Source organism: Rana temporaria, chromosome 3 (genome assembly GCF_905171775.1).
Source record: "Rana temporaria chromosome 3, aRanTem1.1, whole genome shotgun sequence".
Taxonomy (NCBI): Eukaryota; Metazoa; Chordata; class Amphibia; order Anura; family Ranidae; genus Rana; species Rana temporaria.
The window spans coordinates 95671292-95815470 of NC_053491.1; the positions used below are offsets into that span (position 1 = coordinate 95671292).

At 44.6% G+C, this 144179-nt stretch overlaps 1 protein-coding gene across 2 annotated transcripts; it reads left to right on the forward strand.

Annotated features, from left to right (window-relative positions):
- Nucleotides 1-9065: 9065 nt before the first annotated feature.
- On the forward strand, nucleotides 9066-117328 carry NPTN (neuroplastin). 2 transcript variants are annotated; one of them, XM_040343024.1, is made up of 9 exons: nucleotides 9066-9327; nucleotides 46001-46348; nucleotides 57857-58028; nucleotides 69042-69139; nucleotides 76409-76542; nucleotides 88721-88994; nucleotides 99614-99623; nucleotides 102879-102948; nucleotides 115997-117328. In XM_040343024.1, exons 1-8 carry the CDS (start codon nucleotides 9228-9230, stop codon nucleotides 102937-102939), a joined length of 1197 nt encoding a protein of 398 aa, XP_040198958.1. In that variant the 5' UTR covers nucleotides 9066-9227; the 3' UTR covers nucleotides 102940-102948; nucleotides 115997-117328. The 2 variants fall into 2 exon arrangements, with proteins under 2 accessions (XP_040198958.1, XP_040198957.1); XM_040343023.1 differs by having other exon boundaries at nucleotides 9068-9327; nucleotides 99602-99623.
- The last annotated feature ends 26851 nt before the right edge of the window (nucleotides 117329-144179 follow it).

The window sequence follows — 144179 nt, forward strand, 5'->3', positions numbered from 1 at the left end:
AAGGCTCATGAACTGAGTCTTTCCGAGGTCTGGTGAGGTCAGCCGAACTGTCCTTGGGCCTTTACGGACATTTCCGAGGCTCCCCAGCGCCCCCCGCTTCTGGCCGCATGCGGTATTGCATGCCATTGAAGTCAATGCGGAACGAATTATTTTAGTTTCCACTGACTTGAGTAATGGGTAAACTCGCTTTGCTATGCGAGTACTTTGGATTACGAGCATTCTCCTGGAATGGATTATGCTAGTAATCCAAGGTTCCACTATATATTGATTGGTTTGCAAGAAAGTTATAGCGTCTACAAACTATTGTATATATAGTTTTATTTTTATTTTTACTAATAATGGCAGAAAGCAGCGGCTTATAATGGGGCTGCTATAGTGCAATCTGACACTAATTGATGCTGGGGGGAACTGACTAATTGAAACTGATATCACCAGCGACACTAAAAAAGTGATTAGTGATAATACTATACTGTACTAATGACACTGGCTGGGAAGGGGTTAACATCTAGGACAATCAAGGGGTTAACTGTGTGCCCTACAATGTTTACTGTGTGTTATGTGCTGCTTTTACTATGATATATGGTTGATTTTTCTCCCTAAAAATCAGCCACATCCAGGGGCGTAGCTATAGGGGGTGCAAGCGTCACAATGTGACCCAGCCCCAGGCTGCAGGGGGCCTGTGCAGCTCCCCTGTCAGGTTTGAGCCAGAGCCGGAGTCGGGGGGCGGAGCTGGCAGTCCTAGGTACAGAAGACTGCTTGATTCTTGACTTTACACTCTGGAGGAAGCGAGCACCAGGCTGGATAGGAGAGCTGGCGGCATATAGGAGAACCAATCTCCTCTGTCTCCTGCGGATCTTTCATCGGCTGCTGAAGCAGGATTGGTTCTCCTATATGAACCCCCGCCCTCCTATCCAGCCAAGAGGGAAGCAGTCATCCGTACCTAAAACCGCCAGCTCCGCCTCCCAGCTCTACCCCCTGACCCTGGCTCCAGCTCCCTGCCTCAAGGCTGTTCCTGCTGATGGAATGGTAAGAGAAAAGCTCCCTACCTGAAGCCGCTTCTGGTAAGACACAAACACTCTGTCACAGCAGAGTGTAAAAAAATACACTGCCCAGCGAGTATAGTGTTCCAGGTGTGCTGCTGACTGTCACTCTGCTCCCTCCCATACTGTCCCTGTGACGGTATTACGATGATATCCCCGTCAACGTTCCCTTCTTCCCATAACGAAAATCACCCCAATATTCCACGAGGAGGGATATTCCTGGAGTCGCCCAAAAAGCCACACATGAGACAAGCTTACTGCTGGAACAACACAGACTTTAATGGTTTTCTTCTCAGCTTTTTATACAGTCCAAGACATTCAAGCAACAATGAAATCTCCACCCCCCCACTAATCACACACTAAGGCTAATTACTAAAACATTCTAGACAGGTCGGCACCGACCGACAATTATCATGTCTAATCACTGCACATTCCTTAAACAGCATAACAACAAACCACCTTCACACACTGAGTTTCCTAAGCAGACGTTTCGTCTGCATCCAGTTTGACACCTAGTAACACCTCTGAGAATCACTAGGTTGTAGACAGCGTTATCACACAATTAAAGGCCTTTCAAAAGCTAGCCTTATTTAACATATGAACAGTCTTTACAGAGAGAGATGAATCACACATGAACACCTGTTACCTCTAACCACAAGCATTATGTTAGCAGGGAGAGAATTAGACTGAAGCATATAGGCAATTGCATCACAATGGCCCCCCTTTTTCTCCCTGCTCCGGCAAACCCGGTTGGACCTTTCCTGGTCCAGTAGGGTTGACGGGTTCAGAGCTTTTAGTCCGACTCAGGTATGCCACCGGGTCGTCAGATCACACGCCGGTCAGTCCCCAAGTCTTTGTGCGATCTGCAGAGTCACCAGAAGTCAGTGTGAAGACGGCGAATGGGTCTGTGCGCCACCGTCTAGGTGTCCCGCTATGGGAGGGGGCAGGTTATGGCTCTGAAGTGACAATCACAGGAGATTCATAAAAAGAAAAAGTTATATTTGTTGAAATGCTGTAGCACTGGTGCTCAGAGTCCGGGGGGGGGGGATCAGTGCCCCATAGGGTCAGCCACCCTCTGCTCCCTCCGCAGCCGCCGGTTCTCCTCTTTGAGCTTCTCCAGCTCTATCTCCAGTTCATGGAGCCTGGGGGGGTCAGCCCGCTGTGACCTCAGGTGGTTGTTCTCCTCCTCCATGCGGCTTATGCACTCCTCCAGCTCTATGTACTCACGGATCAGCTCCTGCTTGCTCATGTCCTGCAGGCTCTCCACGTGGTCCTTCATCATCAGGAACTGGGTGGTGGTGTAAGGGGCCACCGGTGGGCCCTTGGCGAACATCTCGGCACGCATCTGGGACGCCCGCTGCGACTCCCTCTCCTCCAGTCGCTTCTTCTCCTCCCAGGTCAGCTTATTATACGGCTTCCAGGACCTCTTCTTCTTGAAGGGTGGCCGGTGGTGCCTCTTTCTGCCCAGCTCCCTCCAGGGCCCCTCCGGCTCAGGGCTGTCGCCCATGACCAGCTGACAATGGTGTTCCCTGTTGTCCGTAATAACAGATTGTACCATGAGGGCTTCGTAAGGGGTGCCCAATGGTTCTTCCTGACCCAGCTCCTTTGGATCCCAAGCCGAGTCTACACAATGGGCTGCTGCTGGTGGGCGGTACCCAGGTTGAGACCAATTTGACCTGGTGTTGTCATTCATGGGGCAATTCTGCTTGAAGTGACCCAGCTGTTTGCACCGGAAGCAGCGTTGTTCGTTGTCCTCCTGGCGTGGATAGCGAGGGCTAGATGTCACCGGTCTGTTAGGAGGTTGGTATCTAGCGCTTGGTGGGTGTGAGGGCACCGTTGGTCGTGGAGGTTGTTCCTGTGGTGTGACCTGGTTCGTCTTGCGAGTATCCGCATATTCATCCGCCAACTTAGCGGCCTCGGGTAGAGTCATGGGCCTGCGATCTCTCACCCAATCTTTGACATCCGTCTGGATGTGATTGTAAAATTGCTCCAGGAGCATTAGTTGCAAAATGTCCTCTGCGGTGGTGGCCTGGCTGCTGTTAACCCAGTTAGAGGCCGACAGGGATAACTGGCATGCCCATTCCGCGTAAGAGTCTTCCGTGGTTTTGCGTGAGTCCCTGAACTTCTGTCGGTGGGACTCTGGGGTTACTGCATAACGAGCCAGGAGCGCTTCTTTAACCTGGGCGTAGCTATGGATATCCTGATCTGGCACGGTCCGGAAAGCATCAGAAGCTTTGGCTGACAGTTTGCCTGACAATATTGAAACCCACTCTCCTCTAGCTATTCGGTGCAGGTTACATTGTCGCTCAAAATCTGCCAGGTAGTTATCAATTTCACAGTCCTTTTCATCAAAAGCTTTAAAAGCGCTAAACGGAATCTTCCTTGTGTCTGCTGTGCTGTACTCACTGTTCGGAGAATGTGCAGCTGCTTGTTGGACTGCTGCCAGTTTTAACTGTAGCTCTGCGTCTCTTATTTGTTTAGCCTTCTGTAGTTCTGCGTCTCTTATTTGTTTATCCTTCTGTAGCTCTGCGTCTCTTATTTGTTTAGCCTCCTGTAGTTCTGCGTCTCTTATTTGTTTATCCTTCTGTAGTTCTGCGTCTCTTATTTGTTTAGCCTCCTGTAGTTTTGCGTCTCTTATTTCTTTAGCCTCCTCCACTAACAGGTCCATCACTTTCAGCACCACATCCGTCGTTGGGTTGGGGCCGAACCATGCTAGCTTCTCTCTCATTAGCTTGTTGGCTGGCGATTCCTCTTCCTGAATCACTGGTGTCTCCATCTCTTGTACTGCTGACGTTGCTGCAACCAAGTTCTCCTGGTCTCGCTCCATTAATTCCGCTATGATGACCAGCTTGGTTTTGTTGCTAGCAATCCTTCCACGAGCTTCCAGTAGTTCTTCCAGTGTCTGCTTGGAATCTGGGTGTAAAGGAGAGTAGAAGGGAAAATCCCGCTGCTGCCAACCAATTGTGACGGTATTACGATGATATCCCCGTCAACGTTCCCTTCTTCCCATAACGAAAATCACCCCAATATTCCACGAGGAGGGATATTCCTGGAGTCGCCCAGAAAGCCACACATGAGACAAGCTTACTGCTGGAACAACACAGACTTTAATGGTTTTCTTCTCAGCTTTTTATACAGTCCAAGACATTCAAGCAACAATGAAATCTCCACCCCCCCCCCTAATCACACACTAAGGCTAATTACTAAAACATTCTAAACAGGTCGGCACCGACCGACAATTATCATGTCTAATCACTGCACATTCCTTAAACAGCATAACAACAAACCACCTTCACACACTGAGTTTCCTAAGCAGACGTTTCGTCTGCATCCAGTTTGACACCTAGTAACACCTCTGAGAATCACTAGGTTGTAGACAGCGTTATCACACAATTAAAGGCCTTTCAAAAGCTAGCCTTATTTAACATATGATCAGTCTTTACAGAGAGAGATGAATCACACATGAACACCTGTTACCTCTAACCCACAGCATTAAGTTAGCAGGGAGAGAATTAGACTGAAGCATATAGGCAATTGCATCACAGTCCCCCTCCGGTCATGCTGTCTCCCCCCATAGTGCCCTCCACTACCCCCCTTCCCATCATGCTGTCCCCCCATACTGCCCTCCACTACCGCCCCTCCCATCATGCTGTCCCCCCATAACCCCCCCACTACCACCCCCTCCCATCATGCTGTTCCCCCATACTGCCCTCCACTGCCTCCCTCCCATCAAATATTGTAAACTAAACTATAAAAAAAAATTAAAACTACTGACCCCATCCACTGCCCTACTGACCACGTCCACCGACCTACTAACCCTGTCCACCGACCTACTAACCCCGTCCACCGACCTACTAACCCCGTCCACTGGCCTACTGACCACGTCCACTGCTCTACTGACCACGTCCACTGCCCTACTGACCCCGTCCACTGCCCTACCGACCATATTCACTGCCCTACTGACCACATCTACAGCCCTACTGACCACGTCCACTTACCTACTGACCAAGAGGAGAGATTGTTGTCAGAAGAGCAGACATTGGTGTAATTTTTTATTATTTTTTATAATTCTATTTTTTAACTATTCTTTACAATTTTTTTTTTTTAGGAGCCCTGTTGGGTTTTTTGGTGAAGTATCGGGGGTCTAAACAGACCTCTGATGTCTCACTTTTGAGACAGAGCTTCCCCAGTCCCTTTCTCTGCAGCCTCAGCTACACTGGACAATGAACTAATCGGAAGTGCTCTGTGCTGAGCGGCTTTCTGTTCGTTCACAGATTAAAGCATAGTAAACACAGTTTACTGTCCTTCAGTTAAAGAGGAAGTAAACTCTGGGTTTACCCCTTTATTTTTCTTCCCTGCAAAGTAAAGGCATAATGTGCTAGTATGCATCGCAAAGCCTGCGTCGTCCCCACTGCAGGCTGCATCCATCTTCTCCAGTCTCTGGAAATGTGTGACGGGAGGCCATTCCTTCAGAGCGCATGTGCTGATGACATCATCAGCGTAGTATACAGTAAATATCTCCTGTAACGGTCACCACCGTTTACGACCTTCCATCCACCCACGACAAGCTTATCCGACACACTCCGACAATCCTGCATACACGATCCATATCAATTCCCCAGAAAATTAGACTGACAGCTCTATCTTCTGGTTTCAAAATGAATGAATGCTTTAATGGTTTATTCTCAGCTTTTTATGCAGTACAAGCATGTGACAGTAATCAAAGGGAAAATGAAATCTCCACCCCCCTTCACACCATGGGGGGCTCCAATCACATACTTTTATCAATAGAATTCAAACAAAATACCATCACACAATGAGTTCCCTTCAATCCACATCTTTAGACAGACGGGCTGTCTCCGACAGAAAGGTAGTCACACCTGGGCATCAATAGGCTTTAAACCATGTTATCACACAATAGAAAGGTCTAGGAGCAGACCTGAATTAACACCTTTACACAATGGACAATGAAATGCCTAGGAGTAGATGCAATTAACACCTTTCAAAAGCATGTGTCCCCACATTGAATAGCCAACAACTTGTGATATCTCAAGACATCCTGCAAACATGAATTATTATTAATGTCCCATCTCATGTAATAAATGAATTATGATTCACTAGCCACCCCACGCCCAAAGGGGCACAGGGTGGACTCAGACCCAAGAGTTATCAGTGACGCTGACACAGGAGTATCCCCCATCCTTCCAAAGTCTCTGGTTGTCACGGGTCATTCCGTTACATCTCCTAACTTTGGAAGATATTTACAGAACCTATAGGTAAGCCTTATTCTTTAACCCTAGGTTCACACTAGTGCAATGCGGGAACCGGCGCTGGAATTGCATTGCTCCTCTCCCGTAGGCATTTCACACTGCCTTGTGCAAACCGCTATGAGTGTCATTAACCACTTCCTGCCCAACCTATAGCAGAATAATGGCCGGGCAGTGGTTGGGTTATCCTGACTGGACGTCATATGACGTCCAGCAGGATAACAGCCGCCGCGTGGCCGTGGGGGCACACATCGCGGCGATCGGTGGTGCAGTGTGTCCAATCACGGCTGATCACGATGTAAACAGGAAGAGCTGGCTTTTGATCGGCTTTTCCTCACAGCGCAGCCCCCCCTCGGATGCCCGCCCAGGACCACCAGGGATGGCCACCCCACTGGACAACCAGGTATGTCACTTAGACCACCAAGGAAATGTCTGCCCAGGCAGCTGACAATCAATGCCCAGGCAGCTGACAATCAGTGTCCACCCACAATGCCTGCCAGTGCATATCAGTGCCACGTATCAGTGCCCAGCAGTGCAGCCTATCAGTGCCACGCATAAGTACTCATCAGTGCAGCCTATCAGTGCCACTCATAAGTACCCATCAGTGCAGCCTTTTAGTGCCCATCAGTGTCGCCTATCAGTGCCCACCAGTGCCACCCATGGGTACCCATCAGTGCCGCCTATCAATGCCCATCAGTGCTGCATATCAGTGCCACCCATCAGTGCCGCCTACAAGTGCTCATCAGTGCCACCTCATTGGTGCCACCTTATCAGTGCCCATTAGTGAAGGAGAAAACGTACTTATTTACACAATGTTATAACGGAAACAAAAGAAATTTTTTTTATTTGTTTAGCAGAGGTGATCAAATACCACCAAAATAAAGCTCTATTTGTGGGAACAAAATTATAAAAATTCTGTTTGGGTACAGTGTAGCATGACCGTTAGGGTGACCACATTTCCAATCTACCATTCAGGGACACCCACCCTTCCCAAAAATCAGCTTGTGGTGTAACGAATCACAGCACAGTGATTGGACACTAGAGGCGGGATTTAAGATTTCTCCAATCACAAGCAGGGGGCGGGGATTGTGCTCCTCCAGGCATTCCCGGCCAGGACAAGTACTGTCAGTGAGTAAAGCAGTGATGTGGAGGTCTTTTTTGGGGGCATCAGATTGGCCTGGGGAGTTGGCTGTGTCAGTTTCATTCCGGGACACTGTATTTTCCTGGAACGAATGTGCCCGGGACAGACCTGCAAAATGCGGGACTGTCCCGGGCAATCTGGGACACGTGGTCACCCTAAATTGACCGTGCAATTGTCATTTAAACAGCGACAGCGCTGAAAGCTGAAAATTGGCTTGGGCAGGAAGGAGGGTAAGTGCCCAGTATTGAGGTGGTTCACAAAGTTATTGACACCCCCAGTTTAGTTCACAGATTTCAGTCCGAATTGTGAACTCGCACATGAATCGGATTGCATAGGTGAGAGCACACATCGATCCGATTCTAGCGTGGGAAAAACAAGTCCCTGCACTATTTTGGGTGCGAATCCAATGCGAGTTCAGCCACACAACTGTATGGCTGAACTTGCATTGCTCAGAGATCGCATGTGATTGGCACCTGCAGCGTGGGTGCAAATCACATGCGAACTCTGAGATTGCGCTAGTGTGAACCCAGGATAAGAATGAAAACAGGAGTGACCGGTACAGATCACTCACTGAGTTCATCCAGAAAAGGAAAGTGCCAGTATATGAAATATTTACTGGCCCTTCCCCTGCTCTCCATCCTGAAACATCCCCAACAGCAGCCGGAGAGAGAGGAGAGAAGCTGGCAGCACTGCAGGGAGGAGACAAAGGGGCAACAGAAAGCAGGAAAAATTGGCGCTGCATACAGGGCCGGATTCCAGACAAGGCCAACAAGGCCAGGCCTTGGGGCGGCAGTGGGTGCAGGGGCGGCACTGCAGCTGAGAGGAGAGGACACTTTCACTTTCATATCAGGAGTTCCCCCCTGTCATGCGGATGGTAAGAGGAGAAAAAACAGAGGGAAGAGGAGGCGAGATAGTTCTTGGCAGCAGCAACCCCCCCGCTTCTCAGTGTCCTGCCGAAAAAGTCCCCCCATACTGCGCAGGCGGGGGTGGCATTGAAGGACCCGGCCTTGGGGCGGCAAATGGAGTAAATCTGGGCCTGGCTGCATAGGGTGATTGGGGTGTGCCCAGGCACAACCGGCACACCCTGTGCGCACGCCTATGTTTGGACCAAAAAGCGGGACAAATGAAACTTTATTCCAAATCAAGGACAGTCCCTTGAAATTAGGGACAGTTGGAAGCTATGAACATCTTTACCAAGGGCAATATTCTTTGCTTTAACCTACAGACGCCCCTTCGCTGCATAGGCTGTTCTCCAATAAAGGTGTACTATGCCTTTAAGGACCAGTTGTGTCACCTGCTCCCTCTGCACCATAACCACACATAAGCGCCGCCCACATGCCTGTAGATAAAGGAGGAGATCGGGGATTGCTTAGAAACAACAAAGGGTGTACAAAGCAGACAACTGTCACTTTTTTAGCAGTAATCTGCATCTGCGCAATCTTGACAGTACGCTCCAGCGAAGTCAATGACGCAGTCTCCGTTTTGTAAGCAACGGATTTAAACTCCGCCTACTCAGTCCCCTGCTCCGCCCGTAGGCGGGGCACACAGCTGCACTGGGCGGGGCTCCTTTCTTCCGGTGGCCTGATGCAGAGCTTGACCCCTCCTTTCTCTCCCGCCCACACACGGACAGACTGCTTTCTCGCGAGACTGCTTGTTCGCTGCGGGAGGAGAACCGAGAGAGAGAGAGCGCTAGCGAGAGGGGGGAAGCGGCGGATACCGGATTCCGGGCCCGAGAGATTGGACACCTGCCTGGCTGTGTCTACCTCTCTCAGTGCGCACATGGACCGCTGCAACCTTCACCCTCTGCCTGCCGCCCTCCTGCTGGTGCTGCTTGTGCTGTGCGGCCTTGTCCCGGGACCGGCCAGCGGCACCCAGAACGGTAAGGGAGAAGGAGCGCGCTGTGTGGTGCAGGGTGGGGGAGGGGGGTGCATGCATGACTGGGTGAGGGGAACCTAGGAGTCGCATGAGAGAAGACTGAGGAGGAGAAGAAGATGGAGGAGGGGAGGGATGGAGGGAGCTGTGGTATCCAGGGCTGGTCATACACAGGGCAGGCAGAGGGAGAGGATGGTGCTGCTCCTTTGGGGGGTGTCATGGAGGCAGGCATAGGACAGATGGTTGTATGTTCTCCTCCTTCTATACATAGGATGTACATGGCTCCATCCATCCTGCAGGGGGACATCTGTTCTCAGCATGGACCCCTGGCACCGTGCCACCTGGACTGGGGGCACCCATAGCGAAGGATGGAGACCATGTACAAATGACCCGTCTCCTGTGTGTGCAACGCTCACCGTCTCCAGCAAAGCAGATTGTAGCCATGATCTATAGACCTGCGTTCTCTATCCGTACTCCTCATATCCCCCCACCTTCCCCCATGGCTGCCCCCCTTATATGGTAAGGACCTGTTCACACATAAAATTCCATGAAAAATGGATGGGCATTTTTTATGTGCATTGATTGACGCGTGCCGTTAAATTGCTACGGGTCCTTGTAAAGGACAAAATAATAAAGAATGCTATTTTTTTTTTATTTTTTTTCCCCTTCGCTGGATGTGCATGCATTAAAATGCATACGTGTAGCTTTTAAAGCCCATTTCACACTAGCGTGGTGACCGGAGTTTTATTGTACTGTGAAAACGCCCGTCACCCCTAAGACACGCGGGGTTCATTTACTAAACCTAGAGAGTGCAAAGTCTGGTGCAGCTGAGCATTATAGCCAATCGAGTATCACCAATACCGTTTTTATATTGATGAGTACGAGTGCTCAAATATGAGTACACTTTGCCGTGCAATTTGAGCCTATAGAAAACGAATGGGCTCAGATCACACTGCAAAGGATTGCATGCGATTTTAGCACTAAGACTCACTATGGGGCTTCTGTTGGCTGCCTCTCCTGCAGACGCCTCCACACTGACAGCTGATGCTGGGACTGGACCGGCTGCAGAATAGATATGTATAGTGATTTTTGCCTTCTAGCAGGGATATGCAATTAGCCGACCTCCAGCTGTTGCAAAACTACAAGTCCCATCACGCCTCTGCATTTGGGTGTCATGCTTGTGGCTGTCAGTCTTGCTATGCCTCATGGGACTTGTAGTTCTGTGACAGCTGGAGGTCCGCTAATTGCATATCCTTGCCTTAGAGTTAGATTAGGTTTTGAATGTGGCAGAGAGCAGGTTTAGCGTTCGGTTTTGCCTCTTTAATTGATAGGGTTGCACCAATACTAAGCATTTGCGCAAATACTCGTGCAAATGCTCTGATACCTTTTGCAGTGCAGTTTGAGTCCATACAAAATAAATGGGCTTAGATTGCACTGCAAAGAATTGCATGCATATTGAGCAGGAATGCTGTGTGATTCCTGTCCAAATCGCATCCAGTCTCCCTTACTGCTCTTGTGTGAACCCAGCTTAAAGTCACTATGACAAGCCTGGGTTTACGCAGAAGCAGTGGGGAATACCACGTGCAATTAAGACAGGGATCGCACTGCATTCCTGATCAAATCAAATGCAATTTTTTGCAGTGTTATTAGAGCCCATTCATTTTGTATGGGCTCAAATCGCACTACAAAGGTATGGGAGCATTTACCTGAGTGCGAATGCTTAGTTGTGACACGATAATTGCTATCTGCGCAACCCTATCAACTAAAGTGGAAGTTCAGGTAAACCCTAATTAACCCTAAACCTGCTCTGTCACATCCTAAACCTAATCTATTTAACCCGGTAAAGCAAAAATTGCTATACCTGCCTATTCTGCAGCCGGTCTGGTCCGAGCATCCGCTGGCAGCTTCAGTGCGGAGGCGTGTGCAGGAGAGGCAGCGGACAACGGAACCCCTATATTAACTCTATGGATGACGTCACTTCCCAGGCATATTAGTCGTTGTCATCCTCTTCTGCTTATAGTTAGTTTTTTCCTGGACATACACTTTAATTTGACAAAAAGCCTGGAAGCTAATTGGTTTCTATGCAGAGCTGCCCCAGCTTTTGCTCTCCGTGCTGTCGCTTTGCCGAACTGGAGAGAACGGTTGTTTTCTATGTATCCTATTGACACTGAAATGCAGCCTGGAGCTGCGCTAGAGTGATTTGCAATAAAATGCAGGCATGCTGCAATTTTTTTTGTTCAGTGGATAGGATCACGTCGCTGTACAGCAGTATAAATATTTGGTTTACTTCTAATAAAGTTTGACTGAAAACAGAGATGTGCAACAAATTGCACATCACTCCCTGCAGCCACAACAGTCAACCACTGCATTGCAAAACCACTGCCGTTTTACTGTGTGGTGGCGGTCTGTTTAATGTGAATGGGCCCTAAAATGTATATGTAGCAGTTTAACTGCACTGCGCATGGCACCAGCTTTATTGGGTTTACAGGACACATTGAAAGCAATTGTTTTCCATGTGTCCTTGCGGTGACATGCGTTCTTCCAGTGCAGTAAAATGCAGGTCACTGCAGTATGTGTGAACAGGGCTTAACACTGTATCCTCTCTGTAGATGTGCATGTGGTGTTTTTCTTCTTCTATTTCAGCCCCCTGTGACCTCCCTGTGTCCACCCCGGGGTCACCGATGGCTGACATGCATGTATATGACTTTTTTCTGGCCTTCTTCTCTCCCATTCTTCGATGGCAGTCTGTGCTGACCGGCTTGTCTGTTTTATTTTATGTGTTCTAGAGGTGAGTTTATCGATTTGCCAATCTGATGAGTTGTTATGGTTTTTGATTTGTCTCTATGTGTGTACAGATTTGGGCAATATGTGGGTAACCACCCCCCCCCCCCTTCAGTATATTCAGATGTTGATATTTTTCGTACAATGCACACATCTGTACAAACATATCACAGCCAACCAGAAATTTTCTGCAGAAGAAGAGGTTTGCAAATCGATGAATTCATCTCCTCATCTGTTATGTGCTGAGTTATTAGTGCTCTGGCGTGTCAACGTTAAGCAGGGCGTTTTGTTCTGCCTAGTAACTGCCAAGACTTAAATTACCTGGGGTGGATATACATATATATGTGTGTGTGTTTCATGTACATGCAAACTGCAGTTAAACTGCTTTATTGTATCTGCCAAGGTGTCAATCTAGGGTGTGTATTGACTTATACTGTATACATGCACCAGTCAAAATGATGGAATGTCCCAGCAAATGAGTTTGCTTTTGTGCATTTAATTAGCCCAGTCTTTAATCCGGTCAGTAATATTCTACCTCCATGAATGAAGAATATACTTTCATGTCTAAGATTTTTTATTTTTTTTTGTTCTCAGTAGCAAGAAAGAAAAATAAAACGTATATTTATTCATATTCCACAAGTATGCATCACCTTGTAAGATGAAGAGTATGAGCTTGGGCAAAAAAACAATGTACGTAGTCACCTCCATGCTGCAGCTGTTCTTTGTTCTGAACGTGAGAACTGAGCGATCTTATGCCCTCTGACCACTCGGTTCTCAGTCTGCCCCTTCAGTGCTCACTGGAATGTCAGGCGGGGGCGGCGACTGGCTGCCGATCAGACATCTGCTTGGTGAGAGGCTGAGCTAAGTGGTGAGCGGCTGAGCCAGCTACTGATCAGACATCTAGGTGGATTCCAACAATATGGTCGGGATTCTTTCCAGAGCCTGGAGCGCCTCTGTGATTTGAGCTGCCAGCTGGTTTAGCCAGTTGTCAGCTGATTCTGAGTCACCAGAGACTAAAAGTAAGTGCAGTCATGTGACCCAGAAGAGAAGTATGGATAAAAAAACTTTGATCCTACTTCTCTTAAAGCGGATCTCCCACGCCAAAAACGATTTTTTTTTAATGGCTATTTATAAGTTAAATGACCCTAATTTGCGCAACTCGCGTGTCCTGTCTCCCCCGGCCGCTCTGCTGCTATCCAGTCTCAAATAATAACTTTTATTCCTCCTTCCGGTTTCGTCTCCATTTTAACTGTGGGCATAAGCCCACAGCCCGGCACTTCCTTGTTCCGGTGGATGCTGATGTCCCTGCATCCACCGCTCGATCTCACGCATCAGTATCTGTCTAATGGAGATTGTTCAAAACGCCTGCCCTCCTTCCCTTGTTTACATCCCCGTCACTTCCTGCTAAACGAAGTCGCGCGATGTTTGCTGTCACAGGGCCAAATATGATAATTGGGGAGCTATGAGACAAGCTCCCAGAAGACAAAGCGCGGGACAGGAAACCACAGAAAACCCGACGGAAACCCAAAGGGGCTGCAGACCGGAAGCCATACCAGTTCAGATGGTATAGTAAAACTTTTTTTATATAAAACTATCCGATTTAGCATTGTTTTGGAGCATTAGTAATTTTGAGATTTAGTTAAATTTAGGGTGGAGCTCCGCTTTAAAGCAAAAGCCAGTTCTTCATCAGGTGAAAGTACAACACTGCACGGTATACAAGAAAGGTCAACTAATATCTATTTAATTTATATACTTCTATAGCACTGGCAATTTACATACTGTACATTTTAAAGCGGATCTCCCACACAAAACCTTTTTTTTTTTTTTGAGCTACTTAAATACTTAATAGCGCTGCTTATCTGAACGTACGTTTTTGGTGTCCTACGTCCGCTCCTCTGGCATTCTGCCCGCAATCTAGACTTTTATTCCCCTGTTCGTGCCGTTGTAATTTTAACTGTGGGCATTAGAAGCCCACATGCAGGCACTTCCTCATTGCGGTGATGCTGCTGTCCCAGCATCCACCGCTCAATCTCGCGCACTCGCAATGGGGAGCCGCGGCGTCCGCGCTGGTCCTGAAATCGCGCAATGTTTCATATCGCAGCTCAGAAACTGAACACAGGGAGCTATGAGACAAGCTCCCAGAGCACACTGCGTGGTACGGGAAGTGATGCAATGCCCGAGAAAAACCTGCAGTTGTGCAGACCGGAAGGAGGAGGAATATATAGGTAACGTACATATTTGATAAACAAAAATATCAGTTTTTAGCATGTTTACTATCAGCAGTAAAATTAAGATTATGTTGGAATTCGGGTGGAGCTCCGCTTTAAATCGGTCCCTGCACTGAAGGAGTCGAGTCCTATCTTGCATGCAGGCATTCACCTAGCTGGCAATACAGCCTGGTGGGATGATGCCCTCTACTGGAGCTGTCAGACTAAGCAAACAGCAGCACCTGTTTGAAAGCGGCTACCGTTGGCTGAATATTTTCTGCCCAGCTCCTTCAATTGTTTTCAGTTGAAGATTGTCCAGCGGCAGGGAGCACCCATGAAGTACAGTGTTTGACGAGCTTTACAAGGGCCAATTTAGACATGAGCCTCATTATCCTAACAGCATGTCGAGTGTGGGAGCAATCTGAAGTACTCGGATGAAACCGTTGTAAGCACAGGAAGAACATGCATACTCCATGCAGATAGTCTCCTTGTTGGGTAGGAACCTAGTGCTGCAATTCTAAGCTGGTGTATGTGTAGATATAGATATCTATATATATATATATATATTCTAGAATTTTTCCACATTTGTTGGCTAGATATGTACTTTAAGTTATGCTTACGATCTTTTTGTGAAGATGAAAAGCAGTCATGATAAAATATTAATGTGTTTACCAACCTGATGCAAGGCAGGAATTATTTATTAGGCCTATGTTAAGCTGATAGGCAACTAGGACACCGTTTTTTCCATTGAGCGCTTACTCTTGCCTGTAATTTTGTGCTCTCCATCCTGTAGTCATCAAAAGGCATTTGCTTACACACAGTCATGTTAATTCAAATTATTTTTGTTTTTGAAAAAAGACCTGACTGCATTCCCAAAAACATTTTTTACGGAGGTTTGTTTTGTTGCAGGTTTTACTTTAAACACATCTTGCCCCTATCAAAGATGCTCCTTTCATGGACTTCTAGAAAAGAGCTGATACAGTTGGCCCCTAATAAAATGCAAATGGAGAGACAGTGGGAACACTGCATCCTGTTTAATGGGCAGTGGATATTAATAGCAGCATAATTAATCTCTTGGTACTCTGTGCCTATGTTGCTGAATCTTCACATCAAATTCCTTAATTGCAGCTATCGTAGAAAAATACACTAGGGCCACATTTATTTAATGTGTGTCACATTTAGATTGAATTTTTTGATTTGACACAAAAAAAAATGCTGCTTTAAACCAATGTTGCTATGGAAATCATTGTGAGTTGGATATTACCTTTATGTGAAATATAAATATATATATATATATATATTTCTCTTTTATTAAAGTCTGTAAATATAATTTACATGATTGCTGAATACATTTACTTCATAACAAAACAAACTTGTAAGTCTGCACTTCCAAATAGGCAATATCCATGTTAATCTTATTTCTGCTGACCACAGCCTTTCTGGACTGATGGATTTATCCATTGTCCTTATGAAAGTATATATTTCACAGTATGTGTAGTCAATTACAGCCAAATTTCAAATGCAGTAAAACCCATTTCTCTTTGTAGGAGTGTTCTGGTTCATAGGCCCATCCGCAGCATATGGTTTTTTTCTTTGGGGTTGTGCGATTTTTTTTTTTTATTTTTTTTTTTTTTAGTATGAGGTGTTATGAGTCTTATTATTTCCATCTCCCAAAAGAATTTGATGCATATGCATTACTGCTGCTCCCGTTTCAAGGTCTTTTTTTTCCCAAGGTCACAGTGCATCCTGTGATTTAAGAGCTGCTGTCTGGGAGGAACGTTCCCGATTGCTGCTGAAGGCATCCAGAAGAGAAATGCACAAATCAAATTATAATTTAAAAGCCTAGTTTGCAAATTGGCGAAATTACTGAGTTGAGATACTTAACATATTTGAATATATTTATTATTATTATACACAATGCATATTTTCCTTTTTAACAGAGCCTCTCATTTTGTTTAAAGTCACCAATTATTAATGATGGTGATGAAATATTTCTTTTACTAAGGGCATATGCCTTCTCTGTGCACACTTTGTGCTTTAATTATATAATAAATTGAGATTTCCTTTTTTGTTTTATATATCAGTATTGGATTGATGCGGTATGCCTGCATCTAGCACTGCCTCGCTTAATGTAAATTCCAAGATTGTAATGAGATTTTGTTGAGTTATCCATGAACAAACTGAAAATCTCATCGGGTGTATGTAAAGGATGGAGTGAATGATCAGTGGACCAGAAAGATGACATGAAAATTTGGAGATAATGGTTTTAACATAAAATTGGAATTCAGTGTTGGAAATATGCTCTTTGGCTACTTAAAAAAAAAAAAATATATATATATATACTTCTCTTAAGAATCATACTTGCCTAGCTGGATGCAGCACTGCTGGCTCGAAGGCTGCATTCACACCTCGGCGTACAAAATCGCGGAGTTTTGTCCCGCGAATTGCAGCGACAAATAGCGGCGTTTTGTACCGCGATTTGCGGCGACAAAATTCTGCGATTGTGAATGCAGCCTTCACCCCCTCTATGGAGATGGTTCACATCTCCTATGCCGAAAGCCGCCTGAAAAAAAGGTCCGGGACTTTTTTTCAGGCGTTCGGCGTGGAGATGTGAACCATCTCCATAGAGGTGCATGTTAAATCATCCCTCTGGCGTCTCGGGGCTGCAGCGGCGTCGCACTACAGGCGTATATACGCCTAGGTGTGAACGGGGGCTAAGACCGAGAACTGAGCAATCAAAAACTGCCAATCACTGGGTTCTCAGAGCTTCCGGAGCAGAGAGCTGGTGACTGTCTGTCACCTCTGCCCTCTCCTCGCTCACTGGACACTGGAAGGAGCGGCTTTCTCAGCAGCTCGCTGAGCCAGATGCCGGTTCAGGCATGTGGGCGGAATCTGACTTTGTCGTAATCTTGCCCAAGCATGGACTTCCTTTGCGACGTTGGCTGGCTTTGGCACGATGTCTGCTGAAAACAGGTCACAAGAGTGCTGAATGAACTGCAGTTCTGCGATTTCACAGAAGTACAGCCACACAAACTTTGGCTGTGTACTTCTCCTTTAAACTAAACCTGCATGCGAGCAATATGTGGGTTGCCACTGCAAATGCTAATTGCTTAGAACATGCATGCAGATTAGGAAAGTTAGGGCTAGTTTACACTTGCTTCAAAACATGGCTTTGGACAGGCTTTGTTAAAGCTCTCTTAATCTCAGTGAAAGCTTCTGTCTCTAAATGGTTAACTTACAGTCCTGTTTACACCTTGCGTTTGCTTTGCTTCAAAAATTGATACCCCATGTCGCTTTAGTGGCGCTTCAAAGCATCTCTAAAGCCTCCATAGAACTGACAAAGCTCACTTGAAGCACCTGCAGCTTTTGAGAAGCTTTAATTTAGCTTTAACTTTGCTTTGGAGAAATTGCAGGTATGAGAGATCCACACACAGGCCATCTGTCAAGCTTCAAAAGAGAATCACGGAAGCATCCCTGACTCTCCACCGAAGTATCAAAAACGCATCATAAAAGCGCTTTAATGTGTGTTTAAGCCAAAGCAAGTGTAAATGGAGCCCTTAAAGAGTAGGCAGATTTCCTCATTTTAAAGTGGATGTAAAGCCACTCTCATCCTTTCTAAACTTCTGCCATAGTGCTGATCTATAAGGATATAGACATCTCCTGCATGTATCCTTACCTGTCAAATGTTTTCACTGCCATCTTCTTCCCTCTAATTAGAACCCCCAAACATTATATATATTTTTTATCCTAAAACCCTAGAGAAAAAAAAAGGCGATCGTTTCAATACTTTGTCACGCAGTATTTGCGCAGCGGTCTTGCAAGCGCACTTTTTTGGGGAAAAAAATACACTTTTTTTTTAATTAAAAAATAAGACAACAGTAAAGTTATCCCCATTTTTTTTTTTAATATTATGAAAGATAATGTTACGCCGAGTAAATTCATACCCAACATGTCACGCTTCAAAATTGCGTCCACTCGTGGAATACCGACAAACTTTTACCCTTTAAAATCTTCATAGGCGACGTTTAAAAAAATCTACAGGTTGCATGTTTTGAGTTACAGAGGAGGTCTAGGGCTAGAATTATTGCTCTCGCTCTACCAATCGCGGCGATACCTCACATGTGTGGTTTGAACACCGTTTACATATGCGGGCGCTGCTCACGTAAGTGTTCGCTTCTGCGCGCAAGCTCGACGGGGCGTGTTTTCTGGCTCCAAACTTTTTCAGCTGGCTCCTAGATTCCAAGCAAATTTGTCAACCCCTGGCATAGGCGTTGCTTTATTCTTGGCATCTTACAGATGCCTGAAATGAGCGGAGTGACACGGGAAGAAGTGTTTTGGCAAAAAAGCCTTACAAATCTCCCTTTTCAGATGAACTTCTATAGTCTAAAACCCACTCGTATATAAAGAACAAATCTTAAGAATGCAATCCCTTTTTAGAAACCCATTTTTTTCATGCTTGAAATATTAATAAAAACTTCAAATACCATAGCATCTTAAAATGGGCCCAAGGATATTGGGTGCCCAAATTTCCTGCAAAGCATACACATAATCTGTATCTCATACAATGGGTACCAGTATACTATACATATTACCGCCTCTCATAGGAGAAATATTCATTCAATAAACCCATGTAAATTGTAATTTTGAGGTGCACTTCTGCTCACTTATGACCAATAATCTACAATTGAATAAATCAAAATGTGTAATGGTGTAAAATCTTGCCTCCCATTATATACATATGTGTATCACAAACCAGAAATCGTGATCTTCAAAAATTCCAGATTAATTACAAAATTATAGACCAATGAAATAAACTGTTAAGACTGCGATCCACCATTTCATGTTGGTATGGGGTGATGTGCTCTTCCACAAGGATCCCAAACATATTAAAAATGTAACAAGCATAAATATACAAACTGTCCCTCTATTTTCCTCACACAAGAGGGATATGTGGACACGCATGCTTGGCAGAATGGATTCTGGACTAAAAACGATCTGTTATCCATATTTGTTCAAGTGTTGCAGATTCACATCCTATACATTATGGAAAATGATCATCCGCTTGTATGCCTAAATCATTATTGGAAAATTCTGCATATTACGTCATCGTATATAGCTTCTGTGATCTATTCAAAACGTGAAACCAGAGATCCTTCTTTGTGATTAATGTACCTGCCTCAGGTGACACTCCATTGGATGCCTTCAACATATATCAATGACCTCCACTCACAAGATAAGGTATTTGAAGATTTTATAATGGATATGAATAAAACATCCCAAAAAGGGAATTGCACTCCTTGTCCTTTGGTTGACTTCATTAGAATTGTTTTCTTTACATATTCTGAGTATGGGTTTGTAGAAGGCCACCTGACCGATTTGTAAGATGTCACTATATTTTATTGTTTGAAAATGCTGTTCGTGTTTTAATAACACAAACCTGGGGTTGCACAAAAAGAATACAAAACAACCCATAGGTGTGTGTGTAGATGCAAAGTGATACTTGAAACAGGTGGCTGTCTACGTTCAGTATAGATGCTGAACTAAGATGGTGTTTGCCTTCTGAAGGGAAAGGCAGCTAGAAAAGCATTGTGTTGGGGGGCAGTACTGTGATCTTGGAGAGGAAATGAAGCCCTGCATAGGTTAGACTTGCACATAACTGAGCTTTCATGCTTGAAACCTCCAAAGTCTGAAGCTTGTTCTGCTTTTAGAACACTGCACAGAATAGGCGTTGGCAGTACATGGCATCCAGACTAAGGCCTCATGCACACGGGGCGTTAGAAAAAATTAGCTGCAAAGCCACTACCAACACCAGGATAAAGCGGCTGTAAAAACGTGCTTTTAGTAGGTTTTTTGCATTGGTGTTTAATGCAAGTTTAGTCGCGCTAGCCTTTAGCAGTGTATCTCTGCCTCTATTCAAAATCAATAGTTCCCAATAGGGCTGCAATTAACGATTTTCACAATCGATTAGTTGGCCGATTGTTTCGATTAATCGGTTAATAACCTTAAAGCGGGGTTCCGGGCATTTTTTTTTTTTTGCAAGCTAAAATTAATCGCATTAAATAGTCCCTAAAACATATTTACAAACAAATCATTGCAAACGCTTGCCTTTTATCCTCCAGCTCATGTTGTGGCTGTATCCATCATGTGTGGGCATGTGAAGCCCAGTTCCTTTTTTTCTTCCTGGTTTTCAGGGAGAGGTGCATGCTGGGCCATTTTTAGGCACAGTAATGCCCAGGGACTCCTTTGAAATGAGTTTCATTTCCCAGGAGGCAATGGGGTCTTAGGACAGGAAGTTGATCCACCTAGGACCAGGAACTAGGCAGATTACAAAAATTGCCTAGTAACAGCCAGATAGAAATGAGTAAAACATTCTTTTTTTTTTTTTTTTTTTTTTCATTAAAGGCAAGCTGTTACATTCATTTTTAGGCTCCATGCACACTGAAGCTGATAAACTGCAGTTTATTGGCATTTTGGCTTTTTGTTTTAAAGCCCATAAACTGAACTCCGTTAGCCTATGTGCCCATGCACACCTGGGCGTTATTTAGTGTTAATGAGCTTGGAGTTTATTGGCTTTTTTCTGAACGCCCGAAATTTGCGTTCAAAGTGCCGTTTTTCGGCGGGAAAAAATGCTCAAAAGCGGACAAAAACGCTGATTAAAGCTATTGCAAAAACGCTAAAAAAAACTTTGAAAGGCTCCCTGCAAAGCTACTGGCGTTTTTTTATAGCTTTTATCAGCTTCAGTGTGCATGGAGCCTTAGGGTGGAACTCCGTTTTAAAGTATGGTGTATAATTTAGGTAATTTATAAAGTTTAAAAAAAGACAATTTTATTCTTAAATATCCCTAGGAAGTAGTAAATATAAATAACCAACTATATGGTTAGGGAGCAACATCTCTCTTGTTAAAAAAAAAAAAAAAAGGGGAGCAACATCTCTAATCCACTCTGAGGTTAACTGACAGAATAGATATAATGTATATACTATTAGCAGCCCTCAAAATTTCCACTCGCCTGCTACCATTTGGCGAGTGCATTTAAGCTGGGGGCGAGTGATAACAGTTCTGCATGACCAAAAGTCCAATCTGTGCCTACACTTAGAGCCACGCTGCGATTGGCGGCCGAAGAGGAAAGGTGCGTGCCCAGGAAAAGTAGTTGGGTGAGCCGCACACATGAAGAGCAGTACACAGGTGCTCTCCTTACAATTCTCCATGGGACCTGATAGTATGACCTCTCTGAGCCTGGCTTCCCAACCTGACCAATGTAGCTGGAGAGCAGGAAGGAACAAGTGAGCTGGAGGACTGCGATTATCACCACTCTGGGTGTCCCAGGTAGGCAGTGCAGCACAGCGCTCACCAAGAGTTGCCCTGACAAGAGAGCGGCAGTATGCTGTGCGGTGTCAGTGTGCGCTGTGTTGTGGTGTCACTGGCTATGCAAGTGTGTGCTGGATTGTACTCACTTCTGCTGTGCTGCAGCTCCTCTGCTCACTGCCCGACAATGAAAGGGGGAAGTGGGGACATGCAAGTGTGGAGCCGCACACAGGGGCTCCTGATTATGAGAGTGGGTAGAATAGGAGAGGGAGAGAGAGAGGAGGATGGATGGGGGTTGCAGAGGAGACAGCAAGAGAATGGGGGAAAAGACCTGGTTCTAGAGAGAAGGCAGAGGAGGAGGAGGGAGTCTTGTACATAAGAAGAGGGAGAGCAATGTTTGCAGAAGTAAAGTCCATGTCCCTCTGGTTTGCCCCAGCGCCATGTCCCTCTGGTTTACCCCAGCGCCATGTCCCTCTGGTTTGCCCCAGTGCCCTGTCCCATTTTGTCAAAGTTGTTGTTTTTAATATTTAATTGTGTAACTTGATTCGGCATAAAACATTTAACAGTGTCATTCCAAGAGATAATCTACAAGGGCGTTTTTAGGGGCGGGGCAGTGTATGGGTTGGGTGAGGCAACTGGTGGCGAGTAACACTTGAGGCCTGGCTAGAAGCTCAGGGCTTGAAATTTTGAGCCCTGCTATTAGTGTGAATCTGGTAAATATCACTCGGATCACACTTTTTTTATTTATTTTTTATTTAAAGGAGAAAAAAAAAAGTTTCTGTTTTTTCAAACAACTGTAATATATTATATGCTGGCCATACAACTCCTTCCTAAGAAAAAAAAATTGTTGAATTTTCTAATAATCGGTGGGGTCAAATTGGCGATGGGAAAGTTTAGAAATGATAGAAAACTTCTTGGTCAAAGGAATTTTCAGACTGGTTTTCATTCAGAAATTACATTCATTTTAAAACAATGTTAAAAGCAAGTAAAAATTTCAAACAACATTCTTTCAGCGAATGTACAACATTTTTTCTGTTTAATATAATATTAACAGTAGTGATTATTTGCTCTGTTTGTACTATTACAGGGCTCGTTTTCAGGTGTTTTAAACCCATAATGTTACTGGCCAATTAATTGATTGTGAAATTCATTGATTAGTTATTTGATCGATTTGTTTTAACCCTAGTTCCCAATGAGAGCCCATAGGTTTGAATAGAAGTCTGATCATGATGAGCTGACTTGCTGTGCGGCTTGTGCGCAAAGGATCTTGAAGGAGAACCCTCTCCAAAATGAAAAAATCCACACCAGACCCTTATCCAAGCACGCAGCCCGGCAGGCCAGGAAAGGGGGGAAAGTGAGCGCCCCCCTTTTCTGGACCATACCAGGCCACATGCCCTTAACGTAGGGGGGTGCTTTTCGTGCCCCCCCCCCACCCCAAAGCACCTTGTCCTCATGTTGAGGACAAGGGCCTCTTACCGACAACACTGGCCGTTGGTTTCGGGGTCTGCGGGTGGGGGCTTATCCTGAATCTGGAAGACTCAATTTAACAAGCCCCCCGCCCTATGTGAATGAGTATGGGGTAGATGTACCCCATGCACCCAAAAAATGACAAAAATAAAAATGGCACACAGGTTTTTGCCACAGTAGTTTTATTAAAGCATATTTAATCGGCACTTTGAAGAGGAATATCGTTGTTATGGCAGCAGGTAGCTGCCATAACCCCTGTATCCTCTAAGTGAGTGGTCCGGTTTCAAATAAAAGTGGTCTCTGCAGCCGATTTGGCGCAAGATCACTTTTTTATCTGTGGTGGGAGAGGGGCGCTCCGATGCTTACCAGAGCTGCCAGCAGCGGGGTAGGCGATCGGGTCCTGCTCCCTCTGTGGTATGGAGCTGAGGGAGGGGAAGATGGCCCTCACCCAGCTCCATACCATTGCAGTGTGGAAGCAACGTCAAAACTCCACTTCCGCCACTAGCTCTCTGGGGTCTTTTTGACCCCAGATCTCATATTTAAGAGGTCCTGTCATGCTTTTTTTTTTTTATATTATTACAAGGGATATTTACATTCCTTGTAATAGAAATAAAAGTGACTATAAATGTAAAGAACAGTGGAAAAAAAATTAAAGATTAAACGCACCAAAAGCTTGCGCACAGAAGCGAACGCATATGTGAGTGAGTACGGTAAATTTCTGTTTTTACAAAAAAAGTGCACTTGTAAGACCGCTGAGCAGATACGGTGTGACAATATATTGCAACGACCGCAATTTTATTCTCTAGGGAGTTAGAAAAAATGATAATGTTTGGGGGTTCTAAGGTAATTTTCTAGTAAAAAAAAAAAAGATTTTAACTTGTAAACACCAAATCTAAAAGAGGCTCAGAGTTGTAAACCCCCACCCCCCCATTTTTTACTTACCTGAGCCTGTATTTCCCTCAGCTGGGACACGCTGTCCGTCTCTGCACGGAGTCCTGGCTCTTGATTGGATAGATTGATGGCAGCTCAGCCATTGGCTCCCGCTGCTGTCAATCAAATCCAATGACATGGGGTCGAGTTCGGCATTTGTGTCTATGGACGCCAAATGCTGGACTCGGGAACGCGCCCACAAGGTAACCCTGCTTGAGAGAGCACTTCTCCTAGGGTGGTTATCTGATGCAGGGAGGAGCCGCGAGAGCCGCCGAGGATCGGGGTCACTCTGTGCAAAACAAGCTGCACAGTGGAGGCAAGTATGGCGTGTTTCTTATTTTAAAAAAAAGGGGGGGGGGGGGTTTACAATCATACAGCATCTGTACAGCTTATAGTACACTGCCATAAACGGAAAAAGGCTACTTTACAGTACTTGGTAAATGGATATTCTGGTAACACTGACCAGGTGCCAGCCCAGCCACCCACTTTAGGGACCAAATTTTTTTTTAATATTTCAGTACACATTTGGGTCAGAATTTTTTTTTCTCATTTTTCTCCTCTAAAACATAGGTGCATATTATGGTCAGGTGCGTCTTGTGGTGCGAAAAATACGGTATTTTTTTTTCTCCCCTTTGCCGCCATGCCATGGAAAAAAAAGCTTATTGTCGTTTGGCATGATTTCTCTGATTTATGTGTTTTTTTTTTTTTTTTTTTTTAAACGGAAGATGAGTTTCCATGCCAACAGTCATTTTGTGTTGTGTAAAACACTTTTTTTTTTTCTCCCTCCCTTTAGTATTTCTTGGTTTGCGTGGAACTGGTACTGAGAATTTACACACAACAGCTATTGTAGTACTGTATTAAACGGCTTAAAAGGAACTCCAATATATTAAACCATAATGTCATGCATGTACCACCCCCACCTCTAAAATGCATTAAAAATAAACTAACTGTGAACCACCAGGAATCTGCTTTTTTTTTTTTTTTTTTTTTTTTTTTGTGAAACTATGCATGAGTGCCTGTTCTCTAGGCTGTTAATTGGTAAACACTGGTGGGCATTTTGGAGGAGGAGAGCTCGTGCTCATCACCTGTACTGCAGCACTTGCAGTCTGCAGACTCTATCTTTGAAAAGTGGGTGGTATTGGCTTATAAAAATTTGCGTATTTTGCAAAATTTATTTTGGCTAAAACAGTGGCTGTTTGTATGGCAATTTTTTTGGGACCATTGAAATTTTATACAGCAATTAGATCCAAAAAATAACTGATTACTGTATAAATGTCACTGGCAGGAAAGGGGTTAACACTTGGGGTGATCAAGGGGCCAAGTGTGTTCCCTGGGAGCAGGACCGCCATCAGGGGGTACAGGCATTACACCTGTAAGGGGCCAGAATGTTCCCAGGGACCCGGCGCCCCCCCCCCCCCCCCAGCTTGCAGCTGAGAGGAGAAAGCGTTAATTTCGGCAGCCCCCCCTCCCGTGTTGCGGCTGGAGAGAGGAGAGAAAACACTTTCAATTCACGGCAGGAGGAAGAGGTGAGTGGAGATGACACTGTCATTTTTCGGCAGCCCCCCCCCCCCCCCCCCCGTTTCTCAATTCGCAGCATGGTCCATGCCCATGCCTGAGGTTGTGCCAAAATTTCAGATGACTGCCCTGCCTGGGAGTGTTTCTAACGGTATTGGGGCTGGGCTGACTGGAGGACGTGACGGATCGCAGTTCCTAATCACTAGGAACAGCAGATCTCTTTCTAACTCCCCTGTCAGAATGGGGATCTGTTTACGTTGACTGGTCCCTGTTCTGGCAAGTGTCGATGCGCGTGCCTGGCGGCTGCGATGTCCGCCAGGCACCCTAGATCGGCAGTCACAGAGCCAGGGACGTGGATCTCTGTGTGTAAACACAGAGATCCACGTCCTGTTAGGGAGAGGAGACCAATGGTGTGTCCCTTGTACATAGGGACACCCATCAGTCACCTCCCCCCACAGTAAGAATCACCTAGCAGGGAACATATTTTAACCCGTTGATCGCCCCCTAGTGTTAACCCCTTCCCTGCCAGTCACATTTATACAGTAATCGGTGCATATTTATTAGGGTTGTCACGATACCACTTTTTTAAGATCGAGTACAAGTACCAATACTTTTTTTCAAGTACTCGCCAATACCGATACTTTTTTTTAATCTCATGTGACAGCGGCACATGTGTCGGTATGTTTTTTTTTTTTTATTTTTTTTTTTTATCTTTAACAATTTGTTTTTAATTTTTTTACACTGAATTTTTTGTGCTGAAAATGAATGGAGTGAAGACAGCGTCTTCTCTTCATTCATAAACTGAAACATTTGTAAACACAGGTTACAATGTTTCAGTTCTGTGAATGGACAGAGTCAGTGATCACTGACTCTGTCCATTCGGAGCAGTAAGGAGCCGGATTTACCGGCTCCTACCCTGCTCTCCATCCTGACATTTCCAGGGGGTGGAGGAGGAGCACGGAAGGGGAGAGATGCACGGCGGGATACAGACTGCGGCATACACGAGATACAGACGGCGGCATACACGGCGGCTTTCAGCTGCTTTAAAATCAGCGGTGACCGGTGCTTGTAACTTCCCTACGCACTGATCACCGCCGACAGTACAAGTATCGGTTGAAGCATCGGGAGCATTTGGCCGAGTACAAGTACTCAGGGCAAATGCTTGGTATTGGTCCCGATACCAATACTAGTATCGGTATCGGGACAACCCTAATATTTATAGCACTGTTCGCTATATAAATGTGAATGGTCCCAAAATAGTGTCAAAAGCATCCGATTTGTCGGCCGTAATATCGCACTCGTGTCAAAAATTGCAGATCGCCTCCATTTCTAGTAAAAAAAAATTAATAATAAAAAAAAACTAATAATTCTATCCCCTATTTTGTAGGCGTTAGAACGTTTGCGCAAACCAATCACTATACGCTTATTGCGATTTTCTTTCTTTCTTTTTTTTTTTTTTTACCAAAACTATGTAGAAGAATACGTATCTGACTAAACTAGTTTTTTTTTTTTTTTTTTAATGGGATATTTATAATGGCAAAAAGTAAAAAATATAGATTTTTTTTTTTTCCAAAATTGTCGCTCTATTTTTGTTTGTAGCGCAAAAAATAAAACCCGCAAAGGTGATCAAATACCACCAAAAGAAAGCTCTATTTGTGGGGAAAAAAGGACATACATTTTGTTTGGGAGCCACGTCGCACGACCGCGCAATTGTCATTCAAAGCGTGACCGTGCCGAAAGCTGAAATTTCGCCTGGGCAGGAAGGGGGTATATGTGCCCAGTAAGCAAGTGGTTAAAATAATTTTTTTTTTTAAGGTTATCAACCGATTAATCAAAACAATCGGCCAACTAATCGATTATGAAAATACTTGGTTGCAGCCCTAGTTTCGCGCAATCTTCAGGGCTGAAATGATTAAACATGTGTAAAAAAAAAAAAATGTAAAAACTGCTTTGTTAAAGCGGTGGTTCACCCTCCTTCACATCATTAGACCATTACATTCGGCATCGTAGCGCGAGCTACGGTATGCCGGTCTTAAATTTTTAATCCCCGTACTCACTGTACTATCGATGATTGAAAAATCCGACTCCCGCGGGGAATGGGCGTGCCTATGGAGAGGGAGGATGATTGACGGCCGGCTCTGGCACGTCACGCTCCCCGAAGACAGCCGGAGTAGGTCTCGGCTCTTCACGACGCCTGCGCACAGGCTATGCGCAGGCGCCGTGAATAGCCAAGCCTATTTCGGCTATTTCCGGAGAAGCGTGACGTGCCAGGGCCGGCCGTCAATCACCTTCTCTCACCATAGGAACGCCCATTCCCCGGAATCTTCAATGAGCCATAGCACAGTGAGTACGGGGATAAAAAATGTAAGACCGGCATACCGTAGCTCGCGCTACGATGCCGAATGTAATGGTCTAATAAAAAAAAACTTTTTTTTTTTTTAACAGGGTGAACCCCCGCTTTAAAGAATGATGTTCACATGTCCTGTAAGCTTGCCAAGTATAACTATGAGCAGATGCCTTCACAATCTTCTGTCCTAGCTGAAAGCTTTTTTTTTTTGAAAGGTAAATAATTTGTAAGATAATGTAAAACTAGCTATTTTACCAGCTGCATTTCTTCTTTAAATCCCACTTGTAACAAAGTATGTAGAGATGGAAGTCTCTAAAGCCTCATTCACACCATCAGACTAATCCGTGGTATTTTGTCCAAAGGGCGTAGGCCGTGAACTTGTTCTGCATACAGACGGCAGAACCTTTTTCAGCCAACATACACAAAACTGTGTTGTTTTTCAGCTCTTTAGCATCACACTTTGGGCAAATTCTGCTAATGTTGTCTGATGGTTAGCATTGCTGGACCTGCAAAGCTTTACTCCAACGCTTCTACTTGCCATATAGCAAGAATCTTAGAAGGAAAACCATAGAAGTAGATGAGGTGAACGGTTTCTGTGATCCTGTTGCAAGTGACACGATTGCTAATGTATTACAGGCTGCACTTTGCTTTTGACCTGACAGTATTTACTCACCCCAGAGCAGCAGTGAAGGCAATAGATGCTGGCTGTGTTGCATCATGAATGCATCATATTTTAAAGAGAATTTACATACTTTTAAAGGGTCCCTAAAGGAAAAAAATTTTTTTGCTGAAATGACTGTTTACAGGGTATAGAGACATAATAGTTAACTGATTCCTTTTAAAAACGGTTAAAAATAGATAAAAATCAATCATATAAAGGATCCTGTGTCTCCGTGCGCCGGCCGGTAATTTAGGCCGCGGCTTTGCAGCCTTGTGAAGGCCCAAGCTGCCTTCTGTGACCTGGCGCCATCTGGTGGTGGCTGTTGGCATTACAAGTAAAACAGCAGTTCTAGTGTGTGTGTGTGTGTTTTTTTTTTTTCTGTTTTCACTGCCATCTCCTTCCCTCTAATTAGAACCCCCAAACATTATATATATATTTTTTTATTCTTACACCCTAGAGAATAAAAATGGCGATCGTTGCAATACTTCCTGACACAACGTATTTGCGCAGCGGTCTTGCAATCGCACTTTTTTGGGGAAAAAATACACTTTTTTCAATAAAAAAATAAGACAACGGTAAAGTTATCCCAATTTTTTTTTTATATTGTGAAAGATAATGTTACGCCAAGTAAATTGATACCCAACATGTCACGCTTCAAAATTGCATCTGCTCGTGGAATGACGACAAACTTTTACCCTTTAAAATCTCCATAGGCGACGTTTAAAAAATTCTACAAGTTGCATGTTTTGAGTTAGAGGAGGTCTAGAGCTAGAATTATTGCTCTCGCTCGAACGATCGCGGCGATACATCACATGTGTGGTTTGAATACCGTTTACATATGCGGGCGCTACTCATGTATGTATTTTTGATGTATATCCCTGATATACTCACTTACACTCTGTATGTATACCTTGGTATACTTTTTATACCAGAATAATATTTTCTTCCCTTATTCCCATTTCTCTATTAGAAGGTTCCCAGATTATCAGCAATTTTTATATTATATATATTTTTGTATTAACTATATAATAACTCTTGTGTCATTCATCAATTAACTTTTTAACTATCCCAATACTAATCTGATATATTAATGGTTAATTGATTTTTAATTTAATATTTTGTATTTTCATTTTTGATGCATGTGTGTGTATATACACATATACATGCATTTCTATATCTATTATATTTTTCATATAATTTTTTATTTTTACTTTATTATTTTTTGCATGTACTTTATGGAATTTTTTTTGGTATCTGTATTCTTAACTAATTGTCCCTTTTTTTATTTATTAATTAATTTACAATTTTCTCATAGGCATTTACCATTTATTCATAAATTTCTTCGTTATATATCTGAAGTCTGATCTAGCATTTTCGTTGTATATATCTGTAGTCCTGTTTTAGCATTTTTTTCTTTTGATTACCTGCTTCCTTAAAGCGGAGTTCCGGCCACAATTTCACTTTTTAAATATAAATACCCCTGTAATACACAAGCTTAATGTATTCTAGTAAAGTTAGTCTGTAAACTAAGGTCCGTTTTGTTAGGTTGTTACAGCATTTAGACACTTTATAAAATAGAAATTGACTGGGGCCATCTTAAGTGTGGGCATCATGAAGCCAGACTGTATGACTTCCTGGATTTCAGCCTTGCAGATCTCGCACATGCTCAGTGCTGCACAAGCAGTGTAATAGGTTTCAGATCAGGTTTCAGCACCTGTACTGTCCAAGTCACATGATTCTTCGAGACTGGGGAGTGCACAGACTCCTGGAAAGTTACACCCACTACATTCCCAGGAGTCTGTGCGGTGTAGGTTAGGAAGCTTAAGCACCTAGGTGCAGGAAGTGGGCAGATTAACTATTCTGCCTAGCAACAACACTTTGAAGGCATCTACAAAAAATGTTTTTCTTAAAGGACTAATTTTTTTTTAAAACTACTGATGTAATGTTATATTTATGGGTGGAACTCCACTTTAATCTATTTATTCATATGCCCAGTTCATTACCATAGCGATCGTTTGCATGTGTTCTGATGACCAATCACAGGACTTTTAGGTCTATATCAGGGGTATTGAATAAAATTCATGGAGGTCCGATTAGTAAAATTTTCTTCCAGCCGAGGTCTGCATCGCAGTTTTGTGCGATTACCCCAATTCTTTACATTGCAGCCCAGGGGTGCAGGCACAACACACCATTCGTTTGAATGGGCTGCTGCACCTGCGTTTCTGCTGGGGAAAGGGTCCTGGCATCTTTTTAAAAAGGCAGCCACATGGAAACTGCGTGATGCGTTTGTACCATGCAATTTCCATGTGCAGAAAATTGCACTTTGCATTTTAGTGCATTTAGGAGTCAATGGTACCCCTTCACGTTTTCTATGCAGCACCTCATTTTGTGCGCGTCCCCTTCGCATCTTCCCCACCACAGCCCTGTCTCCCTTTACATATCACCCCACACAGTATTACCTCCCTTCACATATCGCCCCCACACAGTATTACCCCCTTCACATATCACCCCCCCCCACACAGTATTACCCCACTTCACATATCCCCCCCACACAGTATTACCCCACTTCACATATCCCCCCACACAGTATTACCCCACTTCACAGATCCCCCCACACAGTATTGCCCCATCACATATCCCCCCCACACAGTATTGCCCCATCACATATCCCCCCACACAGTATTGCCCCATCACATATCCCCCCCACACAGTATTGCCCCATCACATATCCCCCCCACACAGTATTGCCCCATCACATATCCCCCCCCACACAGTATTGCCCCATCACATATCCCCCCCACACAGTATTGCCCCATCACATATCCCCCCCACACAGTATTGCCCCATCACATATCCCCACACAAAGTATTGGCCCATCACATATCCCCACACAAAGTATTGCCCCATCACATATCCCCCCCCACACAGTATTGCCCCATCACATATCCCCCCCACACAGTATTGCCCCATCACATATCCCCCCCCACACAGTATTGCCCCATCACATATCCCCCCCCACACAGTATTGCCCCATCACATATCCCCCCACACAGTATTGCCCCATCACATATCCCCCCACACAGTATTGCCCCATCACATATCCCCCCCACACAGTATTGCCCCATCACATATCCCCCCCACACAGTATTGCCCCATCACATATCCCCCCCACACAGTATTGCCCCATCACATATCCCCCCCACACAGTATTGCCCCATCACATATCCCCCCACACAGTATTGCCCCATCACATATCCCCCCCACACAGTATTGCCCCATCACATATCCCCCCCACACAGTATTGCCCCATCACATATCCCCCCCACACAGTATTGCCCCATCACATATCCCCACACAAAGTATTGCCCCATCACATATCCCCCCCCACACAGTATTGCCCCATCACATATCCCCCCCCACACAGTATTGCCCCATCACATATCCCCCCCCACACAGTATTGCCCCATCACATATCCCCCCACACAGTATTGCCCCATCACATATCCCCCCCACACAGTATTGCCCCATCACATATCCCCCCCACACAGTATTGCCCCATCACATATCCCCCCCACACAGTATTGCCCCATCACATATCCCCCCCACACAGTATTGCCCCATCACATATCCCCCCCACACAGTATTGCCCCATCACATATCCCCCCCACACAGTATTGCCCCATCACATATCCCCCCCACACAGTATTGCCCCATCACATATCCCCCCACACAGTATTGCCCCATCACATATCCCCCCCACACAGTATTGCCCCATCACATATCCCCCCCACACAGTATTGCCCCATCACATATCCCCCCCACACAGTATTGCCCCATCACATATCCCCCCACACAGTATTGCCCCATCACATATCCCCCCCACACAGTATTGCCCCATCACATATCCCCCCACACAGTATTGCCCCATCACATATCCCCCCCACACAGTATTGCCCCATCACATATCCCCCCCCACACAGTATTGCCCCATCACATATCCCCCCACACAGTATTGCTCCATCACATACCCCCCCCACACAGTATTGCCCCATCACATACCCCCCCCACACAGTATTGCCCCATCACATACCCCCCCCACACAGTATTGCCCCATCACATATCTCCCCCCCCCCCCTACACAGTACTGCCCCCTTTACATGATGCCCCCTTTACATGAACCCCCCTCCACACACACAGCACTGCCCCCGCTCCCCATCCTTAACATTTTAATACATTTTCCTCCCTTCCCTCTCCACTCCTACCTTTCACAGAGCGGAGAGCAGGAGGCGGGACAATCGTGAACTGAAGGCGCGGGAGCTGTCGGGTTGACTTTTCGGCGAACTGGTGATTGGCTGCTAGGACCGCTTCCTAGCAGCCAATCACCTTCCATCTAACATGACAGGCAGCTACCTCTCTGGTCCCGCCCACAGTCCAGAATTGTCCTGCCATCCGCTCCTCTACTCTGCTAATAATAGCGGAGGAGGCTGGGGACAAAAGCAGCGACTAAATGGCGCGATCGCCGCGGTTCGGAAAGAGCAGCAGCTCGGGCCAGACGCGGACCGCCATTTAGTGATGCCCGGTCTATATAGTATGTCCCTTCTGTATGGACGTCATGGATCTGATGAAACAGCAGATGCTGAGAAACGCGTCATCCCATCGGTCCGTTCTTTGCCCTATGTCACTTCCGGTCTGACGACGCGGCATTGCGCTCCACGCTGTCTCAATCAGCGGTTCCTGCTTCCTCCTTGGCCTCTCTCAGGGTAATATTGGAGTTCTCATTACCATCAGCCCCCCTGTTTGCAGAGGTTTTTGTCTGGGATAGAGATCGCTATCATTTCCATCTGGACTCCACAGTGACACCGGACCAGATCGCCCTATACATGCCTTTGTTTTCTTACATTATGTGAGTAGCCATTTGGCTGTGTGATACATATACTTCCATTAAACTTTTTATGCTGCTGCACTTAGATTGGCGCACCTTCTCTTGTTTTTGCATAGATTCCAGAGCCTGCTTCTGCTTTTATGGTAGCTGCCGCTAGTGCTTTCTCTACCCTTGGACAATATTGGACTATACAATTTATTGTATTGCCTATCCAGTTTATTTTAGTTATTGTTATTTATACCCTAATAATCTTGCGCCATCCTACAATTTTTACTCCAGGAGACAGGCAGTTACTCTAGGAGAGCTGGACAGAGCCGTAGAAGGTCCTTAACCCATCAGCAGGACCGGTATCTGCTCATTTGTGCAAGGAGGAACAGGATGAGCACTGCCAGAGCCCTACAAAATGACCTCCATCAGGCCACTGGTGTGAGTGTCTCTGACCAAACAATTAGAAACAGACTTCATGGGGGTGGCCTGAGGGCCCGACGTCCTCTAGTGTGCTCACTGCTGAACACTGTGGAGCTCGATTGGCATTTTCCATTGAACACCAGAATTGGCAGGTCCGCCACTGGTGCCCCATGCTTTTCACAGATGAGAGCAGGTTCACCCTGAGCATATGGGGGAGAAGCTGAGGAGAACTTTATGCTGCCTGTAACATCGTTCAGCATGACCGGTTTGGTGGTGGGTCGGTGATGGTCTGGGAGGCATATCCATGGAGGGACGCACAGACCTCTGCAGGCTACACAATGGCACCCTGACTGCCATTAGGTATCAGGATGAAATCCTTGGACCCATTGTCAGACCCTACGCTTGTGCAGTGGGTCCTGGGTTCCTCCTGGTACACGAAAATGCCTGGCCTCATGTGGAGAGAGCATGCAGCCAGTTTCCTGGAGGATGAAGAAATTGATACCATTGAATAGCCCCCACACTCACCTGACCTAAATCCAAAAAAACACCTCTGGGAAACGATGTGTCAATCCATCCGGTGCCGCCAGGTTGGACCTAAGTCTGTTCAGGAGCACAGTGATGCCCTGGTCCAGATCTGGGATGAAATACACCAGGACACCAACTGTCGTCTCATTAGGAGCATGCCCTGATGTTGTCAGGCATGCATACAAGCACTTGGGGGCCATACAAACTACTGAGGACCATTTTGAGTTGTTGCAATGAAATTTCAAATGGACTAGCCTGCTGCATAATTTTTTCACTTAAAATTTCCGGGTGTCTTTGAATTCAGCCCTCTGCAGGTGGATAATTTTCATTTCCATCAAATGATGTACCATCCTTTCATTCCTAACACATTACCCAGTCCATATCAGTATAGATATCCAGCATTAGATTTTTGCCCGTTGAGATCTGATATGTTTTCAAAGTGTTCCTTTAATTTTTTTGAGCAGTGTATTTTTATAGCATGTGACCTTGTGCAAGAATACACATATCCTGTTTTACAAGATTTAAGAAGTTTGCATTTCATATGCAATTAGCATCAAGCGTTGAATATTCACTGAACTGAATGTTTATGTAGAGCAGGTAAAAATATAACAAATGTTGCCTTGGATTTTCAGATTAATTTTCATAAGCACATATTAGAATGCACTCCAACCCCCATCTCTTATCTCAAGGACAATCAAGGTGCTAGCTTCTGTGTTAACTTGGCAAGGATTCAGAGGTTGGAAAGTGAAACACACGGGTATTATCCATCGTCCAGCTGGCTGCCAGAAATCCATGATCTTTTATTAACTTTTTGAGCGCTTAGAAAGAGCACGGCTTTGACTCTGAGCCGTGGTAAGAGAATCAAGTAGTTTAAGCCATCTGACCTGGACTTATATTTAGCAGTGCAGTCCCGTAGACGCACCAAATCTCAGGATGGTCAAGTTTTGAGTTTGAAGCATAAATCTGAATATTGTTTTTTGGGTTATTTGTAAATTGTCTCAATTAAAAATGTTAGGTAGGACAAAGAATGGGGCTTCTTGATCTAAAGGGCTCAAACCATATGGTGGCCCGATATATAGTAAAAAAGCATAAAATATATTATGTGGGAAATGGGCTTTTTAAAAGGTTGTTCCCAAAGGTATTTGAAAATACAGTATCTCACAAAGTGTATTGTAAAACTGACATTCAGACATGATGGCAATTGTAGTTCCTGAACTGGAGGGCCATAGTATGTGGAGTAGAGGTCGACCGAGCCGATGCCGATATTTAGAAATCGCGGCGGCCGATAACCGATTTATGATGCCGATTTTTTTTTTTTTTTTTTTTTTTTTTTGGGCCGATATGTTAGGCCGATTTCCCCCCCCCCACCCCCTTCATCTCATAAAATCTAACAGTTGGACCCCTTTCACACAGGGGTTTTTTAGGCTATTTTGGGCTAAAAATAGCACCTGTAAAGTGCCTGCAAAACTGCTCCCCTGCAGTCTCAGTCTGAAAGCCCGAGTGCTTTCACATTGAGGCGGTGCGCTGGCAGGACGTTAAAAAAAAAAAAAAAAAAAGTCCAGCATCTTTGGAGCGGTGTATACCGCTCCTCCACCACTCCTGCCCATTGAGATGAACGCCTGCAAAGCGCTTCTGCAGTGGCGCTACTTGGGAGCATTTAACCACTAATTGGCCGCTAGCTGGGATATAAGCGCCCCGCTAGCAGCCAAATAGCGCTGCTAGAATGATGGTCCAGTGTTTAGGCAGCGGAGTTCTGCGGGAAAAAAAATTAAGTCAGCAGGTACAAATACTGCAGCTGTTGACTTTTAATATATACTTGTCCTGGGTGCCCGCAATGCTGGCAACCGAAGCCGATCTCTCCCTCAGGTGCTGCCGCCACCATCTTCGGTAAGGGAATCAGGAAGTGAAGCCTTGTGGCAAAAAAAAAAAAATACTTAGTTTGGATGCCCCTCGTCGCTGTCTTGCCCGTCGTCCATCGCATCCTACCCGTCGTCCAGCGCGTCCATTGGCGGCCTCGTCCGGCGTCCTTCTGCGGCCATCCCCGCTCGATCCCCGATTCCTGCGCTCTGTTCGAACCACTGCGCCGACATATACCGAGCGGAGTACACTCGTGTATAGTCGGGCGGGCTCGGCTTCTCTCGCGTAAACGACGTACAGGACGAACACGACGTGACCGCGAGAGGAGCCAAGCCTGCCCGACTATACCCAAGTGTACTGCGCTCGGTATATGTTGGCGCAAGGTATCGGCAGATAAAGCGGGTATCGGCAGATATCGCGCACCCACGATTTTACCCTGCTTTTCAGGGCAAAAAAGTGCGCGTATACGCTGATAAATACGGTACATACCTTCAAATTAAACACTTACGTGTGCACTTGCGGACCATCTCCATTATATAACTAGATTGAATATGTTTTAGTAAATACCTGAAAAAATGAAAATTTGTGCCTGTGTCCAAATGTATGTGTGTGTGTGTGTGTGTGTGTGTGTGTATATATATATATATATATATATATATATATATATAATATATATAATTTTATTAAAAAAAACAAATTGTGTGTGTGTAGTTTTGTTCAAAATTATTCAACCCCCCAATGCTGTTAAGGGTTTTAGGGAATTTAGTGTACTTCTTAAAGAACCATATGCAACTAAAATGACATCAATTGGTTTTGTAATACAGTAGTAAATGTTTATTTTGTGAATTCTTCATTTACACAATTATTCAACCCCTTAAAGACTACCACTCTGAAGAACAGAGGTTCATTGAAGTGTTTTCAATCATGTATTGAAAACACTTGTGGATGTCAGGGAGCAGCAATAAAGCCTAATAAGCACCAATTAGGCAGCTTTAAAATGACTGTGATACTCAGCTCCTTCTAGACATTTACTGGTGTGGTTACAAACCTGGTGAGTTCAAGAGAATGGTCCAGGAAGACAAGAGAAGAGGTGATTACTCTTCACAGGAAGGGCAATGGCTATAAGAAGATTGCAAAGATGTTAAACATACCAAGAGACACCATAGGAAGCATCATTCGCAAATTCAAAGCAAAGGACACTGTTGAAATGCTACCTGGTCGTGGCAGAAAGAAGATGCTGACTTTGACTACTGTGTGCTACCTGAAGCGTAGAGTGGAGAAAAGTCCCAGTGTGACTGCTGAGAAAAGATTTGTCAGATGTGGGTACTGAGGTTTCTGCTCAGACAATACGGCGCACACTGCGTAATGAAGGCCTCCATGCCAGAACTCCCAGGCGCACCCCCTTGCTGTCTCCAAAGAATAAGAAGTCGACTGCAGTATGCAAAAAGTCATGTGGACAAACCACAGAAGTTTTGGGATTGTGTTCTGTGGACTGATGAAACAAAATTAGAACTGTTTGGGCCCATGGATCAACGCTATGTTTGGAGGAGGAAGAACAAGGCCTATGATGAAAAGAACACCTTGCCTACTGTGAAGCATGGCGGGGGGTCAATCATGCTTTGGGTCTGTTTTGCTTCTGCAGGTACAGGGAAGCTTCAGCGTGTGCAAGGTACCATGAATTCTCTTCAGTACCAGGAGATATTGGATGACAATGTGATGCAGTCCGTCACAAACCTGAGGCTTGGGAGATGTTGGACCATTCAACAGGACAATGATCCCAAGCATACCTCCAAGTCCACTAGAGCATGGTTGCAGATTAAAGGCTGGAACATTTTGGAGTGGCCATCGCAGTCACCAGACTTCAATCCGATTGAGAGCCTCTGGTGGGACTTGAAGAAAGCAGTTGCAGTGCGCAAGCCTAAGAATGTGACTGAACTGGAGGCTTTTGCCCATGACGAATGGGCGAAGATACCCGTAGATCGCTGCAAGACACTTGTGTCAAGCTATGCTTCACGTTTAAAAGCTGTTATAACTGTAAAAGGATGTTATACTAAGTACTAAGATTGAATGTCAACTGGGGGTTGAATAAAATTGATAATGATGTGAGCACAAAAAAGACATTTGTGGTTATTTCATTATAAATGTTATATTTGTCTGCCCTACACGTGCCTCTTTGATTTAATTGTAAGCAGGATGACTGAATGATCAAAATCAATGTCAAACTGGCCAAAACAATACATTTCAGTGGGGGTTGAATAATTTTGAATACAACTGTGTGTGTGTGTGTGTATATATGTGTATGTGTATATATATATATATATATATATATATATATATATATATATATATATATATATATATATATATATATATATATAAATTTCGTTTTTTTTAATAAATTTTTTTTGGTAGCCCAAGTTGGTGTATTCTTTGCTGTTTCTTTGCATTTATTGTGACACCTACCTTGAATTAAGGGTTGGGGCACCTGTGTGTTTGGACTCCCTCAACCATTTAATATATTTCCCTGCATAATATACATTACATGCTTCATTGTCCATATGAGTCTCCCTAAAGTGTACATACAGTGAACCCTTTAGCTAAAAAGCAGAGAACAGGTATGCACAAACTTTTTGCTGTGCATGGCGTTCGAGGGACAGCCTGCTCACTTACTCTTCAACATGGGGATAATCTATTGGCCTTTGAACACCTGGCCGGACAGCATCTTGCTTTCCTGGGTATGAGTCGTGATTGCAAGGGGCTACAAGCTTGTGTTCTACGCTCTTCCCCTACCCGGTTTAATATTTTCCAACCAGCCTGTTTATCCTCACTGACTGATGGATCTTCATGCAGCACCTTCTGGACCAAGTTCTAGGACAAAGATTGCAGGAGTTGTACTCCAATGTTTTTAAGTTCCAAACCAAAAGTGGGCATCTGCTCCATCATGAATATAAAGGTCCTAAATATCTATATTCACACTGGGGCGGGGTGCATTATTGGTAAAGCGACGCTAGTTTTAGGCCCATGTTGTGGCACTGCTGAAGCACTTTCCAGGTGCTTTGGCAGCGCTACCTATTAATTTCAATGGTCAGGGGCGTTTTGAACCCGCCCCAAAAATACTGCTTGCACGACTTTTTTCCTATCCCGCAAGCGCACCGCCACAGTGTGAAAGCACTCTGGCTTTTACACTGGGGAGGCATGAGAGGCGCTTTATAGGTGCTATTTTTTGTGCATGAAAAGCACCACAGTGTGAAAGGGGTCTAAATATTTATAGTTAAAAAAAAAAGTTTACATTTTATTACAAGTGGGTGTTAACATTTCCAAATGGACCTATAGAAAATGTCAAACATCATTAAAATTGTACTCAACTCAAAGGCTTTCATGTACACTGCTGCTGGTAGCCAGACATTTATTAGCAGCTGCCCCTGAACTCTCCTGTTATCCTTATCAGTACATGTATTGTTGTTTATAGCCGTTTCTAGGCAGTTGAGTTTAGAAGCATTTTTTTTAAAGCAAAAAATGCGTTCAGGATGGATGTTCAGAGGCATTTATAACTTCAAATGCCTGTAACAGCTTGTAAACGCAGTAACTCACGTTTTAGCCACATTTTGTTTACAGGCGTTTTTAATGGAGGTACATTTTTTGACTATTTGGGGGGGAAAGAAAACTTCTCAACGCGGCAAAACTGACTTCAAAAGTCGTTACTATCTGTCAAGTTAAATCGTTCAGGAAAGGTTTTAAAACGTCCCGTGTACATTAAGCCAAATGCACGCATTTTATTATATTGCCAATTACCAACTCTTAGGTGTACGCGTTTTTTTTCTTTTTAGGCTCTTTTATTTTCCCCTGGTGATCTAGCCAGTAAGTCTGTTGGTAACTAAATCTGCTAAGACATTTAACGCTCACCTCTGCCTAGACTGACAGTGCTGCTGTCTAAATGTCTCTGTTGCTTCCTCATTCATAGTGTAGGCACTCTATTACAGGAGATGTTACCTGACAGATTACCTGGTGAAAACAGAGGAAAAAAGGCCTTAACCCAGGGCTCGACAAAATCCGGGCGCCCGGTCGCAATTGCGCCAAGAAATTGTGACCTGGCGCCTGGGGAAGCTTAGGCCTGCAGAAGGCCGCAAAGCCGCGGCCTTAATTGCTGGCCGGCGCCCAACGGTAATTGAGGCCGCAGGCCTTCTGCATGCCTAAGCTTCCTTCTGTGATCTGGCGCCATCTTGTGGTGGCCGTTGGCATTACAAGTAAAACAGCAGTACTAATGTGTTTTACTGTTTTCACTGCCATCTCCTTCCCTCCAATTAGAACCCCCAAACATTATGTAGATTTTTTATTCTAACACCCTAGAGAATAAAATGGCGGTCGTGGCAATACTTTCTGTCACACCGTATTTGCGCAACGGTCTTACAAGCGCACTTTTTTGGGGGGAAAAAAAACTTTTTTTAAATATAAAAAAAAAAGACAACGGTAAAGTTAGCCCAATTTTTTTTTTATTTTGTGAAAGATAATGTTACGCCGAGTAAATTGATACCCAACATGTCACGCTTCAAAATTGCGTCCGCTCGCGGAATGGCGACAAACTTTTACCCTTTAAAATCTCCATAGGCGACGTTTAAAAAATTCTACAGGTTGCATGTTTTGAGTTAGAGGAGATCTAGAGCTAGAATTATTGCTCTCGCTCTACCAATCGCGGCGATACCTCATGTGTGGTTTGAATACCGTTTACATATGCGGGCGCTACTCACGTATGCGTGTGAGCTTGGCGGGACGGGGCGCGTTTTCTGGCTCCTAACTTTTTTTTAGCTGGCTCCTAGATTCCAAGAAAATGTGTCAAACCCTGCCTTAACCACTTCAATACCGGGCATTTTCACCCCCTTCCTGCCCAGGCCAATTTTCAGCTTTCAACACTGTCACGCTTTGAATGACAATTGCGCCGTCGTGCGATGTGGCTCCCAAACAAAATTTACATCCCCCCCCCCCACAAATAGAGCTTTCTTTTGGTGATATTTGATCATCTCTGCGGTTTTAATTTTTTGCGTTATATACAAAAAGACAGACAATTTAAAAAAAATATAACATTTTTTACTTTTTGCTATAGTAAATATCCCCAATTTAAAAAATAAATAAATATAGCGCCTACAAAAACGGGATAGATTTATGACCTTTATTTTATATTTTTTTTACTAGTAATTGCGGCGATCTGCGATTTTTGTCAGGACTGCGATATTGCGGCAGACAAATCGGACGCTTTTGACACTATCTTGGGACCATTCACATTTATATAGCGAATAGTGCTATAAATATGCACTGATTACTGTATACATGTGACTGGCAGGGAAGGGGTTAACACTAGGGGCGATCAAGTGGTTAATGTGTTCCCTAGAGAGTGATTCTTACTGTGGGGGGAGGGGACTGACTGGGGGAGTTACCCGATCAGTGTCCTTATGTACAAGGGACACGCCATCGGTCTCCTATCCCTGACAGGACGTGGATCCCTGCAGTATGGCGTCACAGGAGAAACGCGGCATCTTCCCCTGATGAGGCTTCTCTGTGTACAAATAACTGTAAATACTGGCAGACTTGGCCATAGCCATAAGCCGTAACATTCCTTTTGAAGGGGGGAAGATTCTTTGGTTTGCGGTAATAAAAAATGGAAAAATAGAACACCTTGAGCAATACTTAAGATGGTTACTATGGAAACATCGGGTTTTGACAAGCTAATAATCTTTTAAGCAGCCCACAGATGCATTCTAAAAATATCATGGCAACATAAAGTAAACAGGTAGTGTGTGTTGGAATGTTGGCTATTACGACGTTTTTTTTTTTTTTTTGCAGGCTTTTTACAAGCTCTAGCCTGGGAACAAGATTACAAAGCCAGTGGGGGCTTAGCTGGCATTTCCATAGTTAAAAATATATCTGGTTGCTATTGGCAGCATAAGAGGTGGCACACCTAATTTGCAGTTTCTTTTCAAAATTGCACTTGGCACTTTACTCCTTTTTGTAAAATGTTTGCTTATGTGTCTGTGTTGTGCAGTTTCAACATAATTGTTGTTTGTGTGTGTGTGTCGGGGCTGTTCTTTGCTAAATAAGTGTTGTGCATGATCACTCTTTCTATGCCAGCCCTTCATTAGCAGATTACAGCTCAGCAATCAAGGCATCAGTGGGGTTGTGCCTGCATGCGCATCTAATCTACAGAAGGTGGTAGCAGGCAGCTGCAGAGGATGCTGCAATGCAGGATGGAGGATCCAGGGAAGGGAAATCCTGGGGATTTAGTATAGGTATCGGTGCTAGAGAGAGGAATGGCACAGGCTGCTGTAGATGTATTACTATTCAGTACTGTAAAAGCAGCACAGGAAAAGAATACAAAACTGTACGTTTAGATTTATGCTACTTGTTATAATTTTATTATTGTGTGTATATTTTAGATGCTTCCCATGTTACATTAATTTTAGGACAACAATCTCTGACATTGTACATTAATAGTTACTTGAGTTATTTGAATTATGGCAAATACACGTCTATTCCTGATAGTCTGCATTTGTTAATGCTCAATAGGCTTTTTGTGTTTCCAAAGCAACATTAATCCGAGTGCACAGAGAAGTATTCTCAGCCTAAGTTCTGCCCATATATATTGTAATATACATTTTAGGAAAAACAACCATTAACAATATACATTTTCCTTTCACAACCATATGTTCAAGTTAAGTTGCTATATTTAATAAAACCTCTTTTTCTTTGCAATCACATTTGAATGATATCCGAAATAGTTTCGCTTTTGACAGATGCCAAACTAAACCTCCCACTTAGAGCATGCATTGCTATTACATTGTATGTCTAAGGATTTGGAGTAAAATAGACACTCTTCATCAGAGGTGGTACAATGAGGGACCTTCAAACTTACACCAGGTCTTTTTACTTACCGTAATACAGGCAGGGTAAGTTGACCTTTGTGGGATAAAGTTGAATAAAACAATATAGCTCATACAATTCTGACACAAGTCATATTGTGATTGAATGTTGTTAAAAATTACTTTTCCTTTTTCAATCTGCTGCTCTGTAATTTTCTGTAAAATGCAATATGGCGATGGTGTACAGAACACCCCCCAGAAATGTAATTTCCAGCTTGTGTGATTGGTTGCTGATTTTTCCCAGAAGTCTGATTTTGGGTATCCCCTGCAACAAAAAAAATATTTTTGGTAAAATACACCCAAAGGAAAATCCCATCTAAAGGGATGCCGGTGACTTGTCCTTAAAGCGGGGGTTCACCCTTAGAGGGCACTTTTTAGCCTTAGATTCCTGCTTGTTTTGTCTAGGGGAATCGGCTAGTTGTTTTAAAATATGAGCAGTACTTGCCCGTTTACGAGATGCATCCTCTCCGTCGCTTCCGGGTATGGGCTGCGGGAATGGGCGTTCCTTCTTGATTGACAGTCTTCCCGAGAGGCTTCCGACGGTTGCATCCATCGCGTCACGATTTTCCGAAAGAAGCCGAACGTCGGTGCGCAGTATAGAGCCGCACCGACGTTCGGCTTCTTTCGGCTACGAGTGACGCGATGGATGCGACCGTCGGAAGCCTCTCAGAAGACTGTCAATCAAGAAGGAACGCCCGTTCCCGAAGACCCATACCCGGAAGCGACAGAAGAAGGTGCATCTCAAACGGGTAAGTACGGTTCATATTTTAACACAAATAGCCAATTCCCCTAGACAAAACGAGCAGGAAGCTAAGGAAAAAAAAAAAAAAAGGAATTGGTTGAACTCCCGCTTTAAGGTTCCCCTGATGGGCCGGTGATCTGCTGATATGGTTCCGGCTAACGTGAAAGTTCCTACGCAGGCGCAATCTGATCTGCCGATATGGTTCCGGCTAACGAGAAAGTTCCTTCAAGGACTGCGCAGGCGCTACTTGCCAACGGAAATCTCCGAACTTCGCCCGGCATCCAGGCTCATTCTTTAACATCCCCGTGGATTGGAGGATGTTAAAAAAAGAGCCAGGAGGCCGAGCGAGCGGAGCAAGCCGTCCGAGCGAAGCGTGGACGTGAGGCCGACTGGCCACTTTCCTCAAAATCCACGTCGCCCTGGATGCCGGCCGAGGTTTGGAGATTTCCGTCGGCAAGTTTGTGCCTGCGCAGACCTTAAAGGAACTTTCTCGTTAGCCGGAACTATATCGGCAGATAAGATTGCGCCTGCGCAGGAACTTTCACGTTAGCCGGAACCATATCGGCAGATCACCGGCCCTGCCCCTTAAATAATTCGAACCATGCAATTGCAGCAGCTGATTGAGAATTATAAAATCAGTCTTAGATTTATTTTGCACATGGACACAGACAGCTATTTCTTCAGAACAACAAAAGGTAGGAATCTGCAACATATTTGTTACAATCCCTGCAATGTACATGGATCACCCAGAGGGGATTGTTTTGTTGAGAGAAAAAAAAAAAGAAAAAAAGTGGAGTTTGTTTTAATTATTGTATAATGAGGACAACCTATGAGGACATAAATATGGATTTGACGTGTGCAGGCCCAGGGACTGAAATGTTTGAGATTCCATCCTACAGGCTTAGTCCAGATCCGGATACCACTAGACTGAAGCTGTGATCTGCTTTATAGCCCCACCAGAGCCTGTGCCCTTTAAAAACACATTGCTGCCCTTGGAGTTTACCTTCTAAGATTGTAATGTAGTACCAGATTTTGCTAGCAACATCGCTGCTATCCATCATTGGAGAATTTTATTGGAAGAAAGTTCATGGGCAGAGTGTAATGCCTTCATGTTACTGCATGGATGAGTCCTGAATCTGCGAATGAGGGACTTTTTTTTTTTTTTAAGGCCATATACTGAGATTTTCTGAAGTGATAAGACATTCATGTCATGTGTCATACCCAACAATTGGGTAAAACATGCTTTCATAGTGTTCTATCACAGTGAACTTTCTTTCCAGCATGCAGGACCTAGTAATTTATCCAAACAGTCCTGAGAGAAACGGCACTTTAAAATGGCATTCCCTGACTGCAGTGGACTAGACTGTTTCCCATAGAAACTTTAGTTGTAGTTGAAATGCAACAAAATCTGTGTGGAAGGTTTACTGCCTGTGCAAGTTACATGTTTCTTTAATGTGACCGTAGGACAAATCGCGTGAAAGTGTGATTTGCTGGTCCTTCCATTTTCCTCAGAGAGCACCATCAACATCTAACATTAGAGAAATGGGCAAAGTCTCACACTGGTTGTCTGTTAAATCAACACTTAAATCTGAGCCTTAAAATCAGAATATAAACAGACATTCCACCCAATACAGTGATCATTTCACATACGATCAAGAAAGTGACTGCATAGTGTGCGAAACACTCACTGAATTGGGTGAAGTATTTGTCTCTTGGTTTTATGGGTCATAAATTTAAATGAAAAGTCAACCTATATTGCACGCCCCAAAGGATGCATTTTAATATTGCTTTGTAACACTGACTGCTATTTTTAATGAAAACTATTAAAAGCTCCATCGGAGAATTCCAGTCCATGTGCAGTAAAGGAACTACCTGAGAAAACCAGCACTTTTGTAATATAGATCATGGTGTTGCTTAAGAGTGTAAACATAAGAATGATGGGTGTGAAGGATAATTTTCTTTTTTTTCTTTTCTTAAGACCATCCGTGCTGAAAAATTGTAAATAGCTTAGACAAAATTGTCTTTTCTTCTTTTTAATCTTTTCTGTTATCTGCATTCTTATTTGCTTTTCTTTTTCTTTCTGCACCTTTTGTTCTTTTCTTCCCACTGGTCTATCACTGCCTCTCCGCTAACCCCTCTAACCATAGCTGGGTTTGTCAAGTCGCCTATGTCAGAAACTAAACTAACAGGGGATGCCTTTGAACTTTACTGTGATGTGGCGGGGATCCCCACACCGGAGATCCAATGGTGGTATGCTGAAGTCAACCGGGTTGAGTCTTTCAAACAGCTATGGGACGGTGCACGGAAGCGCCGGGTCTTTATAAATACAGCCTATGGCACAAATGGGGTGAGTGTGCTGAGAATAACACGTCTGACACTGGAAGATTCTGGCACGTATGAGTGCCGGGCAAGCAACGACGCCCGACGGAATGACTTGAGACAAAACCCATCCATAACTTGGATCCGAGCCCAGGCCACCGTAAGCGTCTTGCAGAGTGAGTCCACCCTTCTCCCGTATCGTAGTGGATTTTTAGTATCTAGATGAGATCTAGTAAATCTGTGTGCCCCGTTTTCCCCACCACCTGAGATCCTTGATCAACCATCTTGTTGTCTCGTGTTTTTTTGATCCTTCGGTTCTTCCACCATACGTAGCCCTAGATGCTTCCTTCAACCACTAATTTCTTGTTTTAGGAATCGGAGAAGTCAAACCTCGATGGCACGACAAACATGCTCCAATTTTTGTGTATATCTGTCTTTTGTAGGTTCCATTCTTTTTAGTATGCTTTTTGTAGATTTTTTTTTGTGCATTGTCTTTACATCCTAGATATAACTCCTCTTTCTTTTAGCCTGAAGTGCAGCTCCTCAAATTTTCTACGTTCCAGTAGCAGTACATCTGTTTTCTGTGTCTCGTGTTTTTGTGAATCAGGAGTATTTACAGCATTTAACTTGCCTTGTTCTGTTGCGTTTTTAATTCTAGTCTTTTTTGGCTATTATTTCAAATCTTGTCAGCTTTGGTTCTGTGTATCTGCAGTCTATAGAGGTCAATGAGTTCTGTAAGTGATAACAGTACTTTGGCTACTGTCTTTTATCTTTTCTTTTCTCTGGCAATGTAATCCATATCTGTTGATTTACTATTAGTCTGCATTTTGGAACTGTACCAGTTTACCACCATTTCATTTAAAACCTATTCTTGGAAGATGTGTCTTATTGTTGCTTTTAGTGTCTGAGTGGTGGGATTCTGAGCTTATTGTCCTTTGCGTGTGAAATCTGCAGCAGCTGAGGTGTTTTTAAAAGGCAAATGAAGAAATACGATTGGCTTTGCCGCCTTATATTTTACAGGGCAAATCTTCCTGTGTGTAAATTGTTTCAAGGTCCCCCCACAATAATGCAACAGATTGTATTCTTCTCATCTTGAGCTCTGCAGAAAGGTGATTGCTGAACTCTGGTGTACACTGCAGGAACAAGTGGCCAGAATATTAAGCAGCTTGTTCTGTGTTTATATCCTGCAGCACTGTATGCCAGACAACCACCAGCACTTCTTGCGTGGTTAGAGCTGAGGCTCAGGCTTGTGCCCAAAGCTGATCGGCTAAGCACACCCTTCTGGCTACAAGCCTTGTGTACACATACCAGGATCTTTAAGTATTCCCTTGTAAGGCCGATTTATTCTGTATGCTGTCATCTCTCAACATTCTGGAGCACTACCAATTTACACATAGTAAAGCCAACACAATGATTATTTTGGATATGCAGTTTTCCATGACATTTCTTAATATGAACAAATACTTTAGTAGGTTTACAGTTCAGGAATATGCACAGATAAAACTCTTATTTGAAAAAAATATCTGGCAGCTAAAGTTTTCGATAGTGGATTGGCCAAAAATATGATAGTCTGTCCCTCTCATTAAATTGGAACTAAACCCCCATATCCCTTGCAGCCAAAGAAGGCTGCTATCTGGGCCTCCGTTTCATTTGAAGTTGCCATGGTGCTGCAGACATGATCGGTTATAACATCAGACAAACCATTTACCACTGACGGGTGCATAAAATGGTCAGCTTCTATTCATTTATGTAAAACCTTTGTTACAGATGGAGACATTTTATGGACTGCTTAGAGTGTTAACTGAATTTGGGCTTAAAACCCATTTAAATCATGGTTTCTCAACCTGCGTCCCTCCTGCTGTTGTGGAACTACAAGTCCCATCATGCCTTTGGGCGTCATGCTTCAAACGTTCAGTCTTGCAATGCCTCATTGGATTTGTAGTTCTGCAACAGCTGGGGGGGCCACTGGTTGAGCACCCATGACTTAAATATACTGGTCCATTTGACACTACCCTCTTCAGTGATTTGCTGATGTGCAAGCGTAGCTACATTGTTCCTCAATGGATACAGCGGAGGCGTGAATGCAGCCACCCTTAAACTGACAGAATGTTACTGGCTGATTACCACATGAAAATTTTGGTTAAAAAAAAAGACAGAAGACAGCAGAGACCAGTAAGATCGTGCAGCGTGACTCGCGCATGCGCAGTAGGGAACCAGGCTGTGAAGCCGCAAGGCTTCACTTCCTGATTCCCTTACCGAAGATGGCGACGGCAGCACCCGAGAGCTGCGGGACAGATCCGCTTCGGGTGCCAACATTGTGGGCGCCCAGGACAGGTAAGTGTCCATATATTAAGTCAGCAGCTGCAGTATTTGTAGCTTTTGACTTGAATTTTTTTTTCTGCCAATGCTTGGCCCACTTGTACTACAATGCACATAGTAATTAAGTAGTTAACACAGGCTGCTGTATATCAGCTGCGTAAAGCCAACGTTCTGTACTGAAAAGTGCACAGCAGGATGAATTGTGGTTTGTGGTGTGCATCAGTGCGTTTTTAAAAGGTAATTTGGCTTTCATGGAATAAATATAGCAAACAAAGAAAAATATAGTATATGCAATTGTTAGACAAGCCGTGTTTTTTAATTTAACTAAAAATTTTCTTTAAAAAAAAATCACTTCAAATTATTAGCTTATTAATAAACCCTCTCGTTCAGAATCTGCATGTGATAAATCTGTTGAAACAAAGCTATTTGCTCTCAAAAGTGGAGTTACTCTTTAGGCTGGGTTCACACTGCTGCACAGAGTGGCTCACAGCAGGGGTCCTGTGCATCCTTGTTCACCGTTTCAGGTCCGAATGTTTGGCTGAAATGGACCAGAAGATGCACAGGACCCCTGTACAATTTGCATCGGAGCCTCTCCGTGTGAAACGGCTCCATAGAGAGCCGGTCGCAATCTCCTGACATGCTAATTGAATGCAGGGAAAACCATATCTAGTTCGCAATAGTGTGAACCCAGCCTTAAAAACATATGACCCAATCTTTTTTGGTCACACTTCTCTTCTGGGTCACAGGAGTGAACTACTTTTTGCTCTCCTGTGACCCAGAATCACCTGACCGCACACTTTATGCTTCAGACTCTGGAAGGATCCTGACTAGGGATGAGCTCCGGTGTGTTCGCACACTCCACGTGCAGAGCCCGCCAGGAAGTTGGCGCTGCGCTAATCACAGGCAGAGACATTGTCCCGATGCGCGGCTGCAGAGGTTGGGAAATGTCTCACTGCCTGTGATTAGCGCAGCGCCGACTTCCTGGCTGGCTCTGCACGTGGGGTGTGCGAACACGCTGGAGCTCATCCCTAATCCTGATCCTATTGGGATCTGCCTAGCTGCCTGACAACTGGCTTTTGCAGTGCGCAGCGTAGAGCCAAAGTCAGCTGCTGCTGCCCCTTCCGAAGCCTGGTGCTCCAGTGAACACTGAAGGGGCAGAGCAGAAACAGACAGTAACATATTTCTGCTCAGAGCTGACAGAACTGAGCGATCAAAGTTCTCAGGGTTTGAGCTGCAGCATTGAGGTAAGCATCCCCCCCCCCCTCAAACTTCTTTTAAGTGTTTTTAAGAATTTATTCCAAATACCCTACAGCAGGGGTGCCCAACCTTTTGAAGAGCGAGGGTCACTTAAGCGACTTGGTAACCGGTCGGAGGCCACAGTGAACGGAGAGGGTGAATGGCACGCAGTGTACCTTTCCTGCACTTTGCAATAGACTTCTATTATATTCTGCAGGTTTGGTGCACTTTCAGCAAGCTCACCAAACTCGCAGGTAATAACAGAAGTCTATGGCTCAGTGCAGATAACCCGCAGGTAAATTGCTCTGCAGATCAGTTTGAAAGCAGCACAGTAACCAATGTGGAACATATATGCCCATATATACACTGTGATTTTAGCAATAAACTGACTAATAAACTTTAACAGTATTCTTTCTATTCCAGAGCAGGAGGTCGCGGGCCACATCAGAGGGCTCCGCGGGCCACTGGTCGGGCACCACTGCCCTACAGCAATATGCACACATACTGTTAGTTTGTGTTAAATCCATTTTTAATAATAATAAAAATAAATTCACCAGCTTCAAATTCTGTAGACAACCAGATAGATTCATGTAAAAATACATGCACACAAATGCTCATTCAGCTCTCAAATGATATGCCCACAAGATCCTTTATGTCCATAAGGTGAGAAGTCCATATGAATAGTCTCTAATGCGGGCACACAGATCAAGGGAAGAGAACAACCCGGCAGCTCCTCAGCAATGATCGGGAATTATCCAGTCAGCCAATGTAAAAAAAAAAAAGATTGCAAAGGTACAGGAATTTGTAAACTTGTAACATGACATTACTTACATCAGGGGTAGGCAACCTCGGCCCTCCTGACTTGCAGCAAAGACTGTATCCAGCTACCAGTGCAGAGAGACAGGTGTTGCATCCAGGGATTAATGAGCCACATAGCAAAAGAGCTGAACCCACTAAAGAGGGATTACCAGCCACGCTCAGAACTATACGCAAAGCATCTGCATGGTTAGTGAGCGGAAACATTTTTCAGCAGCTCTGCCCCCTTTAGACAGCACATTGGATAGCTGGACCACTGCTTTCAGAGTATAATGGTCTGGGTGACCAATGGTCAGACACTTGTCGTGGTCAGTTTTCTGGTCAGCAACGCTACAGAGTATGGGCATTGATGTTTGAAGTTTTGGGTAGAGCAAGTGTCGGACTTCTAGGTACCCAGACTGATGTGTTCTCTTTGTTGGAGAAGCGCCCCAGCTTTCTTTTGGCCCTGTCTACACATGGCAGCTTTTACAGTAGTGAATGCACACATTGGGGAAAAAAAATTGCCTGACTAGGAGGCTTTAACCACTTAAGGACCGCCTCCTGCACATATACATCAGGAGAATGACACGGCTGGGCACAAGCACGTACCTGTACGTCCCCTTTAAATGCCCAGACGTGGGTCGCGTGCCCGCTACCCGGTCCGAAGCTCCGTGACCGCGGGACCCACGGACCTGATCGCCGCTGGAGTCCCGCGATCGGTCCCCGGAGCTGAAGACCGAGGAGAGCTGTAGAGAGCACAGCTTCCCCGTTCTTTACTGTGGCGCCGTCATTGATCGTGTGTTCCCTGATATAGGGAAACACAATCAATGACGTCACACGTCCAGCCCCTACAGTTAGAAACCCGTATGAGGTCACACTTAACCCCTTCAGCGCCCCCTAGTGGTTAACTCCCAAACTGCAATTGTCATTTTCACAGTAAACAATGCATTTATATAGCATTTTTTGCTGTGAAAATAACAATTGTCCCAAAAATTTGTCAAAATTGTCTGTCGCGGTCACGAAAAAAAATCGCTGATCGCCGCCATTAGTAGTAAAAAAAAAATTATAAAAATGCAATAAAACTATGCCCTATTTTGTAAACACTATACATTTTGCGCAAACCAATAGATAAACGCTTATTGCGATTTTTTTTTTTTTTTTTTTATATATTTTTTGGGGTTATTTTTTATAGCAAAAAGGAAAATAATATAGATTTTTTTTTCAAAATTGTCGCTCTATTTTTGTTTATAGCGCAAAAAATAAAAACCGCAGAGGTGATCAAATACCACCAAAAAAAAAAAGCTCTATTTGTGGGAAAAAAAGACGCCAATTTTGTTTTGGAAGCCACGTCGCACGACCGCGCAATTGTCAGTTAAAGCGACGCAGTGCCGAATCGCAAAAGCTGGCCAGGTCCTTTACCTGCATTTTGGTCCGGGTCTTAAGTGGTTAATTGGCATTTAACATTAAAGTAAATGTAAATACATCGAGTATCTTGAGTTTTTTTGCAAAATGTTTTTATTATTGAATATGTATTTACAGTGCCTTGAAAGTATTCATACCCCTTGCAAATTTTGTCATGTTGCAATCAAAAACGTAAATGTATTTTATTGGGATTTTATGTGATGGACCAACACAAAGTGGCACATAATTGTGAAATGGACGGAAAATGTATAAATGGTTTTCACACATTTTTTTCTTTTTTTTTTTTTTTAACAAATATCTGAAAAGTGTGGCGTGCATTTGTATTCAGCCCCCTTTACTCTGATACTTTTTAACTAAAATCTAAATGCAATATGCTATGTGTGACAGAAAACTAACACTGCACATGGTTCAGCAGGGACAGGGAAAGCTGATCAGTCGATAGGAAGATGAATGGAGCCAAATACTGTACAGGGCAATTTTAGAAGAAAACCTGTTTGTCTGCAAAGGACTTGAGACTGGGGCAGAGGTTCACCTTCTAGCAGGACAACAACTCTAAACCTACAGCCACAGCTACAATAGAATGGTTTAGCACATTCATGTGTTAAAATGGCCCAGTCAAAGTCCAGACCTAAATTTTAATTGAGAATCTGTGGCAAGACTTGAAAATTGCTGTTTGCAGACGCTCTCAATCCAGTCGAACAGAGCTTGAGCTATTTATCAAAGAAGAATGTGCACAAATGTCACTCTCCTGTGCAAAGCTGGTAGAGATGTCCCTAAAAGACTTGCAGCTGTAATTGCAGCGAAAGGAGGTTTTACAAGGTATTTTTGCAGGGGGTGCTGAATATAAATGCACGTCACATTTTTTTTTTTTTTAGATATTTGTGTAAAAAAAAAAAATTGAAAATCATTTATCATTTTCCTTCCACTTCACATGTATGTGCCACTTTGTGTTGGTCTATTACATAAAATCCCAATAAAATACATTTTACTTTTTTGGTTGTAACATCACAAAATGTGGAAAATTTCAAGGGGTATGAATACTTTTTTAAGGCACTGTATGCAGTTAAAGCCAAACTCCAGCCTAACCTACCTTCTTGCATGGTTGTACCTGCTCATTTTCTGTACTGAAATTACTTCTTCTAGCTTCACTGCACATGACAAGCTTCCCAGTGTGGTTTAGAAACTGCAGTGAGCCACAGCCCACCCCATTTTCTGATATGGGGGGCATCTAGCGTCATCTAGCTTTTTCTACCTCCGCTTTCAGTCCTTGGCCTTCCCCTTTTATTTGATTTCAGTTCTTTCAATCATGAAAGATCAGCATCATATGTAGGTGTTTACCTAGGGCAGTTTGCATGCAAATACAGTGTGGCTTCCACATAAACTTGCAAATGTATGCAAAAAACTATGCCCGATTCAGAAGTATTTGGGTTATACTGCTGCCAATACGAGGATTTGTACACAGACCACCCCTTCACATTTTTTCCTCTTTTTTTTGCTAATGATCTAGGACAGGGGTCTCCAAACTTTCTAAACAAAGGGCCGGACTACTGTCCTCCAGACTTTAAGGGGGCCAGACTGTGGCCATCAGGAGTACAAAATCCCCTATCATTGGTGTCATTGGACCTCATCATTGGTGTCATTGGGAGAAAGTCTGCCCCATAACTGGGAGAAAGTCTGCCCCATTATTGGTGTTATTGGGAGAAAGTCTGCCCTATCATTGGGAGGAATTTTGCCCCATCATTGGTGTCATTGGGAGGAATTCTGCCCTTCATTAGTGCCAATAATTAAAAAAGCCCCCTAAGGGCCAGATGAAACCAAGAAAAGGGCCACATCTGGCCCCGGGCCGCAGTTTGGAGACCACTGATCTAGGAGAATGGATTTATTTTCTCTACTGAAAGATTAATCACTTTTTCATTTATTTATTAAAAAAAACCCCATCAAGGCTGTGTGGTGCTGCGCATCAGAAACTACTTTTATTAGAACCCCCTTCCCATTTGGTTTCCAAAGTGTCAAAACACTGCTACAGTTGTAGTTCAGCCTGCAGTGTTTCCTCTTAAGGTCCTGAAACGGAGAGCCTGGCTCATTTCCCCTGCTTGAGTCCCTGCATTCATCTGAGTCGTCTTTAGCGCTGTTGGGTATTGCCTTTCCTGCCTGCTGCCATTATTGTTTTGAGGAGTCCTTTAATAAGTGGGCCATTCTCCCTGTTAATCCAGCAATGTCACGTCTTAAAGCGGAGGTCCACACAAAAATGGAACCTCCGCTGTCCGGATTCCTCCCCCCCTCCGGTGTCACAGTTGCCACCTTTCAGGGAGAGGGCGGACCAGATACCTGTATAAGACGGGTATTTGCACCCACTTCCGGGCATAGATAGCCTCATTATCTACGGGTATCTACGATACGTCTGGCGCCCCTCCCCTGCTATCTTCTCGGAAACACACAGGTCCCAGATGACAGCAGGGACCATTAAAATCATTCAGCGCGGCTCATGCATGCACAGTAGGGAACCAGGAAGTGAAGCCACATGGCTTCACTTCCTGATTCCCTTACCGAAGATGGCGGCAGCATCTGAGAGCTGAGCGGTAGATTGGCTTTGGATGCGGACATCGCAGGCGTGCTGGACAGGTAAGTGTCCTTATTTTGAAAGTCAGCAGCTGCAGTATTTGTTGCTGCTGATTTTCAAAATAAGGACACTTGCCTGTGTAAATAGGTGGACCACAGCTTTAAACACTGGCATATTCTTTACAAGAATAGTCTGTTTTATTAAGGATTCTGTAAGTAAAACATTCTTTTGAATGAAAGCATTGAAAATTATTTTAAAAACCTTGTTTTCTGTCAAACCATGTATTGCAACCTGCCACAGCTATGATGTTTGTCTGTCAAACATAAAGGGAATCGATAAAAATTGTAAAGGATCCAGTTTCCTTCCCTCTCCGCTCAGCGCTCATGTTGGCAACCCTACACTACTATGTAGATGAGTTAGTGGATGTGTCCTGTTTTATTGCCAGAATTTTTTGTGCATGCCTTCCCGAAGGTCAGGTGCCTTTTTGAAACTGCATTGAACTCCTATAATCATGAATGTCACTGGGGTAAGGGTACTCATGAAAACACGAAAACAAAAGAAGCAGCGCTCGATTGGTGGCGTAATAACACTTTATAGTCTAAAATGGAAAATATCAAATAACAGAGGTATTGGCACATGCAATAAAAATTTGTAAAAATAGAGTGTCATATAAAAGTATGATAAAACAACAAGTCCACAATGAGAGTCCTGTGATGGAATGATTAATCTAAGACCAAACCCAATTTAGAAGCCAAATTTAACCACAAACCCTAGACCTCCAAACCTACAGACAAATCCGCTTTAGATTAAAAGACCACCACCACTTTTTGTATTAGGGGTAGACATCTGACAGCTTTTGTGAACATCTGGAAAGACGGCGTCTCTGACTTTGTAGGTGAGGTGATTTTTTGTCTTTCAGCCTTGTGTCTGCGCAAGTTAACAGAACTTATTGCTCCAGTTCCTGTACAAAAAGGTTTGAGATTTTATTCCAACCTTTTCACAGTTACCACATCACAAGGGGCAGTGTTCCTTTCTATCTTTATTCTGACCCCAAAATTGGGCATGGAACCCACCAAACTGCCCTAACCTCCCATCATGGGGATTTTCTGGCCTCTGTAGACAGGACTTGTCACAACTGGGGGGATGCCAAATGTGGACCTCCTGGTCCAGCAACAAACTGGGCAGCTTTGTCTTGTGAAGGAAGCAGTAGATTCTCTGATGGCTCTCCATGATTAGTACAGCCTGATATAGGGTTATCCTCCCCTGAATTTATTTTCACCTGCTCTGTAGGTTTCAAGATGGAAGGCATTTCAGTAATCTTCATAGCTTTGGACTGGACCAGGCAAATATGGCACTCTGACCTGATAAGACATTCTGTGGGCCTTTTCCAGATTGTGAGGATCTCATCCCAATTACCAGTTCACTACCCTGCTTCAGTTGCAGGCTTTAATGCCATGACTGTTGAAACCCAGGTCTTGAGGGATAAGTGGCCTCCTTAAATCAGTGATTCCTATGAAAAGCTAGAAAGCTGAATACCCCTTCCCAAAATATCTACTTGATTTTTACTTCACTTGGTACGAGGAAATAAACTTTTATTACAGAAAATAGTTTGTAGGGCATATTGCAATTGGGTCTGGGCTCAAAATTGATTACCATCTAGGGTCAAATCTCTTGTTTCCCGACACTGCTTGCTTCCCATTCTTGACCTATGTTCACTTATTTCTCCCTGGAATCTGAAATAATGCCCCAAATGTCTTTGACCTGTGCCCTTTAATGAAAAATGGAAGTTTTGTCCCCCCCCCGACTAGCTGGATATCTACTTCCAGGAATCAACCCCACAGCTTGCATCATAAATACTGAGACAGGCTGCTCTGTGTGCTGGCGTAGAGCACCCTGTTGTTCAACACCCCCCCCCCCCCCCATCAGCTATAATCTGCCTCCATTGCATAGATAAACCGAGACTCAGCAGGTGCTACTGGGCCAAAAGCAAGGTATGTAATAGAAATAGTAAAGGAAAAAAATTAAATTAAAAAAAAAACCCAAACTTACCGGCTTTGTGCAATGGATATGCACAGAGCATACCTGAACCTTCTATTCTCGGGTTCCTCGCTGGCGCTCCTGGCTACTCCTCTGTCCAATACCCCTAGGAAGCCGCTTCCCATTAGGGCACTTGTGCATGCTTGCTCCTGAGTCCCGCAGCTGCATCCATTGACACAGATAGCAGGACTTGGCCCCACCCCCGCTTACTTGTCATTGGCTTTGATTGACGGCACTGGGAGCAAATGGCTCCCAGTGCCCCAGCAAAGCCAGTGAGACACAGAAGTGAGGGGAGAGGAGTGCTGCAGGTGTGCACAGCGTTTGGATTAAATGAGATGTTTAGACATTAAAACCACTTTAATGCCATTAGCATGTTAATGGGGGGCCGGGGGGAGGATTCGAGGAAGGCAAAATATAAGATTAAACTTTTGCTTTAATATGGTGTAGCTACGTCACCAATAATTACGAACAGATTTGAAGTGTCGTTCACTCGCTGGACCACTCACTCTCTCTCCCTCCCTCGGGCCCATGACGTTGATTGGCTTTTTCACTGGCCAGTCTGGATGTTCAAGACTATAAGCATAATCTGGAAATGCCAAAAGCTTTGCCTGTTAGACTGGTTCAGGTTTTGGGCAAAGTGGGGGGTACTTAAAGCTGTTGCAGGTAAGCGTAGGCACTTCTTGATGTCTGCACTTCAAACCTCTTGGCAGTTTTTTCGTTTAATGATTGAATCACTTTGAATTGTGAGCATCAAGGTGATTATTCAGTTGCTATTCACAATATTACAAAATTTACAAAAGCTAGATTAGTTTATTTGCAAATCCGATCCCACATCTTTAATGTGTTTTTTTTTTTTTTTCAATGCCAAGAACTTACATGTTGGGTTTTCTGGGTCTTTTACTGCATACTAACAAATTTTGGTTTATGGCACTTTTTTCTAAATGATGAAAATGGCTAAGCAGGTCCTGTCTGCAGCAATTCTGATATGTAGTTGCTTTGCCATATTAAGGCTTATAATATTTAAACCTTCACTTGTTTCATGGGAAAGCCTTCAAATCTACAGCATTGAAAATTCAGCATTAAAATAAATGTGTGAGCTTTGAGTCTTGACTGTATATAGTTTTATGTTGTCTTTTGACTTTGTGCTTTCATTATTTGTTTGTCAGTGTCCCTGTGTGTTATATCAAATGTGCTCTTGAGAAATTTGCCATATTCATAATGTGAATGGAGGGTATATACTATCCAAAACAAATTATTAGCCTTTGTCTTGTGACTGATGGTATTAATTATCACTACTGACACATTACTCTTTCAGGGCCATCGATCAATGCCAGTGAAGATGTTTTTATAAAGCCTGGCCCCATTGTGTTACAGTGTAACCTCACCCAAAATGGAAGCCTTGGGTCTGTTAATGTCACTTACTGGACCAAGAATGGAGTGGAGATAGCGGACTCTCGGAAAAAAGATTCCTCCACCATGGAACACAAGTGAGTGTGTGATGGCCATATAGCCTTTACATTTCTAGGGCATAGACCGGTTGACATAACATGTGCATGGGCAAGGTCCTAATGTATATGCTGAGACAAATCTACCAACAGCAATGTGTGTGCCCAAACATTTTGGAAGGGGTAGTCAAAGCCTTCTATATTGAAACACTGTGGTCACTCTTGGAAGGGATAGGCTACAAATACATGTGCTGATTTTTGATGCAGTTGACCATTTGATTCAGGTAATTTCTGATGTCTGGAATTATATGATGCAACAGAAATGGTAAATCGCTGTATCCAAAACAGACAACATGTTGGCTTGACATTCCAGAATTCACCCATTCTATCACTTGTATCTTCTGTTTGATTCCTCAAAATCAGTTGAAGGAAAACAAAATGCTAATGAACACGTATGACTTTTTGCTAGATTTGATCATGGGCAATGTTTTGCAATTGATTGCTTCGGTTTTGAGGTTGCAAACATATATCTTTTTTTTTTGCTACTGTATTGTGTGTTATACACCTTTTATTTGTACAAATATATATTGGTGCTAGCTTAGGACTACAAACAAGAATACATGTTGATGTATTCCAGTCAATCAAAATATACACGTGAACTTGTGAAAATCAAAAGTCTGTGTTGTACAGTCGTCTTATTAGGCCCCTTTCACATGGACAGATAGAATGGTGCTTTTAGTTGTGGGTTTTCTACCGCAGCTAAAAGCACACAATGCTTTCCTATGGCCCCATTCACACACAGCGTTTATCTGCGATTTTGTTACATGTGGTTTGGTGCGTATAGAAAAAATAGAATTGAATGCGTCCAGGTGCGATTTAGCGCAGCTATATGCACTTAACCGCAGGTAATCGCAGTCTTTTGTATCAAATGCGGATAGCTGCTTGAAAAAAAAAAAAAAACAGGAAGCACATCATCAAAAAAAATGGATTGCTATGGGAATGACTACCGCAGCTAAATGCGGCCGCATGTAACCGCACGTAATCGTAATGTACAAATGCAGCTAATCTCAGTGCCTGGAGCCTTGAATTTCACAGAACATTTACATGCTTTTAACTGCGGCAAAACAGCCATCCGTGTGAAAGGTGCCTTAACCACCAATCTCATGCATCATGTGCCCATTGCTTATCTTAAAGCGGGCCTTCATTTTTAAACTTTCCATCTATTAAATCTTCTGCCGATGTTTTAACTTTGGATTGTAAAACATTTTTTTTTCTGCCAGTAAATACCTTATACAGCCAACTTCCTGTTTCTTGTCTGGTAAAAAGCCTGGGCTTATGACATGCACAGCTCTTTCTCTTGTGAGAGTTTGCCATCAAGGGTGGGGGGGGGTGATTCATAAGAGAGCCAATGAAATCTGCAGAGCTGTGTCTCTATGTAAGTCCAGGGGGTGAACAGGCAGCAGCTTCAGCTGCCCACAATTAAAATGGATGCAGCCAGACTTGGCAAGTACAGAATATATAAAATATGCTAAGTGCTTGGAGGAAGCTTTAGAATGGCAAAGATTTTATTTATTTTTTACAAATTCTATGAGCAGACTGAAGAAAAGAAGAAAAAAATCTCTATCTTCTAGGAAAGGCATAACCTCTGCTTCTTGTCTTAACTGCATTATCTCCTGCTACCCGTCCTGTTATTTGGGACAGGAAAAATGTTAGTAAAGTAGTTCAGTAGCTGAACCTCACCAAGGGATAAGTTCACCTTTTTTTTTTATTTTATTTTTAAATGCACATGTTTTTGCAGGTAAAAAAAGTTTGAGATCAGCAATGCAGGGCTCTGGCAGACTGTGTGTAAGCTGTCTGGCCATACATCATACAACCAAGCAGCTACTAACAGGAAGCATCAATGAACTACCACAGCTCTTAGCAGCGCCATAATAGTTTATTGAGAACTATAAGCAGACAGCCACAAAGGCTGCCGGACCTTGTAGTTTTCTATTCACAGAACTCTGTAAATGAGTTGGGTGCCCGGATGGGCAGACGTTCCTGGTAGAGAATGACAGAGGCGGGGAAGAAGATCGCCTGTCGCATAAGGGAGCTGGTGGATTTGTAACATATTACACCCTGAATATGGGTGTACCATGTTGCAAAAGGTGAACACACACCCTGCACCTGCCCTTCCCCTTCAAGCGATTGCTCCCGCCCACCTCTGTACTCACACGCACTCATTATCAAAGAGCACTGCTTTACCTGAAGACTGATCGATTTTGTAAAGTACAAAAGCGCGTTAACTGCATGCCGACGAGCGCGCGACTATATACGTCGGCAGCATGGCACGGACAGGCAGAAGGACGTATATATACGTCCCCTTTAAGAGCGCAGCATTGTGGACGCGTGCCCGCCACAAGCTTCGTGAACCCGACCGCGGGTTCCGCGGACTCGATCGTCGCAGGGATACCCATGATCGTCTCACGGTAAGGAAGAACAGGGAAATGCGACTACCTGAGTAGCCAGATGCTGGACCAGGGAGAATGGTCATTGCATCCGGAGGTGTTTCAACTCCTTTGAAGCAGGTGGGGCACTCCGTATGTGGATCTCCTGGCCTCTTGTCTCAACCGCAAGGTGCCAAGGTTTGTGGCCAGGTCCAGAGATCGTTGGGCAGACGCGCTGGTAGCCCCGTGGGTTCAGTATCGGCTAATTTATGCCTTTCCCCTGTTGAAGTTACTTCCTTGGCTGCTCTGCAGAGTGGAGGTCGAGAGGATCCAGATGTTTCTTATTGCTCCAGATTGGCTCTGGCGCCCTTGGTACGCCGATCTCGTGCGCCTGGTGGCGGATGTGCCCTGGCGGCTGCCAATGCGGGAGGACCTTCTGTCTCAAGGTCCCATGCTCCATCCTGCTTTAGTCGCTGGCTTTAACGGCATGGCTATTGAAAGCCAGTTACTAAGGGACCGAGGTCTTTCCGACTCGAGCATCTCAACCATGTTGAGGACGCGGAAGTCGTCTTCTAGAAAGATCTACCATCGCACATGGAAGGCCTACATCTGTGTGAAGAGATGGGTTGGCGTCCACAGATGTATTCGGTGTCCAGGATCCTGCTGTTTTTACAGCGTGGAGTGGATCAAAAACTTGCCTTAAGCACTATTAAAGAATAGATTTCAGCCTTGGCTGTGTTCTTTCAGCTGCCTTTGGTGGCCCATTCTCTGGTGGGGTAACTTTTGTGCAGGGGGTTTGTCATATTCTTCCCCCTCTTAAACCCCTCTCCTTCTCTGAGCTGGTCCTGAATTACAAGAGCATTGGACGGTTTAATATCTGCATCCCCATATACTTGTATAAAGCTGGCCATACACTATGCAGTCTTGATTGTACAGTCAGAAACTATGTAATAGGAAGACCCACCTTCACAATCAATACAATTTTTATCAGGCAGACCCTTGCACTACATAGTTGATGGTAGATCTAAAGGAGATTGTATAAACTGTATGGCCACTACAAAGTAAGAAGTAAAAAAGTGGGTGCAAAAAAATATCGGTATATTAATGAAGAAGGTGTTGCCCAGAGTGGTTAAACACGCCCTATTTGTGATGCAGGAAGGCAGTGCATGGTGAGATATGAAGTTCCTGGAAGGTGAGATATGAAGTTCCTGGAAGGTCACATGACAGCACAAGTCAGGTCTCATAATGCATTTTTTTTTGAACATGGGTGAAAATTCAGATTCCATAGACTAGGTACGTGAGAGAGAAGTATATAGGGATGGCTTGGGCACAAAATTCTATTAGAAAAGACTTCTGTTGTGAAAAGTGACATTTCCCCGAAAAGGTGAACTTGGCCTTTAAAAGGGGCAGTTGCCCCACATATTAGGTTTGTCTCCTCTGGTGCCATGAACTCCCACTTCATGCCTTTACCTTCTTCCTTAATCCTTGACTCGGGGGCAACATTTAAAAATAATAAAAAAAAGTCCATAGTGCAGTGTCTCTCTCAAACAATTAGAGCTAAATAAAAAAAAAAAAAATTACACTCGCATTTCTATATTAAAAGGCATCGACATGTTAAAATCTTTGTGCAGTATTACAATCAAAGGCTCACCAGATGGAACGGACTTGCTATATTAGTTGAGTCACATGCTTTTCACGATTCCCTCGGGATTTGCTGTTTATACAGGGATCACCTTGCTCCACCACTCGTCTCCTTCCTGAGGCTTTTAAGATTGAAATTAAAATAAAAGTAAAAATTCCACTAATGTAGTAGTTTAATACTTCAGTATTAAACATAAATATCACTCAGTTTCTAAAATGTATAACAAAGAAAAAGTTGCGCTAGAAAAAACACGCAACCTGACCAATGTGCGTATATATATATATATATATATATATATATATATATATATATATATATATATATATATATATATATATATATATATATATATATATATATATAATTGTGGATAAATACCCAAATTGAATAAATAGATGTGTAAATTAGAATAAGATGAATAGAGGTCCTAAGTAATGCTACTAGTACCAGATGAAAGGACAAAAAATTGCTTGAACAAATCATGTGAAGGAAAATCTTTACAGAAAAATTGTCCCTTAGCAAATATAACCAAGCATATAAATTTGGTAATGGTTCCAAAAAACATCAAAGGTTGAAGAAATATTGTCCAATTCCAAAAACCATCCAAACGGTGAAAGGATTGAAAAGATGAAGGGAAATCCACCACCGATTCAGATTGAGGTTGATTAGGAGGGAGGAATTCCACAGGAACACACCAGGAGAGATGTGAGGGTGTACTCTTACCAGACACGTAGGACCTCCTGTTAGATGGGGGTCAAACAGGCATATAGATCCACTTGATCCAGAAAAGGGAAATCTCAGGGTAATGGACTCCTCGGCTCCCAGCTGGTACTCTCCGGATGCATATAGGTAGTTCTCTCCTCGTAAGCCACTCCGCTCTAAAACTCCATATCCCAATGGAATCACCAGGAGGGAAAACAAAGGAACGAGGGCTTGAGATGGTGAAGTACCATAACAACTGGGTTTATTTAAAAAACGTATACATTATATATATATATATATATATATATATATATATATATATATATATATATATATATATATATATATATATATATATATATATATATATACACACACACACACACACACACACACACACACACACACACACACACACACACACACACACACACACACACACACATACATACATACATACATACATACATACATACATACATACATGTGTGTGTGTATATATATATATATATATATATATATATATACACATACATACACACACACACTAAACGTTTTAAAATTACCGGCACTAACTAACATAAAAAACAAAACGTATGCCCGTGCTTCCGGGGTCACGTTAACACGGTGACGTCAGTGCGTGGCTCCGCCCTGACATGTTTCGTCATACATGACTTTATCAAAGGGCACGGGTGACGCACTGAACAGTCACCTTTCATATACCCACGGAGGAGCAACCAAGCCTCGCTCTCATCAGACAATGGCCAATGGAATCCGCCCTAATTTATCCCTCTCAACAAATGGGAGACGCAGAGATTATTTTAAGAGCGGATGAAAAAACGGAGACACCGGAAGTATCCAAAAGAGGGCTGATCACTTTAACACAGATAAAAATATCTTGTGATATGGATCAAGTTCCACTTTACCACCCTAGAAGGGTCGTCTCCACCCAATCTCTAATCTCCAAGCATCAAAAATGTGTTAGGCAGCATTAACATGGTTAGGCTGATTATCACAATATATGCAAATAATAACTTGCATACAAGCAGATAACCACAGATACATCTATTCCTCATTAAAGTGGTGATGGAACAAAGGCAAATATATATATATATCATTCTATAAGTTATGTAAAGAAAAATATAAGCCATATAAAATGTTTAAATTGAAAAGCAGAATGGACTTACACTCTGTAGAGCCATCTAGTGGATAAAAAGTGGAAGAACAACCACAATATTCAATCATCTAGGTAATACCATCTAATGTCTCACAACAGTAATATGGACCAAAAAATGTCAATTCATTCATTGAAAGTTTACATGAATGCAAACACTCATATGGAGCTAGAGATTATATTAGTTAAATCAACTTTGGTGTTAGAAAAGTCACTCCAAGTAGCACAAAAACACAACCCAAATGAAGAGTAGGGTTCGCCACACATCTGTAAAAAAATAATTTTATATCCCAAACCATACATAGAAAAGAGGGACAACGTCTCAGGAATTATCCAAAAAGGCATTAACCTCAATATCTACGTTCAGCCCCCGAGGCCTAAGGCACCCGACCCGATTAAATCCAGCTCATCTCAAGCTTAGAGATGGCTCTTCTTTTAGACCCTCCCTCTCCAATGGGGTTTCAAGTTGTCGATGGCCACAAAGGAAGTACCACTAGGGTCTCTTGCGTGTACTTCTCTGTAATGGCGAGACACTGAATGCTTTTTATAGCCTCTTCTTATATTTCCTATATGCTCATTGAACCTTACTTGGAAAGACCTTATTGTGCGTCCAATGTATTGTAATCCGCATGGGCAGGTCAATAGATAAACCACATGAGTGGTCGAGCAGGATCTTATATTGAACGTTTGGGAAGTGCTATTAGACGTGAAACTCAAAGTTTTGCGCTCACTTATTGCATTGATTTTACACACAGCGCATTTTTTACATTTATGATAACCTATTATGTTTTGAAATAATATAGGTTTATTCGATGGAGGATCACAAACTCCAGGGGCCAGAGAGTCTCTTAATGAAGGAACTCCTCCTAAAGACAACCTGAGGCTGTTCTGGGAGTACAGGGCCTAACACTGAATCTTCTTTAATGAGATGCCAGTGTTTTCGGATCAATTTTTTAATCGTAAAATGCTGACTAGAATAGCCTGTAACGAAAGGCCATGTATAATTATTTTAAACCGCTACTTGATTCTGTTTGTCTAACAGTAATGTACTCCTGTCCACTTTTTCTATTTCACAAGTTTGTCTGTGTAGGTCTTCTGCAAGGTAACCTTTATCCATAAACCTAGAGGTCAAAACCTTTGCCTGTTCATTGTAGTCTTCCACTTTGCTCCAATTTCGCCCCAGGCGCAAGTATTGACTCTTAGGGACTGAGTCCAACCAAGCCCGATGATGGCAGCTATCACGAGGAATGAAAGAGTTCCTATCCGTGGACTTGAAGAATGTGGAGGTCACAAACTGACCCTCCTCCACACGTATCTCCAAGTCCAAAAAATTGACACTCCTTTAGTCCGCCTCATATTTGAATTTGATTCCCCGATCGTTGGCATTCAGGACTTCCATGAAGGCATCCAGGGACTCCCTGCATCCCATCCATAGGAGGACGACGTCGGCAATATACCTAACCCACAAGACCAATTCAGGTCTGCGGTTGGCATAGAGGACGTCGTCCTCCCGTTTGCCCATGATGAGGTTTGCCAAACTAGGGGCAAATTTTGCCCCCATGGCCACACCCCTCTTTTGTAAGAAAAATTTGCCACTAAACCAAAAAAAATTGTGCGTTGTGGCAAACTGGAGGAGATCCATAATAAACCTCTGTTGGACAAGAGACAAATTGGAATCTCTGTCTAGAAAATAGTGAACAGAGGAGATTCCCCATTGATGGGGTATAATAGTATATATAGGGACGTAACGTCCGCAGTAACTAGCCAAAGACCCTCCTCATGTGGTACATTGTTCATCAAGTTGATAACATGTTTGCTGTCTCGTATAAAGGCCGGTAAGGCCCTGACCAGGGGTTTGAAGGTACCCGTCGATATACTTTCCTGCCCTGGAAGAGATCGAGTCTATTCCACGAATTATTGGTCTACCTGGAGGGTGGACCGGATCTTTATGAATCTTGGGCAGGTAGTATATCACTGGAATCCTTGAGGATGCCGGAATGAGAAAAGCTTTCTCTTTTTTATTTAGCACACCCGAGGTATAGCCCTGATTCACTAACTTAATCAGTGTCTTCCTATAAGCTGAACGGGGATCATCTGGAAGTGGAGAATAAGTATCTTTATCTTTTCAAGATCTCTCAAAAGTACATCTCTAAACACCTTAACATTAGGAGTTAGAACTCCAGGGGGGTTAAAAAGTGAAGCGTTGGAAAGATTTGAATGTTGAGCAACTAGATCAACACTCCTGGACTCCTTGATGGGGTTAGACAGGAAAAATCTCTTTACACTCAACTTTCTTGTGTATTTGTGTATATCCATGTGTACCTGGAATTTATTCAATGGTTGAGGAGGGGCAAACTTCAACCCTTTATCCAGAAGAGACACTTCTTCTGGAGTCGGTGTGATAGTACTAAGGTTGAAGATCCCCTGACCTGCTAAACTCTTTTTCTTTTCAGTCTTTGATTTCCGCCCCCTCTGGTTCCTCTGTTGACTATATTCACTATTCCTCCACTGGTCCTGTTGATGAGGATAATTATATGGTCTATCCATTCTGGGGGGATAAAACGGGGGCGGAGGTGGATAATAGGCCTAGCATTTCTATTCCATCTATTCGGAGTATCAGGCTGTTGGTACTGTTCCCAGCCCTGCTGGAAGAGTTCCCTATAGGGACGATAGTCCTGCAAGGGTTGGAAGCGATTACTAACAGGAATAGAGTAATCGTTATATCGTTCCATTTCAAAAGGTCTCCATGGAGGTCTGCCAAAATCGTTATCCTCCCGATAAGGAGGTTCCGGCCTACGATTTTTTGTTTTATTCCTCCAACCTGGAGATTTAGGAGGAGGTCCTTTAGCTTGCAGATCCTTAGGATGGGGTTTCTGTGAGTGAAAAGGCTGGGGTCGAAGTTCTCTCACAGGAGATTTATATGACACTTTCCTAGGACGAAGGATGGGTCTCTTGGGCATATTAGGGAGTGAGCGGGAGTCAGCTGAATTCCCTGTATCTTGATTATAAGGGGGTACAGTATCCATCTCCACTGAACTTCCCTCGTTCTCCTGTAATTTACTTTGCCATTCAAACACCAATCCAGATTTGTAGTCTCCTACATCTCTATTAAACTTTTTATTTTTCTTATTTTTCTGTTTGACTTCCTCCTTTTCCAATCCTTTTTTTCAAACTCAAGGATCGCTCCTTGTATTCCTCGCTATTGTTTAAGGGAGTCAGTCTATCTTTAATAAGTTTAATTTCAATATCAAGACGTGTTAATTTACACAGATCTTGTGATTTGTTTTTATTTTTTCTGCGGCTCACCAGAAAGAACACTAGAGTATCATTACCCCAGGTTACCTGCATATAATGGACAAGCAAATTCTCACCAGAGAGAATTGACTCATTTTTCTTAGGACCAGTTCACACCACAAAAACTCACTCCAAATCCTTTCCGGATGCGTGTTTTTAATGAGTTTATGATGCGTTTCCAGATGCATTCCAGGTGCTTTTTCCTTGTACCCTCCACTATACTAGTGTCCAGTGCATTTTTAAAGCTTTCTAGTGCATTTTTGATGCGTTTTTACTGCGTTTTTTTTCTGGAACTGAAAAGCCCTAGAGGTGACTGAACTGGTGTGAACTCTGCCATTGGAAACTATATAACCTGCAACAAAAATGCATGAAAAGTAGAAGCAAAATGCACTGGATTGCATGTGGTGTGAACCCGGCCCTCAAAGTGAGTCACATACACAATCCTTGGATAATTAAAAAAAAAATCCTCCAGTTTGCCTCCACATCAGGACAGGGGAAAAAAAGGGGTTCCCTAGCTCGTGACAGAACTTGGCTCAACAAAATGTAATTCTGCTTTAGCATAAGTACCATTAAAACCAGAGGGCTTTTTTGCATCACTATTACTCATAGAATGATAAAATCAGTATGTCTTCAAAACACTTCTAAAAAAAAAAGGCACTTTGGGGTTGATACATTTCATGTAACTTCCTGAGGATTTCTTCTGGTGAGCCTTTGTTATATTGCACAAAGATTTTTAACATATGGTGAATGCTTTTAATAATGACATGTGAGTGTGACGCTCATGGTTTTAAAGATGCTGTATTGTGGAAATGTTTGTTTTTCTAAATGTTGTCTCCGAGTCAAGGAAGGAGGTAAGAGTGAAGTTGGGACTTCCTGGCCTGAGAAAAGATGGGTCGAAAATCTAGTGCGACTAACCCCTTTAAAGTGGTAGTAAAGTTTATTTTTTTTTTTTTTTACTTTTACCTACAGGCAAGCCTATAAGGCTTACCTGTAGGTAAAAACAAATCTTCTAAACCTTTACGGTTTAGGAGATATTCCCCTCGCAATGACCCGCTGAATGCAGCGGCGCATGCGCACAGGGGATTTTCAGCTTAAGGCCCGGCACCTGCCGGACCTTGCCGTAAAGAAGTCTCCCGCACGTTTGTGCGGGAGTGACGACATTGCGGCTCCAGCCACTCGCAGCGCTGAAGCCGCGATACCCAGAAGACACACAGAGGGGAAATGTCAGCTGCCTCGGCATGGACCGGAAGGGACACCGGCGGTGCATACTAGCTCATTATGTTTTTTGCCTTACAGGTGTAAAGAAAAAAAAAGTCAGCCGGTTTACTACCCCATTAAGGAGAAGCACTAAATGACCTACTTTGTTATAAGAGGTCTATGCTTTCTGGTTAGCCTTTTTATGATGAGCATTGGGCACGTGATGGGTGCAATTGGTAATAAGAGGACTGTATAACACTCTGGACTTTTGATTTTCACAATTTCACTATATTCCCGCGCTTATGTTGATTCATTTGTTGGAACACTTTATCAACTGATGAATTATTGTTTTTACTCCTAAGCTAGCGCTGATCTATATTTTGTATAGATTTGGAAGCACTGGGGTATAAATTCTATTGGCAGCTGGCTAAATTATAATTAAGAGTGGGATTGGGAGCTATTCCCCGCATGGTTCTTATAAATATATGCACCTTTCTTGTAGCTTCCTTATGTTATGACTATATCCGCTATTACATATGAATTGCAATCATTTTCAGCCTGTTGTAATTCAAACCTTATTTTTATTACCACTAATCGTACTCTGCTTGTTTTGATTATAGGATCCTTAAACCTAAAGCTGACGATTCAGGAGAATATTTGTGTGTATTTACTTTTTCCAATGGTTCTCCATCAGTCAATGCAACCATTGAAGTAAAAGGTAGTTATTAAAAAACAGGAAAAGTCTTTTGAATTAAATGTTCTTTGTAAAAAATAAATAATCTTAAATTGGTCAGAAGATTATTTTCAACATGGTTGTAATAATGTGACCAATCCTGTGCTCATTGTAAAATATGTGACCAATCCTGTGCTCATTGTAAAATATGTGACCAATCGTGTGCGCATTGTAAAATATGTGACCAATCATGTGCTCATGCCCTGCACTTCACTATGTTTGTTCATATTAGATCTGATCAGTTTTCCGTTGCATGGTTTGTGAATCCAAGCAATCAGGATTGCTTTAATCAGCTGGTACATATTCTGGAGAATCAAAAACTGGAATAATTGTAAATCTGTTTCTTCCATATTGTGGTTCACTTATCTCTTCTAGCAGTACTTGAATACATTTGTATAGGTAGCAAAAAATCAGGTAGTAAGTGGTCTGCTTGTAACTGTTCTGATCAAGTTGTAGAATGCTTAAAGTGTTACTAAACCTAAAATGTTTTTTTACCCTAATGCAGGGATAAGCAATTAGCGGACCTCCAGCTGTTGCAAAACTACAAGTCCCATCATGCCTCTGCCTCTGGGTTCATGCTTGTGGCTGTCAGAGTCTTGCTATGCCTCATGGGAATTGTAGTTCTGCAACATCTGGAGGTCCACTAATTGCATATCCCTGCCCTAATGCATTGCTTGCATTAAACGTTTTCAGTGTCCCTGTGCCCCCCTTCCTTGTGTGGAGGGGAAAATGTCAGCCTTTATGCAAAGGCTGCATCTTTTTTCCCCTCTTTACACAGCACTCGAGCAGCAGGAGCAATTGGCTCTTGCTGTGGCCAATCAACATAGCGAGCAGCTGGCTATGGTAGTCCCGCAGAAGTAGAGGAGGAGCCAAGATCGCCGCTGGTGACTCCAGAAGAGGAGAATCGGAGCAACACCACTGCACAGAGCAGGTAAGTATAACATGTTTGTTATTTTAATTAAAAAAGAGTTTAGTAACACTTCACCTGCCCAAAAATCTTTGAAATTGCCATCTGTTGTGCAGCACTAAAGCTGGCCAACAAAATAAGGCAAGTACATTTTCATATGCCTAATCTCTTATATGAAGTTTTATTCATTTATTTTCTTTATCGTACATCACGGGACACAGAGCGGCATTCATTACTATATGGGTTATATGGAGTACCTTCAGGTGTAGACACTGGCAATCTCAAACAGGAAATGCCCCTCCCTATATAACCCCCTCCCATAGGAGGAGTACCTCAGTTTTTCCGCCAGTGTCTTAGGTGTTAGTCATGGTTTAGCTTGCCTCCACATCCTTGGGATTAGGTGAGCTAACCGGTTCTGTCCAAAAAAGCCTCAGCGCTAAAGTGGTCAGTAACCGGACCCCAAACCCTTGGGGTATAGCCCATAATGCTTTTCTTTTTAGAGAGCTGGACCCTGGGCCCAGAACTTAGAAACCTTTGGGTGCCTAATGTTTCTGTTGCTAGAGTGCTATATGGGCCCAGGACAGTGGATCCTTCATAGGAACCCAGGGCCTGAAGGTCTAGACATCCCCACCGAGATGGGGGAAGATTGGGCCTCTTGCTTGGCAAAGTCCTGCGGCATGGAGCAGGTAAGTGAGGGGAAAACTTGCGGAACTTGGTTCTTAGGTTTTTTTCTGGGGGGTCACAGGGGACATGCCTAAAGTTATGCACTGCATCTGGCAAACTAGTCACATATCATAAAGATAGGATGGCTCTATATGTATTATTCCCCATAAGATGTGACCTCCCTTGTAGTGTTGGAAAAGCATTGAGTGGGGCCTGTGTGATATAAAAGTATATGTGTGTGTCAGAGAGCTGTGCTTACCTGCAAGCCTCCAGGCGATGCTCCATTCAGTCTTCCTCCTCACGGCCTGCAAAGCAGGCAAAACGCTGACCTCCTCATGGTTCCAGGCTGCAGGCTGCAGTTTGCTGGAGCAGAGAGGTCCCTTCCTCCCAACCCCACCCCCCCCTGTCGGGAGGGGCATTTCCTGTTTGAGATTGCTGGGGGGGAAGGGCGGGTCAGTGGCTTAAGGAAGGGGCGGCCCTTCCTTGTTTGTTCCATATAGCTCATTCAATACTTTGGAACTGAGGAGGAAAGACCAGAACGGCAAGCACGGGGCGCCGAGGACACACAGTGGCCAGAAAGAATATTGCAGTCTTCAGAAAGACTGTTTTCAAGCCTAGGAATAGGCTGTTTCTTTTCCATCTCATAGTTTTTCTTGCAATACTACTCAGGGGGACAGAATGTTTTTTCTTTCCTAGATTTAAAAAAAAAAAAAAAAAAGATTTTTTTTGAAAAAAAAAAAAAAAAAAAAGTGTCATCTAGGGGAGAGGAAGCATTTTTTATCCCCCAAACAGGTGTTTGGGCATTTAACTATTTATAAGTCCCAGGTACCAATAAGTAGCAGGTGTACCTCGGTATTGTACCATGGCATCAAAAAACAAGGGTACAAGAGGTGGGGATTCCCCCAGAGAGTCTGAGGTCTCGGACAATGCTATGCCGCTGCTTTCCCCACAGGGAGCCTTGGGGCCATCGGGATCTGGGGCTGGAGCTGACGCGGGTCAGTCCAACCCTAAGATGGTCACGGAGGAGGTATTACTCACCTCTTTAAAAGAGATGCAGAAAAGCATGGGTAAAATGATAGCCGCAGCTATGCGGGGCAGTAAGCGGAATAGATCTCCGTCGCCCGAGCGCGGACCCTCAGAAGAGGAGGTCCTTTCCTCAGGGGAATTGGACGACCTCTTGGACAAGGACCAAGTAGGTTCAGGGATCGAAGATCCGGATACAGAGGAGTCTGGGGCAGTCTCCCTGAGGGAGAGCTGGTGGATTCAAGGATTGTCGGACTTGGTCCATAGGGCATTCAACTTGCCAGTACCAGATCTCCAGGTATCGACGGTTTCAGCTTTGGGCTCACTGAGGGCGCCTCAAAGCAATGCTGTGTTTCCGATCCATCCTCTATTAGAGGGAGTTTTGTTCCAAGATTGGAACAAGCCAGATAAGATCTTCTTACCACCTAAGAAGTTCTCTGTCCTATATCCTATGGAAGAAAAATTTTCCAAAAGATGGGCTACTCCTGCAGTGGACGCAGCCATCTCATGTGTTAACAAATCGTTAACATGCCCTGTAGAAAACATACAGGTGTTCAAGGATCCAGTTGATAAACGCTTGGAAGCACTACTTAAGAACTCCTTCACTACTGCAGGGGCAGTAGTACAGCCAGCTGTGGCTGCGATTGGGGTCGCTCAAGCATTATCGGATCAATTTAAGCAGATGCTTAAACTTATTCCTGCCCAGCAGGCAGAAGAATTTTCGGATGTCCCTAAGGCCATATGTTTTACGGTAGACGCAATCAAGGATTCTATCCAGCAAGCGTCACGTTTATCGTTATCCCTTATCCATATGAGAAGACTCTTATGGTTAAAAAGCTGGGAGGCTGAGCCCCCATGCAAGAAGCTCCTGGTAGGGTTCCCCTTCCATGGAGGACGACTCTTCGGAGAAGACCTAGATAAATACATTCAGACCATTTCAAACGGCAAGAGTACTCTCTTGCCAACTAAGAAGAAGGTTCAGGGGCCTGCGTTTAAACGACAGTATTCCCCTGGGCAGGGGCCCTCTAATGCCAAGCAGTATCGACGGCCTCCTGCAAAAGCAAACTTCGGCTTCAACAGCAAATCACAAGGACAGGCTGTTAGAGGCAAAAGGCAGTGGTTTCGCAAACCAGCAAAACCAGCCCCCAAGCCAACCTTATGAAGGGGCGCCCCCACCCACGAAGGTGGGGGGAAGGCTGCGACTCTTTTCAGAGATTTGGGAAGCCAGCATTCCCGACGAGTGGGTACGGTCTTCCGTGGCCACAGGCTACAAATTAGATTTCCTAAGGTTTCCTCCTCCTCATTTCCAGGAGTCGAGGATTCCAAACGATCCGCCTCGGATTCCGGCCAGCCTGGAACAGGGGCTGGGTTTCTACTCCAACCTATTCATCATCCCCAATGGAGATGTCAGGCCAATTTTGGACCTAAAGATGGTAAATGCATATCTAAAGATCCGCTCATTTCGGATGGAATCCGTGCGGTCAGCAGCTGCCACACTCCAGAAGGACGACTTCATGGCGTCCATAGACATAAAGGATGCCTACCTTCATGTTCCAATTTATCAGCCACATCAAAGATATCTACGCTTCATGGTGGCTTTGCGTCACTTCCAATTCGTGGCGCTTCCCTTCGGGTTGGCTACGGCCCCCCGGGTGTTCACGAAGGTCCTAGCTCCGATCCTAGCCAAGCTAAGGATCCAAGGGGTCACGATCCTAGCATACCTGGACGACCTCCTAGTCATAGACCACTCGTCTCCCGGCTTGGAGCGAGCAGTGGCCCTCACGGTCCAATACCTCGAGAGGTTCGGCTGGGTCCTAAATCGAGAAAAGTCAGCTTTCCAGCCCACAAGGCAGTTGGAATATCTCGGCATGAGATTAGACACAGAACAACAAGGAGTGTTCCTACCTCTGAGGAAGGTAAAAGCCATCAAGGAATTAATCCTACTGGTTCTAAGCAAGAAAGAACCGACTATTCGCCTATGTATGAGGTTACTAGGCAAGATGGTGGCCACATTCGAGGCGGTACCATACGCCCAGAGCCACACTCGCATCCTACAGGCAGCCATCCTGTCAGCATGGAGCAGAAGGCCACAGGCCTTGGATATCCCGTTGCCGCTCTCATCAAGAGTCCGACAAAGTCTGTGTTGGTGGTTAGACCCTCAGAATCTACTGAAGGGGAAGTCTTTCAGCCCAGTGGCTTGGAAGATAGTGACCACAGACGCCAGCCTGACGGGCTGGGGAGCAATTTTGGATGGTTGCACTCGCCAAGGTACTTGGGCAAAGCCAGAGAAGCAGTTGCCCATCAACATCTTGGAGCTCAGAGCTGCTCGACTAGCCCTCAGGGCTTGGACGTCAAAATTGCAGGGGTTCCCGGTGAGAATTCAATCAGACAATGCCACGGCCGTGGCATACATAAATCACCAAGGGGGAACCAGGAGTCAAGCCGCTCAGAGAGAGGTGAGCTTGATTCTCCTATGGGCAGAGGCTCATGTGCCCTGCATATCGGCAATATTCATTCCAGGAGTGGACAACTTTCAGGCGGACTTCTTAAGCCGCCAGACTCTATGGCCGGGGGAATGGTCTCTGCATCCACAAGTCTTTCAAGCACTCTGCCAAAGATGGGGAGTGCCGGACGTGGATATCATGGCATCGAGACTCAACAAGAAACTAGACAGGTTCATATCCCGCTCAAGGGATCCGATGGCCTGCGGAACCGATGCGTTGGTTTGCCCTTGGCATCAGTTCAAACTTCTTTATGCGTTTCCCCCGCTCCAGTTACTACCCCGCCTGCTGCGCAGGATCCGGGTGGAGCACATACCAGTCATCCTGGTAGCTCCAGCATGGCCCAGAAGGGCATGGTACTCACTAATCTTAAGGATGGTAGTGGGAGACCCTTGGACTCTTCCTCTACGGCCAGACCTGCTATCGCAAGGTCCGATCCTCCACCCTGCCTTACGGCATCTAAATTTGACGGCCTGGAAGCTGAATCCCTGATTCTCAGGGGTAGAGGTCTGTCTCAGAAAGTAATCTCTACCCTAATCAGAGCCAGGAAACCGGTCTCTAGGGTGATTTATTACAGGGTCTGGAAGGCCTATGTAGGCTGGTGTGAGTCCAAGCGATGGCTTTCTCGCAAATTTACCATCGATAGAGTATTAAGTTTTCTCCAGCTAGGAGTGGATAAAGGATTGGCATTAAGCACAATCAAAGGACAGATTTCTGCTCTGTCAGTGTGGTTTCAGCGGCCGCTGGCCACCCACTCGCTGGTTAAGACCTTCCTTCAAGGGGTCTTACGTATTAGACCTCCAGTTAAATCCCCGCTTTGTCCGTGGGATTTAAATCTTGTTCTGTCAAGTTTACAGAAACAACCGTTTGAGCCGTTGGCTGATATTCCTTTTGGTTCTACTGACAAGGAAGTTAGTATTTTTGGTTGCCATAGTTTCCGCAAGAAGAGTTTCGGAGCTGGCAGCCTTATCCTGTAAGGAACCATATCTTGTTTTTCATAAGGACAGGGTCGTTCTCCGCCCTCATCCTTCCTTCCTACCGAAGGTCATATCCAGTTTTCATTTGAACCAGGATTTGGTATTACCATCCTTCTTCCCTAAACCTACTTCCAGAAAGGAAGGGTTGCTGCATACCTTGGATATTGTCAGGGCCATGAAGGCCTATCTTAAAGCTACAAAGAAGATCCGGAAAACAGATGTGCTGTTCATTCTACCGGATGGGCCCAAGAAGGGGCAGGCAGCTGCAAAGTCCACCATTTCTAGGTGGATTAAGCAATTAATCACTCAGGCCTACGGCTTGAAAGGGTTGCCTCCTCCAGTATCATTAAAGGCTCATTCTACTAGAGCCATGGGCGCCTCCTGGGCAGCACACCACCAGATCTCTATGGCTCAAGTTTGCAAGGCGGCAACCTGGTCTTCTGTCCACACGTTTACAAAATTCTACAAGTTGGACGTAAGAAGGAATACTGATACTGCCTTCGGGCAGGCAGTGCTGCAGGCTGCAGTTTGAGACCCTCGGATTCCGGGGGCTCCTCTTTTTTGAGTTAAATTTAAAATTATTTTTCTCAACTAAGTTGGATTTATTATGATTTGAGTATATCTCTAAATTAAATCCTTTTGTCTTGGAGATGTTCTCCCTCCCCTCATTGTAAGCATTGCTTTGGGACATCCCATATAGTAATGAATGCCGCTTTGTGTCCCGTGATGTACGATAAAGAAAAAGAGATTTTTAATACAGCTTACCTGTAAAATCTTTTTCTTGGAGTACATCACGGGACACAGAGCTCCCACCCCTCTTTTTTGAGGACCATTTTGGGAGGCATACTGCTTGCTACAAAACTGAGGTACTCCTCCTATGGGAGGGGGTTATATAGGGAGGGGCATTTCCTGTTTGAGATTGCCAGTGTCTACACCTGAAGGTACTCCATATAACCCATATAGTAATGAATGCCGCTCTGTGTCCCGTGATGTACTCCAAGAAAAAGATTTTACAGGTAAGCTGTATTAAAAATCTCTTTTTTTCCCACATTTTTAGCCCAGCTATATTGCAGGGCCATAAATGTTCAGGTGAAAGTTTGCCTTTTTAGTCTTATATGGAGAAAAACAGATGCTGGCATAAATAAGGATATCTGTTTATTTGCTGTGTTTTTCTTGTTTTCAGCTGCTCCAGAAATCACTGGGCATAAAAAAAGCGAGAACAAAAATGAAGGCGAAGAAGCTCTTTTATATTGTAAATGTGTAGGATATCCACATCCTGAGTGGACTTGGTTCAAGTTGATTGATGACGTGCCAAATGTAAGTACAGCAAACCTTGTAAATGATGGCTCCAAAATCACTGCTAATAAAAATAAGATGACATTGGAAGTTGATATTTTTGTGTTATCTAGTGAAGACCCAATTGAAAAGAATGCTGTGTGGACTATTTGGAACAATCAGATTCTATATAAAATATGTTTCTATATATATCATGAGGCTCGGTTCACACTAGATGCGGTGCAAATTCACAGGGAATTCACTGCAAATCCGCATTGCATCTAAATCGCAAACCTGTTCATGCGAACAGATTGCAGGGTGTATGTTCTCGACACCCCGCTATCAGTTTGCATAATGCAGCACGATTTGCAGAATCAGATTGCATGGGTGTAAACACCCATGCAATCTGATTCTGGTGCAGACAAAAAAATGGGATGTTTTTGCTTTAGTTCTGCTTTAAAGCATTTTATACAGCACAGTGCTTGTGCTGTGTCATTTGGCCTCCTCGATCATCTGAAATACCTGGCTGATCCTGCCAGTTTCTACCTTCCCCCTGTACTTTGACCATGATATATCAGGGCTTCTGAGTGTTCTAGTGCCCGTGTTTTATAAAAAAAATATTAAAGATTTCTACTGGTTTTAACAAAGTCTTCCAGTGATCACATGATGCCATGCTTTCTGCTCCTCTCGAAGGATGAGCTCCAGCGTGTTCGCATAGTACACGTTCAGAACACGCCAGGAAGTCTGCACGGCGCTGTGCTAACAGCCAGGGAGACCTTTCCCGATGCTCGGCTGCAGAGATCGGGAAATGTCTCCCTGGCTGTGATTAGCGCAGCGCCATGCAGACTTCCTGGCCGGCTCTGCACATGTACTATGCGAACACGCTGGAGCTCATCCTTACTCCTCTCCTCCCTTGCTGATGTCAGCATGGGAATCTCGGCTGGAGTCATCTCGCTGAAAGACCATTTTAAAACGGGTAGAAATCTTAAAAAAATAAACAAAAAACAGACACTAGGCTGCAGCTTTTTATCTGACAGAGGGGATGAGATGGTGCCTTAACACCCTTGTTGATCATAATCCAGGATATTTTATGTTTCGCAGCTGTGACATCAATAACAGGTGATTTCCATGCTTGTGCAATTTTTAGCTGCAAGAAAGATGAAAAATGTGTTCGAAGATATCTGGGGATCTCTTCCGACAGGTCAGCGAACAGTGCTGTCTTGGCACCTCTGGGGATGTTCTGTCCCCTCACTGAGTAGACCAAATTAAATATCCTGATCCAGAAGGGTCGGGCCTTCGGACAGGACTACCAGACATCAAACAGATCACCTTCTTGTACACATCCCTGAAAACATAGGGACGAGGTCCCAAGATATATATTTGCCAGCCTAGTCGGAAACCATGTACCAGCGCAAAACATTTTATTGGCCTCCACCAAGGAAGTGTTAAGTATGCCCTTGTGCACCATGGTCGACCATTTTGTCCACACCACCTCCCCAGTCGTCGTCTCCCCTAGACCTTTGTGAATAAAAAAATAGTAAAGTGACAGTTGATGATACGCTGAGTAAATGGATACCTCACATGTCACGATTTAAATTTGCGCACAAACTTCAGTACTTAAAAATCTCCCCCATAGGCGACTCTTTACATTTATTTTTTACATGTTTAGAGTTAGAGGAGGTGCTAAAAGTATCTCTCACACGCTAACATCTGCCGTGATACCTCATATGTGTGGTTTGAACGTTGTTTACATATGTGGGAGCAACCTACATATGTGTTGGCTTCTGCGTGAGAGCTTGTGTGGATGGGGGCGCTTTAATTTTTTTTATTTTTCCTTTTTAAAGAAATATTTTTTGATCACTTTTGTTCCTATTACAAGTGATGTAAACATCCCTTATAATAGGATTGGTGCGTGACAGGTCCTCTTTATGGAGAGATGTGGGGTCTAGAAGACCCCACATCTCTCCTCTAGGCAGGAAAGTCTGTAGCTGCAGGCATTCAGATAGCGGCACTGAAAGCCCAGGATGTTAAATGATGCCCAGCAGTCGGCAAGTTGTTAAAGATCATAGATTGCAACGTTTTGGGAAATACGAGTGAAACTGGAATGGGGAGTGACCTAAAATAGTATAATGGTATAGTAAGATGGTATAATATTTGAGGAAGGACCATCTTGGCGGCTGCTATTCTGCCCATCCAAGAAAGATCATGGGTTTGCCAGATCTTCAGGTCTTGTTCTGTAGAGTCATAGAGAGGGGTGTAATTTGCTCTGTACAGTGTAGCAATGTCAGAGGTGAGTTTGACCCCAAGATATGGGAGCATCTGTGTACTCCATTTAAAAGAAAAGGATGTCCAGGGTGGGGGTGGACTGCGGACGGGCGGTAAAAGAGTGCCCCTATCCCCTGGGGAATGCTCTGTTATGGAGCCATGGACCAGGTACCTGGGTAGTAAAAAAAAAAGCAGGATAAGGCATTTATGGGTGCGCTTCTCACTGCTGCAAGGGACTCTCTTTAGCTGGATAGAGCAGCTGGGTTTCCGCCGAGGACTCTGTCTTTTTTGAATCACGCAAATCAGACCGCTCTGTGTAGGTTTTATCCTTCTGTGCCCTTCTTTGATAATTTCTAAGAGGCGGAATGAGAACAGCCGCTGAGGGCTTTTGTAGTCCCTCACCGCCGGGCAGTTCAGTGCCCCTTTGAGGAGAGCCTTTTCAAAAGGTGGGCTTCTTCTCCGGTGGTGGACCCTCCGGGTGTCATGTATAGGTGACCACTCTCCCTATTGCGGGAACCCCCGCTTGTATGGATCTGACTGATGGAAGATCCGAAGTACTGACGCGTTCCATGTTTACCATGCTGGGGTCTGACTTGCGGTCTATTGTGGCCACTACTCTGGGGTCTCAGTCGGCGCTGGCGCCATTTTATGGGAGGTTTTTCAATTGCATTGAAAACTCCCATTGGCGGCCATTTTGACGTAGCCGTGCTATGGCGCAGCTTACATTTCGGTCGGCCATTTTCCTGTGGCCGCGTTCTGAACGCTCGGCGGCCATCTTGGAGTAGTCCTGACCCCTAGTGCTGTATACAACTCACGGAGTGAGCATTTTGCACCAGACAGTGGAGGAGCACCGACTCTTAGGCCCCATACACACGGGAGGATTTATCCGCGGATACGGTCCAGCGGACCGTTTCCGCGGATAAATCCTCTCGAGGATTTCAGCAGATTTTAATGCGATGGAGTGTACTCACCATCGCATTGAAATCCTCTGGCGATGACGTGTCGCGCCGTCGCCGCGATTATGACGCGGCGACGTGCGCAACGCTGTCATATAAGGAATTCCCTGCATGCGTCAAATCATTACGACGCATGCGGGGGATCCCTTCGGACGGATGGATCCGGTGAGTCTATACAGACCGGCGGATCCATCCGTTGGGATGGATTCCAGCAGATGGATTTGTTTGGCATGTCAGCAAATATTCGATCTGCTGGAATCCATCCCAGGGGAGAAATATCCGCGGAAACAGATCCGCTGGAGTGTACACACCATAGGATCTATCCGCTGAAACCCATTTGCTGGGATTTTTCAGCGGATGGATTCTATCGTGTGTACGGGGCCTTAGGCTAGCGGACCAGCTGGTCCAGGGCCTCATATAGGTCTGTGATGCTTCATTGAATGCTGCGCCCTTGTTATCCAGGGCTTCTGTTTCAGAATGGTTTTATGCACATGGTGGTGTAGTGGTTAACTCCATTACTTGGCAGCAAGAGAGTCATTGGTTCGAATCCGGACACTGACACCAATCTGCCTGGAGCTGGCATTGTCGCTCAATGTGTCTGCGTGGGTTCCTCCGGGAACTCCGGTTTCCTCCAAAGGCATGTGTGCATACACTTACATAATATACATACAGGTCATTCTCAAAAAATTAGCATATTGTGATAAAGTTCATTATTTTCTGTAATGTACTGATAAACATTAGACTTTCATATATTTTAGATTCATTACACACAACTGAAGTAGTTCAAGCCTTTTTATTGTTTTAATATTGATGATTTTGGCATACAGCTCATGAAAACCCAAAATTCCTATCTCAAAAAATTAGCATATTTCATCCGACCAATAAAAGAAAAGTGTTTTTAATAAAAAAAAAAGTCAGCCTTCAAATAATTATGTTCAGTTATGCCAGTGTTTCTCAATTCCAGTCCTCAGCCCCCCCCAACAGGTCAGGTTTTCAGGATTTCCATTATTTTGCACAGGTGATTTGATCAGTTTCACTGCCTTAGTAATCACCACAGCCTTTTCATCTGAGGGAAATCCTGAAAACCTGACCTGTTGGGGGGGCCTGAGGACTGGAATTGAGAAACACTGAGTTATGCACTCAATACTTGGTCGGGAATCCTTTTGCAGAAATTACTGCTTCAATGCGGCGTGGCATGGAGGCAATCAGCCTGTGGCACTGCTGAGGTGTTATGGAGGCCCAGGATGCTTCGGTAGCGGCCTTAAGCTCATCCAGAGTGTTGGGTCTTGCGTCTCTCAACTTTCTCTTCCCAATATCCCACAGATTCTCTATGGGGTTCAGGTCAGGAGAGTTGGCAGGCCAATTGAGCACAATAATACCATGGTCAGTAAACCATTTACCAGTGGTTTTGGCACTGTGAGCAGGTGCCAGGTTGTGCTGAAAAATAAAATCTTCATCACCATAATGCTTTTCAGCAGATGGAAGCATGAAGTGCTCCAAAATCTCCTGATAGCTAGCTGCATTCACCCTGCCCTTGATAAAACACAGTGGACCAACACCAGCAGCTGACATGGCACCCCAGACCATCACTGACTGTGGGTACTGGACACTGGACTTCAGGCATTTTGGCATTTCCCTCTCCCCAGTCTTCCTCTAGACTCTGGCACCTTGATTACCGAATGACATGCAAAATTTGCTTTCATCCGAAAAAAGTACTTTGGACCACTGAGCAACAGTCCAGTGTTGCTTCTCTGTAGCCCAGGTCAGGCGCTTCTGCCGCTGTTTCTGGGTCAAAAGTGGCTTGACCTGGGGAATGCGGCACCTGTAGCCCATTTCCTGCACATGCCTGTACACGGTGGCTCTGGATGTTTCTACTCCAGACTCAGTCCACTGCTTCCGCAGGTCCCCCAAAGTCTGGAATCGGTCCTTCTCCACAATCTTCCTCAGGGTCCGGTCACCTCTTCTCGTTGTGCAGCGTTTTCTGCCACACTTTTTCCTTCCCACAGACTTCCCACTGAGGTGCCTTGATACAGCACTCTGGGAACAGCCTATTTGTTCAGAAATTTCTTTCTGTGTCTTACCCTCTTGCTTGAGGGTGTCAATGATGGCCTTCTGGACAGCAGTCAGGTCGGCAGTCTTACCCATGATTGCGGTTTGGAGTAATGAACCAGGCTGGGAGTTTTTAAAAGCCTCAGGAATCTTTTGCAGGTGTTTAGAGTTAATTAGTTGATTCAGATGATTAGGTTAAGAGCTCGTTTAGAGAACCTTTTCATGATATGCCAATTTTTTTCAGCTAGGAATTTTGGGTTTTCATGAGCTGTATGCCAAAATCATCAATATTAAAACAATAAAAAGGCTTGAACTACTTCAGTTGTGTGTAATGAATCTAAAATATATGAAAGTCTAATGTTTATCAGTACATTACAGAAAATAATGAACTTTATCACAATATGCTAATTTTTTGAGAATGACCTGTACACACTATGTGTGTGTGTGTGTGTGTGTGTGTGTATTATTTAGAGGGCAACCCTCCCAGGCCGTCAAAAACCCAGCTGGGGGACTAATCCGTCCTTGGTTGCGATAGCCGATCATGCCGGCACCCAAATCCTGCCAATGTATGTAGCCTTCTCTCCCTGTCTCTAGGTGGGAGGGACGGCTTCCTGGTTCACAATTTGGTGAAACCTCCCTGGTCGCCGTTCAGTGGGTCCGTGAGGTGGTCTCTTCGGAGTACTAGATAGGGTTTCCTCCTATCCACAGAACAAAGTTCTTTCCTCGTGTCTTCCTCCACCGGCCTGTCGTTCTGCCTTGGGCAGTGTGGGACTTGCTAAGCTGCGGGGTAATTTTACCTTTCCTGCAGGACTAGAGGTTTGGGGTTTTCTATGGGCCTCAGGCCCTGAATACCTTTTGTGAATGTCGGGTAGTTTTGCATGGAATCCATTCGTTCGGTGGTAGCTGCGCTCCATCCGGGGGACGTCCTGACATCCTCGGACATCAGGGACGCATACATGCATGTCCCGTTTTGCGCATGTCAGTGTTTTTTTCTGTGCTTCGTGATGACGGAGGGTCTCTGTCAGCCTGTGGCTCTCCCTTTTGATCTGGCGTAAGCACCATGGGTTTTCAGCTGGGAGCTCGCACTTATCCTAACTTTGTTGGGACAGCGAGGCTTTGCCTCATTGGCTACTTGGACAACTTTCTTCTGAGAGCAGCTTCTGTGGATGGGTTATTCCCATTCAGACCCTCCGAAGATTCAGGTGGGTGTTAAACGTTTAAGCCAGAAGGTGTAGCTCAGTGGCAGCAAGCCTGCCCTCCATGTGTGCGACCCGGGGTTCAAATCCTGGGCATGCTAGGTTCCGACTCGGTGTTGGAGTATCTAGTGTTGATCCAGACTCCTCGGGGGCAAAGGTCCTTCTTCCCCTGGAGAAATTGCAGACTCTTCAGTCTGCGGTGAAGGTATTGGCCTCACGCAATCTGTCTTCTCTCCGGGCGCCTGCGAGGCGGTGCTGTATGCCAAGTTCCACACTCGGGTTTTTCCATGGGAAATACTGTCCAGGTGGTAAAAATCTCTTGTCTCTGAAATCATCAGATTTCGGTGCGCCACCTAGTCAGTCTGTTTCTTCCTTCCAGTGGTCGGTGTTTACGACGGATGCCAGCCTCACAGGTTGTGAACCTGGGGCGTCCAGTCGGCCCTGAGTCGCTGGACTTGCGTGGACCTACGGCCACACCTCCCTGAATGTGCCCGCTCTCGTGGTCGAGGAGGTTGCAAGGTCGTCCGATCTCGTTTCAGCCGGACAATGCCACGGCCATGGCTTCGGTTTACCATCGGGTATACCGGCAGTCGGACTACTGGAGTCGCCAGATGCTGGACCAGGGCGACTGGTCTTTGTGCTTTTGGTGTTTCGGCTCCTTTGCAGGAGGTGAGCCTCACAGGGCATTGATCTCCTGGCCGCTCGTCTCCACCGCAAGGGTGTCGAAGTTAGTGGCCAGGTCTAGTGATCTGGTACAGACGCGCAAGTCGCGCTGGTGGCCCTGTGGGGTCTCTATCGGCGACTTTTTGCCGTTCCTCCATTGTAGTTGCTTCCTCGGCTGCTCCACAGAGTGGAGGCTGAGGAGATCCCAATGATTCTAATCGCTCCAGATTGACCTCGGCGTCCTTGGTACGCTGATATCAGGCGCCTGGTAGCGGAGGTACCCTGGCGTTTGCCAGGGCAGGGGGTCCCTCTGTCTCGAGGTCCCATACTTCCTCCTGTTGTACAGTCACTGACTTGCTCAACATCGCTATTGGAAGCCAGACTCGGGTCATCTCAACAATGCTGAGGGCATGGTAGTTTTCTTCCGGAGGATCTACCGTCACACCTGGCAGGCCTACATCTCTTGGGGCAAAGGGACGGAGTGACATCCACGGATGTACTTGGTGTGCAGGGTCCTGCTGTTTTTACAGCTTGGAGTGAATATAAAAATTGCTCAATGCACCGTTTGGGGGCAGATTTCAGCCTTGGCTGTGTTCTTTCAGTGGCCTTTTTGCGGCCCGCTCCCTGGTGGGTCCTTTTTTTGTGTGCAGGGGGTTTGTCATATACTTTCCCCTCTTGGCCCATCTCTTCCCCCATGAGTTTTGACTCTGGTGCTCTCGGTTCTTCAGGAATCTTCCTTTTGGAAACCGAGAGATTTTCTCTTGACACTGTCTCAGAAGGTGGCCCCTTTAGTGGCCTTTACCTCTCTTAGAGGGGTTTCTGAGTTGGCGGTCTTGTCTTGCAAGCCGCCATGCTTGATCCTCCATAAGGATTAGGTGGTGGTGCGCCCGCGACCTTCCCTTTTTCCGAAGGTGGTTTCGGTCTTTCGCCGCAATACGGACATTGTTCTTCTGTCCTCGGCCTACGGAGGTTGCCTTTCATACTTTAGGCGTGGTACGCGCTTTGCGGATGTACCAGCCTGCTACGGCTCCGTTTTGGCGTTCTGACTGTCTTTTGTGTCAGTGTCTGGTCCACAAAAGGGCCTGGCGGTCTCGTCGACCACCATTTCTCGGTGGATCAGGCAGGCTGTCATACAGGCCTATGTTCTTAAGGGGCGGGCCCCCCTTTCCGGTCACGGCACTTTCGACCAGGGCAATTGGTGCTTCCTGTTTTTTTTTTTTTTCCCAACATCATGCGTCGGTCTCACAGGTGTGCGAGGCGGCGACTTGCTCGTCCGTTCACGCTTTTTCCAGAATTTAAATGGTTGCTGTTAGTGCATCTTCTGATGCTTTTTTCGGCCGCTATTTTTTGCCGGCGGCTGTTTAACCACTTCAGCCCCAGACCATATTGCTGGTCAAAGACCAGGCAACTTTTTGCGATTCGGCACTGCGCCGCTTTAACTGACAATTGCGCGGTCGTGCGACGTGGCTCCCAAACAAAATTGGCATTCTTTTTTTCCCCCCACAAATAGAGCTTTCTTTTGGTAGTATTTGATCACCTGCGGTTTTTAGTTTTTACGCTATAAACAGAGCGACAATTTTGAAAAAAAATTATATTTTTTTACTTTTTTGCTATAATAAATCTCCCCCAAAAATAAATAAAAAAACTATTTTTTTCCTCAGTTTCGGCCGATACGTATTCTTCTACATATTTTTCGTAAAAAAAACCCCGCAATAAGCGTTTGGTTTGCGCTAAAGTTATAGCGTTTACAAAATAGGGCATAGTTTTATGGCATTTTTATTTAATATATATTTTTTTAATAGTAATGTCGGCGATCAGCGATTTTTATCGGTACTGTGACATTATGGCGGACACTTGACACATTTTTGAGACCATTGCCATTTTTTATAACGATCAGTGCTATAAAAATGCATTGATTACTATAAAAATGCCACTGGCAGGGAAGGGGTTAACACTAGGGGGCGAGGAAGGGGTTAAGTATGTTCCCTGGGGGGGTTGGACTGACTAGGGGAAATGACTGCTCGTTGTTAATACATTGTATGAACAGACAATCAGGCAGTTCTCCCCCTGACAGGACCGGGAGCTGTGTGTTTACACACACCGCTCCCAGTTCTCGCTCTGTAACGAGTGATCGCGGGTGCCTGGCGGTGATCGCGACCGCCAGGCATGCGTGTCGGCGTCAGGGGTGAGTGGGGGGGGGCGCGCGCACGCCCCTCCCTATTGGCTACTCGTATTACTGCGGCGGCTGGTTGGCAAGCAGTTAAAGTTGCACCTCCTCCGTTGAGGAGCTCTGCTTGTTTTGGGGTGAAGTTAAAATTGATTTTAGTGATATATTTCCCACCCCTGGTTTTTGACATTGCTTGGGGACGCCCCACTTGTCAAGATTTAAGGAGCTGTGTCCGTCCATGGACGATAAGAGAAAATAGTATTTTTTTTGTACTCACCGTAAAATCCTTTTCTCTGACTCTATGGACGGACACAGCACCCACCCCTCCTTTTTAGGTTTGTACTGCTTGTTACGAACTGAGGCTGCATGCTGCAGTGAGGATGGTTATGTCTGGAGGGACCGCCCCCTGGGCAGGGGCTGTTCAACTCTGTTAATGTAACATGTATTTAACATGTTTCTGCCTAGTCCTCTCCTGTAAACAAGGAACATAACCCACTTGTCAAGATTTAAGGAGCTGTGTCCGTCCATGGACTCAGAGAAAAGGATTTTACGTTGAGTACAAAAAATCCTATTTCTTTTCCCTATTCTGTAAATATGCTGAATGTGTACCAGCTACCAGAGTTTTGTAAAATAATGTTCGCTCCATATATGTGTTTTGTTGTGTTCTATGTTTTCTACGAAAAAAAGGAAAAGAATTTAAAATCATTGTTTATGGATATTGGGCAATATATGTTAGCCCTGTTGGAGTCCGCATACGTACCGCCATGAAAAATTGGAGAAGGTGGGGTGCCAACTGTACAATTTCTTATAATAGGCTGCGGAGACCTCATCAGGGCCGGAGTCTTAGAAGCCCTGGCTTGTTTAACTGCCAGTACCTCTTCTATCGTTATTTCTTTTGTCAAAATCTATCGTTGGAAAGCAGAGAGAGAAGGGAGAGTGAGATCTCTAAGAAATGTATCCATGGCTTCAGTTGATGGGTTCTCCCACTCACCATACAATGAGGAATAAGAAGTATGAAAAGATTGATTACCGTCGGTGGATTCTGAGTTGAGGCACCATTCATTTGCCTAACCTTAGGGAGCACAGTTCTTTGAAATCGAGGTGTCAACATGCAGGGTAGCACGGTGCCTGGTTTGTCTTTTAATACATAGGAGGCCTGAGTCCATCTGAGACTTTTTGCCACCTTGGTCATCAGGCAAATATTCAGTTCCAGCCGGACCAAATCTATTTTTTTCTCTAAGGTCCAAATTTGGGTTTTTATGTTGGATCAGTAGGTCAGACAACTTTTTCTCGTTGCTGCGTATAAGGGAGACTGCAGTCTTGAGGCAGGACGCTATTTGAATAAGGTGACCCCTGATTGTGGCTTTGTGGGCCGCCCAGTTAATCACTTGAAGTATCCTCTGGGTTATTCAAGGAAAAAAATGATTTAAAGTGGTTGTAAACGACCTTCTTCTTTGTTATTTTTTTTTAAAAGATAAAAAAAAAAAAAAACATACCATGCTTGCCTCCACTGTGCAGTTCGTTTTGCATGGAGTTGCCCCGATCGTCCTCTTCTGGAGTTCCACAGCGGCTGCCCCATCTGTTTCTCTCTCTCCTCCCCCCTCTCCTCACTGAGATGGCTATCTGGGAACTTCAGACCCCTTCCCCCACTGCTAGAACGATCTAAAGAATAAATGACTGCAGATACAACTTGTAGAGGAGGGTTTCTTCTGTGCACCCTCTGAGTCTAGTCACTTAATTTGGGTATATGTAGAGGTTTGAACCACTTAAAGTAAGAAATGGTCCCACCGCGTTCTCTCAATTCGCCCTGCATAACTTGGTTCAGATGTAATGCGAATCGGATGCAACCCAAAACTCATCCGATTCGAATTGATCCATAAAATTACTTTGCTCTTTGTGGTCTGTTAAATATAATACAATAATGTATCGGTTTGATAAGTGCAAAAAATAAACGGTTGCTCCTGCCAGAGAAAGCTTTATTTTCTGCTGAACTCTTTAGTTGGGATTGTTCCTATTCCCTCTGTGGAATACAGAACACCACCCCCCTAAGTTATGGTGCATAAAACAGGGGAATGTGTTCTACAGTCCTAACCTAGCATTTGATCACACAAAGATTGTGACTAAATGCTTCCCCTATTTAAAATGGCACAGTTTACATCTGGGAAAACCCAAAGTGATGTATGCTCATCACATCTGGTTTCATATATCATAAGGACTATCAGCTGTTCCAGTCTCTGATTACCTCTATGATCAGCTGTCGAAAATGTGCCAGCTGGTTGCTCAGGAGGTTGCAGGTGAGCCCAAAAAAGCCGGGTGGAAGGAATATTCCCTCCCGCTGCTTGTAAAAGCAATCCAGTGTCTAATTAACCATCGGCTCTAAAAATACTGGGATAATGCTTACACCTTCACCCCCCTAAATACATATCTGAGCCTGATCTTGACCCAGTAATGTGAACAAGAGCAGAGACCCTCTCTCTCCCCTCAGTTCAGATCCGGCAGCAGAAGCCATTGGCTCTTGCTGCTGTCAATCACAGCCAGTGAGGAGGCAGCAGGGGGAAAAGTCCAGCCGCGCTCAGGTGTTTGTCTTTATGGATGCACAGATCTGTTTTGGCAGCGAGCATGCACAAGTGCCCTCCATAACAAGCAACTTGCTATGGGGGAATTTGGCAAGAGGTAGGGGCCAGGAGTGCAGGCGAGAGCTGTTTGCACTGCTAGAGCTGATGTGCATTAGACACTGTGTACAATCCAAGGACAAGAGGGGAGGAATAACACCTTGGTGAGATATAGGTAGCAGGCTGAAGTTTTGTCTGCTGGCATCAACAACCTAAAGTTCAGAGATTGGGTTTGTGTGGACTTTGATCTTAAACTTGTTTAGTGCTACCCACTACATCTTGTAACTGATAAAATGTTTTCATATTTTGCAGCCACTAAATAATGAGAGTGGACGTATAACTATCACCAGCAAAGAAAACATTACTGAGCTGAAAATCGTAAAGCTGGACATCAATGAGGACCCTGGTGTGTACATATGTAATGCTTCAAATCAGGTTGGCAACACAACAAGCAGCATCATCCTGAGAGTGCGCAGTCACCTGGCTCCGTTGTGGCCCTTCCTTGGCATTGTAGCAGAAATTGTCATCTTGGCGGTTATCATTGTTGTGTATGAGAAGCGCAAAAGACCAGACGAGGTTCCAGATGGTAAGAATGGCATATTGTAATATATATACAATCTTTTACTACATTACAGGAAAGGTGTTTTGGACAAATCAGGGTAAAAGTATACAATACCAGAGAGGAAAAAAAGGCAAGGCATCTGCAAATGCAATTGACTTGCACCAACCTGATCTTTTAGTAGAGACTTTGTTTGACTACATGATGCTTGAAGATGTTTACACAGTGGTTTTTATTTTTTATATTATACCATACACTTGTTGCATTGTATTGGCATTTCCCATAGGCCTGAATGAAATATGAGGTATTTGAGTCTTATAGACAGAGAAGCACGCATTGAAAGACCAGGATTTAATTTATTATCAGTGTATACTTAAAGCGGAGGTCCGCCCACCGCTGCAAAAATTAAAAGCCAGCAGCTGCACATACTGTAGCTGCTGACTTTTAATAATCGAACACTTGCCTGTCCTGGAGTCCAGCGATGTGTGCACGCCGGATCAATTGCGAGTAAGGGAACCCGGCAGTATAGCCTTTCGGCTTCACGCCGAAAAACCCTACTGCCCATGCTTTGCTCCTCTCCTACTGGCCCGGCGACATGGGGAAGAGGAGGGAGCCGAGCTATGATGTCAATACATGTGGCTGAGGCTCCCAGAAGCCGGGAAAGCTACCTGTGAAAGACCTGAACCAGAACCTACCTGTGAAAGACAGGTATGCTGTCTCCTTCGAAAGGTGCAAAAAAATGTGGCACTGGAGGGGGAGGAGTACAATGAGCAGAAGTTCCACCTTTGAGTGGTACTCCGCTTTAACACTTGTGTAACTGCAGGGAGTGCAGCTGTCTTTGACCCATGCCAAATGTTTGTGGATGACCCCATTATGACTTGTGTCTTCCATGCAGAGGCCTAAAGCCTAAAAGAAAAGGATGCCGTTTTAAGGATGATATGATGACTTCAATATGCTGCCCCTTACAATAACACAAGTCACTCATGTTCTCATTCAGTCCAAGGCTGCATCATCACTTTTACTTGTAAATCAAAAAATGGCCTAATAAAATGATTGTATTGTCTTCTGGTCCTCATATGCAATTGCTTTGGGTAGTACATGTGCCACCAACCAAAAGTTTCCAAATTTCGACTTTTGAAGACTGAATTACAAAATGTAGTCGTTTTTCTTTCTCACAGTTAAAAAAAACAATGCAATATTATGCATGGTTTAAAGCATGATGTTCAAATGTAACCACTTAAGGACCAGAAGAATTTGCCCACTTAATGACTAGGCCATTTTTGCGATACTGCACTGTGCCGTTTTAACTGACAATTGCGCTGTCATGAGACGTTGTACCCAAACAAAATGTATGTCCCCCCCCCTCCCCCCACAAATGGAGCTTGTTTTTGGTGGTATTTGATTTTTATAAACAAAAAAGACCAATTTTAAAATATATTTTTTTTACTTTTTGCTAGAATAAATATCCCCAAAAAAGGTATGAAAATTCATTGGTTTAAGCTGATATGTATTCTACAAATTTTTGGTAGTAAAAATCGCAATAAGCGTATATATTGATTGGTTTGCGCAAAAGTTAGTGTCTACAAACAAAAGGGGGGCTAGATTTATGGCAATTTTATAAAAAACATATATTCAGCGATCAGAGCTAAAAATGGCCACTGATTACTGTATAAATGTCACTGGCAGTGAAGAAGTTAACACCAGAGAGCTATCAAGGGGTTAAGTGTTCCCTAGGGAGGTGTTTCTAACTGGGGGGGGGGGGCACGAGTGTAGTGACTGCAGGAGGAGACTGATCACTAGGAATCTGTCTCTTCTACCCTGACAGAATGGAGATCTGTCTGTTTACATTGACAGATCCCCGTTCTGTGTCTCTCAGAAGCAATCGTGGGTGACCGGCAGAACATCGTGACCATGCACGTCAGTTCCGGCACCACGCGTGCGCCCCCCTAATGGTCTTAAAGTGGCCGGCGTACAGGTACTGTGATTCGCCCAGGAAAGCCAACCTGCTACAGTACAACTGTGGCGGCTGGTCCTTAAGTGGTTAAAGAACAGTGTTGGACAAATAAAAACAGCTGCCCCATTAATAAGACTCATTTAACTTGGGCACCTTTTTATTATATTACTTGAGTAGAAGAAAGATTCTATTTGTTCACTCAACAAACATGAAAATATAATTTGGCAATGATTTGGTTTGGCATTCACTTCAACCAGATACAGGGGTTGGTAAGACCTTCAGTTAAAAGAAAATATCTTGGCCATCTCTGCCATAATGTACTGTATATGTGGTGTTGCTGCACAGTTTAACCATAATACACTGTTGCATATTAACACACGAACCACATGAAGACTTCTACAATTGTAGTGCAGTATATGTGTAGTGTTATCGATAACTTTAACGCCGGTTCAAGTATTGCTCCTAAAGGGGTTGTAAAGGATTTTTTTTCCCCATAATAAGCATCCTTTACTTGCAGACATTCCTCTTTTCACTTCCTCATTGTTCGTTTTTGCTCAGAAGTTGCTCTATTTCTTCTCTGTTCTGTTCACTTCCTGCTTGTCTGATTTTACTGACCACCGTGACGGGAGGCTTTACTGCGGTGGTCAGTAACGTGCTCACCCCCTCCTGGGAACTCTGTGTGGCAGGACGCTCTCTACGTGTTAGAGACTTCAAGGAGGTGTGAATTACTGGGTGTGCCGCAATTCATACTGGGAAATGTAGTTCTTACATGAACGAGCGATGCAAACCAGAAAGTGAATGAGAGAACAGAAACTAGAACGCCGGAGGTGATATAGATGAAGGAATTTAATAGGTATTTACTCGTTTTTTAACAGAATCATTACACTATTCTGTCTACCTTGCAGACATAAATTTTAGGCAAATTTTTCTTTCCTTTACAACTCCTTTAAGTGCAACCTGAAGTTCTCTTTGCATTGTCTTATAAACACTGCATTTGTCTTCCAAAAAGAAAGGTATGGTAGGTTTTAGAAGTCTAAATGTTAATGTTGCTATCAAGACTTTAAACATACATCCATGGATACCAACATCATAAGTGCAGTATCCAGCTATGCTTACTTGACAGCATGTGCTACAATAAGTGTTACCCTCACAGATATATGTACCTGGGAGAAAAAGTCTAGGCGTTGCCCAAGGCCCCTTTTGTGTGGGCGGTCTGATCAGATCTGCCTGTCAGTTTTTAAGGTGAACCTGATCAAACCCCCCAGTCTCTTCTATGTTGCGGCGGGAGTCAGTGGTCACATGTCCACTCACACCCGCCGCCATCCAATTTGATCCTGTCTAGGGTTGTTCCGATACCACTTTTTTAGGACTGAGTACGAGTACCGATACTTTTTTTTTCAAGTACTCGCCGATACCGAATACCGATACTTTTTTTTAAATGTGTCCCCAAATGCAGCCATGTCCCCCCATATATGCAGCCATGTCCCCCCCATATATGCAGCCATGTCCCCCCCATATATGCAGCCATGTCCCCCCCATATATGCAGCCATGTCCCCCCCATATATGCAGCCATGTCCCCCCCCATATGCAGCCATGTCCCCCCCCATATATGCAGCCATGTCCCCCCCCCCATATATGCAGCCATGTCCCCCCCCATATATGCAGCCATGTCCCCCCCCATATATGCAGCCATGTCCCCCCCCATATATGCAGCCATGTCCCCCCCCATATATGCAGCCATGTCCCCCCCATATATGCAGCCATGTCCCCCCCCCATATCCAGCCATGTCCCCCTTACCGTACATGCTGCCGCATCCCCGCTTGGTTAATACGCGCGGGGAACATTACAGCTTTGAATCGCTGTAGTCTCTCGCGCCGCGCTGCCTATAGACACTCCCCCTTGCTCTGGATTGGACAGTTCACCCGAGCAAGGGGGAGTGTCTATACACGGCGCGGCGGGAAAGACTACAGCTATTCAAATGAATGCTGTAATGTTCCCCGCCCGTATTAACCAAGCGGGGATGCGGCAGGATTCGTTTGGGGGGGGGGCGAAGTATTCTATTTTGGTATCGGGGGTATTTGCGGGAGTACGAGTACTCCCGCAAATACTCGGAATCGGTCCCGATACCGATACTAGTATCGGTATCGGGACAACCCTAATCCTGTCCTCTAAAAACAGACGGATGGTGATCCTATTCCCCATGTGGCTATTGAATGGAAACGAACAGGCGGTTTGTTTCCATCCAATTGCCCCATAAAGGAGAGTTGGACTCTCTGGTCAGCCTGATGGAGCGGACACAGACCTGTCATCCGGATCAGTGGAGAGATCCCCCTGAGCAAGCAGATTCTGCTCCACGGAGGTGCCCGTGTGAAAGGGGCCTAAAACAGTCAAATGTAGCCCATGTAGAACCGGTTTAGAAATGCAGAACGGATTTGTATGAGCTACACTGCTGCTTGTTAGTAGCATACCTCCAGTTTTAGGTTTAGCACTTAGCCTATTTGAATCATATTAACAGTATATCATTTCAAAAGAATGTGTCTGTTGTGATTAACAATGTCACTCACACATTTCTTCCCTTTATGTGGTATATCTGGTAAGTTTGTGCCCTATGTGCTTTTAAGTAATACTTCTCTGCAGGAACACCCTAATGTCATGTTTTCTTTGTCCTGAGGTTTGTATTGTATCTGAGCCCTGGTGCCAGCTTGCTGTGGGCATGAAACACACTGTTGAAATGACTGCATGGTCATATGGCAACTTGAAGGGGTAAAATTATATTCCCTTTGCCAATATCAAAGTTTGCTAAAGCTTTTTACAAAGCTTTTACCTACATACCATGAGTTTTTTTTATTTGTCTTGTTTTTCTAGTTAAAGCTTAAAGGCAGGGTTTGGCAATATATAAATATTAGCATTGCTTTTATGAGATTAGTTTGCTCCCCCCACCCTTTGTCTAGAGATTCAGCAGTGCTTTTCATTACTCGAGCATGAACTAAGGTGTGTTCTCTCTGGCTCAGCTTTCCCTTCACATAATCTCTTTATATGCCCATGCATTTTTGCATAGGTTTTAGTTGACTAGTTTCAGATTCTGCTTAGCTACAGTTTCTTTATTTTTGAAAGTTTGCCATTGCTTCCAGCTTCAGCGAACGAGTTATATGGATGCAGTTAGCTTTGCATCTCTGCACCAAAGTAGGCAGCTGCAGGGAAATGTTGAAGTTCTGCTTATTTCAACATTTCTGGTGGGTGTTGGTCACTGACCTGCTCGGTAAGACAGTGCATTCAATGGGAACTGACTTATTGAATCAGAGTTCAACATTTCACTTTTAACCTAACTGCCTTCATTTCCATCTCAGCAATTTTACAAACTACTAAGCTGGCTGTAATGGCCTAGACTGAGCATACGTTTCCCACTTCTGTACAGCAACCGTCCTATTGTGAGAGGTATAAGCTCAGACTAGTGAACTGTTTGGGTGGAATTTGAAGCTGTATCGTTTCATTCTGTTTCCCCCTCTGGTGAATTTGATTCCCTTTTTAAAAGGTACAAGTCATTTTAATTCATGGACTAGTAATTTTGTTGATCATTAACCAGAGGCCTGAACTCTTAAATTTTTCACATGGAAATATATGGTGTGTGCATGGGTGTGTGTGCTAGGATTCTCCTTTCCAGCATGATGCACTGCAGCTTTGTCTGCCATTTTGAAAAGGGTTCCCTTTTATTGGCAGTTCAGTGTATCCTGCTGGTTTACTTGGGCACTGCCTGAATAAACCTGCTCTTCCTTTCACCATTGCTTTTTATCCGCTTCACATTTTGCTTGCCTCCTTTCTCAGCACAGATTGAATCACTCACTCCATTTCTTTACTCCCAAAGTGTTTTTTCTTTTTAAGTTTTCTTTACTTTGTTGGTTGGGAGGGGGAATCCAGGGAGGCAGTTTCTCTAATGATTCTTGTCGGTTACTGTGACTTTTTTTTTTCCCCTCCTTCAATTGCATCAAACCTTAAATATTATGGTGGTAAGTGCGAGTTTTGCATGCTTTTCCAGTTTGTCTAATCTCGCTTCCGTTGTTGGGATTGCTCAAGCCCATGATGTTAACACTTGGAGTTTCCCTCATCCACTTTCACAACTAATTTTCAGTTTCTTTTGGTTTTCTTGTTTGTTTATCCTTTTGCTATGTTTTTAATAAAAACTAAAAAAACTTTTTTTGTAATCTCCCTTACTCACAGCCTGCCCCTACCCGTGTCCTCACCTTAAGTGGGTTCTTGGCCTGTTATGGTACTGGGTCAGTAAAAAAGCTAGTGCAGAAACCGCGAAACCTAGCTGTACACCGTTTGACAGATATTTTCACCTTTCTTGGATTGCCAGCTTAAAGCAGTATTAAACCCCAAACCAGTAACATATTGCAGGTTACCAATCTTAGATTTTTCTTTTTTTGGGGGCTTTTCACTGCGTTTTCACCTGGTGATCCAGCAAGTAACCTGTATTAGAGTGGCTCTACTCTGGATGAAGGAGCAACGAACATACCCTTTAAACAGTAACATTTTTAATCTAGAGGAGAGAAGATTAGATGGACTAACCGTTACATATTTTTTAAAAAGGTCTTGCGTGAATAAAAGCTGACCATTTGTGAGTACTTCTGTCATTGTTAAATGGTTTGTCTCAACGCTCCACCTGCTAAATCTGCAGGACAGCTTGTTCTGTTTGAAAACATACTTGCAGGCTTGATCACCAGGTGGAAAATAAAGGAAAAATTCTAAAATTATTCTTCTCTGTTAGAATAATTTGTAATACCTTTTGTACCCCATGATGACATTTCTAAAAGCACAACTGCAGAGGGAGCTGTTGAGAAACTCCTCAGATCTCTGATAGAAATAGAAATTGCTTGTTTCCAGTTCTTTGCCAAGTTGACCAACAATGGTTCTGATTTTCAGTTCAGTGTATTCTTTAAAGATTGGGCAGCATTTAGGTAGTAGAGCTGCACGATTCTGGCCAAAATGAGAATCACTATTTTTTTTGCTTGGAATAAAGATCACAATTCTCGCGGTGTAAAATCTTTCACATTGTACAAAAAAAAACTTGGGCTAACTTTACTGGCTTTTTTTTTTTTTTTAATTCATTACAGTAACTTCCCCCCCCCCCCCAAAAAATGCATTTAAAAGACCGCTGCGCAAATTTTGAGTTCCCCTGAAAAAGAATGCTGTGATACTTGACAGACGGCCCAGATTTTTCTTCTTTTGACGCTGTGGCTTCAGCAGAGCATAGAGCATTCTCTGCATAGAAAGATCTGGAAATACTTTGCCAATATCGCAACGGGGAAAAAATTGCTATAAGGATTCTTGACAATCGTGCAGCTCTAGGTAGTCAGATAATGCATATTAAGCACCCTTTGCAGTTCATATCAACAGCTATCTAAAAGGACAATTGTATTCAAAATCATAGGATAACCGGAAGCATTTTTTCAGCCACATTGTACATTCCTGAGGTGTATGTATGATAACACCCTTGCTCATAGGCCTTGCTCTTGATGTTTAAGTAACTGCATTAGGCAGCCTGTAGCTTTATCTCCTTTTTCTAAAAAATGCACTAAATATGGGGCCCGTTTTCTAGTAGGAATGTTTCACCGACTGTATAGATGTTAGAGGGCCCATTGTGTATGGTATGGAGCCTTTTTACAACTATTTCAAAACCAATTTTAATTTTTTTTTGCTTCATGCGCAAGAAAGTTGAAAGATTTAGGGATATTTTTATTTTGTAGCATGTGGTAAATTGGACTGTTTTTTTTTTTTTTCCCCCTCCCCCAACATTCCTGTAAATCGGAGCAGAGTCAGTGTGTGGGCACTAGATGGAGCTAGAGAATGATTTTGACTTTATATAGTATTAGATGAGGTGCTAAAACACAAGACTCCCTTTTATATACATTGGTAAACGATACAGTACCACTGACAAGCTACTGTGGCATATACAGGTGCATCTCCTAAAATTAGATTATCATCAGTTATTTTATTTCAGTAATTCAATTTAAAAAGCGAAACTCCTATTTTATATGGATTTATATATATATTTCAAGTATTTCTTTTTATTTTGATGGTTTACAGCTAATAAGAACCCAAAATTCAGTATCTCAAAATAAGAATTTAAAATATGAATATTGCATAAGACCAATAATAAAAAAAAAAATGTAATACAGAAATGTTGGTTACTGAAAGTATGTCCTTCTATAGTATGCACTCATAACTTGGTTGGGCTCCTTTTTTGCATGAATTACTGCATCAATGTGGTGTGGCATGGAAGCGATTAGCCTGTGGCCCTGTTGAGGTGTTGCTTTGATAGCGGCTTTCAGCTAGTCTGCATTATTGGGTCTGGTGTCTCATCTTCCTCTTGACAATACCCCACAGATTCTCTATGGGGTTTAGGTCAGGTGAGTTTGCTGGCTAATCAAGCACAGTGATACTATGATCATTAAACTAGGTCTTGGTACCTTTGGCAGTGTGGTCAGGTGCCAAGTCCTGCTGTAAAATTAATCCGCATCTCCATAAAGCTGGTCAGCAGAGGGGAGCATGAAGTGCTCTAGAATTTCCTTTTTAGAGGGCTGCTGACTTTGGACTTGATAAAACACAATGGACCAACACCAGCAGATGGCTCCCCAAATCATCACAGACTGGAAAATGTTGCATTTCATTTGGAAATCAAGGTCCCAGAGTCTGGAGGAAGAGTGGAGAGGCACAGAATCCAAGTTGCATGAGGTCCAGTGTGAAGTTTCCAGGCAGTGATGATTTGGGGAGCCATGTCTTCTGCTGGTGTTTGCCCACTGTGTTTTATCAAGTCCAGAGTCGGCACAACCCTCTACCAGGAAATTCTAGAGCACTTCATGCTTCCCTCTGCTGACAAGCTTTATGGAGATGTGGATTTCATTTTTCAGCAGGAGTTGGCACCTGCCAAAAGTACCCAATGCCTGGTTTATGATCATGGTATCACTGTGCTTGATTGGCCAGCAAACTCGCCTGACCTAAACCATGTAGAGAATCTTTGGGGTTTTGTCAAGAGGAAGATGAGACACCAGACCCAATAATGCAGACTAGCTGAAAGCTGTTATAGCCACCTGGGCTTCCATAACATCTCAGTGGTGCCACAGGCTGGTCGCTTCCTTGTCACGCTGCATTGATGCAGTAATTCATGCAAAAGAAGCCCTGACCAAGTATTGAGTGCATAATAAACTGTACATGGACCTACTTTTCAGTAAGCCAACATTTTATGTAAAAAAAATTTTTTTTTAAGTAATCTAGTTTTCGGAGATGCTGAATTTTGGGTTTTCACTAGATGAAAGCCATAATCGTCAAAATGAAAATAAAAATGCTTGAAATATCACTCTGTGTGACGCAACCATATAAAATATTAGTTTCACTTTTTTAGTGAATTGCTGAAATTTCTTTTTTTTTTTTGAGATGCACCCGTATTTGTCAACTTTTTACCCTTTTCAATCCTACCAGGAAACATGTTTTCCTGCCAGTGAATGGTTTGGTTTGGTTTTGCATTTGTGCGTGCGTGTGTCTGTCTAGGGAATTGGTTGCTGTGTCTCTCAGGCCCTCTGTGTAAATGTAGCGCTCCTGTACATTAATCTAGCACGCTGTAGCCCTCCCCAGTCTGACTTATCTGTCCCATTTCAAAATGCATTTTGCCAGTTTCCCAGACGTCTATGGACAAAGGCTTGTTGACTGTTTGTGCACAGTTTGTTCTTCCTTTTTCTTCTCTTGCTTTGTATTTTCTTCTTTTTGTATTTATTTTCCACAGAGATATTTATTTTTTTGGCTACCTGTTGACATTGTTCATGCGCTGCCAGCAGGTAGAGAGGAAGTAATGGGGATCATATGATCATATTACTCCCCGATTTTCCTTATGCAGGTGCCAACACACGTTTCAAAGACTGTAACTTTTCTCCATCTTTTTGCTTCATGTGCACTAGTCTCCTTGTGGAATCCTGCTGCAAATTTTTCTTCAAGACTTCAGTGAAAATCCCTCAATTTGTCACACCTGTATGTAGGCATTACCTCTTTAAGGAAATAAAAACCAATGAATATGTTAATAATTCTAGAAAGATATTGATGCAATCAATTTGGCCACGGCACATAGTAAAGCTCTATGTGACCTTGTAGCTGAAGTCTGGCAGGGGAAGAGGATGTTCATGCTTTTTTTGTATTTGCTCAGTCCATGATTGTGTTGGGAAGAAATCAAACTTCTGGTAATAGTTTAGAATCTAGATAATGTGCAGTGTAGAGTCTTGGTCAAGGAAGACATCTTCTGCTGTCATCACTAACCTACCCATTACCCCACTATAAGAAAACAACCAGCAGGATTTTACAACTGAAATGTTGGGTTTGTCATGTCATTAGTCCTCTGAGTGAACCACTGGAACTAGGGGACAAGATGGATTCAATGAAATCTCAACAATCTGTCCACTACAGTTGCAGTCCTTCATGGCTGATGTCAAACTTATGCTTCATCGTAAAGAACATAGCCAACCATTTAGTAACAAGATAAGCAAGTTGCCTCAAGTGACTGTGATGCATCCAAACTGTGAGCAGCAGTCACTATAGTTATGAGTTCTATGTAGGTCTGCTGTTAACTGTTCTTTGACTTTCATTTTTTTTTTCTTCCCCTTCTTATTTCTCTTATGATCGCTTGGGTGCTTCAGATGATGAACCAGCTGGACCAATGTAAGTAGACCTGTATACCTCTAAAATGTTCCATCCCTTCAGTACAGCCATCACACTTCATGCCAAACGCATTTTTTGCACAGTCTCTAGCCTTACCCTACAGTACTATTGGATCTGTGGAAAAAAATATATATATATATATATATATATATATATATATATATATATATATATATATATATATATATATATATATATATATATATATATATATATATATATATATATATATACACAGAACTGTGCAAACATTTTAGGCAGGTGAGGGGAAAAAAAATGTAAATTAGGAAGGAATAGGAAGCGTTGGGTCATTTTTATCAATTAACAAAATGTAAAGTAAATGAACAGAAGAGAAATCCAAATCAAATTAATATTTGGTGTGACTACCCTTTTTAGCTTCAAACCAGCATCAATTCTTGTTGCACTTACATGCAGTTTTTGGAGGAACCCAGCAAGGTAGGTTGTTCCAAACATCTTGCACTAACTACAGATCTTCTGTGAATGTAAGCGGCCTCAAATCCTTCTGTCTTTTCATGTAATCAGACAGACTCTGTTTATCAGGGCTCTGTGAGGGCTAAACAATCACTTCTAGGACTCCTTGCCCTGAAGATAGGCCCTAATGACATTGGCTGTATGTTTGGGGTAATTGTCCTGCTGCAGAATACATTTAGGGCCAATAGCATGCCTCCCTGATGGTGTGGCATGATGGTTAAGTATCTGCCTTTACATCTCAGCATTGAAGACCCCATTGATCCTGACCAAATCTCGAACTCCATTTGCAGAAATGCAGCCCCAAACTTGCAAGGAACGTGACCATGCTTCACTGTTATAAGATGAGAGAAGAGATAACCGCTCAGATGAACCAGAGAGCCAATCTCCTTAAATCCGAACCATGGATGCAGGCAATGCAATGGAAATGCAAACTTGAAGAAAGAAAAGCTGGGACAGCCGCACTACAAAAAAGTTCCTTTTTAATAAAAATTGGTCACAAAATTACATGCCACGGCCAAAAGAATCAGAACAAAAGCTGACGCGTTTCGCACTGTATCTCAGTGCTTATTCATAGCTATGAATAAGCACTGAGATACAGTGCGAAATGCGTCAGATATTCTGATTCTTTTGGCCGTGGCATGTAATTTTGTGACCAATTTTTATTAAAAAGGAACTTTTTTGGAGTGTGGCTGTCCCAGCTTTTCTTTCTTCAAGTTTGCACGCTTCACTGTTGCCTGCAGACGCTCACTATTATACAGCTCGCCTGCTACAGCCAAATATTTCAAATTTTGACTCTTCAGTCCAGAGCACCTGCTGCCATTTTTCTGCACCCCAGTTCCTGTGTGTTCGTGCATAGTTGAGTCACTTAGCCTTGTTTCCACATCTGAGGTATGGCTTTTCATTTTTATTTTATAAATGCCACTTTTGGCTAGACTTCTCCAGACAGTAGTGGGTGTACCTGGATCCTGCTGGTTTCCATCAGTTCCGTGCTGATGGAAATGCTGGACATGGTTTATGACCCGTGACCTGAAACTTTGATCCACAACCTCACCTTGGTAGCAAAGCTGGGCTGTTCCTTACCCAGTTTTAAGCATCCTACAAAGCTGTTTCTGTTAAAGGATAAGTTCCCCTTTTGACAAAAAAATAAATGCACATTTTTTGCAGGTAAAAAAAAAACGTAACTTAATATTTTGTGTTGCTGGAGCCTGTAAAGCATTGCACCAGCAATCGGTAGCTTGCTGGTGCCATGTAGGTCTTTTGCAGACCTCTCCGTGTATCTGCCTGCTTGTACCTCATTCAAGCAAGCCAATACAGAAGAAGAAGTAGTTCATTGAGAACTACAAGAACTTGTAGTCTACAATCACAGTGGACTGTGAGTGACACGGCCGGCATGTGGAGCGGGGGTGGCGGCCCTTTCATAACATGTTACACCCTGAATATGGGTGTAACATGTTATGAAAGGTAAACTTCTCCTTTAATGACTGTATTTCAACTTGCATATGAAATTGATGATCATTAGCATCTGAGTGATATAATAGATTAATAATACACCTGACTCTAATCCTACCAAATCCCTGACTTTGTGCAAGTGTACAAAGTATATAAATGCTGGTTTGAAGCCAAAGGGTATTTGCACTAAATATTATTTTCGATTTTTCTTCTGTTGTGTTTGCATTGTGTAAATTTATATATATTTTAATTGTTTATTTTTCAAAGCATTCCTACTTTTTAGCATTTCTTCACACTTGCCTAAAATGTTTGCACAGTACTGTGTGTGTGTGTGTGTGTGTGTGTGTGTGTGTGTGTATATGTGTATATATATATATATATATATATATATATATATATATATATATATATATATATATATATATATATATATATATATATATATATATATATATATATATATATATATATATATAAATAAATATAAGTGTGTGTGTGTCTATACGTTTTGGAATTCCAAGTATTTGCCTTTGACTATGTAAAAAAAAAGCGCACACACTCTAACACTTTTTGGAGCAGAGGTCATTAAAGCCTTGTTGCCCAGACTTCATTTAGCAAGGTCAGTGAATTAGATATCTAAATTATGAGATTTATGTAGGAAAATTAGTTAATAAAGTAGGCCATTATTTGGTACAAGTTTATTACTCCACTGAGAGTTAAGTATTGGAAAATAGAATAAAAAAAGGGATCTTTTTCAAGCACCTTCTGCACAATGACAATATGTTCAGAAGAGAAAATTGAAAAGGGTAGGGTGCTAGGGCAAGTGTAAGTTTGATCATTGCAGGAGAGCAGGCTGAGTTTCCAGCATAGTGTAAAGAACTGATCATGGTGTGTTCTCCTGCTTGGTGTGGTTAGTTTTTAATGGGAAAGCAGAGGGACTGGGAGGAACACCAGGGATTACAATACAAAGTGAAAGATACTTTTTATGGTACTGTATATGGTACAGCAAGGCACACAACATGAATATGAAATGTTGAGTTTATCCCTCCCTGTCACTAGTGGATGTTGTGTTCCATGTTTAATTGTAAAATAATTTTCTCAATAGAAAAAAATAAAACAGCTTTAATTACCGCAAAAAAAAAAAAAAAAACTGTTTTGCTGTAGATTTTTCCTAGTCTGAATGTAGTCTTTTGCTACAAATGTCAAATCTCTCACCAGCTCACTTGTTTTTGTTCTCGCAAAATGTCATTTTGCTGCTCGTAAATTATGCGATTTGTGGATTCTGATTAATCCTTTCTCATGTCTTTCCTTCAGGAAGAGTAACTCTACAAATAACCACAAAGATAAAAATTTGAGACAAAGAAACACTAGCTAAACAAATTCTGTAAGTAATATATTGTTTATACTTAATCATGTAACTTATAGTGAAATGTTCAACACATGGAATTCTATGTTTAACAAGTAATAAATATATAAATTGCTGCATAAATTGCCGGCGCTATATACAGTAAATACCTTGTAATAAATAAAGCCACTAATCTTTAACACAGACGTGGGCTCTAAACTGTATGGCAAGTATTGAATTTGTTGTATATGATGTCTTCATATGCATTTTCCATTTTGTCTGGAGTCTGCAGTGTGGATATCTGACTACAAAATTATAATAGTTTTTCCGTCTAGAAGAGGCTATCACTTGTCAAGAATCTCTTTACTTTAACAAATTTTGAACCAACGATATGGAGATTTGCAGGTTCCTTAACCACTTAAGACCCGGACCAATATGCAGGTAAAGGACCAGGCCCCTTTTTGCAATTTGGCACTGCGTCGCTTTAACTGACAATTGCGCGGTCATGCGACGTGGCTCCCAAACAAAATTGGCGCCTTTTTTTTCTCCCACAAATAGAGCTTTCTTTTGGTGGTATTTGATCACCTCTGCGGTTTTTATTTTTTGCGCTATAAACAAAAATAGAGCGTCAATTTTGAAAAAAATTCAATATTTTTTTCCTTTTTGCTATAATAAATATCCCCAAAAAGATAGATATATATATATATATATATATACACACATACACACATATATATATATATATATATATATATATATATATATACACATATATATATATATACATACACATATATATATATATATATATATATATATATATATATATATACATTTTTTACCTCAGTTTAGGCCAGTGTTTCTCAATTCCAGTCCTCAGGCCCCCCCAACAGGTCAGGTTTTCAGGATTTCCATTATTTTGCACAGGTGATTTGATCAGTTTCACTGCCTTAGTAATCACCACAGCCTTTTCATCTGAGGGAAAACCTGACCTGTTGGGGGGGCCTGAGGACTGGAATTGAGAAACACTGGTTTAGGCCAATATGTATTCTTCGTATTTTACTACTAATGGCGGCGATCAGCGATTTTTTTTTGTGACTGCGACATTATGGTGGACACAGACAATTTTGACACATTTTTGGGACCATTGTCATTTTCACAGCAAAAAGTGCTATAAAAATGCATTGTTTACTGTGAAAATGACAATTGCAGTTTGGGAGTTAACCACTAGGGGGCGCTAAAGGGGTTAAGTGTGACCTCATATGTGTTTCTAACTGTAAGGGGCTGGACATGTGACGTCATTGATAGCCTTTCCCTATATCCGGGAACAGACAATCAATGACAGTGCCACTGTGAAGAACGGGGAAGGTGTACACACCTCTCCCCCCGTTCAGCTCCTGTGACCGATCCCAGGACTTCGGCGGCGATCGGGTCACGGAGCTTTGGACCGGGTTGCGGGCGCGCTTAAGTGGCTGGGCACTTAATGAGGACATACAGGTACGTGCTTGTGCCCAGCCGTGCCATTCTGCCAACGTATATCGGCGTTAGGCGGTCCTTAAGTGGTTAAAGCGGAGTTCCACCCAAAAATAGAACTTCCACTTTTTGGATTCCTCCCCCCCTCCGGTTTCACGTTTGGCACCTTTCAGGGGGGAGCAGATACTTGTGTAATACAGGTATTTGTTACCACTTCCTGGCATAGATCATTGCGGTGATCTACGTCATGTCAGGCGCTTACACTGTCCTCCCCGCTGTCTTCTGGGAAACACACAGGTCCCAGAATAACCTTCTGTCAGGAGAGGACTAGGTTGAAACATTGTTAGTGTTAATACAACCTTAAACTGTACAGTACCGCCCAGGAGGCGGTCTCTCTAGGTATAACCCCTCTCCCTGCACACAGCAGCCTCAGTTTTTATTCTGCCTAGCATAGGAGTTGGACCTGGCTCCCTATGGGCCCTTGGTCTTGGAGTTTTTTTTTTCTCTCTGCTTTGATCCGCTATCAACTGCCGACTGGGCGGCAGGCTGGATATCAAAGATCCTTGTAGTCACCCCAGTTTCGACCAGCGAGTGTGTGCAGGCCTTTAACTACGCGCTGGGTCCTGCCACAACATGCCCCGTTTGCTCTAGGGGTGGCCAGGGAGCTACACACTGCGGGGCACACATATGACCGGGGTAATTACTGTCTCTGTCACAGTGTGCCGGGCCAACAGCTACTTCCGTACTGCTCGGGTGGTGGGTCTGTTTGGGATGCTTCAAGCAAGCTTCGCAGGATCGGTAAGTACCCTCCCCCCTGCCTCGGTGGAATGGCTGGGCATTCCCTGGGAGATGGGGGTCCCTTACACCCTTCCCTTCTTCTCTCCTTCCCCTCCTCACGCTTCTGACGGGGCCTACTGCATTACGGGGGTTCACCTGGAGGGGGGACTTCACTCTCTGTGGGGGCTGCGCTGCTAGGTCCACTGCCCTGAGGTGCTATTCTGGGGGGGGGTTTGCTGCCTGTATCTTGCCACCATGCTGTCCCTGCCTGTCGGTGCTAATTTTTCTTGTTCGGCGGCCATTTTCCCGTAGCCTGTATTTTCTATGCTATGGCGGACATTTTCCTGTAGCCGCATGCCTTTTTTCTCTATGGGATGACTGTTTGGCGGCCATTTTCGTGTGGTCCGCTCCCTTGTACTAGTTTTTTACAGCGGCGGCTATTTTCCCGTAGTCCGCACGCTTTTTTACAGGGCGGCCGCTCGGTGGCCATTTTCTTGTGTTTTTTTGGACCTCATGGCATGGGCCCTCCTCCGCTCATAAGCGACTTTTTCGTCCGCCAGGAGCTGCAGGTAAGAGATCCCAGACTGATAAAGCTCCTGCTAAGGGACAAAAGCTTCCCTGGTTTCGCAAGCCTAACAAACCTGAGCATAAGCCTGCGACCGCATGAAGGTTTGCCCCCGCCGGACACGCGGGTGGGGGGTCGCCTTCGCACATTCGCGGCTCGGTGGTCTTCCCTACTTTACGACCAGTGGGTTTGCGAAGTAGTTTCTTCCAAGATAGTTACTCTTACCCTCCAAACAGATTTTTTTCCCCTAAAACCTTCAGCTCCCTCTGACTCGTCAGGTGGCCCTGTTTGAGGCTGTGCAGGATCTGCTAGCACGGGGAGTGATCGTGCCCATGCCCCCGCTGGAAGGTTTTCAAGGGTTTTATTCAAACCTGTTTGTGGTCCCGAAGAAGGAAGGGGTCTGCCCAATCCTGGACCTCAAGGCCCTGAACTGCTTTGTAAAAGTTCAGGATGGAATTGGTACGCTCGGTAGTCGCAGCACTCCATCCGGGGGATTTCCTGGCATCCTTGGACATCAAGGACCAATACTTGCATTTTCCCCTATTTGTCGGACATCAGAGGTTTCTGCGTTTTGTGGTCGGATGACCACTACCAATTTGCCAATTTGTGGCTCTTCCTTTTGGCCTGGCCTCAGCGCCAAGGGTGTTCACCAAGGTGCTCGCTCCGGTTCTGGCATTGCTGAGACAGCGAGGTATCGCTATCGTGGGTTACCTGGACGACCTTCTTCTGAGAGCTGCTTCAAGCTCAGAATTAGCGGTGGATGTGGCGATTGTCATCCAGACCCTTCGAGATTTCGGTTAGATCCTGAACCTCCAGAATTCGGTGCCGACTCCGCGCCTGGTCCCCCTAGAGACGGGGTTTTGTCTCCCCTCGGACAAATTACAAATTCTTCAGGCGGCGGTGAGGCTGCCGACCTCCCGCAGGCGGTCGGCGCTACACTTTTGCATGCAAGTCCTGAGCCTCATGGTGGCCTCCTTCGAGGCAGTGCCGTATGCTCAATTCCACACTTGGGCCTTGCAGAAGGAAATACTGACCAAATGAGACAAGTCTCCGTTGTCCCTGGGTTGTCAGATCCAGGTGGACCAGGCGGTCAAGGCTTCCCTGGTCTGGTCGCAAAGTCTTTTCTTCCCCTTCAGTGGACGGTAATTACGACGGACACCAGTCTGACCGGTTGGGGGGGTGTTTGGGGTGTCCAGTCGGCTCAGGGTCGCTGGACGAATCCCGCCTACCGATCAACGTGTTGGAGCTTCGGGCGATCAGGCTGTGCCTCTCCTCGTGGTCTCAGACTTCGTCTGAGAAACGAGGAGGTCGGCGCCAGCCTCGGAGGTCGGCAGAGCGGAGCGTGCCGGCTCTATCGGCCATATAAATCCCGGGCGTAGAAATCTGGCAGGCGGACTACCTCAGCCGCTGGACCAAGCAGAATGGTCGTTGCACCCGGATGTGTTTCAACTCGTTTGCAACAGGTGGGGCACACCAGACGTGGTTCTTCTGGCTTCACGACTCAAACGAAAGGTGTTGAGGTTTGTGGCTAGGTTGAGAGACCCTTGGGCAGATGCGACAGACTCCGTGGGGTAAGCATCGACTGATTTACGCCTTTCCCCCACTAAAGCTTTTTCCTCGTCTGCTTCGCAGGGTGCAGACCGAGGGAATCCCGATGATTCTAATTGCTTCAGATTGGCCTCGCCATCCCTGGTACCCCGACCTAGTGTGTCTGGTGGTGGATGTTCCGTGACGACTACAGCTGCGAGAGGACCTTCTGTCGCAAGGCCCCATACTTCATCCTGGTTTACAGTCGCTGGCTTTAACGGCGTGGCTATTGAAAGTCAGGTGTTAAGGGACCGTGGCCTGTCTGATGTGGTTATTGCTACCATGCTGAGAGCACATAAGTCTTCCTCTAAGAAGATCTATCATCGTACTTAGAAGGCCTACATCTCGGTGTGAGGAGCTGAAGTGGCGTCCACGTGTATACTCGGTCTCCAGGATTTTGCTGTTTCTACAGCGAGGTGTGGATTTCTGCTTTGGCCATCTTTTTTAACAGCCCTTGGCGGTGCACGTTCGTACAGGGGGTTTGACATGTGGCTCCTCCGTGGGACTTGAATCTGGTCCTCTCGGTACTTCAGAAACCGCTCTCTCAAAAGGTGGCCTTTTTGGTGGCTATTACGCCCGCAGCCTTCATTTCTTCCTAAGGTCATTTTGGCTTTTCATCTCAATGAGGACATTGTACTTCCGTCCTTGTTCCCTCGACCTTCGCATCCTAAAGAGGCTGCTTTACATTCCGTGGACATGGTCCGAGCCCTGTGGGTGTACCTGTCTGCTATTGCTTCATTCCAGGAGTCTCATCGATCACCATCTCTGGGTGAATTAGACAGGTCGTGATTCAGGCCTATGCCATACGCCTCCATTTCCTTTCACGGCACATTCTACCTGGTCGATAGGTGCCTCCTGGGCTTTCCGACATCAGGCGTCTGTCTCCCAGGTGTGTAAGGCGGCAACTTTTTACACCGCTGCAAAACCCCCCCACCATTTTATTCTGTAGGGCCTCTGCTTTTAAAAAATTAGTTTGGGGGTTCTAACTAATTTTCTATCATAAACCTACCCAACAGATTTTGTTACTAATGGTAAAGCCTATTTAAGGCACTTGTCACCCTAAGATACTAAAAGTTTTAGAACTACCAAACACACGCCCCTTCAGCTTCTCCTCATAGTATTGCTTCTGTAGTTTTCTAGAGAATGCTTAGAACATTACAAACTGATAACTCTGTATGCAGTCTGCCTCTGCGTCATGGTTGTCAACTAACTGTAATTTTAGCCAGATTCAAACAGAATTTTTGTACTTGAAGGGGTTGTAAAATAATTTTTTTTTTTTTTTTTCATAAGCATCCTTTACCTGCAGACATTCCTCTTTTCACTTCTTCATTGTTTGTTTTTTTTGCTCAGAAGTTGCTCTATTTCTTCTCTGTTCTGTTCACTTCCTGCTTGTCTGATTTTACTGACCACCGTGACGGGAGGGTTTACTGTGGTGGTCAGTAACGTGCTCACCCCCTCCTGGGAACTACATCTGTGCGGCAGGACGCTCTCTACGTGTTAGAGACCTCAAGGAGTTGTGAATTACTGGGCTTGCCGCAATTCGTACTGGGAAATGTAGTTCTTACATGAACGAACGATGCAAACCAGGAAGTGAATGAGAGAACAAACTAGAATGCCGGAGGTGATATAGATGAAGGAATTTAATAGGTATTTAATAGTTTTTTTAACAGAATCATTACACAATTCTGTCTACCTTGCAGACATTAATTTTAGGCAAATGTAAATCATTTTACCTGGAGCTTATTAAGGGACACAGGTTTCAGTTTATATATGGACTGGGTTATACTGCTGCCTATAGGAGAATTTGGACATGGGCTAGGTATAACCCTTCCCACTCCCAATGTCTGTTTTGTAGAAAAAAACGTACTTTGGAGTAGATCACAAACAGTGGTGTGGGACTTGTGTCACTCAAGAAAATCCAAGAAATCTATTTTATTTCAAGTAGAAAAATTTGCTTTATCATTCTCTTGTAGCTCAAAGAGCTGAATGAAGGAACTTATGCCTGGCGCTAGCATCAGATGAGGATTGAATATCCACCTGGTAAAAGCTATAGAACGTGTGAAGGGATAACCAGGTAGCAGCCTTGCAAATCATGAAGGCTGAGAAGCACTCTCAGACCTAGTAGAGTGCTCCTTGCCAGGAAAACTGGAACTTTATCCTTAAGGCCATAGAACTGAAAAATGTGTCTTGGCCACCAAGAAATGTTCGAACAAGGAGCTGGTTCACCTTTTACCGCTGGTCTGCGAGTATTGTCTTGTTGAGTACCTGTGTATTGTCTTGTTGAGCCACTGTGCCCAGACTGCCACCTGCTGGAGAGAGGATCAATCAATTGTCATTTCTCCTCCGTCCGGCTTGCAGTGAGGTTTGTAGCACCTGCTGCCGGAGGAAGGTTGGGCAGGAAAGCTCACCGGCATCCAAGCTCCCAGGTCTCCTTTTACGGATCCTCCGCACACAGCCTCCAGCCTGCGGTCCCTGGCCTCATCTGGCTTCACCTCCCCCTAGCCCCCCAGGCTTGCCATTCTCTTCACAGGTGCCGAACGCAGCCACAAAGACCGTCCAGATATGGCCCTCTTAACACCAGGCAGCCTGGCCAGCCCGTGGCTGCGGCCTGCAGGCACACACACCCAGCCCCCTCCCTTTCTCCCCCAAAACCTGCCACCTTTCCTAACAGGGACTGCCAGCCTGCGATCGGAGCATCACCCGCAGCATCACTCCTGAATAAGGTAAGCCCAAATAGCCCCACTACCTCCCGGCATCCACTACACCCCCTCTGGAGTCCCGATCTCGCGGAGGCGGCTTTAGGAAAGTCCGCAGGCTCCGGCAGGCATGCTGCATTTTACTGGATCAAATCCTGTTGGCTCCACAAAAAAAAACTCCTGTCACAGGTCCCCCCCTCGCCCCAGGAGGATCTCCAACACCACCCTCCTGTGCCCTGGAGCCTCCACCAACGAACGGTTGCACTCACCCAGCAGCACAGTCCCCGGCTCGGGCCTAGTCCTAACCGGTGGCCATCTTACTACACCCCAGGAACAGGGATATCTGGGCCAACTCCTCACAGGACCCTGTCGCCGACACCTGCATTGACCACTTGGAAGGATTAGGTCTGCAGCAACTAGTATGTGGGCCCACACATGCTTCAGGTCACACGCTTGATCTCATCTTCGGACAAGATCTGGAAACTAACATACTGAAAAATGAGCCTCTACCATGGACAGATCACCATGCAATCAAATTTATAATCACTACAAACGCCCCCTAAAAAAAAAAAAAAAAAAAAAAAAAAAACAGGTGACAAGATCTCACAGGAAACTCCACTCAGAACTCTTCAAAACTACATTGGGGAACAAAATAAAAACAATTCAACAACACCAAACAGCGACAGAAATACTCAACTCCATCAACAAAGCTATTCTACAGACAGCAGACATGGTAGCGCCAAAACGCAGAACATGCATCCGGAAAAACAATTCCAGCTGGTTTGACGAGCTCACGTTACTGAAGCAAGAGCGTAGAAGAGTGGAAGCAGCCTGGAGAAGAAGCTCAACAGAGGAAAACCACATTATTTACAAGGTAATAACTAAGAAATATCACAAAAATCTTTAAGGCCAAAAAAGATCATTGTTCTAATATCATCGCAAATGCCCTGAACCGCCCCCGCAAACTCTTTAATTTAGTTGCTCAATCCATGAACCCAGTCTGCCTAGAGGCCCCGAATTTCGAATCACAAGACTTTTGCAACAAATTATTTCTTTAACAAAATTGACAAAATCCGTGAAATTATTCAGCAAAATGGAACCTTCATCGACCCCCCCTTTAAATCAAAAAGCTAATATCCACACAAATATGCCGCAATCAACTAATTTCACTTTAAAGCCCATCTCCATTGATGCCACTAAGAATATCATCGGCACTCTGCGAGATAGCACAGCGCCTAATGATATCATCCCCACCAAATTGCTAAAAGAATGTGCCGATATTGTGGCACCAGCTATCACGGATCTCATTAAACAAGTCATTCAAGGAAGGCATGGTGCCAACCTTACTGAAACGAGGCATAATCCAACCAATTCTAAAAAAAAAAACACCCTTGACCCCAAAGACCCAAACCATCGTCGACCCATAACAGGCCTAAATTTCTTCTCCAAGATAATGGAGAAATAAGTTGTACAACAGCTACAACATCATTTAGACACCCATAAATTACTTGATCCGTTTCAATCGGGTTTCCGTCCTGGTCACGGAAAAGAAACGGCACTACTCAAAATATGGGATGACGCTCTCGAAGCAGCAGACGAAGGAGAATCTTGTCTTCTGGTACTGTTGGACCTAAGCGCAGCATTTGATACTGTAGACCAGGGGTCGTCAACCCCCGGTCCGCGGCCCAAAGCCAGGCCGCATCGCCTCTCCAGCTGGGCCGCAACGCACAGGACACATTGGCGGACCGTACCGCCGCTATATCCGGGGAGATCCATTAGAAATTCAGCTGCCCAAACAGATGACGCAATCTCTGCGCTACGCTGTCCCACCCTAACATACGGGGCTGAAAGGCTACGCTACACAGAGGCGCAGCCGCCCGATGAGAGCAGAGAGAGAGAATTACGTCATCTCTCCGTCCACCCGCTCTATGCATTCCCGCAATCTAACGGCTCCCCCTCACATTCCCGCGCTGAGACTGTGTAAGTAAAGTGGGCACTGCTGAGGGACTTTTATATTTGTTTTATAATGGCACATTTTATTTTATTTATTTTTTTATACTGGGACATTGATTAAATGTCCCAGTATAAAAAAAAATATTAAATGTCTCCGTATAAAAAAAATATTAAATGTCCCAGTATAAAAAAAATATTAAATCTTTTTTTTATACTGGGACATTTAATCATTTTTTTTTTATACTGGGACATTTAATATATTTTTTATAATGGGACATTTTAATAATATTTTTACACTGGGACATTTAGGGCTGGTTCACACTGCAGCGATGTCAGTTTGAATGTGATTTGCACCCCACTGCAGTGCACATCACATGCGATCTCTGTGCGATGCGATTTCAGCTATACAAATTGTATGGTTGAATTCACATCAAACTCGCACATGACCCTTTTTTGTCCGTAGCAGAAACGATTCCGGTCAGAGTTTGCAGATCGCACTGCGATATGCAAACTGATTTGGGGGTGTTGTTAACTTTTAACTGACACTCCCAGCAGTTCGCATAGGGCAATGTGAACTGCTGCCGCAAAACCTGTGATGCGGGAACCCGCAATGGATTTGCAGGGTTCCCGCACTAACCGCTAACGCAACACATCACGATTCCTCCTACCGAACCTTGGAAAAATATTCTTCCACAAACCGGTACTTGGTGCCAAAAAGGTTGGGGACCACTGCGTAGACCACAAATTATTACTGACTCGCCTAGCTGAAGTAGCTAGAGTCGCGGACTCGGATTTACCCTGGTTCTCCTCCTCCTTGGAAAACCGATCACAAATAGTGAAACTAGGTCCTTTCACTTCTGAAAAACGCACAGTGTCATGCGGAGTCCCTCAGGGATCCCCCTTGTCGCCTGTATTATTCAATATCTATCTCCGCCCTCTTTTTGAAATCATCAGTAACCGGAAGTTACACTACCACTCCTACACGGATGACACGCAACTATATTTTCGCATCTGCAACAATAGATCATTATCTCGGACTAGAGACATGCTTTACTTTGATAGAAAATTGGATGACGAAGAGTTACCTTAACCACTTCCATACCAGGCACTTACGCACCTTCCCGCCCAAGCCAATTTTCAGCTTTCAGCACTGTCGCACTTTGAATGGCAATTGCGCGTTTGTGCGACGTGGCTCCCAAACAAAATTGGCGTCCTTTTTTTCCCCACAAATAGAGCTTTCTTTTGGTGGTATTTGATCACCTCTGCGTTTTTTTTTTTTTTTTTGCGCAACTACTAAAAAAAGACTGAAAATTTTGAAAAAAAAAGTTTTTATTTTTTTCTGTTAATTTTTTTGTAAATAAGTACGTTTTCTCTTTCAATTACGGGCACTGATATGGCGGCACTGATGGGCACCGATGAGATGGCACTGATGGACATCGATGAGGTAGTACTGACGGGCACAGATGAGGTGGCACTGATGGGCACACAGGAAGCACTGATGGGCACACAGGCGGCATGGCACTCGTGGGCGGCACTGATGGGCACTCGTGGGCGGCACTGATAGGTGGGCACTGTGGGGTGGCACTGATGGAAACGTTTACTGCAGAGTGCTAAACAGCAGAGCTGCAGCCTGTTGTTATCCATTCTCTATGTGATTTTCCACATGTATATGCTGTTTATACATCACTCATGGTAGAAGGTAGACACCTTCCATTAGCAGTACACTATATCACTATAGTTGGGTATTCATATTAGCTCTCACAGTATTCATCAATTGTGTTATTCCATTTTGCTTATCTTGCTTTCACTTTCACCCTATTGTTGGGCTTTTTTAGTGACTCATAGCCTATCGGGTTGCACTAAGACATATCATACTTTGGCCTATTTAGCTTATAGCTCCAGGTTATCGGGTATCTATACTGCTTAGATGTGCACCTAGGCAGCACCAACACCCCCACCTTTATTTATTCGAATTGTCCTGTGAACATTTGTTGATGGTTGAAAGGAAAAAGGAAGAGGAGTCCCTTGGGGGGGAAAAAAAAGTTTTCTAGAAAGCCTATGACCTAGATGTTCTGAGAAGGGCAAGAAGAGGTGTTGGGACCTTTTGTGAATAGTCTGGGAGAAGAGTATATGCCAAAGGGCATTGCAGCAAACTGTGGAAGTGATTGTCTGCCACTGTGAGGTGCAGAAAGTGCTGATGAGGTAGATTTGAAAATGCAGATTGGCATCTTGTATGCTTATGGATGATGCCATGTCTCAAGAGAAGCAATTGCTAAACTTGTGGATTCCATGTGCAATTTAATGTCTTTTGTTGAGGGATTTTAAAGGGGTTAGTTCACCTTTACAAAAACACTGCCTATGTGGGTAAAGGAGAGTTTATAGATTAAAACTGTGCAGATCTGACTAAAGTTGAATAATGCCCTTGCTATGGGTGTAGTCCATTTGCATACCTCCTGAAGCCTGACTGGAATACTCCCAGGACATTGCTAAGTGAATCCCAACCGTTACTTTTCACCTCCACCATCACATGAGTGAGCTTTTACTCTGATTCAAACCCCCTCACATGCTGTTTTTCACCCCTGATGCAGTAGCTCTAAGCTCAGTGTTTTGAGAGCTCACCCATGTGATGGTGGTGAGCAGTAATGACTAAGCTTCATTTGGCAACATCCTGGGATGGTGGTGAGCATTAATGACTAAGCTTCATTTGGCAACATCCTGGGAATATTTCAATCGGGCTTCATGAGGTACGTAAATGGCATACACCTATAGCAAGGACAGAGGCGATTCAGTTTGCATGTGTTGCGCTATATAAGTTTCTCACTCACTCACATTATTCAACTTTAGTCATAGCGTCACAGTTTGTTTTTGTCTACGGATGTCCCTTATCTGCATATGCAGTTTTTTGGTAAAGTTGAGCCAACCCTTTAGGTGCAGTGCAAGATGACTACCCTTTGTTAGGCTTTGAAACCATGAACAGGTTTGAATTCGTCTTGTGGCGGTTATTGGAACGACTACTCTCCAAGACGAGATGGTTCAGGGCATTCTGCAAATCTGTCTTTAGTCAGTTGTTTTTTTGGTGGATTTTAGAGACTAACATATCTCATGACGTGCTAGGTCCAAAAAAGCAGATTGGAAGGTACTTGCTGTAATTGCTCTGTTAAAGTACAATCCTAAAAAAAAAATAGGGCCATGTTGGTTATGCATTGCCCTAATACTGTTAGCTGCAGTTTGACACACTGAAATTGCAGCAAGAGTTAGTTACGGGGCTGCCAACCTGCCAAAGTAAAGAGAGCCTTCAAGAGTATGTATGTCAAACTGTTTGCAGAATCTTTAAAAGAAGGAACTTCAACAGGTACTGTGAGACGGGTTGCAGGAAAGGATATCACTCAGTCTGTGGCCAGCTTAACTGTTGTATTTATTTCTATATGCAACCTTATTGGAGAGAGTTTCAATTACTTGTGTTACTATGGAACCAATAAGGTGGGGGAAAAGGAAAAACAGGAGGACACAAACGGTAAACAAGATCGTCAACGTTTCTTACCCTTCACCACTCATCTAAGAATGTGCATTAGCAAGGATTCCAAACAATTATGTCCTAAAGGGACATCTTCTGAAGAGTAACAGACTGCAATAAACACTTGACAAAAGCTCCAACCCTTTCTCACTCTATGCAAACCAAATACGTTTTGGCTTCAGCCAAGGCTGAAAACCTCTTCAGATGACCGCTGTCATCTGAAACGGCTTCTGTTTTGAGCTTTGAGAACATCTGTTTGGCCTTATTCATAATTGCAGTGGGCAGCTTTGCACAGCACCATTTATTTGTGTTGTGCACAACTCATGCTATCTGGAAATCTTAAGCATCAAAGACTCAATATCCAGAATGGAGTTTAGGTAGCCAGGTATTTGGAATCGTCATCCACATTGGAGCACCCTGTTAAATGTTTTTACTAATTGAGTAAATAATCGGTGCTAAATGTTTTTCTGTAACCAAAATGTCAACCATGTTCAATATTTTTTTACCTTTTCTATCATTTAGGCATTCATGGATTTGGACAGACCACTACTCATCCTCCCTCTGAAGAGCTGGCATTGCTGAAATCAAAGTTCAGATTTCTTCAATATTCCTATTTTGTGTGCGTGTGTTTTTTTAATTTAAATTACTTTATGGGACTGAGGGTACAAGACAATTTTCTTAAAAGCATGCCTTATATAGCCTTTAAGGCGAATAAAACTGATGGGGTATAATAAGGAGCTTCAACAATAGAGTGCATATGCAGCTTTGTGTGCTGTGGCTTTTTTCTAAGTTCACTTATATATATAAAGAGAGAAAATATAAGCCTTCAAGGGGGATAGCTGGGGTGTGAGCAGTTAATGCATGCATGGTTGTTTTTTTTTTTGTTTTGTATATTTTTGGTCCGTATTTCTGTATGTTCTCAGCTCCGCTGAGCAGGGTTTACCAAACCTATACTGTAATAAGGCTTAATGTGTACTATAGCTGCTATGTGACCAATCAAAAAGCCTTTTTGGAAAACCTAGATGAGAAAGTAGGTGGTCAATTGAAGCCCTCTCTTCATGGCCCAGATTATTATTTATTTTTTAATCATTTTAATGGGGATTCTGTCTGTCACAGAAGCATGATTCCACTGCTACAGATATTTTAAGAGTCTGATGCAAGCCTGCCACTTAGAAATTGTGTGAAGCAACATTTTCTTATTGCACTTGTCTATAAACTGTGTTTTTCTTGTACTGGAGTACACTACTTTATTTCTTGAAATACCCAGTACCTTGCACAAAATGTTATGACTGGACAGAATACTGTAGAAAAGGGCTTAATTCTCTGCTGTGCGGCTGCTACAGAAAGTGATATATTTGAGTTTAGTGGAATATGTGACCATGCGCAGAACTGCTCCAGTGTAATGAGGTAAACCAGTTGGCTTGTTGGTGCATATAAATGATATGTCCAGTAATTTAGAAAATAATAGACCAATATATACATATATAGGTGGGATGCTTTATAAGTGAACATTGGTTCAATCTTGTATATTATTAAATTTTTTTGCACTGTTATGTCCAAAATGTACATTCTAGCAGGCAGAATTTTTATAAGTTATAATATATATATATATATATATTTTTCTTTTGTTTTGAAGGGGGTTTGTGTTTGGGTTATTTAAAAATTTTACATGGTTCTTTATAGCATGGTTCTATTCTATGCAACTAGATGTAAATGTCAGTATATCAGAGCTGTAATATCTTCTACTAGGGAAAAAGGGGTGGGGGAATGTTCTAGTTGCATGAACCCATGGATTGTGCAATTGAAGTGTAATGTGTGTGGCAAAATAACACTTGATAAAGTGACTAAAACAAACATTTGTACCTGTGTGCTGAATTTTGTTCTGGTTAGTTCTCTGTGAGTTTGTGTAGTTCTTTTTCAACAGCCTCAACAAATGCTGGGAAATGCTGGTCTAGCAGGCACAGCTTGATAAACTGGCCAAGATCCACTGTACTGAAGGGGAGGTTCTGATGAGCGCCACCCAGACAGGTCATGTTTCCTTTCAGGAGAGACTACAAACACAGCTTAAATTGTGACATACTGTATGCTATGCTTCTATCATTAGTTTAGCAGATTAGTTAAAAGAAACCTTTCCAGGTAAACAGCATATTTGATTCAGCCCTCATTCACATTGAATGCAGCTTTGAAATCGTGAAACTTCATCTGAAAGCGCAAGATTTCAAAGCTTCGTGTCAGTGCAACTTTGAAGACATCTGTGTGGCTTCATACACAGATGTCTATGCAAGTTGCACACAAATCACCAAGAGGTGTAACGATACTACCTTTTCAAATTTAATGCCGCACCGCAAGTGCAATTACTCACTCCGTTCTGCTAGCAATCCACAGGAGTGTGTGAAAGACTCCTTTGGAGAAAAGAGGCAGCGCACTAAAGTTCTGTAGCCAAACCCTTGGCATTGTATATTTGGGAATACAGGGATGATCCAACTTCAGTCCAAAGATTAAAACTAGGGTTGTCCCGATACCGATACTAGTATCGGGACCGATTCCGAGTATTTGCGGGAGTACTCGTACTCCCGAAAATACCCCAGATACCCAAATAGAATACTCCCCCCCCCTTGTCACGCTGCTTTACCGCCGCCGTTCGCCGCATCCCCGCTACCGCCGACTGTGTAATACGCGCCGGGAACATTACAGCTTTGAATAGCTGTAATGATTGGCGCCGCGCATAGACACTCCCCCTTGCTCGGGTGAAATGTCCAATCCCGAGCGAAGGGGAGTGTCTATGCGCGGCGCCAATCATTACAGCTATTCTAAGCTGTAATGTTCCCGGCGCGTATTACACAGTCGGCGGTAGCGGGGATGCAGGTAAGCGGGATATGGGGGGGAGACATGGCTGCATAATGGGGGGGAGACATGGCAGGCTATGGGGGGGGGGAGACATGGCTGGATATGGGGGGGGGAGACATGGCTGGATAATGGGGGGGAGAGAGAGACATGGCTGGATAATGGGGGTGGGGGAGAGACATGGCTGGATAATGGGGGTGGGGGAGACATGGCTGGATAATGGGGGGAGAGAGACATGGCTGGATAATGGGGGGGGGAGAGAGACATGGCTGGATAATGGGGGGGGGGGAGAGACATGGCTGGATAATGGGGGGGGGAGAGAGACATGGCTGGATAATGGGGGTGGGGGAGAGACATGGCTGGATAATGGGGGTGGGGGAGAGACATGGCTGGATAATGGGGGTGGGGGAGAGACATGGCTGGATAATGGGGGTGGGGGAGAGACATGGCTGCATAATGGGGGGGGGGGGGGAGACATGGCTGCATAATGGGGGGGGGGGGGGGAGAGACATGGCTGGATAATGGGGGGGAGAGAGACATGGCTGGATAATGGGGGGGGGGGAGAGAGAGACATGGCTGGATAATGGGGGGGGGGGGGAGAGAGAGACATGGCTGGATAATGGGGGGGGGGAAGAGAGAGACATGGCTGGATAATGGGGGGGGGAAGAGAGACATGGCTGGATAATGGGGGGGGGGGAAGAGAGACATGGCTGGATAATGGGGGGGGGGGAAGAGAGACATGGCTGGATAATGGGGGGGGGGGAGAGAGACATGGCTGGATAATGGGGGGGGGAGAGAGAGACATGGCTGGATAATGGGGGGGGGAGAGAGAGACATGGCTGGATAATGGGGGGGGGGGGAGAGAGAGACATGGCTGGATAATGGGGGGGGGGGGAGAGAGAGACATGGCTGGATAATGGGGGGGAGGGAAGAGAGACATGGCTGGATAATGGGGGGGGGGAAGAGAGACATGGCTGGATAATGGGGGGGGGGGGAGAGAGACATAGCTGGATAATGGGGGGGGGGGAGAGAGACATGGCTGGATAATGGGGGGGGGGAGAGAGACATGGCTGGATAATGGGGGGGGGAAGAGAGACATGGCTGGATAATGGGGGGGGGAAGAGAGACATGGCTGGATAATGGGGGGGGGGAGAGAGACATGGCTGGATAATGGGGGGGGGAGAGACATGGCTGGATAATGGGGGGGGGGGGAGACATGGCTGGATAATGGGGGGGGGGGAGAGAGACATGGCTGGATAATGGGGGGGAGAGAGAGACATGGCTGGATAATGGGGGGGAGAGAGAGACATGGCTGGATAATGGGGGGGGGGAGAGAGAGACATGGCTGGATAATGGGGGGGGGGGAAGAGAGACATGGCTGGATAATGGGGGGGGGGAAGAGACATGGCTGGATAATGGGGGGGGGGGGAAGAGACATGGCTGGATAATGGGGGGGGGGAAGAGACATGGCTGGATAATGGGGGGGGGGGGAAGAGACATGGCTGGATTAAGGGGGGGGAAGAGACATGGCTGGATTATTGGGGGGGGGGAAGAGACATGGCTGGATAATGGGGGGGGGAGAGACATGGCTGGATAATGGGGGGGGGGGAAGAGACATGGCTGGATAATGGGGACACATTTAAAAAAAGTATCGGTATTCGGTATCGGCGACTACTTGAAAAAAAGTATCGGTACTTGTACTCAGTCCTAAAAAAGTGGTATCGGGACAACCCTAATTAAAACCATTTTATTTTGTAAAAAGTATCTTTGAAAAATAATCTTTTTGCTTTTGAAACTCGTTATCCTAGGTGAGAAAAGATTCCTGGCGCTCTCCAGCTTCCATTCTAATTGCCAAGACCATCCTTGACATTACTTCCTGTCCATGTCTTGGCGCTGATATCTCAGCCAGTCTCCCTTGTGTGCGCAGGGTGGCCATAAAGTTGGCTGTATTCCAGCTTCTGCTAAAACACTTACCTTGGATAAGTGCTTCCCTTTCCCCCTAGCACATTCACAGCTTCCTGCCATTCCCAGCCTCTTTATCACACCAGGAGCTGTAATTGTGCTGCTAAGGCTTTGTGGAACCAGGAACTTCCATGTATGCATTATAGTGCTTGCACTGAGGTCTGACTATAACCTGATTTTACGAAATAAAACCGTTTAATTCTTCTCTTTGGACTGGAGTTGGATCATCCTTGTATGCACAACTCTGAAGGGTTTGTTTACAGGACTTTCATAAGCTGCCTCTTTTTTTTTTCTGGTTTGTGAGGTTGCCACCTGGTAGCTATTTCTGACTTATTGTGTAAAAGTTTTCATTGGTGAAGGATTACAAAGTTTATTTTTCTTCAAAGAATACAATGTGCCTTCGACTTTGACAAAATTAGATAATGCTGCTGTCTTTGTCAAATTAATTGGTGTGAATGGCCGGTCACGTGACTCTAAGCTGGTCATCAGGGCTATTGCGGGAGGGTTTGAGCGACCATATGACCTCCCTGGCTAACATCAGAGGAAGATCTTGGCCCCTCCTGCAGTAGACCTGAATTGGAGGTGTACAGCGGCCACGAGTCACATGACTGGCCTGAAGATTGCTCTAAAACTGTATTTACATGCCTCGTTTTAATAAGACTTGTACAGTGTGGTATGCCTAACACTAATAGAGGGTCTGGTAGTGACTAACCGGTTTGAGTTAACCACTTGCTTACTGGGCACTTAAACGCCTCCCCTCCTGCCCAGACCAATTTTCAGTGCTGACGCACTATGAAAGACAATTGCGCGGTCATACAACACTATACCCAAATGAAATTTTTTCATTTTTTTCCCCCACAAATGGAGCTTTCTTTTGGTGGTATTTGATCACCTCTGCAGTTTTTTTATATTTTGTAACATTTTTTAAAATACAGAATTTTTTCAAAAACAAACTATTTTTTTATATTTTGCAAACGGGTAATTTTTCTCCTTCATTGATGTACGCTGATGAGGCTGCACTGTTGGTCACCGATGGGTGGCAGTAATGGGCAGCAATGATAGGGGGTACTGACTTCACAGAGGAGGCAGAATTGCCTCCTTCCTCTTCGGGACCGATGGCCCTTACACATAAGCCGGTGATCGGCTTTTTTTTACTCCTTGCGCTGTCAGCGCGAGGAGAAAAAAAAAATACGACTTTTTTTACATCACGTGATCAGCTGTCATTGGCTGACAGCTGATCACGTGGTAAGGACTCGGGTGATCACGGTACGTGCCGCGGAGCTTGCAAAGGGGAGGACGTCTATTGATGTTCTCCCGCCATTTGGGGTTTGCGCTGTAGCCGTCATAACACATTTTCAATGCAGAAGAGACATACCCATGGGGGAAAATCATAGAAAGTGCAGCACCAAAAGTGTTTGGTGCTTGTGCCCATTCATGTTCCTGCTACAGATAGGAACTAGAAAGAAAATGAGCAAAAGATATCAACGAAGGGTGCTCATACACACTGCTTTGATGGAGTAGGAGGCATTGTTCTGCTTTTCAAAATGTAATCTCTTGCTGTGTAGTAATTTTCAGGGCCAATTTACACACAGTATACCCTTTAGTTATCCAGTCGTATGGATAGAACACATACACAAGACTTTACTTAAATTATTGAAATAGGTCAAAAGCAAATGTTCACACAATTTGTGTGAAAATTCTCATCTTTTTTTGGTAAAGCAGACTCTATGTATGAACAAGATGATGTTCAGTTCTTGGTTCTGTATTTACCTGTGCAACCTGAGTTACTCCCATAATTTGGTAAGGAAAACTTTGGATTGATTTTCTGAAGGCCTCATCCTGAAACAAAATTATAGAACACAACTGGCAACTGTCTTTTGGAGGCTACAGTAATGTTTAAAATTACAATACGTTCTTTTGTCTAGCACACTCTCCGTACCTTGTCTCCCAAGTAACACTGGAGCTTCTGAAAACAGCTGTCACAATTTTCTTGGGCTTTCTCCTTGCATTCCCCTTTGAATTGAACTCGAAACATGCGTGACTCATCCTATATGTAACCAAAACATACACAGACTCAAAGGAATAGCTTGTTTTAAAGGGCATCATGTATGAGCGTTGTCACGCAAACATGCAGTTCCACAGAGTTTAGATTAAAAATGTAATCTTAATTTATATAAGACACAGGAAAGCTAAATATAATAGATAACTTTACCTACAATAGTTTTAACTTTAGCAAATGCGTATATATTACATTTTTTTTTACTGGATATTTATTTTCCATTCTCTAAAATGTCTCCAGTCTTGCCACACTTAAGGCATAAAGTATGTAAGTTGCTCAAGTCTGTTAATTTATAGTGGGTAATTCAGCAGTGTCCAAACATGAAAAAAAAAACAGGTCTGTCAAAGAGTAGCATATAAAGAAGGATTTTTGTGGGATTTGTAAGGTGCAAGAAATGCATAAATATAAAAATATATAAATTTGATTATGTTATATGAATACAAGAAATACATTCAAAAATTATCTTGATATATAAACGGTGCAAACTGATTAGATCTCTACATATTTCAATTACTTCTGCAGGAAAATTTTAATATCAGACACTGCGTATATGATCACTATAATGAAAAATAAAGATTGTTGTTGAAATATATACACAATTTAAATTTCCCAGAGTTTGACCGAGAGGAATGCCCATTAATAGTCCATCTAATCAAAGATATATATCCTATAATTATATGGCATCTCCAAGTATGGACCGACAAAAATAATTAACGGCTCCCATATAATTCACCACCATCAAAAAAAAGGGGGGGGCATTGAAATGGAACCTCCTCAAAGGGGCCCTGATTCATAAAGAAGCGGCCCTTGAAATTAAACAAATAGCCAAAGTCAAGCCAAAGACATCAAACAAGAACAAACTATCGATGGTTGTGGTTTGTCAAGCTACCTACCACGACGGGAATTTGTCTACAGAGCTCTCGCTCCCAAATTGGACCAGACAGCTATGAATGCTAAAAGCACTCCTTTTATAGCCCCCCCCGCCTTATTTGGTGCCAAAAAATGTGAGGACACACTAAAGTGTTGGTCTGTAAACGCCGTCACACTGGAAGTGATGTTTGATGTCAAAGGACGCATCAGAAGTGACATTGCGGCATCCAAACGTGCTGGAAGTGACGTTAGAAAGGTAAACAAACTCTGAGCCAACCAGAAGTCTCTCAACCCATTCACACAAGACACCCAGTGATGGAAATATTCAAAGGTGGATGATCTTTGCAAGGCCATCCCTCCATATAACACCATCAGTGTATTAAAAGGGAAACAGGATGGCGCCATGTAGTGGAGCTCAAAAATTGAACATCACTCAAAATGACGCCTTGGGTGTCCATATGAGATCCACTAGATGGCGCCATCCAGTTGCTCCCTAAATCCTCATTTCCCAATTATTTCCCTTTTAATGCACTGGAGGGATAGCCTTGCAAAGATCATCCATCTTGGGATATTTCCATCACTGCACGGTTTTGGACCTTTTTGGCGTTCAATTGAGATTTGGGGGCGGGGTGTCTTGTGTGAATGTGATGAGACTCCTGGTTGGCTCCGCGTTTACATTCCAACGTCGCTTCTGGCGCGTTCGTCTGCCGCAATGTTTACGGACCAACACTTTAGATTTGGCATCAAAACCGGTGACACACTAGTCAATATCGCACACGTTCCTGGAAAAATGGCTCATGGGAAAAGAGTGGGTGCTGAAGCGATCACCAGCTGGGCACTGGAACCATCAACCATCTGAACATATTCGGCAGCACACCATGGATCGTAGATTTACGTCCAAAAATTTATTGCAAAAGAAGCATCACAAAAAGTGCAACGTTTCGAGTCGACGCACGACCTCTTAGTCAGGCGAGTGATAGTGACTCAGTGCATCAACAGCCTATTTCAGTTTATTCGTTATTTTCAATGAATTGAATGCTCAAAAAATGTTTTATACCTTATACTAATGTGGGAGGGAATGGAGGAGGACAGAGGTATACCTTTTCCCCCTCCCGGTTTCCGCCCTCGGGGCGGATTATACCCACGCCAGGGAGGCTCCACTGTTCGAGGGAGAGGTGGACAGTATAGACCAGCTACACCTGCTAACCATATGGTTGCCAATCAGTTGGGCAATCATTACCAGGAATATCTGGGAAACACTCATAATAGAGTACCTAACTATAATCCACCTCCAACTTATAAAGATAATGATGTGGTTCACTACACAGGGGATTATGAAACAGGATATAATGTGCTGACTCAAAACAGTTTCTTGCCCTTGGGTAATATTGTTGATACGGATGTTGGGACCTATCAGAACCCATTGGCGACCTATGGTGACATGGGCGCAAGTGGGGGATTGTACTCATTTGAGGATTTACAAGTGGATGGTCAAGGGCAAGGTCAATGGGTTTTTCCCTGTGCAGGACAAGGCCTAAAAAGACTGGGAGAACTAAAAGAGGGACTAGAGGGGGGTGGCGAGTACAGTCCCAAAAGACCGAGAATGTAGTAGGTAAGAACATTTTCAATCTCAGTGCCCATTCCCTAACTGGCCCAGAAATTGCTGTGTTGGATAAAGGACTAAAGTATGCCCCCCCTAAGAATTTGAATAAATTCGCTACGTACATGGACATACATAAATATGTCCGGAAGCTGAACGTTCAGCGTTATATTGCTTCCAACCCTTTTAACCCCTCAAGAACCCTCACTCATAACTATGTCCATTCTGGTTTATCCAACGCTTCCACCTACAATCCACCAGGCCATTTGGCACCTTCTCTGAAGGTTTTCAGAGATCTTGTTTTAAAAGACTTGGAAGCTCTCCAAGTTAAGAATGTAAGGAATAAACAAATTTTAGAATCGGGAATTGAGTCCCTCTGTGCTAATAAAAATGTCATTGTCCGTCCGGCGGACAAAGGTGGGGGGATTGTGGTCCTCAACAAAGAGGACTATATGAAAGAGATGTACCGCATATTAGCGGACACTGACACTTATACCCCTCTTATTTTTGATCCAGGCAATAAATACAAAAAGAGATTGGTTAAGCTGGTCGATAAGGGCTCTGTGTTACATATACTGAACAAAAAGGAAAAAGCTTTTTTGGTCCCAGAGTCTCCTCGGACCCCTATCATTTATTACCTGCCAAAGGTTCACAAGAACCTTTCTTGCCCCCCCGGGACGGCCTATAGTCAGCGGTATAGATTCCATCACCTCCCGGGTGGGCAAGTATATAGATTTCTACCTACAACCTTTGGTACGTAAAATGCCATCTTATGTCAAAGATACGAGGCATATTATCAATCTGCTCAAGGATCTTATTCCGACTGCGAATCTTTGGATGGTAACGGCAGACGTCACCTCATTATATACTATAATCCCGCACCAATTGGGCTTGGAGGCAGTTTCACATTTTTTAAAAAGAGATTCAGGTTTGCCTAACAGACAGGTTGGGTATATTATGGAGTTGCTTGAATATGCGGCCTCCCATAACTATTTCTGGTTCAATGGCCAGTTTTACAGACAAGATAGGGGTGTCGCCATGGGGGCCAAATATGCCCCCAGCTTGGCGAACCTCTTTATGGCCAAGTGGGAGGAGGATGTCGTCTGTGTCCATACTAGGCCCCAGATTCTTCTGTGGGCCAGGTACATAGACGACATCCTCCTCCTATGGGATGGTGCCGAGATCGACTTGATACAATTTTTGGATGCCTTGAATATTAATAGTCGAGGTATCCATTTGAGTCGAGAGGTAAGCCAGGAGAGAGTTAACTTTCTGGACCTGACCATTTCTGTCACTGATGGTGCCTTTGTTACTGCAACATTTTTTAAGGCTACGGACAGGAATGCTTTTATTCCTAAGAATAGCTGTCATCATACATCATGGCTAAAATCTGTTCCTAAAAGCCAGTATCTCAGATTAAAACGCAACTGCACTGAGGACGCTACTTTTGTGGAACAATCAGGTGTTCTCACTCAGCGGTTTTTGGAAAAAGGCTATTCTAGTGCCTTTTTGTGTGATACTATGGCAGCGGTGCAGGAAGTGAATAGATGTGATCTTCTAACTGTCAGAACAGATAGGGATAATAATAACGGTTTTCGCAATCCTTTTATTACCAACTATTCTTGCCAATATGCGAATGTGAAAAATCTGGTTGTGAAACACTGGCATATTCTTAAAAAACGATAAAATCCTGGGAGGTTTATTACCTGACAGGCCACAGGTGGTGTTTAGAGGGGCACCCTCATTGAAAGACAAATTGGCTCCAAATATCTTGAATCCACCCAGTATGGATTCAAGGTTTTTCTCGGGCCTCACTGGCTACTATAAATGTGGCAAATGTCAGGTCTGTTCCCTCAATGGGTGTAATTCTAGGAGAACCACTACCTTTAACTCTACATGTACATCTAAAAGTTATGCTATAAAACCGTTTATTACGTGCTCTACTACTGGGGTAGTATATATGCTCCAATGCCCATGCGGGCTTCAGTATGTGGGTAGGACCAAGCGCCCCCTGCAGGTTCGGTTAAACGAGCATATCAACAATATACGTTTGGGCTATACTAAACATTCTGTCTCGAAGCACTATTTAACGGCGCATAACAGAAACCCTAAAAACACTATCTTTCTTGGGATAGATAAGTACAGTCCCCATTGGAGAGGTAGCCACCTTGTAAGATCTATCTCTAAGTTGGAAATGTCCTGGGTTTACAAACTTAAATGTTATACTCCCTTCGGCCTAAATATAGAGGTGGATGTCAATTGTTTTATTGCAAATGCCTAGTTCATGATTTAGGTTGGGTTTAATATTATACATCCATGTACCCTATGCAACTAATTTTGTACTTAATAATATTTTTAATTCCTTGTTTATTCCTTATGATAATGTTTTAATTATTTTTGAATGCCATTAGTTCATCGTTATGTGGCTATTCGTATGATTATTGCCAGCATTGCCGTGTTTTCTAGCCAATTTAACGGCAATTTCTAGCCAATTTGAGAGTTATGGATATTGGCGGAATGTAAGCTCGATGTGGTGTCTAGAGGGTAAATTACTGCCATGGGCGGGTCGGTTTGTTTCCCAATTGCCATTCTCTGGAGTCGCATGACTGTACACCTGAGTTGCTTGGCTAAGCCCTCATAGGAAAGTTTAAGTTATAGAAACAAAGACATTCTATACATTGGATGATTTGTTTTTAACATGAATTTAAATTTTAGTGCTGGCTATCAGTGGGTGTTCCGTATGGGTCACTTAATGAAATATTTTTTTCAATTTTATTCATTTATTTTATATATAATTTTATTTGTGTTTTTCTTGGCATTGGTTTACTGTTTTTTTGCGATGATTGATGCCTGGCTAGTATGGTGCCGTCCTTATGGGGCATCTATTAAACTTCAGATATTAATACCTAATTGATTATGGATTAATTGTTCATAGTATATTGGATACTTTGGCTTCTTGATGCGTACCTTGTGGGGTACGTTTAATATGTAGATAGCCGATGGCCATGAATGGTCTGTTTGTCTATGGGATATGACCATTTTCCCTATTATGACTGCCGATGTAATTTTTTATTTTTGTCAAGAAATTAATGGTTCTATTTTATATTTTTCTGTGATTAATGTCATGGTTTTTTATATTAATATGACTTTTGATCTATCTTTGAGATCTTAGTTTATAGTACTGTGGGTGTGGCGTTCGGCTTCAAGTCAGCGTCATTCATCTTCATCTGCCTTTGAATGCTGGCAAACGTGCTAGTTATTCTATTGCAGTTCCCTTTTTGACCTTGCTTTTGCTCTAACTTTGGCTGGGCTTTCCCTGAGTTAAGATGTCCGATGGATCTTCAGATGCTTCACCACATCGAGGCTACATCCGTTGTCTATTGTATTTATGCGGTGATTCAGAGCGCCGCCTGTATCCCGTGACCAAGTCCGATTGCGACGAAACGTTGGGAGGCGGCGTGCTGACGTCACCGCGTACTGTTTACCTGATACAGGCTGTGTATCGAGCGGGCCGGCTCAAATTTTATTCGTTTGCCTACATTGACATGTAAGTGTTATTTTACTGATTTCGACATTAAACCAAGACGTTATTACGCTATGTGGAGTCTTTCTGCTTTCTTATATCCCTGGATGACCCATCGAGGGATGCATCTGTAAAGATTACTCACTAGGATTTCACCGCTGTTGCTGTCCATTGCTGCCTATGGGATATCCATTCATGCCTCTTATGCGCAGTTTGATCTCTCTTAAACCAGAGATCAATTTTATTCGGTAAGAGGCTTTTATATCGTTGGTGGAGGATCTTTCTGTCCAGCACTTTTCCTTGTGGATTGAGTTTATCACCTGGGAGAATTTATTTACTTGCCTCTGTGGCGGGACATATTATTCATTGAACTTTGTCACTTTTTGTTCACTTATCACTTATTTAGCGCGATCTCTTCCTTTTTTTTTGCTCAAAAAATGTTTTGTCTCACTCTTATTTCTTCTTGTTGCATGTTGAAGCTCTACTTGGAACCTTGTTAAGATCCAACAATGTAAAATATGATTTTTTGCCATTTTTTCAAGTGGTCTTAAACCTTTGATCAGGACTGTATTAAGATAAATATCTCAAAGTGCAAATATGTGCATATAGGGCCAGATTCACAAAGACATACTCCGGTGTATCTCGAGATACGCGGCGTAAGTGTAGATGTGCGCCGTCGTATCGATGCGCGGTACCCACAGAAGCACATACACGTGAACTTAGGCTTCACCCGTCCAACGCAACTGTCCTCCGCCGGCGAAACTTAGGCGCATATTTAGGCTAGGCGTATTCTTCGTTCCCATTGATTAGCTATTCAATTATGCAAATGAGGGAGAAATGCCGATTCACATGCGTACGATTGTCCGTCGTAGGCTACGCGCGGTGCGCGTAAGCTGCTAGCCCGATCTAAAGTTACCCTTCATAAAAGCAGGGGTAACTTTGCAACGGAAATTTGCACAGGTCAGCTGGAGAGCAGCAACAGCAGCAGCCTGACAGAGGAGCTGAGCAACAACACTTGCAGGACAACACATCTGTGTGCCAACATGTCAGGGGCAGCCGTGGTCATACTACTACGGCGTCTACGCGCACGCAGGAGGAGGAGGAGGGCACAGGAGAGGGTACCCCGAGATCGCATGGACCTCTTTGGCATGGTGGAATCGGAGGTGTTTCGCTTGTTGAGATTTGACACTGAAGCCATCATGGAAATAGTACGATCCCTGCAGGATGACCTCACCAGCCCAACACATCGATCACAAGCAGTGCCGCCACTGCTCAAGGTCATGGCAACCCTGCATTTTTTAGCCAGTGGATCATTTCAAAGAACCAGTGGAAATTTGGCTGGGATGTCCCAATCCACAATGAGTAGGTGCGTGCACCAAGTTGTACCAGCTATCCTGAGACGGATGTCCCACCACATTGTGAGACCCACCCAGGAGGTTCAGCAGGCAAAGGCAAGAACCGATTTCTATAAAATAGCCAGATTTCCACGCACTGTGGGGGCCATTGATTGTTCTCATGTGGCACTCCAGCCCCCCCGTGACGCTGAACATATGTACCGTAACAGGAAGAATTGGCATTCCATTAATGTACAAGTAATAACCGATGCTCAAGGCCTCATATGGCACGTATGTGCTAAACACCCTGGGGCCACCCATGACAGCTTTATCTACCGGCAAAGCGACATCCCAAGACAATTTGAAGAGAACGTGTATGGGGACAGCTGGCTGGTTGGTGAGTGACATGGGTGTCAGGTATGACTGTCCCCCCCCCATGATGCAGACATCACGAGGGGCACATGCATGACTAACATCCTCCTGTCTTTTCCCTTCCAGGTGACTTTGGATATGCCCTGGGACCAACCTGATGACCCCATTCCGGAACCCACAAACACCAGGAGAAAGAAGCTACAACGAGGCTCATATACGTACCCGGGGAGTGGTGGAGCGCACGTTTGGCCTCCTGAAGTCACGGTTCCGATGCCTAGATAGGTCTGGGGGTACACTGTTGTATGCCCCAGACTTTGTGTGCCAGATTATCGGTGCATGTTGCATTTTGCACAATTTCGCCATGAGAAGGGGCCTGCAGGTTGAAGTCCGTCATGACCTGACCCCCGAACCAGACATTCCCCCCCCAACCGAGGTTCCCCCGTCTGCAGAGGGAAGAGCAGTCAGGAGATGCCTCGTGGTAGGCTTATTTTCACGTGCAACACGCACATGAAACATGTCACAATGCTAATGCACGCATGCACCCCACTGTGGTCCCTAACACACCCCCCCCCCCCAAACACCAATAAATTGGATTAGACCGAAGTACACCGTGCGGTACTTGGGAGCAGCAACGCCACGTCAAGGCTCCAATTATGTTGCTGTATGTTTCTCAGAAAATAATTGTCAATATATATATCCAAAATAATAATAAAATAAATACAACTCCAATCGAGTATCATAATAACAAAATATCACTCATATCATGAGTATCAATTAATAACCAAAAATCAAATTGAATATAAAAATAAAATAATCAAAATGGCACTCATCTGGCCCGACGTGGACTACGCCTAGTGCCAAGGCTCCGTGCCCTCTGTTGCCTGGGGGCAGCCGTGGGTGGGGGGGGGGTGGGTCATTGGGAGGAGGAACATCCCCCGGTCTCTCCCTGGCTGCCTGGATACCCTCTAAAGCCAGGGCTATGCGGGTAAGGACCGCAGTGGTCTGATTCCCCACCGCCTCAATGGCTGCTGTATTGGCCTGTATGGCCACTCCCAGGCTCCTCACCTCTGCCACAAGGCCTGAATTAGTGTCATCCAGGTCCCTAACGCAGGTCACCAACGCAGTGCTGTTGGCACTGACCTCCTGCACATTTTCACTAATGGTGGCAGTGAAAGCAGCCTGGGTCTGCTGCATGGAGGCCAGGCTGGCTGCCACCCGGCGCATATCACATGCAACAGAACCCACATGTTGGGTCTGCCTGGCCAGGTCCATAGCCAAAGTGGCTTCTAAGGCATCAGGATCACCCCTCGTCTTCCTAATTGCCTTCCTGGGTGCAGGTGAGGCTTGGGGACGAATGTATGGGGAGGACCCTGAGGGAACTTCCCTTAGGGAGGATGGGCTTCCCAAAAGGTCGGAGGCCCTTAGGGGGCTTCCCAAAAGGGTGGAGGCCCTTGGGGGGATACAATGAAGTTTGAGTCCCTTGGGGGGGTATCCCCTGTGGAGGTATGGGAGGGTCCAGCGACGGTGGTCTCATCCCCCAGATATATGCCATCATCCAGGTGCCCGTGCTCCTCCTCCACTTCCTCTAATGGAGAGGTGTGGACACTGGTATCCTGGGATGGGCTTGGTTGGCCAGCAGCCGAGGATGGGCCCGCTTCATCCTGCATATCTGTGGATGACACAAAACAGTAACATGTTGGTGGACCCACACACTTGTCACATATTCACTCCCCCCCCACACACATGCTATACACCAGATAAAAGAAAAAACACACTCACCTGTCCTCAAGGGCTGATCAACTGACTCGAAGCCCTCCAGGCCCTCCACCTGCTCCTTCTCCAGGCACCTGGCAATGACCTCCTCATCAGGTGTCAGTCTTAGTTTCAGGGCTGGTCCACCTCCGGTGCCCCTACTGTGTTTTTTTATCTTGGCCACCTTCTCCTTCACAAGACGCCGAAGGTCGTTGATCTTCTTGGCGATCTTGTCTGGGGTCCGGTTGGCATAGCCAAGGGCACTCACCTCCGCTGCAATCTGTGCCAAGATTTGATCCTTACGGACCTTGCTGGTCGAGCCACTTTCCTTGCCGTGGAGGAACTTGTTATATTTTCTCATGGCATCAATAATCACCGCCTTCTCCTCAATAATAACGTTTTTTTCCCTCCTATCTTTCGAGCCAGCCTCAGACATCTTTTTTGATCTGAACAAAGCAAAAGTAGCCACACCAAACGACCAAAACCAGCAGGTGTACTTTTGCACTTGACTGGCGCATGTCCGTGCGGATTTATGCCCTGGGCGGAAACGGTGGGCTGGGTTATCGTGGGGGGGAATACGAGAGGCGAATTGGGGCGCATGCGCAGTGGGACGCGGGGGATGCGATCACGTGACGGCGCATGCGCCGTTCGTTCGGACCTTAATTTGCATGGGGTCACGCTTCATTTAAATGGATCACGCCCACCTCCTTCCCACTTTGAATTACGTCGGGTTACGCCATCAAAATTACATTACGATGGCGCATCGCAGCGCGCATTTGCTTGCTGAATAGGCTGCTTGCCTCTCTAAGTTTCGACGGTCTAGTGTATCTGCGTTGCGATACGCCCGCCTATTGATGCGCTGAGCTTCGTGAATCTGGGCCATAAAGTCCATGTGTGAAAACAGCATGTGTAAAGTCCATCAAAACATGGAAAGTGATGAAGGAAATATAAACGGTGAAGGTAAGGATGTTGCTTTGTAGGTCATCACATAGAAGCTCTCTTTCAAATGCGTGAGAAAGATTGAATATGCTTACCAGAACCAATAGATCTACTTGTCAGCGACACCAGATCACTTGAGCATGTAGAATCCCCACGGAAAGGAGAATCGACTGTTAACGAGCTCCGGATAGTGGAAACACCAGACGCAATCCTTGGACTCAAACGTCCGCGATTATGGATCCTGAATGGATGTTATCTTGCACCTGAAGGGACCTCCCGGCTCACAGAGTATTGGACTGTCTCTGAATGGTTTTGAGGCATTTTTGGTTGGACCAACCCTTGGGGTGTATAGAAGGGCACAGTGAAATAACAAAAAAACTCGCACCACCAGGTCATGAAAGGAAAAAGGAAAAAAAGGCTCCTATAGTGCAGGTCAAAAATTTTTAAATAGGAGGAAGGTTTTATTGAAAAAAAAACATTACATTAAAAGTTATCACATAAATATTAAAATAATATGGGGAATGGAGTACCAAGCAACTAAAAAAAAATTAGTTCAGACACCAAAGAGTTCCATGTTTCAGACGCTAAACGCGGTACCAGCGTTTAGCCACGTTTTCATTTATAAGCGTTTTTAAAGGTGACCTATTTTTTTACATTAGAAATCTCAATAATTATGGTAAATTATGAAAAACCATTAAAATATATAATACAAAATGTTCTTGCTTGCATTGCAGACAATCCGCATCTTGTGGCAGGTGATGTGGCAAGTGGACAATCCACAACAAATAAAAAAAATTAAACAATTTAGGTAAAGAAATAATCCTTTATTGAAACTTAACTAGGATGACAATAACCTTTTTCCAAACTTTTAATAACATTAAGCTTATAATCAGACTAAATATAAGAATCCTGCCAGGGCACGCTACCAGCAGGTAACACAAAATAATCGGCAAAATTGTTTCAAATTGTCATAACTCTGCTGGTAGGGCGCAGGTCCGTATGTTGAATGTTCTGATCTGGGTTAGGTGGTGCAGGCTCTGTCAATATTCTTTCATTGTCAATTACATAATTATGTAGAACACAGCAGGTGAGTACTACTTTAATTGCGTTTTCAACATCTAACTGCATTGTAGTTAGTACCCGCCATTTTGCTGAACCTATTCCGAAAGCACATTCAACGACTCGTCTTGCACGACTGAGTCTGCAATTACATTTTTTTTTCTTTGTGGCTATGTCCTTGGCCACTGTATGGTCTCATATTTTCTGCAAGGCCGAATCCCTCATCGGCCACGATGATCGCTGGTAGTATGGGCTCTGTAGTGTTGGGAAGAGGCCTCCAACCAGGTATTCCAAAGCAACCTTCATGTATGCAACAGCCCATGGCCGAGAATCACCCTGACTGCCATATGCTCCAACATCCATACATATAAATTTAAATTTGGCATCGGCCAATGCAAGCAATACTATAGAAAAATATTTCTTATAGTTAAAGTACACAGTCTTATTTCAAAGGCTTTTTTACGCGGACATGTTTCCCGTCCAACGCTCCGATACAGTTAGGAAAGTTTGTTTTGGCCCAAAATGTATTTATTACGTCTTGCCACATACACTCAGTTGGAACTGGCATTACCTTGCTGTGTAGCTACTCCCACATTATAGTGCTGGTTTCTCGTGCCACTTTGGCAACAGTGGCAACACCCATTAAAAAATAGTGATGCATACGATTGACCCGTTGCCAGAAACCTAAATTTAAAAAAAATATATTACATATACTGTGTTTTATAAAATATAAAAATATTTCTTTATCGTACATCACGGGACACAGAGCGGCATATTCATTACTATACGGGTTATATGGAGTACCTTCAGGTGATGGACTGATGGACACTGGCAATCTCAAACAGGAAGTCCCCTCCCTATATAACCCCCTCCCCTAGAGGGAGTACCTCAGTTTTTTTGCCAGTGTCTTAGGTGTTGGTCACAAAGTAGTTTGCCTCCATGTCCTTGGGATTAAGCAGACTATTCCGGATCTGTCCAAAGTGCCTCAGAGCCAAAGTTGACAGTACCCGGGGCCCCAAGTCGTGGGGTTTTGCCTATAATGCCTCTCCTTGGGGGGCTGGATCCTGGGCCCAGAACTTTGATCCTTTTTCCAAGGTGCAAAAGCGCTGTTGCCAGGATGCTGTATAGGTCCAGGGCAGTGGTGTTCCTTCCAGGACCCGAGTCCCTGAAGGTCTAGTACAGAACCAGCGGAGATGGGGGAAGATTGGGCCTCTTGCTTACAGCAATACCCTGCAGCGTGGAGCAGGTAAGAGGGGGGGCCTGCGGAACTTGGTTCGTCGGCAGGTCCCTCAGGGGGAAAGTCTAGTTGGGATAGCCTGGGATGCTCTGCATGGGCGACTCTTTCCACTATGTCTGCTAGACAGGATGGTTACCTCCCATTTACTAGTGTATCCCCCCACCACTTGACTGTGTTAGCCTATCTGTTTTGCTGCTCCGCATGGCTTTTGGGGGGTAGGGGCTCTTCTCCTGGTTCTCTAGGACAAGCAAGTACTAGCCCACCCCAGTTTTTCCCTGGCTTGGAATTTTTTCTAAAGGGGCCAGGGACTTGCCTTTACAGGTGCTAGCAGGGTTCGCTACAGCCGCTTCTGTGTCCCTTCTCACGCCGCTGGCGTTGCTGCTCCTCTTCTGCTATGTGTTTTCTCCCTCTGGGACACGCGCGCGCATGATATAGAGGCGCACGGAGGGGGGCGGGGAGCGTAGCGACGTCGGCGGGGAGGAGGGGGCGTTCCCCCTCGCTGTTATCTTTGGCAGCGTCTGCCTTCCGGTCAGTGTAAGATTCGTCTGCTGGCCGCAGGGACACAGAGCGGCGGTCGGCGTACGGCGACACCTGGTGGTGGTAAAGAGACCTGTTGGGTCTGGAGCTAGGCTCCCCACTGACCAAAAAAAAAAAAAGGAGAGATAAACCCCCCCCTTTTTTTTTTTTGTTTAAGGCCAAAGGTCTAGAAGCAGTCTGGCTGCTAACACAGTTTTTTCCTAAGGGAACAGTGCCTAAAAAAAAAGGACTTTTTTTTTTTTTAAAGAGGGACAAAAGAAAGAGGGACTAAAAAAAAAGAAGATATATACAAGGAAAGGGTGAGCACTGGCTTTAAAGGATTTTTTCTGCCTTAAGCTATATATATTTTTACTCCTTGCTACAACAGTCAGTTGTTGCTAGCGGAGTGCCTCGGTATTGTATCATGGGCCCTAAAGGTTCGGGGACTAAGAATGCTAAAAATGCAAAAAAACAGAAAGGTTCCCCCTCTAGCTATGAGGATCTTAGCCAGGCCATGCCAGTTCTGTCCTCTCCTGAAAAGCTAGAAGACGCCACCTTTGAGGAGCCATTAGGTGTGGTGAGTGCTGTGGCTGGCCCCATTCTACCCGACCCGGTGTTTGTCACACAGGAAATGCTAGCTGTCTCCCTGGACGGGTTAGAACAGAGATTGACAACGTTGCTTACTAATTCTCTTGCAGGCAAGAAGCGGGCTAGGTCTCCGTCACCTAAATTGGTGTCCTCAGATGCTGAGATTCTCTGCCCCGAGGAGTTAGAATCCCAGGAGGACCAAACGGAGCAGAACCTAGAAGGTTCAGACATTGAGGAGTCCACTATTGAGGAACCCTTTTCGGTCTCCCAAGCAGAGAATCTGTGGGCCCAGTCCTTGATGGACATGGTCCGCTCAGCTTTTAAGCTGCCCTTGCCAGGGCCTCAGATTCCTGATGTGTCTTCCTAGGGCTCCTTAAAAGCCCCGTTAAGTAATGCAGTGTTTTCGGTTCACCCTTTGTTAGAGGACTTGATCTTTCAAGATTGGGCCCGGCCCGATAGAATTTTTGTACCTCCAAAGAGGTTTTCTGTTCTGTACCCCATGGAAATGGGTGCTTCCTGCTGTGGATGCAGCGGTCTCCTGCGTAAATAAGTCTTTAACTTGTCCGGTAGAGAACATACAGATGTTCAAGGATCCGGTCGATAAGCAGTTAGAAACCCTTTTGAAAGCTTCTTTTGCTACGGCAGGGGCAGTCGTGCAACCAGCTGTTGCTGCGATAGGCATTTGTCAGGCATTAAAAGACCAGACAAAGCAGATGTTAAGGGAGGTTCCGGCTCAGCAAGCACAGGATCTGGCCGACCTCCCTAGGGCTCTGTGTTTTGCGGTGGATGCCATAAAGGACTCCATCCAACAGGCTTCCCGTCTGTCGTTATTTTTGGTACATATGCGAAGGCTCCTGTGGCTAAAGAATTGGTCAGCAGAGACTCCGTGTAAGAAGCCCTTAGCGGGTTTCCCCTTTCACGGAGGAAGGTTTTTTGGGGAAGATCTAAATAAGTACATACAGACGATATCAAGTGGCAAGAGTACTCTTTTACCGGTCAAAAAGAGATTTCGAGGTCCTACGTTTAAGCGGCAGCAATCTCCAGCCCCAGGGCCCTCGGCCCCCAGGCAGTATCGACGGCCTCCCGCACGGTCAAACTTTGGTAATAAGTCGCAGGGACAGGCCGCAGGTGGCAAGAGGCCATGGTCCCGCAAGCCAAATAAACCAGCTCCCAAGTCAGCTTTATGAAGGGGCGCCCCCACTCAATCGGGTGGGGGGAGGCTTCGATTCTTTGCAAAAGTTTGGGAAGCCAAGATCCCCGACAAATGGGTTCTTTCCTTGGTGGTGGCTGGCTACAAGATAGAATTTCGGGAGTTTTCCCCTCCTCATTTTCAGGAATCAAGAGTTCCAAACGATCCGGTAAAGGGGGCGGCTTTGCTGGCAGCCTTGGATCGTCTTCTAAACCAGGGAGTAATTATAGAGGTGCCAGCTCAGGAGCGCAAGCTAGGCTTTTACTCCAATCTGTTTATCGTTCCAAAGCCCAACGGCGATGTAAGGCCCATCCTGGATCTCAAGGTTCTAAACTCTTACCTAAGGATTCGGTCCTTTCGGATGGAATCCGTACGTTCTGCCGCCGCAGCCTTGCAGCAGGACAATTTTTTGGCCTCGATAGACATAAAGGACGCATATCTTCATGTTCCAATTTTTCAAGGGCATCAAAGATTCCTGCGCTTTGCAATCGCAGGGTGCCACTATCAATTTGTGGCTCTCCCCTTCGGGCTGGCTACGGCCCCCCGTGTGTTTACGAAGGTCCTGGCCCCCATCTTAGCCAATCTAAGGACTCAGGGAATCGCGATACTGGCTTATTTGGACGACCTCCTGATCATAGATCACTCTGTCCCCGGCCTGAGTCGAGCAGTAACCCTTACGGTTCAGTACCTCGAGGTATTCGGTTGGGTTTTAAACCAAGAAAAGTCGGCTTTGCAGCCCACGAGACGGTTGGAATACCTCGGCATGCTGCTAGACACGGAACAACAAAGGGTGTTCCTCCCTTTAGAGAAATTCAAGGGGATCAAAGAATTGATCCAGTTGGTGCTAAGCAAAAGAGAGCCAACTATCCGATTGTGTATGAGATTACTGGGCAAAATTGTGGCCACCTTCGAGGCGGTTCCATATGCTCAGGCGCACACTCGAGTCCTACAGACAACCATTCTGTCAGCTTGGAGCAAAGATCCCCAAGCCCTGGATCTTCCTTTAACCCTTTCATCAAAGGTCCGGCAAAGTCTCTGCTGGTGGCTAAAACCTCGGAATCTGCTAAAAGGAAAATCATTCAGTCCCATCATCTGGAAGTTGGTAACCACAGATGCCAGCCTGAAGGGCTGGGGAGCGGTCTTGGACGGGCAGATCCAGCAGGGGGTTTGGGCAGAGTCGGAAAGACTGCTGAAAATCAATGTCTTGGAGATCAGGACTGCACGCTTAGCCTTAAGAGCCTGGACACCCAAACTACAGGGGTCTCGGGTGAGAGTGCAGTCCGACAATGCCACAGCGGTGGCATATATAAACCACCAAGGGGGCACGAAGAGTCGAGCCGCCCAAAGGGAAGTGAACTTAATTTTCCTGTGGGCAGAGGCACATGTACCATGCATCTCGGCAATTTTTATCCCAGGGGTGGACAATTTACAGGCAGACTTCTTAAGTCGTCAGCAGCTGGTTCCAGGGGAGTGGTCCCTCCATCCCCAGGTCTTTCAGGAGATCTGCCGGAAATGGGGATCTCCGGATGTGGACATCATGGCATCAAGGTTCAACAGGAAGCTGAGCAAGTTCATGTCCCAGACAAGGGACCCTCTGGCCTGTGGAACCGATGCGTTGGTTTGTCCTTGGCATCTGTTCAGTCTGCTGTATGCCTTCCCCCCCCGTTACAGATGCTGCCCCGCCTGCTGCGCAGAATCAGGGTATCAGAGAACAGACCAGTCATTCTGATAGCCCCAGCATGGCCCCAGAGGTCGTGGTACTCACTGAGTGAGTGAGTGAAGAACTTATATAGCGCAGCACATGCGAACTAAATCGCCTCTGGGCGCTCGGTGTTCCTGTCTCTTTTGATATCAAAAGAGATGAGTTTTGATCTTTCTTCTAAAGGTCAAGTGATTCTCCTCCAACCGAATGCTGGTTGGTAAAGCATTCCATAGTCTGGGACCCTGGAGCGCAAATCTTCGCTCTCCTTTGGACTTGTATTTGGCTTTGGGTATCTGGAGCAGGTTTTGATTTGTGGATCGCAGAACGCGATTGGGGTTGTGAGCTTTTATTTTTTTGCATAGATATTGGGGGGCCTGCCCCCCAATATGTGTCAGACAGAGTGCTTTAAATGCAATTCTGTCTTTTACTGGCAACCAGTGAAGGGTTCTGATCGTGAGAATGTCAGTGGGGGAACCGTGGACCCTTCCACTTCGTCCAGACCTACTCTCTCAAGGCCCGATACTCCACCCTGCCTTACGGCATCTAAATTTGACGGCTTGGCGGCTGAATCCCTGATTCTCAGGGGTAGGGGCCTATCTAGCCAGGTAATTTCTACTCTGATTAAGGCTAGAAAGCCAGTCTCCAGAGTAATTTATTACAGGGTTTGGAGGGTCTACATAGGCTGGTGTAGTCCCAAAGTTGGCACCCTCGCAAATACACCATTGACAGGGTGTTGCGTTTCCTCCAGTTAGGAGTGGACAAAGGTTTGGCCCTAAGCACTATTAAAGGACAGATTTCTGCCTTATCAGTGTGGTTTCAGAGGCCTTTGGCCATGCACTCTTTGGTTAAAACTTTTTTGCAGGGGGTCTTGCGCATTAATCCCACCATTAAATCAACGCTTTGTCCGTGGGATTTGAATCTGGTTTTGTCGGCTCTACAAAAGCGGCCTTTTGAACCTCTGACGGAGGTTCCTTTGGTGTTACTCACTAGAAAATTAGTGTTTCTGGTTGCTATGGCCTCTGCTAGAAGAGTGCCAGAGCTGGCAGCCTTGTCTTGTAGAGAACCATACCTCATTCTGCATAAAGATAGGGTGGTTCTCCGTCCGCATCCGTCTTTTCTGCCTAAGGTTGTGTCCAGTTTTCACTTAAACCAGGATTTAATCCTGCCGTTCTTCTTTCCTAAGCCCACTTCTAGAAAGGAGGGGTTACTACATACCTTGGACATTGTCAGGGCCATGAAGGTCTACCTTAAGGCTACAGAAAAGTTTCGTAAGACAGATATTATGTTCATCCTGCCGGAAGGACCCAAGATGGGTCAGGCAGCATCTAAAGCTACCATCGCTAGATGGATTAAACAGTTAATCAGTCAAGCCTACGGCTTGAGGGGTTTGCCTCCACCTTTGTCGGTAAAGGCCCATTCTACTAGGGCCATGAGCCACCACCAGATCTCTATGGCTCAGGTTTGTAAGGTAGCGACCTGGTCATCGGTCCACACGTTCACAAAATGTTACCAATTGGACGTCAGGAGAAGGGCCGATACAGCCTTTGGGCAGGGGGCACAGGGGGGTAGGGTTCGCGGTTAGGGCTTTGGTTTGGGTTAAAGTTAGGGTTGGGGGGGGTAGGGGTTATGGGTTAGGGCTAGGATTAGCGGTTGGCGATAGGGTTAGGGGTATGGTTTGGGTTAAAGTTGGGGGTAGGGGTTAGAGTTAAAGTTGGCGGTTTTGGGTTAGCGGGTAGGGTTTGGGCTCATGGTTAGGGCTATGGTTTGGGATAAAGTTAGTGGTTTTGGGTTAGGGTTATGGCTATGGTTGGGGGTTATGTGTTAGGGTTCCCGGTTATGGTTAGGGCTTTGGATTTGGGCTATGGTTTGGGTTAAAGTTAGCGGTTGGGGTAGGCGTTAGGGTTAAAGTTGGCGGTTTTGGGTTAGCGGTTAGGGGGGGAAGGGTTAGGGCTATGGTTTGGGTTAGCGGTTAGGTTTAGGGTTAAGGCTATGGTTTGGGTTAAAGTTAGCCGTTTTGGGTTAGGTTTGGGGGGTTAGGGCTATGGTTTGGGTTAAAGTTAGCGGATTAAGGTTAGCGGTTAGGGTTTGGGCTTTGGATTAGGGCTATGGTTTGGATTAAAGTTAGCGGTTGGGGGGTAGGGGTTAGGGTTACATTTGGCGGTTTTGGGTTGGGGTTTGGGCTATGGTTTGGGTTAAAGTTGGCGGTTTTGGGTTAGGGGTTATCGGTTAGGGGGTAGGGTTCGCGGTTAGGGCTTTGGTTTGGGTTAGCGTTTGGCGTAGGGGTTATGGGTTAGGGCTATGGTGTGGGTTAAAGGTTAGCAGGTTAGCGTTTGGGGGTAGGGGTTATGGGCTAGGGTTAATGGTTAAGATTTGCGGTTAGCGCTATGGTTTGGGTTAGTTAGCGGTTAGGGCTATGGTTTGGGTTAAAGTTGGCGGTTTTGGGTTAGGGGTTATCGGTTAGGGGGTAGGGTTCGCGGTTAGGGCTTTGGTTTGGGTTAAAGTTAGGGTTGGGGGGGTAGGGGTTATGGGTTAGGGCTAGGATTAGCGGTTGGCGATAGGGTTAGGGGTATGGTTTGGGTTAAAGTTGGGGGTAGGGGTTAGGGTTAAGGTTGGCGGTTTTGGGTTAGCAGTTAAGGTTTGGGCTCATGGTTAGGGGTTAGGGCTATGGTTTGGGATAAAGTTAGTGGTTTTGGGTTAGGGTTATGGCTATGGTTGGGGGTTAGGGTTCCCGGTTAAGGTTAGGGCTTTGGATTTGGGCTTTGGATTAGGGTTAAAGTTGGGGGTAGGGGTTAGGGTTAAAGTTGGCGGTTTTGGGTTAGCGGGGGAAGGGTTAGGGCTATGGGTTAAAGTTAGTGGTTAGGTCTATGGTTTGGGTTAGCGGTTAGGTTTAGGGCTTAGGGTTAAGGCTATGGTTTGGGTTAAAGTTAGCGGTTTTGGGTTAGCGGTTAGGTTTGGGGGGTTAGGGCTATGGTTTGGGTTAAAGTTAGCGGTTTTGGGTTAGCGGTTAGGGCTATGGTTCGGGTTAGCGTTTGGCGTAGGGGTTATGGGTTAGGGCTATGGTTTGGGTTAAAGTTAGCAGGTTAGCGTTTGGGGGTAGGGGTTATGGGCTAGGGTTAATGGTTAAGATTTGCGGTTAGGGCTATGGTTTGGGTTAGTTAGCGGTTAGGGCTATGGTTTGGGTTAGTTAGCGGTTAGGGCTTTGGTTTGGGTTAAAGTTAGGGTTGGGGGGGTAGGGGTTATGGGTTAGGGCTAGGATTAGCGGTTGGCGATAGGGTTAGGGTTATGGTTTGGGTTAAAGTTGGGGGTAGGGGTTAGGGTTAAAGTTGGCGGTTTTGGGTTAGCGGTTAAGGTTTGGGGGTAGGGTTTGGGCTCATGGTTAGGGGTTAGGGCTATGGTTTGGGATAAAGTTAGTGGTTTTGGGTTAGGGTTATGGCTATGGTTGGGGGTTATGGGTTAGGGTTCCCGGTTATGGTTAGGGCTTTGGATTTGGGCTATGGTTTGGGTTAAAGTTAGCGGTTGGGGGTAGGCGTTAGGGTTAAAGTTGGCGGTTTTGGGTTAGCGGTTAGGGGGGAAGGGTTAGGGCTATGGTTTGGGTTAGCGGTTAGGTTTAGGGCTTAGGGTTAAGGCTATGGTTTGGGTTAAAGTTAGCGGTTTTGGGTTAGGTTTGGGGGGTTAGGGCTATGGTTTGGGTTAAAGTTAGCGGATTAAGGTTAGCGGTTAGGGTTTGGGCTTTGGATTAGGGCTATGGTTTGGATTAAAGTTAGCGGTTGGGGGGTAGGGGTTAGGGTTAAATTTGGCGGTTTTGGGTTGGGGTTTGGGCTATGGTTTGGGTTAAAGTTGGCGGTTTTGGGTTAGGGGTTATCGGTTAGGGGGTAGGGTTCGCGGTTAGGGCTTTGGTTTGGGTTAGGGTTGGGGGGTAGGGGTTATGGGTTAGGGCTAGGATTAGTGGTTGGCAATAGGGTTAGGGGTATGGTTTGGGTTAAAGTTGGGGGTAGGGGTTAGGGTTAAAGTTGGCGGTTTTGGGTTAGCGGTTAAGGTTTGGGGGTAGGGTTTGGGCTCATGGTTAGGGGTTAGGGCTATGGTTTGGGATAAAGTTAGTGGTTTTGGGTTAGGGTTATGGCTATGGTTGGGGGTTATGGGTTAGGGTTCCCGGTTATGGTTAGGGCTTTGGATTTGGGCTTTGGGTTAAAGTTGGGGGTAGGGGTTAGGGTTAAAGTTGGCGGTTTTGGGTTAGCGGTTAGGGGGGGAAGGGTTAGGGCTATGGGTTAAAGTTAGTGGTTAGGTCTATGGTTTGGGTTAGGTTTAGGGCTTAGGGTTAAGGCTATGGTTTGGGTTAAAGTTAGCGGTTTTGGGTTAGCGGTTAGGTTTGGGGGGTTAGGGCTATGGTTTGGGTTAAAGTTAGCGGTTTTGGGTTAGCGGTTAGGTTTGGGTGGTTAGGGCTATGGTTTGGGTTAAAGTTAGCGGATTAAGGTTAGCGGTTAGGGTTTGGATTAGAGCTATGGTTTGGATTAAAGTTAACGGTTGGGGGGTAGGGGTTAGGGTTAAATTTGGCGGTTTTGGGTTGGGGTTTGGGCTATGGTTTGGGTTGAAGTTAGCGGTCAGGGTTGGGGGGTAGGGGTTATGGCTATGGTTGGGGGTTAGGGTTTGCGGTTATGGTTAGGGCTATGTTTTGGGTTAAAGTTAGCGGTTAGGGCTATGGTTTGGGTTTAAAGTTAGCGGTTTTGGGTTAGCGGTTAGGGCTATGGTTTGGGTCAAAGTTAGCAGTTTTGAGTTAGCGGTTAGGGTTATGGCTAGGGGGTAGGGGTTATGGTTTGGGTTAAAGCTAGCGCTTAGGGTTATGGCTAGGGTTTAGTGTTAGGGGGGTAGGGGTTAGGGTTAGCAGTTGGGGGTTATGAGTTAGGGTTCACGGTTAGGGCTTTGGTTTGGGTTAAAGTTAGCAGTTAGGGCTATGGCTAGGGTTGGGGGGTAGGGTTCGTGGTTAAGGGTTTGGGTTAATGTTAGGGTTTGCAGGTTAGGGTTATGGCTAGGGTTGGGGGGGTTAGGGTTATGTTAAAGTTAGCGGTTTTGGATTAGGGTTAGCGGCTAGGGTTGGGGGTTATGGGTTCACGGTTAGGGCTACGGTTTGGGTTAAAGTTAGTGTTTTGGGTTAGCGGTTAGGG

Bases quoted from the DNA above. Each gene is read 5' to 3' on its own strand.
- NPTN (XM_040343023.1), top strand. From the start codon at position 9,228: ATGGACCGCTGCAACCTTCACCCTCTGCCTGCCGCCCTCCTGCTGGTG. The intron at 58,029-69,041 runs GTGAGTGTGTGA...TTTTGATTATAG, and splicing joins TCCTCCACCATGGAACACAA to GATCCTTAAACCTAAAGCTG. The intron at 69,140-76,408 runs GTAGTTATTAAA...TCTTGTTTTCAG, and splicing joins TGCAACCATTGAAGTAAAAG to CTGCTCCAGAAATCACTGGG.